This window comes from Euphorbia lathyris, chromosome 8 (assembly GCF_963576675.1).
Source record: "Euphorbia lathyris chromosome 8, ddEupLath1.1, whole genome shotgun sequence".
Taxonomy (NCBI): Eukaryota; Viridiplantae; Streptophyta; class Magnoliopsida; order Malpighiales; family Euphorbiaceae; genus Euphorbia; species Euphorbia lathyris.
Window position 1 is genome coordinate 39,612,971 of NC_088917.1, and position 144,179 is coordinate 39,757,149.

The following is a 144,179-nucleotide window of genomic DNA, read 5'->3' on the forward strand; positions in this document are numbered from 1 at the left end:
CAAAAACTCATTTAAATACGTCTTAAGGTTTATAAAATAGATAATCGTTATTTGAAATTGGTTTTTAGATTGATTAAATAAGAATTAGTTTAGAATATATGAAGAATGTTAGAAATCAATTCTGTTTGAATATGAATTACAAAACAGAAACGTTTAGTGTTTAAAATAAGAGAATAATTGTATTCGTTTACATTAAGCAAAGAAAACAACTTTAAATTTTGTATAAATTATAAAAGTGTAATAACGTAAACTCCTTTAATTAAAAGGCTTTGAACAGCAGACAATCCTCCTACGGCCGGGTTAGATTGCTACCTTAACCAAATTAATACTTATTTCTGATAAGCCGACTTAACGATCATATCGTCCTTAAGAATGAATTTGCCTATGTGTTCAACAAAGTTTCCTTGTAAAGATATTGAATTTAACTACGTTTTAATGAAAACACCCGAACTCACTTCAGATCCTTTACAGAAGTGCTACATAAAATTATATTGAATTGCATGAACTTTATTAGATGAAGTGTGAATTTGATACAAGTTTACAGAGAATAAAAAGCATAGAAGCATTCAAAACGACATTGGAGTTCCGGGTCGTCAATCCTTTCCTCAAACCTCGTTAGAGTTTGTCAGGCTCCGGGGTCGAATCCGCTACTTAATCTTCTCGCTGAATCTTCGGAATAGAGATGGTTCTTCTACTACCAAAATGTAAACTAGTCTTGAACAGATCTTAATCTAAATCTAATTGCTATTGTGTTTGTAATTAATTTAAGAACAACTTGTGTACGACAAGATTGCTTTTACAAAAATGAAATCTAATCTCTGACTCATTTCTGAGTCAGAGTTTCTGCATAAATTCTGCACTCTTCTTAATTAATCTAACTCTATCAAACTCTGAAATCAACTCTTTATTTATAGATGTTGAAGAGTCGTGTCAAAGGGTCGTGTCCGCTGTGAAGAGACGTTTCTATCCACCCGAACGGACGCGTTTCTTTGAAATTAAACATGTGAAAGATGTGCTGCAGGAATTTCTGATGTTACCGAGATCATGGAATCCCTGCCGAGATTAGGGGAGCAATTTCTGTGCTTCAGAACGAACAGGCGAAATGCCTCAAAAAGGCGTGTCGCGACCGAGATTAGGGAATCTCGGTCGCGACATGGGTGTTTATTCCCGTCTCCGACTTCGTTTTCCGTCCTCGTTTCGGTGCGTTTGATTTTCTTCGTCTTTGACTCTTTTCGTAGGGTTTTTCCTTCGTTTCTGACCTTTTTCGCTCCTATTTGGAATTTACCAAATATTTAGGTACCTTGCATGAAAGAAACATATTCGGACCTAAAAGTACTCTAAATAGATATAAACAGCACAAATTCGTAGCAAAACTGATGTAAATATTAATGATATTTTAGGTATATTTTGGGCTTAACAAATCTCCACACTTAATCTTTTGCTAGTCCCGAGCAAAATTTCACTGAATTTATTCTTTAACTAACCTTTTTATGAAATAAAACATATATCTCTGTATTTACTTTTTAAATTAGTTAAGCCAAAAAGACTAACTTCGCATGGCAAATTTACCCCAGGCATGTTAATACTAATGGCCTTTTGGGGAGTTGAGTCTTCCCTTAGAGGCGGGGGTCGGAAATGCTTAATTTGAAGGGATCTGTAGCCTTCTGGTGTCTTTAAGGAGTTTTTAGTGGAACCTTTTCCAGCAGGGACAAACAATGGCTCTTCATCAGTAGTGTTAGCCTTCTTTGTTTTTGGCTCATGCATCTTTGGAGAAGAGCTCTTGGTAGCAAGTATGGGCTCTTCTACAGAAGGATTGGCCTTGGTAGGTGCAAGCTCATAATTTTTTTTTAAGAATCTTCTAAATATCATGTTCAATTAAGCCAACCTTATCCTTCAATTCATCAACGTTTCTCTCAATGGTACTGAAGCACTTCTCAAGGTAAGGTGAGTTCTGAATCTCCATAGAAATCCAAGACTCTTCTTTTGGATTTCTATTCTTCATCATCTCTACAAGTTCCTCATTCTGAGAAACTTTTCCTCTGGGCAAGCCTTCTTCCTCTTCTGAATTATCGACAATAGGGTCTTTGGACTTCAAATCATTCTTCTTTTGTGGCATTGTGATTGAGTGTCCCACTGGCGTGCAAATTTTGTTATGATTATGAGCATGCCAACAGGTTATAGTACCTGCAAACTTCGGAATGCACTCATATGAAAATCAGACAATTGTTAGGAATAAAGGGACTGAATAATTCCTTAAGGTATGGATTATCAAGAGCTAAACCAAAAATAAGTAATTTGCAAGAAGACTGCGAAATTATATGAAGATCAGAAATATAAAGTGTAAGAATTGAAATCTGTTTGCTTGAATAAACTAAAATTACAAGGAAAATGAATTAAAGCAAAGAAAAATTATGTAGAGTTTTGGTTTGAGTTTAGATTTTGTTGGATATCCTTGTGAATGAGGAGGAAATTAACTTTTATATGCTTCTTTTGGTAACTAATCATCCATAATGTCCACTTTTTGAGTAACCACAACTTGTGATCTTCAACTACTTTCCTACTCACTTGTCTACTAACTTTATATGTAACTTCAAAAAGACCTCCATAGAAAAATAGTCATCTTTTTAAAGTTCAGAAGGCTATTATTAATAACCACTCAACTAGAAAAAAAATTAATTTAATTAAATAATTATTATTGGACTGATATTATTTAATTAATCTATATATATAATACAAAATTAATTAAATTATACATAAAGTAAAATATCACAAATAAAAAAGAAATGGCTGGAAACAATTTCAATATGAAATTTCCTTCTTTTCTGGCTGATATATTGCCTCTTGAGTATATGTAGGAACTCTATGAGCTTCAGGTACATTTCTTACTGATATTTACGTATAAAATGTGATTGTAAAATTTAACATTTATATTTGATTTTTTTTAGAATTAAAGATGCAAATCAATGGAAGTGGAAATGTTATAGGAAGGAATTGACTTTTACCTGACTAGGGGCCTTGTTGAATATAATAACTTGTAGATATTTTTAACTTTGGTTTAGTCAAGTCTGTCTGTCTGTCTATGACACTTAAATGAAATTTGGTTTTATGGACACATGTCTATCACCTTATTGGAATTCTTACCTGTAGTTTATATAAAAGTCTATGGGTGTTACCGTACACAGCCTCCGCCCCCTTACATACCCATTATACCCCTTGCATTATTTTTTAAAAAAATTTGAAATCACCCTCCTCTTCTCTCTCTCCCGAACAAAGCACATAACCAAAAATTATGGATCCGAGAACGTCGGAACACGAAAACTCTGAAGACGAGATAATAATCTAATATATTTTTAAATTTTTTAAATTTAATGTATTTTAATTTCTGTTTTTTTTTAATTTTGTCAGGGGCAGGTCACGGACCCGCCCCGCTTCAGACGATGGCGGGTCCAGGACCCGCTCCGCTTCAGACGAAGACGGGTCCTGGACCCGCCCTCGTCTGAAGCGGGGCGGATCCTGGACCCGCCCCTGTCTAAAGGGAGGCGGGTTCTGGACCCGCCTCCTTTTACATGTTGGCGGGTCCTGGACCCGCCTGCCTATGTGCAGGAGGTCCAAGCACCCGTTTTGCGACAAATCTAAATTACGCTAAATATTTTTACAAACAACATGCTAAAATTCATAAACAACACGCTAAAATTCTACGAAAAATTACACTAAATATTTCTACAAACAACATGCTAAAATTCAAAAAACAATATGCTAACTACTTATTTTTGTTTTTTAGTTTTAAGTTGTCTATCCCGAAAATCGGGACAGAATACCAAAATCCGTAGAGGGACGGGTCCAGGACCCGCCGTCATTTAGACAATGGCGGGTCCAGGACCTGCCGACAATAAGAGCATGGCGGGTCCAGGACCCGCCATGAGTATAAGCGGGGCGGGTCCAGGTCCCGCCATTGTTAGTAGCACAGCGGATCCTGGACCCGCCATGCTCTCACTCATGGCGGGTCCAGGACCCGCCATGAGTAAATTTGTTCAATAAATAATGTCCCGATTTTCGGGACAGAAAACTAAAAAAAAAAATTTGAACTTAATTTTTCAAATATAAAGGGGAAGGGCAAAATTGTAATTTGGGGGCGGTATGTGGGAAATAAGGGGCGGTATGAAGCAAATCACAAAGTCTATAGATCTTTCTCATATTAATATCCATCACTAGTCTGCTACGTTGATTCTTACGTTTCCAGCATCTATTTTTTTTTTAAATTTGCGCATAATACATTTACATTAAAAAAAAAAAAAAAATCTCCACCATACTCTCTCAGATGTGATTCGAACCAATTTTGATGAATTATTTTCCAAACTGACCAAATTTATCAACGTTAATGGTCAAATTGCTATTAGCTACCAACGTTAGGGATAAAATTGCACCATTTTAGACGTTATGGTTAAATCTCTCTGTAAAAACAACATATGAATGACACAAAACCTAAAAATTTGAAGAATTAAAATTGATTAAAATATCATTAAATTCTTCAAAATTTTTACTTTTAGGTTGTTATTGATCAAATTTGGTCAAGTCATTCCAAAATTGCTAACGATGCCAACCAAAAAGTTTTTTTCCAAAAAGTACCACCGGTGCCAAATCGTAAAAACGTAACACCACATGGTTTTGTTTTTTTGAACTTATCCCTGATAATTTCTCTTGAGTATACACTACATTTTTTCTAATTTCTCTTAGTATACACTACATTTTTACTATAAAATAGTAAAGAAGTTGCATGTTTCCTTGAATTAATATTTCCGAATGTATTGATTTTTATAATTTTCAATGCAATATAAATGAAAAAAGTGAATTGTTCTGGATAGGGTAGCGTCGGAGGCCCGTGGACGTTCGAACAGTAGCTTATTGTGAAACAACTAGAAGAGGGTGAGAACCCTAAGGATGTCTGATTATCTCATGCAGATTTCTGGATCCAAGTTTTTGATCTTCCTATCGGGTTTATGTCTGAGAGGGTTGTTGTCAGTATCGGTAACTTCGTGGGGACATTTGTCGAGGCGGATCCCAATAACTTCACTGGTGCTGCTTGTACCTATATGCGGATTCGTGTTTCCATCAACGTCTTTCAGTCTATCAAAAGGAAGAGACAAATCAATATATCAGGGTACAATTTTCTGGGTGAACTTTAAGTATGAGCTCCTACCAACATTTTTCTTTGTATGTGGCCATATTGGACACACGGACAAATTCTACCCGACTCTATTGCAAGTTGATGATCCTGAGAAAGCGGAACGAGCATATGGTCCGTGCCTTTGGGTTCCAAACCGTCGTACTCTAAGTCAGCCCTATTGGTCCCTTATAATGTGAGAGATATTTCCTAGGGGGGTTAATGGAACTATTACTAGTTTAAATTTTTATCTAAGTAAAACGAGTTCTCACAGTTTCAATAGCAAGGTATAGACGGAGTATTTTAAAAATCAGAAGCAACTTTAGTTGACTAGCAACTAAGATTGTTACTGCCCTTGATTCGGAAGTTAGCGCCTCAGAGGGGCTTCCGAACTTAGTACGTTTAGACGCAACTCTGACTGATTTAAATTTGATACTTCAGAAACTGAAAAGCAAGCAATAATAAAAAAAAAAGTAAGAGTTAGAAAAATGATACTCAAGAGTTTATCCTGGTTCGGCCTCCTGCCTACATCCAGTCCCCGGAATACCCTTTTCCGAGCTTTAATCCACTACTGAGTTCTTTGATGGTAGAGCACAAACCCTTACAGCAGATATTGAGATATTACAAAGTACCTTCTTATGTAATCTACACTCAACTATCTATCTCTCTGTTTGCTTAATACCAAACAAACAGAAGAGCTTCTGAACTATTCTAATCTATTGATGGTTTTATTCTGACTCAGAACACAATGAATGAACTACGAAATATTACACAGATGAATACAATAATTGTGTAAATGATTTTTGCTTTGCTTTGGAACTTCAAGAATGATTCTCTCTAAATTTCACGTTGAAGATCAAGTTCCAATGTAGCAAGTGATGGGGCTTTTATAGTGACACTTCAAGGGTTTGGTTATTTCGAATTTCAAAATAAAAGTTGAAGGGAAACGTCTCTCCTTCCCTTTCATCCTCAGAGCCCAGTGTACACAACCAATAGGATTCCTTCTCTTTTCCATTATTTTTTCTGGTGCACCATGCTTCAGAATGTGGTCAGAGGCAGATTGTTTGTCTAGCCAAATCAAGCAAAGTTTCCAAGTTGACCAGGGGACAAGTCGTCTAGCGCTTCTGAATCTTTCCTTATACGGTGAAACATTATTAGTTGCACAGAGTCAACATTTGAACTTGTCTCACGTGCCTTGATCGTTTGTCTTCCGAATCAGTCTTCTTCCTTAGGCATGGCTTGAGCTTCTAGATCCTTCTAGCTGTTGGGCTGAAGTTGATCCAAAGGCTTTTGATCCATGGGCTTTTGATTCATCCCATAAAGGCCTTCCATTATTTCTTTTAATCTTAAAACAACCAACCAATGAGGGTGAAAGGGCAAACCCAGATTGTGTTCAGCAAGGTACGTAGTAATTGACCAGGGAGGAAGAGACTCGCTTTTTAGTTCCTTTCTTTTTAGAATCTTATACTTAATTCATCAACACACTTAACAAACACATTAAATAAATCAACATTTAAATTTAATGTGTTATTAATTATGGAGATATTTATTTCATTTAATATTTTTATCATAATGAAAATTAATGTGGAAATATGTTTCAACAAGTCCTAGTCGAAGTTTCTATTGCGTCGGCCGCTACAGTCGCAGCCATAGCCAGTTTAAGAAACTATCCCGAGTTCCTGCTCTAGCCCAACGTCATAAAGGGCAAGAGTGTGCATTCCAAAGTTAGCGTCCTCAGTTCTACCAGGTTTCGGTGCCATATGACAGGGTAATACTGAAGGGATGGATAAAGAGAATATACCATGCGGAGGGACGAAGCGGCTATGTAGCAATATCCCAGTCATATAGGAAATTGGCATTGAATTGACCGTAAACGCACAGTTAGCCTGAAGGTCAGACAATAAGATGCAGCAACAAGATTCATGGACTATGAAGTAAACAACCAGGGGGAGCAGGTGGAGTGCAATCTATCACCAAAAAAGCGAGCATTAGATTCTAGGCTCGCATGAAACTATGAGCATTCTTTCTTGGAACTCTCGGGGGATAAGGAATGCCCGGATAGTTCATCAGCTAGTTGATCTTGTAACTAGTTTTAATCCTGATTTTATCTTTCTAATGGAGGTCAAATATAGTCGTCTTAAGGTTGAAGCAATAAAAAAGAAACTCGCTTTTTATGGTTTATTCTTTATGGGCCTTGTTAATCATGGTAGCGGTCTTCCGCTATTGTGGAAAATTGTTGACTCTGTTCAGTTGCTTGGGTTTTCTTCGAATTTCATTGATTTTAAGGTTTCAATATTAGGTTTGCCGGAGAATTGGTTAACCGTTTTTACGGTTTCCTAGAGAGGTCACGTAGAGCATATTCTTGACAATTGTTGAGGGACTTGGGTGCTCACCATACCAGCCTTGGGCTCTTATTGGGGATTTTAATGATCTACTCGCTCAGTTAGAGAAAAGTGGAGGGAATAGGTATCCTTCGAATCTTATTAGGGTTTTTTGTGAATCGGTGGAGGATTGTGGATTGACTGAGGTTAAAATGATGGGGGTACTCGTTCACTTGGGAGAGGGGTTGCAGATCTACACATTATATTGATGAGAAGCTTGATCAGGCCTTAGCAAACATCAATTGGTTAATCATGTTTAATTCAGTCACAGTAAGGAATGAAGATGCCCAATACAGTGATGATTCAATTTTGTTTTTGGCTCATATGAGTATGAAAATTGTCCCTTCTAGAGCTACACACTTGATATTTTTACAAATGATTAAATGGTATTTGAATTACTAATCACTCTTTTCTTTGAAGGTCAATAAGAAGGAAAAATATTGCAAGAATACACTTATAAATTTCACAAATTGTAGTATTCTTTCTTTTCTCAACTTTGTAATTCTTTCTTAACCAAATAAGATATGTAGATCGAATGATGGATTTGGGTACACTACCAGATCAGAATAGCGCTACGGGATTGCATGCTCCGGAGAATCGACATTAGTCCTATTAGGCATAACTTGGATAAGTTTCGTGCATTGAGTTATGAATGTTTCAAGATGATTTGATTGAATTAAATTAGATTCGAGACGTATACGAAAATTAAAAGAGAATATATTATAATCAAATATTTATTTATTGGATATAATAGATATAAATAGTGATTTATTTAGATATATATATATATATATATATATATGGGAGGGATCAAGTGAGAACCCTCCCTTAGATGAGGACACTTTGATAGGTGAGAACCACCTAAAACTACACCGTTTAACTCAATACTATAACCACCTACTATTCCAATCAACAAATCGCGCAATCACTCACACCAAAATCACGATCAAAAAATGCTCAAATCTCTCACATCTTCTCCATCACCGTTCTTCATCATCGTTCTTCATCAGCGATCTCAAGCATCTTCTTCATCATCGTTCTCCGTCATCTTCTCCATCATCGTTCTTCATCATCGTCAATTAGATCGACCTCCTTCATCATCGTTCCGTCATTAAACACTCCAAAAATAATTTGAAATCGCAAATCAGATTAAGAAAAAACGATCTATAGTCAAAGAAATAGCATCAATCAGGTAATTTTATCTCCAACAACTATAAATGAATATTAAATTGTGTTCTGTTTTTTATGTTTATAATTATTCAGATATTGCTTAAATCTGAAACAGATTGGAAATCATTCAGATTCTATTCCGAAACAATGGAATTGCATGAAATAATAGACAATGATCTACAGAAGAATGATGATAACCATGAAATTTCTCTGTCCTCAACTATTGAAAGAGGTACATGTGTTCTTCATAATTTCTCTGTTCTTCATAATCTAAAAAATCTTGTTCTAAATAATTGTTCATGTGTTCTATAGATATTAGTACATATTATTCGTTTTTTATTTATAATTAGTTGTAAAAATTGTTGAAAAAATAAAATTGAGTATTTTGAAATATAGAGTTCACTACGTTCTTCAAATTGTACCTCATGTTCTAAACAATTGTTCATATGTCCTATATATTATCACATATGTTCCAAAATTGCACTTAAATGCAGTGTCACATGAAGAGTAGCAAAATCATTCTTCCACTGCAATTATATCCTACACTCCACAAGTAGAAATTGTCCTGACTCCTGGAGGAACAAAAGAATGGAAGCCATGTTGCTCTCCGGAAAAAATACCTATTGTAGGAACAAAATTTAATACTATTGATGAGGGTATTGAATTTTACAAAGCATATGCCACTGAAGCAGGATTTAATATTAGAAAATCTACAGTGAAAAAAAGAAAGAACACAAATGTTGTGATTTTTCAATACTGTTTGTGCAATAAAGCAGGCCATAAGCAGAAAAAAAATGTTGAAGATACTGAAGGACATAAACCGAAAAGAAGATTAATCACACGTGTTAGATGACAAGCACAAATTGTTTTAAAGTACTGCAATGATGGAAAATATATTGTCTTTCGTTTAAAAGAGGAACATACACACCCACTTTACAGTCCACGCTATATGAAATTTCAAAAACAGGGAAGAAAACTAACAATACTACACAAGAAGTTGATTGTTGATAATTCTAAGGTGAGTCATATTCTAAATTTACTTTCCTAACAACATCTACAATGTTTTCAAATTGTATTTACTTTCTTTATAAAATCTGTTCATGTGTTTTGTGTAGATGAATGTCGGACCCGTAAGAACATACAGGCAAATAAAAGAAAATGTAGGAGGATACAACAATGTAGGAGCATCTAAGCAAGATTTCAAAAACTTCCACAGAGATTTAAAGGTTTACATTTATGAGTCAGATGCCCAAATGTTTATTGACATTTTCAGCAAGAAAAAACTTCTATGGTCTGCTTTTTTTTCGACTTTGATATGGATGAAGACGATCATCTCTGCAGAGCTTTATGGGCAGACCCCATTTGTAGAAAGAATTATGCTCTATTTGGTGATATGGTATCTTTTGACACAACATACCAAACAAACAGGTATAATATTACATGTACCAATTTCTTATTCCAATGTTCTAAATATTAATTGGCATGTTCTAAAATCTTATTGACATGTTCTAAAATCTTATTCTTATATTCTTAAAAAGTTTTCTTATTTACAAATATTTGTATATTATTTCCACAGATATAACATGATCTTTGGCCCCTTTACTGGAGTAGACCACCACAAAAAAATGTGTTACATTCGCTGCTTGTTTCATTGCTAAAGAAGATATTGCATCATTTGAGTGGGTTTTCAAAACGTTTCTTAACGCAATGGGAAGCAATGAACCTACATGCTTAATAACAGATCAAGATCCAGTAATGAAGATTGCAATAAAAAATGTTTTCCAAAAAACAGAACATAGATTCTGCATGTGGCACATTATGAAAAAGATGAATGATAAAATAGATAAGCCTTCCAAAGCATTGTTTACAATTAAAAATTTTAATACTTGATTGTTCTACTATATGTTTTGATCACGTATTAAATTGTATGTTCCAATATATTATTGGCATGTTAAATTTTTTTGTATATAATGAAGATACTTACTGGTTTTTTTTAATAGGTCGTGCAATTATGCAAGAAACCAATTTCTTAAAAAGGATTCAACCAATTGTCTAGAGTGTTGAGATTGAACCTGAAGAATTTGATGAAAAATGGAAAGCAGTCATTTCAGAGTTTAATTTGGAAAAACATGAATGGCTAGGTCAAATATTTGAAATCAGAAAAATGTGGATTCCAGCGTACTTCAGGGACTTATTCCTAGGAGGAATTATGAGAACTACATCAAGGTCAGAGAGCGAGAACAACATTTTCACTGCTTTTACAAATTCTCATTTAAGTCTTGTAGAATTTTATTTGAGATTTGATAGTGCAATGGATGCACAAAGGCATAACCAATCTCACAATGACAATGATGCCAAACATAAAAGACCTGTATGCAAAACACCAATGGGTATTGAAAGACATGGAGCTGATGTTTATACAACTACTGTCTTTTATGAGTTTCAGGAAGAGGTTTATAATGGTTCTTTCTTTTGTGGAATAGACGAATTCTATAAACAACCTCCTTTCGAAATTTACACTATCAAAGAGCAAAGGACATCAAAAAACTTTCAGGTTATGTACAGCAACATTGAAGACGAAACAAAATGTTCGTGCAAGAAGTTTGAAAGACAAGGCTTACCATGTAGACACATGGTGTGGGTTTGGAAGGCAAAAATGCTTGAATCAATTCCTAACAGGTATGTTCTTAACAGATGGACTACATTAGCAACAAGTCAAAAAAACATTAATCTGCATAGAAATCTTATGGAAGAATGTGCTGCTACAATTGATAAGAAAACATTGCTGAATCAACTGTGGTCAGAGATTAATGTTTGTGTCTATTTAGCTCAAGGTAATGAGGAAAATATAAAGGATCTTGTGAAGAAGTTTCAAGGAATCAGAATGGATTTAGAAGCTAACATCACTCAAAAAGACACTGAGAAAAACAGAACTCTTACAAAAAATCAAGACATTGAAATGTTGATTGAAACTAGTGTACCAACTGAAATTAATGTCAAAGCACCAAAAATATCAAAGAACAAAGGTACAGGTGTACATATTCCAAAAAGAAACGGTGATAAAAGATTGAAGAGTGAAAGAGAGAAAGCTGTTGAGGAAAACCAGAAAAAAAAAGGTTATGCAGAGTCTGTAATCAGCTTGCTAACCATGATAGCAGAAACTGTCCAGAAAAATAGAACAACTAATCTCTTATATTGTTTAGAACATATGATAAATTTTTTAGAACATATGATACATGTATTAGAACAACGATTTAATATTTCCAATATACAATTTATTGTCACAGAATTATTTTTTTTCTATATAAGAAGCTGAAAATTTCTTATTTTTATTTCTCTAAAATTTGTTATTTTTATTTCTCTATCTTTTTACCCATATTTCATTCAATGACATAATTAACATATTTCAAAGTATTATAAGTATAATAATTATTTCATGTTCCTCTATCTTTTTATCTATATTCCATCCAATTTATGACGTGTGCCATAATTATCATATTTTAAGTATTACAAATATGATCATTATGACATGTATCAAAATGAATCTAACATGTTTATAGTGGATATAAACATGTATAACAGTAAAAATTAACTTCAAGCTTCTCATTCTATTCTAATGAATTTCCATATGATTACAATTTTGTTAAACAAGCCTCTAAGCTGCACACCTTTCCACTCTAAACAAATATATCCAATCTACACTTCATTGCTGTTATCAAAATCGTGTATGTTCCAAAAAATATGTTTTATGTTCCAACAAATATGTCTTATGTTCTAACATATATAACATGTTAAAAAATAAAACACAAACTTTGCCAACAGAAACTTCTACAATATATTTTACAAAAATTATAATAACTATCTCATATATATTACAAATTATAACTAACTAAACTAATAATACTAGTGTTCATTCTTCCATTTTAATGTCTTCCCATTAACAGCAGCAACTTCTTTGTTTCCAGGATCTGACAAAATCATCCAACAGAACTCAACTCTAAAATTCTTCAACGGATCAACCTGCAATATTACAAAATCAATATTACTAATATTCTCAAAATAATAACATCAACCTATCATAAAAAAGATTAAAAAAAACTCACATTGTTATCTCCAACTCCAATATCCCATTTATCAACATCTTGTCCAAAATATAATTCCATATGCTTCATAAGGAAAACACCACAATCATCATTGTTGGTTGTGTCTTTCCACTTCAACTTCAAATGTCTTGCACTATAAGCACTGATATCATTCAAACATTCAGGGCTTTCTCTTTTAATATAAAGTGAATATGCTTTCACCTGGAAAACATAAAACAACATCTTATGAATATTAAAACATATCATAAACTATTCAGAACATACAGTTAGTTTTTCAGAACATGATAATAAATATATAGAACACAATAACAAAACTAAAAAACAGTTGAGTAATATTACCAAAGCCTTTGCAAAACCCTTATATTTACTAGAAGGTTGAACACCTTTCTCAAGAGCCTTGTTATCAATAACATCTATTTTTCCAGTAAAATGGTTGATAACAAAAAGATAGAAATGTGCAGCATGAACAACCGGAAAGAACACCTAAAAAGATAAACCATTAGCAATCATAATAATTTCAAACAAAAATTACAGTAAAACACAATTTACTTTTAATATAATTACCAACTGATAATTTTGTAAACTATCTACTTTAGCCTCACGAAGTTCATAACTAATCCTCTCAAAAAAAGCATCGTGTCTATCGCTGTACTTAGTAGATCCAGGAACTCCCTTATCTGTACATAGTAACAACTATACAAAAATACAACATTCATATTAATATAATCCAATTTCTTTTTAACAAAAAAAAATATCAAAAAGTAAAAACACATACAAATGGTACAGTAGAGAAGAAGAATCTGTTCGCAGCAATTTGACCCCTGCTCTTCCTTTCACTATTCAATATTCGAGACCACGCATCAACAACATTACAAACCAAATGATTCTTTCCTGACAAGGTCATAATCTCCTCTCTATTGATTGTGGACAAAGAATCACTATACAACAACTCACTTCAAAAAAAGCAAACAGAATAAAATAAAAACAATAAGTATATCTTAAAGAAAATTCAAATTAACACAAACAACATTCAATTAAGATCTTACTGTGGGTCTCCATTACAGAAAGCATATTCCACCAACATTCTCCTCGAACCAAGCATATTATTTAGTAAATGCTCAGGCTCAACTAAAAATGGAGACTGTAGATACACAGGCAACTTTGAAATCATTTTTGCACGATTTCCAACACCACCTTCTTCCACTTTCTCACCTACATCTTTCTTTACTCTCCTATTAACAACATAAAAAAATAACAAAAAGGAAAAAAAATTAACCATGTTCCAAAACAGAAAACACATACTCTTAAATTTTATTCTCATGTTCTAAAATATAAACCATATGTTCAAAAAACACATACAGATATTCTAAATTACAAAAATTCTTAAATATCACTTACATTGCATTACTATTAGAAACATCATCAGTAAAACAGTCATCAAGTCCAGTAACTCCTACTCTTACCACTTCTTCCACAAACTCTTTCCGAACTTCATCCAAATCAATTTGACTATATTTCATACCACACCTACTTTTCCACTACAAAATATAAAAAAATTAATACCATAAAACAAACTATAATTTCAAAATAATGCAACAAAATATTTATTATAAGTGGACTATACCTTTTCAGCAAACTTCAAATCATTGTCCATCACAATATCTCTCATGTACCGCATTACAAAAAAACCACATGTTTTATGATCTTTCTGCTCTGGCACACCCTACAACACAACAAGCACAACATTAAAATCATGTACATCAATCTAACCTTTACGTTCTAAACAATTTCACACATGTACAAAACCAATATACAAATTAAGAGTTACCAAAAGTGCAGTCCATTTGACTTTAATTTGATCATTCCCAGAGTATAATAGAATAGCGCTGTTAAAATGAAATTCATTAAAATCAGGTACATAATCTTAATCTTAAAACATAATTATATATCAAATAAACTATAAAACAAAATATAAACAAAAAACATACTCATTCACAACATCCATCCATATATCTGCCCTTGGCAAACGCCTTCTCAACGGATCCAACCAATAAGCTCTAAAATTCGTCAAATCGATAACTGACAACGTCCAGTGTCCACTGAAAATAATACTATTATTATTTCAAAATAAAGAAAATTACTTACAAAAATATTAAATAAAATAACTAAAATTTCATACCCAGTATTATATGGACACAAAAAGATAGACTTATCCATCGTGGACATCTTCAATCGATTCATCAACTCATATGAGCGCTGGCTTACTGTTTTAGTACTTCCAATTGAATAAGTGTAATAAGGATCGACAAAATAAAACAATTTGTCCATTCCTCTTTTCTTCAACAAATTAAACAAGTAGCTACATAAAAACACAAAAGTACATAGTAAGAATCAACTACAACTAATATAAATAAAACTATAATATTTCAAAAACTAAATACCTCATATAGAAAATTATAACGTTGCAAGTTATCTCTCCCATATGAACCAAAGAATATATATCTTGCCTCAACAATAATGCTTTAGCAGCATGTCCAAACAATTCTTCACCAACAACATAGCTAACAAAATTGCCTTTCACCAACTCGGAATTAGCCCATTTGCACAGACTCTGTAACTTATCTGGAATATTTCTAGGCAAAGCTTGTAAATCTATATCCACAACATCTTCTATCATCACGTTATCAACTTCATCATCAACAACAAACATGTTGACAAAACAAACCACCTTAAAACATAAAAAAGCAATAAGATAATCAGAAACATAAAACCTATGTACTAAACAATAAGGCATATGTTCTAAAATATAACAAACATTAAAAAAAATAAACAAAATATAAAATAATTCTTATCACATACATTACTTCAGGATCAGAATTATTCTTCACATCTGCAACATCCACTTTCTCAACAAAATTTTTTGTTTTTGTAGATCCACCTTCAGCTCCAACAAAATCATGCAACTCTTGACTCAACAAATTAAAATTTGGACAAAAATATTTTTCTTCAGATTTCTTCATTGGAGTTTCACTTTCTCTCTGATCTTTCTTCTCTCTTTTTATTCTTTCAACTAAAGCATCTATCTCATCAAAAAATTCAGAATTAAGATAAGGATGACTATCTTGACTAGACAAATCACATTCAAAATCTCCAGTCATTCCTGTATCTTTTTTACTTTCAGCTTTGTTCTCATTAACAACTTCTTCTTTCCCTCCTTCACTTTGACTAACTGGATCTTCATTGCCTCGAGTATATTTACTCCATAAACTCTTTATCACATTACCCATCTCAACGCTTGTACCATCTTCACCAAAAACAACATTAGCTTCTTTCAACATAACATACATTTCATTAACTTTAGAACCCAGTTCTTTAGCTAATGATTGGAACTTAGAAAGAAATTCCTGCATATACAAAACCATAATTAAAAAATAGGGCAAGTTATAAATAATAGTAAGCATGTTCTAAAATTTAATAAACATGTTCTAAAATTTAATAAGAATGTTCTAAAATTTAAAAACAAAGGGAAAGCTATAATAACGTACAAAAATTTCTACTGGTCCACTAGAAGAAGCTTCTCCACATTCCTTCTTATTGTCAACTTCAGCATCTTGTTTATCTTCATTCCTATTCACTGCTTCTCTTTCCAAATTTCCTTCATCCCCATACATACCTTCTCTTACCAAGTTTTCTCCTACCAATATTCTATTTAACACAATCCCACTTCCAAATCCCCTCAATTTCTCCAAAGACATCCTCTTTTGAATTCGTTCTTTATTCCAAACAGATATCAATGGATAATCTCTTGGATTAACAACATTAGCTCGTTGAAGCCTATCAAAATAACTTATCTACAAAAAAATAACAAAAATGAACAAGTTAAACACAAATTAAAAAATAAACAACCAACAAATATTGTCAAACACATAATCAAAAAAAATATACTTACCAACAAGAAATGAAGGGGACCTGTGAAAAAAGTAGGACTCCTCTTCCAATCACTGACAGAATCCAACAAATGCTTATATGCAAAAGAACACCAGTCCAAATTTACAATCTCATTAACATTCCTACAACTATAAAGAAATTTATAGTTCATAGCCTGGTTCTTGGTTGAACGAATACAACAATTCACCGCACAGAATACGAAATGCAACAAAAACTCATCACACAATGGTTTCGTCTTCAGATCATTCAGCTTAGCAATCACAGTACTATTAATTGGACTTCCACTCACAAGCCCAAAATAAGACCTCCATTCAGCAAAAAAATCTGAACAATCATCTTCCCCAACATCTTGGGGCTCCTCAATCTCTACACCTCCACAAGGCAAGCCATAAACAGCTTGAAAATCTTCCTTAACAAACTTCAACTCTTCACTATTACCCAACATAAGGCTACACCTATCTACATTAAAACTATTGACAAGTCTTTCACAAAAAGAAGCATTATGAACATCTAAACTTAAATCCAAAAAACCACCAAATCCAATCCGTCTAATTGCATTCTTATGAGTCTCTGGAATATCATTAAGAATACCAATAAACTGTTTAGGAGGTATTCTTTGACCAAGAGCAGTCTTATTCCTTTTAGAAATATTTTCATCATCACCTGCACTAACAACCTTCTTCCGCTTCTTTAAAAACCTAGAAGCAACATTTATGTTTCTTGCAAACTTAACTTTCTTTAGCTTCCTAGCATCAACGTCTTCCTTTAAACCATCAACAGAAGGTTCAGAAACTTGAGAAGAATCAAAACCTTTGCTACATAGACTCCTTGTTTATCGTCTAAACATACATTTACTAGATTGACTACTTGTTTCCTGCTTCAACGCACCTTTGATAGATTGACTCCTTGTTTCCCGCCTCAACAAATTATTAGACGGAACAACATAACTAGAGAGCAAATCATTGTCAGCAGGAATGGCTGACATTGAAGGTCTTTTAGAAATGGAAGGTCTTTTAGAAGTCCTCTTAAATCTTCTAGATGTCTGTCTTTTTCCACTTATAGCTTCAACAGGAACATCACTCTTACCTTTCTTCTTATTTTTCATATCTTCATCAGAACAATATTGTTCAATAATTTCATCCAGCAAATTCTTATCAATCACATTACTTGGGAAACTATCTTCTCCATTTCCGCCCATTTTCTACAAAAAAACAGAACATATAATCAACATTTTAGAACAAACAAATGCAAATATAGAACAAAACATAAAACAAATGCAATAACTCATCAACAAAACATAAACTAATTTAACAAAGCAATAACTCATCAACAGAACATATGTTCAATATTTTAGAACAAAAACCATACAAAATAATACCACAACAAACTTTGAAAGTTCAAACAAGCAAAACCCCCAAACAAAACCAATATCTCATTAACAGAACAATTGTTCAAAATTTTAGAACAAACACATGCAAATATAGAACAAACTTTAAAAAAAAATAAAATCATTTTGAAACTTACTAAATTTCAAAATCAAACCACAACAAACTTACAGATTTCAAACAAATGAAAAACCTACAAATCAAAAAGCAACAAAAAAAAGGTATCAAAACTAAAAAATAGAGAACAAACATAAAACAAAACAATATACCATTAACAGAACATACGTTCATCATTTTAGAACAACAAACACAAAATATAAAACAATAATAAAACAACATAAAAACATTCTCAAACTAAATACATTTGAATACAAAAAACATAGAAAACACATACAGAAACTTCTTCATAAAGTTCAAACAAACGAAACCCTAGAAAATAAAAAAACTACCTAATATCGCTATCAAAATCAACGAAAAACATAAAACAACAAAATAAACGAAGAACATAAAGCAACAAACCTCGTTCAGACGAACAAATTCATGGAAAAAAACAAAAAAGAGAAAAAATGCAAACAAAAACAATGAACAGAAAAAACGAACACGATAAACAACTAACCAAAGTTCAGAGGAAGAAATACACGGTATAATTGATGAAATGCAGAAAGCAAATCTTCTATCAAAACCAAAGTTGATCGACTGTAGAAATGAGAGAAGATGGAAACAACGAAGGAGTCGAGGAACAAGTCGAAGAACGAAGAGACAGATCTTTTCAACTTCAAAAACGCGCGACTTCTCAAATGAAACTCACCGTTTTTGTCAAAAAAATACCCCAAAACTACGTAGTTTTAATTGGTTCTCACCTAAGAAATGTCCTCACCTAAGAAAGGGTTCTCACAATAGCCCTTCTCTATATATATATATATATATATATATATATATATATATATATATATATATATATATATATATATTAAATTGGATTTAACATAGTGACTAAATTGAAATAAAACTAAATCATATTGGGTTTGGTAAAGTTTTCATTTAGTCCTTACAAGAGCAGTAGTGGGACCTACCCACTCCCGCATTGCACACTCTCTCTTCCTTTCTCCTATTTGCCTATTTAAAGCATCGTTAAGAATGCATTAGGCTAGGTGAATTTTTTTTAGCAAATACAAAATAAGAACTCTATGCACAAATCCTGAAGAACAACTTTGAAGATTTGAAGATCTAGCATTGGACTATCTCATTTGATTCTCGCTGCGTGTGTGGGAATATGGAGGGATTTCAACTTTCAACTCCTTGTCTCGTTACAAAAATTGGATCCCATCTAACCTGAAGAACGGTAAACAAGTCTAATTCCTTCTGATATATGTTTGATCTTGGTATTTACTTGTGTAAAAATATTTTTCGCCTATATTTTCTATTCTGAAATTCTGTCACATGTCTCCTTTGGCACTTACACAACAACCTTACTACTTCTTTTCCCTCCTGACTAAAGCCCAGTGCTTCGATCACTTCTCCTATTTTGACTGGTTCACCTATTATTGTTGCACTTCAGGATGTCACTCTACCACGTTGTATGGTTACACGTACTCAAACGTGTATCTTTAAATCCAAGTTATTATTAACTAGCACACAAAATAAATTGTCTACTAATCATCGGACGTCCAAGGATCCGCATTAGTGAATCGAAATGCAGGAGGAATATAATGTTTTTATCTCAAATGGCACATGGACTTTGGTCTTTTTGCCTCCATTTGATAATCTCATTGACTATTATTGGATTTTTAAACTTAAAACCATGGTAGATGGCACATTTTTTCGGTATAAAGCATGACACGTTGCTAAAGATTTTCATGAACGTCTTGGTATTGATTTCTCTGAAACTTTTAGCCCGGTGGTTAAACCAACTACTATTCGACTTATTTTGGCGTTAACAGTTTCACTTAACTGGCATATGCTTCAATTTGATGCTAACAAAGACTTTTTACATAGTGATTTACAAGAGGATGTTTACATGGTACAACCTCTAGGGTTCGTTGATCCCACTCGGCTTTATTATGTATGTAAGCTGCAAAAATCCCTCTCTGGTTTGAAACAGTCTCCCCATATGTGGCATGAGAAGTTGACCTCTGTATTGGTGCAGTTGGGTTTTTAAGGCTCTTATACTGATAGTTCGGTATATTTCTACATCAAACAAATTGTTACGGTTTATTATCTCATCTATAATGATGGTCTGTTGATCAAGGGAAATTTTGTGTCCTTTATAAATCGACTTGTGCATTATTTGGAAGATAATTTTGCAATCATGAACCTTAGTCGCACTCACTATTTTTTAGGCATTTAAGTTTATTGGTCTAATTAGGGATTTTTTTTCTTTAGAAGAAATACATATATCCATTAATGGTAAATCCAAAACAAAGGACTCTCGGCTGGTTTCGAGTCCTACCAATCCCTTTGAGAAACTACAGTTAGATGATGGCACCCCTTTTCAGGATTTATGTTTCTATCACAACATCATAGGCAACTTGCAGTATTTAACTTTTACTCGGCCTGACATTGCTTTTAGTGTCAACAATGTCTCTCAGTTTATGCATGGTCCTATTGATACTCATTTGAGTTATATTAAGCGGATCCTACGCTATTTAAATAGCACCATCTCTCACGGTTTGCATTTCTTTAAAAGTTTGATTCATCACTTACACTGCTTCTCTTATGTGGATTGGGTGGGGCTGATAAGATGATTGGAAATCTACTAGTGGCTATGCAATGTTCTTGGGTACTTCATTGCTCTTATGGTCCTCTTGACAGCAAAAAATGGTCTCTTGGTCCTCCACTGAAGTAGAATATCACTATATTGCAACAATTACTTTTAAGTTGAGTTTGCTTCAGATGTTTCTAAAATAAATTGGTTTTCCTTTGAATCAACCCCCGGTTTTATAGTGTGACAATTTGAGTGCGGTATATCTTACTGACAATCATGTGTTTCATAACTCTAGTAAGCATCTATATAGGTTGATTTTTATTTTTATTTTCAAGAGATATGGTTCGCTCCAAGGTTCTTGTTTTACATAACACATTGTTTAGTCCCCCTATTTTGGAAAACACAGTATAAGATCCGTATCTTTTGTCAATATTATCCATTTGGTCATTTTGTCTATTTTTTTCTAGATTTTTAACCGTTATATTTGGCAAAAACAGACATACATAAAATAACAGAGTAATATGACCATTTTATGTTTATTATGGCTATCTGGAAAACTAAGATATGTTCGGTTAAAAATCTAAAAAAACTAGACAGGAGGACCAACTGGTTAATATTAACAAAAGAATATGGACCTTATAATATTTTTTTCAAAATGAATGACTAAACAGTGTGTTAGATAAAAAAGAGTGGACTAATAAATTATTTACCCTAAAAAATAAGTAGATAACTGATCAGCAAGAAAGTGTGACGTTTCAGCAAGGAAGTTCAAATAAGTTATATAACTGCTCTCCTCCACTAACTATTTTTTGCTGCTAAATTATGTTTTTGTGTTGTAGAAAATATACAGAAAACTTCTGTTGGTCCCGTGTAAAGAGAGAATTAGTTCCAAGGGGGGGGGGGGGGTTAAGGAACTATTTAAAAAATTTCTCCTCTACAGCTGACTTTCCTTTTATACTTAATATTTTTCACTTAGTTTTTTAGCATAGTGATGCTGAGTAAAGTCAGAGGCAGCTTTAGTTGATCTAAGACTAAGGCTGCTTCTAACATTAAGTTAGGAAATAGCACTGGAGCCTATTTCTGAACTCAGTACTAAAAAACACACAACTCAATATATATCAGTTTTAGCGTTTTACTAGGTGATGCGCCTTGCGGTGCAAGGCTCACTAAGGGATAAGTGTACCCCGTCATTATTAAGTAATAAAATCTGGACAAGTCCAGGTATCGAATCCACATGATTTATTCCTGCAAGTATCGAGCTACTTGGTCTCAGGTGTTATCTAGGCTATGGGGGGGTTGAAGTGGTTTTGTTTAATTACTCTACTCCTAGTTAAGTTACGTTACTCCTAGCTAAGTTATTCTACCCCTAATTACGTTATTCTACTCATAATTGATCTTTCACTAATGAATTTACCCGAAAGAACATGGAATGATACGATAATAATGAAGATAGAGTTGCTAAGGCAATTGATTAAAAACCTAACCCTAGTCACTTGTATTCGAGGCGATTAACCCTACTTATCCTTCTGACGTCCCTAGTACGTGATTCCTTTGTAAGGGCGAAACTAGGTCTAAGGCTCATCAATTTGGGCCTCATCAACTAAGAGGCTGTCAATCCATTAGGCTCTGACTAGGTCAGATTCGGCTCGCAATATGTGCCAACTTGATTTTTGGACTTTTGAATGAGTTAAACCAATCGAATAAAGCGTAAGACAAAGATTAAATCAACAAATCAATATGAACAGAACAAAAACTATAATATTATTAAAGATGGAGAGAAATTGTCACATGTATTCAATTAGCCTAGGATTCATAGACTGTATCAAGCGTTTTAAACAAACTATGAAAAGGATGAGAAAATCCCTTTTAGGGAACCTGTCTACCACTGCAGGCATCTTCCTAGGACTTAAAGACGGACCTTGAACAATCCTCGGTGGGCGGAGCTTCGGAAGTTCTTCAATGGAGGTTGAAGGAGATGGAGGAGGTGGAGAGGATTCTTCAAGGGTGAAAGCTAAGGAAAATTACAAATAATGAAAGATATCTAATTTACAATTGAAAAGTCCTATTTATAGTCGCGGTTCAGGCCCTCTTTCTGACCTAATTCGTTTCCTTTTGCATGTGGGAAGATGTGTGGTCTATCGTGGCGTCGTGGGGTCGGGAATCAGTCTTTTGACTGATTCCCGCAGCGCAGCTCGCCGAGATGGGCGAGCCAGCTTGCCCGAGCAGGCCCCTGAGGGCCTGCTTGGCGAGCTGGCCTATAGAGGCCAGCTCGTCGATCTGGCTCCAAAAAGGCCATTTCGACGAGCGGGAATGCCCAGAACGCCTTGCGCGACTGCTGGATGTCCCGAAACGCAATTTTCGCCCAAACTCGTTCCTGTTTTAACCTGCACATGCACGTAAACTCCAAATAACATTAGTTCCGAGGATAAATTGACCCGCCAATCACTCGTTTTGAGTAAACACTCCGTTTGGTGCGACTTTTGGCGGACCAATTAGCCATAAAAAAATAATGAAAATTTATCGTACATGCTATTTTGGCCATATTTGCCTAAAATAATCAGAAAACAAGCCTAAACAACGAAAAGTAAATAGAACACATACAATTTCTAACTAACTCACACAAAAGCATATAAATGCGAGAATTTCTCGCTTATTCATAAAATAACGCTAAAAACCGTCCTAAACCCATACCCAAAGATAGGGGTTTTTGACCCCTATCACTAGGCACAGTACAAAGCAAGCAGATAAGGAGTTAAGAGTTAGAAAATATTACTCAATAGATTTATCCTGGTTCGGCCTCCTGCCTACGTCCAGTCCCCGGAATCCTTCCGAGCTTTAATCCACTATTGAGCTATTTCAAGTAGAGCACAAACCTCTTACAATAGTGAGTGAGTATACAGAGTATCTTCCTCTATATCCTATACCCAATACTATTCTACCACTGAGTGTTATAACCGAGCAACTCAATATCTCCTTACAATCTTTAGAATTGATAAAGATGTTGTTCTAAATAAACAGAACACTTTAGATGATTTACAATCTAGTCTTTTACACAAAATAATAATGAGTGTATGATTTCTTTGCTTTGCTTTGGCACAGAACTTCAGATAACAATTTGGTCAGCGTTTCGACTTGATGAAGATCTGCATCGAATGAAGCAAATGAGAGGCTATTTATAGTGACATCTGAGGCTCCAGTTATTTCGAAATTCAAAATAACTGTTGGAGGGAAACGGCTTCGCTGTCGCTTTCGCTCTTCAGTGCTCAGTATGTTCGGCCAATAAGAACGTTGCCTTTTCTGTCTTGATCAGGTATCAGGTACTTTTGGTTAGTAAGCGTCAGGTTGTCTCTTCATTTATGGTAAAGTCTTCTAGACAGCTTTCTGCAGCGTCTGATCTTTTCCCAAAATGGATTAGTTTTGTCTCCTAGTTGTTTAGGTCAACTACGGACTTGCCTTCTATCTGTTCGACTCGGCAGCTTCATCGTGAAGCAATTAGCAAGGCTTCTAGATCCTTCTTCTTGTAGTGCTGAGTTGATCGATTAGCTTAGATCTGTTGACTTGGGCTTTGACATTCTCTCATGGGCTTTGGGCCTTGGTCTTAATGTCTTTTGATACTTGTGAATTAAATACTCAACATTTGAACAAACACATTAGTAACAAATAAATCAAAAAACATTTAAATTTAATGTGTTGGAATATTTTATTATAGGAATTTAATTCTAATTTTAATAATTTGGTCAAATCAAAATCATTGTGGAAATGTGTTTCAACAACTTCTCCGCAAGAAAGTTTTACGTTTCAGTAAGAAAGATCCACGTTTCAGTAAGGAAGTTCCATAACTATAAAGCAAAATTGCTCCTAAAAGCTCTCCTCCACCAACCCATGTTTCAGCTCCACTATCTCTGTCCCAACTTCCACGAATTTTACTGCTGATATCTCTTTGATTTAATTGGACAATTACATATTTTAGACAGAACTTTTGATAAATTACCAAATCAGTCTAAAACTTCAAATATTATACAAATTTTGACAGAAGAGTAATTAAAAATAATTACAAATTCAAGCCAAAATAATTAGTAAAAAATTTTGATCCGAATCTCATCAATTATATAATTTAGGCCGAGTTGGATAATTAATTACGAAATTGGCCTAATTGGCCCAAATTATACTTTTATTCTAATTAGGAGCTTCAAATCCTATATAAAGAGCTATGAGCCTCGAAGGCATGCTATTTTGTTCCAATAAATAATAAGAAAAATATTTATTGACTTAATCATCGGAGTGATCTTACCTTTTTTTTTTTTTTTTTTTTGCAAATCCCGATTATCACGTCGGGCTTCGGTCGGGACTAGTACCCAAATATTATTTTCATAATTTTATTGCATAACAAGTCTATTTGTACTATGAGGTGAAGCAAAAGAGAGAATAGAAAAGAAAGAAATGATGCCCATAGCATGATTAGGATCAGAAACAGTTAGTTACAAAGGCACAATATCATCAATGTTTTGTATACTAGTAACAAAGGAACGAGATGATCCTCTTATCTATTATTATTTTTATGATTTTACCATTATGAACAGTATGGGTATGAATTAAGGTTATATAAAATCTGCATTGCAATTGGTGTTTGAAAATTATTAAAAGGAATGATTGCATTATATTTATCTGGTATTTTCTGTATAAACCCATAAAGCATGAGTGAGGGCCATATCTTTTTGTTTGGAGAGTGGGGCAGCAAAAGCACTAAAATAGGCTAACAATGGCATTGTGGTTCAAAAGCATTCACAGCCCAATCTACCACAAGAAATTATAACTAAGAAATTAATGTTCTTGGTGCTGCTTCTCTCTTGTATATATGTAGCTAGTTTGGCTTCCACAATCAACATCACCTTTTTTATTATTATACTTTGCTAAAACATTATGAGTCCCAGTCCCAGAACCAGAAGCTTCTAATTTTTATTAAAAAGAAAATAATCCCTACCACTATCAACAAACAAACACTAACACTAGTATAGTGCAAGTGATATTAGTGGAGGGTCACTTTTCCTTCCTATAAAAGGGGAAGCTCTCTTTCTCTTTATGGTATCAGTTCAAGAATAGCTTGGAGAGCAAAACACATTCATAAATACAATACCCTTTCTAGAATTATAGCTTTGCTTGCTTGCGTTCTCATAAAGTTTGATCCATTATGGTTAGTTTGTTTGCATAGTAATTAAGTGTTTTGTATGAGTAATTAGTGTTTGTAAACCAAATTTTGGATTGATTGTATCAGGATGGGAAGATGAGTTGGGCTGTTGCTGATGCTGTAGATTACAAAGGTTTCCCTGCCGACAGATCTAAAACTGGTGGTTGGGTTCCTGCTGCTCTTGTTCTAGGTTTGTTTTCTTCATTCTCCTTGTGTTAATTAAACTCAACTCATTTTATTTCTCCCCTTTCAAAATCATTTTAATATGTTATTTGATACTACATACTTGAACGTTGTTGACGAAAGGATGCCATATAATTTATCATGCAAAAGCATGAGCTATACATATTAATTGTTTTATGAGTGATCTTTCTAATGTTGTAATTAAAAAGCAAAACAGAAAAAGGTTGTGCTGCTTTTTATTATCAATTCCAATCCAAGACGCAAAGTTAATAAAAATGTATCTTCAGTTCAGTATAATCATGAGATGAGAATCTGAGTTAGGAGAATAATATGTCGTCATACTCCAAAGTTTTGGTGATTAGTCAAATCGACTACTTCATATATATTTTTTTATTTATTTATTGTTAATTTGGGTAAATGGAAGGAAGGAACAAGTCCTTTTCAGTTTTCCCATGATAAATAAAAAAAAAAAAAAACTGTGTATGTGTCTCTATCATGGGTCAGAATCCATGTGATCAAGACAAGGAATCAAAGATAAACGAGACCCCATTTATATTATTCCCATTCCCAAATCTTTGTCATGTTATGCCGACTCTACTTTTTCAAATTAACAAACAATAAACCACTGCTATATATATCATACCAACTTTCTTACTTTTCTATCAACTAAATTCTGCTACCTAACTTTAACCTTAGTATCAAATCTACCACGTATTGAAACAAAATTAATCAACTTCGGTAGAATTATATAAATAACTACTTTACAGATAATAAAAATTATGCTAAACTTTTTAATCATCAATCTTAACAATCACAATTTACCTCTTTGAAGTAATATTGATTTGTAAAGAATGAAAAATGGTGAAGTAAAATCAAAATTGAAATTGTTACAGGGATTGAAATATGTGAAAGGCTGTCAACAATGGGGATAGGAGTTAACCTGGTGACATATTTGATTGGAACAATGCATCTGTCAAGTGCTACTTCAGCAAATATAGTCACAGATTTTATGGGCACAAGTTTTCTTTTGTGCTTGCTTGGAGGATTTCTTGCTGATTCTTTCCTAGGCAGATACAAAACTATTGGGATCTTTGCTTTCATACAAACACTAGTAAGTATAATTAACTAACTAATTAATTAATTTCACTTCACCTCACCTGAATGTTTTCCAAATTAAATCATATATATCCTATTCTATCAGGGGACTGGAATGCTAGCTATAGTTACTAAGCTACAGCAGCTACGGCCACCGCATTGCCACAGTGGAAATTCATGTGAAAAAGCAAATGGATTCCAAATGGGAATATTATACATAGCTTTGTACATAATTGCACTAGGGACGGGAGGCCTGAAATCAAGTGTATCAGGATTTGGAACAGATCAATTTGATGAGAAAGACGAAAAGGAGAAAACCCAGATGACCTATTTCTTCCATAGATTCTTCTTCTTTATAAGCATTGGTACTTTTATGGCAGTTACAGTGCTTGTCTACATACAAGATGAAGTGGGTCGCAGTTGGGCTTATGGGATCTGTTCTGTCTCTATGTTTACTGCCATTTTGATATTCCTTTCAGGAACTAAAAAGTATAGGTATAAGAAAAGCATGGGCAGCCCTATTGTTCACATTTTCCAGGTACTTGTAGCTGCTTTTAGGAAGAGAAATTTGGACTTGCCTCACAATATTGCCTTATTGTATGAAGACACCCCTGAGCCTTCAAGAATATACCATACCAATAAATTCCCGTAAGCTTTCCTTCTTTTTTTCAATTAAAACTTTACTCACGGTAACCTCCGTCGTTGAACATAAGCATACCGTCGGTATTTCCAGAACGGATTATCAGACGGAATTAGCGACGGACTTTACCGTCTTTGGTTCATTGAGCTCACCACTGTTTTTACTTTAGAAATAAACAAGCTTTTTTGATTGATTTTCTGACTTGTTTAACCATTATATATATGTGTAGTTTCTTGGATAAGGCAGCCATAGTTACAAACGAAGATTTTGAAAATAATGGAAATTTGGGTCCAAATCCATGGAAGGTGTGCTCAGTGACAAGGGTAGAGGAAACGAAAATGATGGCAAGTATATTACCAATATGGGCTACAACCATCATATTTTGGACGACATATGCTCAGATGATAACATTCTCAGTTGAGCAAGCATCTACCATGGAAAGAACAATTGGAGGATTCCAGATTCCAGCTGGGTCTCTCACCGTATTCTTTGTGGCTGCAATTTTAATTACACTGGCAATCTATGATCGTTTCATCATGCCTTTTTGGAAGAAATGGAAAGGAAAGCCAGGTATATATCATAACTATCTCTGAAATGGAATATTAGCTGAAGCATCATCTAAGTACTTACTAATTAATATGATTGGATGCAGGTTTCACAAACCTACAAAGGGTAGGAATCGGACTGGTCCTATCAACCCTAGGAATGGTAGCTGCAGCAATAGTAGAAAAGAAACGTTTATCAGTAGCAAAAAGTGTTGGGGGGGAGAATGTTTCAACCCTTCCCTTAACAGTGTTCGTATTGATACCACAGTTCTTCTTAGTGGGTTCAGGTGAAGCCTTCATATACGCAGGACAACTTGATTTCTTCATTACACAATCACCAAAAGGAATGAAAACAATGAGCACAGGCCTTTTCCTAACTACTCTATCTCTAGGGTTTTTCATCAGTAGTTTTTTGGTTATGATTGTCAAGGCTGTAACAGTAACCAACGGCGGCGATGGATGGTTAGCTGACAACATAAACCATGGAAGGCTTGATCTTTTCTATGCACTTCTAGCTACACTTTGTGCTATCAATTTTGTAGCCTATCTTGTTTGTGCTTTGTGGTACAAGCCTAGGAACAATAAATCTGCTGCTTTTGAGATGGAAAACACTACTGCTCATGAGGACAGGTGCTAGAGATACCATAAATTCTGTAAATTATTATTAATTCCTGTCCAACGTTTGTTTCTTCAAATGTTTTACATATAATATTTAAATTGAGTGGTTTGAGATTATAATATACTGCTTCTTCTTTTTCTTACATATATATTAGTGTTAAAGTACTCCCACACCCCATGAATACATAAACTCATTATTATATCATATCTAACGATCAAAAGAGCTAGCTACAAGTTTAAAATAATGGATACATAATTTTATTGCATGCATCAACACTTTAACAACTTAAATATAAAGAAAGTATAAAATAAATAACTTTAAAATGAAGAGTTTGAACGGTGTAAAAATAAACTTAATCAAATGCAACTCAGACTCTCAACCTTCGGAAACTATCTTGAGATGAGTGATTCTAACCCTCGACCTCCATAAAAGAAGCTGTAAGAGGTGCAATTTGCACCCACCACATAGAAGGAGGTTGTGTTGCTATATTTTCTACCCCTACTCGAAAATAGAAGAAGTAGTAAAATGAGGTTGAGTTGCTACATTTTTTTAGCCTACTGTTGTAAAATAGAAGAACAATAGGTTGCAGGAGAAGGATGGCAGTTGTAAAACAAAAAAAGTCAAAGAACTGTTTGGATCAAAAATTTAACTTAATAGTTAAGATAATAATCGTAGCTTTATTATAATTTCAGATACATCATTAATTTGAAGTGTGTTTAACTAATTGGTTACAATCAGTAGCTATGAACAATCTAATAATAAGTTTCTGCTTAGGGCGGGAAAGACCCAATTTGATTAATTTTCAAGATGCCTCCAACAAGCTAATTACATGAATTTAAATAAAACAAAATAATAGAAAATGAAATAACGGCTTATCTATCATATTACCACTGGGAAAGACATGTTGCACCAAATTAAACCACCAACCCACTAACCCATGATCAACCATTTAACACTACATAATCATCCTCATAATAGAGTCAATTCTTATAGGATGCTCTTGAGATCTTCGTTGTCCATCATTGCCCTCATATTCGACTGAGACCTTGTCCTCAAGGTCTAGGCTAGGAATCTGGTATGCAGGTCATTAGTGTCCTACCAAGTTGCATCACTCAGAGGAAGGCATTTCCATTTCACAAGAGTTTCAAAGCCCAGTTGTGAGCCATGTTGCATTTTTCGCTCTTCAGGATGGACTCACGTTCTGCTAAAATGGCTTCTTCTGTACTAAGTAGTGGCAGTTCGGTGGTGATATCTTTTTTGCCTCTAATTTTTTTCTTCAGCAGTGAGACGTGGAAAACTGGATGAATCTGTGACTCACTTGGAAGCTTCAGCTTATAGGCCGTCTTGACTATATTCTTCGCAACTTCAAAAGGCCCATAATATTCGTTGGCTAATTTATGATAGGCTCGCGATAAAGTAATGATGTCATGGGTGTAACCTTAAGTAAACAATATCTCCCTCTTCTAACACCATATCTCGTCTTTTGTGACAACAAGAAAATTGATTTTGGCAACCGAGCATGTTGTTGCGAAAAATATTTTTAGCAACGAAAGTGCATATTTCGCAACAACATTTGCTTGTTATGAAAGGGTCTGTTACTAAAGGTTTATGCAACTACTTTCTATTGTTGCAAAAAGTTAGTTGTTGCCAAATCTGAACCATATATCGGAGAATGAAATATGTTCTTTTTGCAACAATAGATGTCGTTGTTGTATAATATTTCTCAACAAGATTCGATGTTGCTATACATTTGAGTTTTTTGCAACAACATCTATCATTGTTATATATGTTCACACAACATCACCTGATATGGCTATATATTTTGACATTACGCAATAACCCCTGTTGTTGCTATAAATTTGAAGTTTTGCAACAACTATTGTCATTGCTAATATTATATTAATGGTAATAACTTTCATGTTACCAAAGGAATTTTCCTACGATAAAGTTTGCTTGTCCCCTAACGAAACGAATAGAGTGAGATTCGTTTTGAGTAGAAATAGATTTGCAAAGCATTGATAACGTCACCAAACTCAGACAGATCATCAACATCAGATTCGATAGCTTGTACTACTAACTTGGCGTCGGTTTCGGAAGTGGCACATTGTAAGCTTGTAGAAGCCACCCATGATATAGCCTCAAAAATAGCAATTGCCTCACACTCCTTGACCTTTGGCGGACACTCAATTTTAGCAATTATAACTTCCACAATCTGCCCAAAATCATTGTGAATAACATCATTAATCCTCGCCTGCCATTGATCCATGAAGCAGGCGGTATCAGTATTACACTTTAGAAAGTTGTTGGACGGTCCGTGTTATGATTTACAATGCTGAGAACCCAGTTGAACATATTGTCCTTTACTTGATGGACATTTTGGCGGTGCATAATCTCCACATGTTGCCACAATTTTTCATTCCTAGCATGCCATAACCTGCAGAGCCAGTCATAAATTTGGCCACAACAGCTTTGGGATAGCTGGAAATCGTAGGAAAGGAATTCCATGAAATTTGCTACAGAAGAGGATTTAGTAGCAATAATGCCTTGTAGTCCCGCCTCCATCCAAACTAATTTTGAAATATCATAAATAGTGAAGAGATGCCAAGTTTCCTCGATGTCTTTGTTACAGAAAATGCACCCACTGTCCTCGTGTGGGCAGACAGTTACGTGTTAATCGCCTGCAGAAATATCGAACTTTAGGCACCTCTGTTCTCCATGCTACGAGTCTTGAAGTTGCAATTTTATAAGCACTCTTCGTTGAAACACTGTTTGAAGTGTTATTCCGAATAAGTTTGTCATTGTAACTCCGAGCTGTAACATGCAACTTCATAATTTCCTTCATGTTTCTAGGATAGAACGGCTCATCTAACATTTCCACATCTTATTCCACCGAGTTGGGAATAAAGAGATCACAGACTTTGAGATTCCCAAGCCCTCCAATATGAGTTTGAATTGTTCTGTCAAGTGAGTCGCTAAGCTAAGGAACATTCCAGATATTGATCTTCCTTCCGTCTCCAATTTTCAAACAATCCCTTCATTAAGTACTAGTTGAGAATTCCATATACTCGCCCATATAAAGCTTATAGAGTTTCCAAGACAAGCACTCACAAAAATCCCCTTTTGGTAATTTTAACTTTAAAGAACTTACTAGCAAGAGAATGTGAATCAGATAGAAAACACCAACTTTGTTTTCCAGCATAGCTAAGTTAAAGGTCGTGAAATTTCAGAAATTCAACACTTCCACATGTTTAGACATGCATAATTTCTCCTAGAATATTCAGTTTAAACCTCTGACTCTCGTTTTATCGTTCCCCCACCAAAAGGAGTTAAGCATCCTTTGAAGTTCCTCAAGTGTAGAAATAGGAAGTAGACAAACACTCATAAAGCAAGTGGGAATCACTTGACTAGCAGCTCAAATGAGGAGAGCGCCCTGCTTTCGAAAGAGCTTTACCCCTCCATTTTTGAAGCTTCTGCCACAATGGTCATCCCTTTATGTCATACCAAGGACGGAAGACCCATATAGCGCAGTGTTTTGATAGGATTAAAAACACTCAAAAGAGTCGAGATACCATCCAAAAGACCCTGAGCCACATTACTCCTACACATTAAACTAGGTTTGGCAAAATTAATAGCATATCCTGAAGTTGCTTCATAAACATATAGGAGATTTTTAAGGACCCATGTCTCAGCAATACTAGGCTGAGAAAATTAAAAAAAAAAAGCATTACCTGCCAATAAAAGATGAGAAATAGGGGAGCTCCCTTGGCAATACGACAACTGTGCAAAATGTCTTCTCTTTTCGCAACATGAAGTAAAGCAAGAAAGACCTTCCACACAAATAAGGAATAAGTATGGAGAAAAAGGATGCTCTGCTATAAACGCTTATACGGAATGATAGGACCAACTATCTGATTGTTAACTTTAACAAAAAAAATTGTAGAGTTGAGACACACAACATCATGAATTTTACCGATTTATCACAAAAGCCAAAAGGAACCATAAATGGTTCAAGATAATTTCAGTACACTCTAAGGTTTATTGATATCGATATTTAGATATTTGGTTGTAACTTTCCTTGTTCTAAGAGCAAGTCTAGTGCATCAAATTTGGTTGTAACTTTCTTTGTTCGAGTTACAACCTACCACTATTGGGGTTGTTACTTTTTTTGGTTTGTAACTAAAATAAGTTACAAACTTTACTTTAGAGCACACGGAAAAAAAACAAAATTAATGAAATATTTTTACATTTTGATGCTTTTAACAAAAGTTTTGACTTTTACTTTATGAAATGTTACTATTTTAGTCCGAGTTCATTAATTATACTATTTTTTTAATCTAAATTTCTTTTGAAATAACAACACATTCTAATGAGATGTTACTTCAAATCTCTAACTTCTCTTGTGTGATACTAGGAAATGACAAAGTTTGTAACTTCTCCCACTAGATGCTCCTAGAGCCCCTTTCTTTATATTTGATAGAGCATAATATAATAATAAAATAGATGAAGAATCTAAGAAAAGAAATAGTTTAGGTAATTTCATGGATAGTAAATTACTATCCATGAAATAGTATTACTATTAGTAATAGTATAGGGCCACAGCAAGTATATCTTCCTTATTCCAGGGCCGATATATAAACGTGCCACCAGAATCAGATCGTTCGCTTACAGTTGTGGCGGTGGAGGAGAAATGAAGGAGCTACGGTTTGTTGCTGTCTTTTGAATTTCTAATGTTTACCTGCCAACGATATTGCAGTAGTCTCTGCAGAATCGGCAAGCAAGAGTCTTGGCTTAGAAATTTTTATACGGAAAGCAATGCATGCCAGTTGCTCGTCAAAAGTTGTGATCCAAATGATGTCTCCATTCGCAGCTCTATGCTCAACGCTATACACAAAAATCTCCCTTTTCGAGCTCTTCAAATCTTCAAGAAACGAATTCAGTTGGGTTTTATGGACGACATTGACCAAGTTACTGTCTCTCTGGCCCTTAAAGCTTGCTGCGGAAACCCATTTATTGGCTTTCAACTCCATGCTCTTTCTATTACGTCTGGGTTTACTTCGCATATTATCGTCCCTAATGCGCTGATGAATATGTATTGCAAGTCTGGGTATTTCGATCAAGCTTTACGCATTTTTAACAATTTAATTGATCCCGATATTGTTTCTTGGAATACAATGCTTTCGGGTTTTCAGAGGAGTGATGATGCTCTAAATTTTGCTAGAAAATTGAATTCTACTGGGATATCTTTTGATCCTGTGACTTATACTACCGTACTAGCATTTTGTTCGAGGAATGAAGAGTTTCTCTTTGGATTACAATTACATTCTTGTATATTGAAAGTTGGATTGGAGTGTGAAGTTTTTGTTGGAAATGCACTTATTACTATGTATGCGAGATGGGGGCGTTTACAGGATGCTAGGAAAGTGTTCGATGAAATGCCAACAAGAGATTGTGTTTCTTGGAATGCCATGATATCAGGATATACCAAGGAAGGTATTTATGGGCGAGAAGCAGTTGAGATGTTTATTCAAATGGTTAGGAGAGGAATAAAACTCGATCATGTCTCATTTACTAGTGCAGTATCAGCTTGTGGTCATGACAAAAACTTACAACTTGGGAGACAGCTACATGGTTTAACTATAAAACGAGGGTATGACAAACATGTTTCTGTTGGTAACGTTCTCATTTCAACATACTCAAAATGCGAGGCAACTAAAGATGCTAAACTGGCGTTTCAGAATATGGATGAACGCAATGTAGTTTCATGGACTACCATGATATCTATTGATGAGGAAAATGCTGTGCCTTTCTTTAATCAGATGAGATCACAAGGGGTTTATCCTAACAATGTTACATTTATTGGTTTAATCCATGCTATAACGATACGGAATTTGTCGCAATCAGGCAAGACAGTTCATGGTCTTTGCATAAAGAGCGGTTTTTCTGTAGAAAATAGTTTCATTACCATGTATGCCAAATTTGGATCTATGCAAGAATCTGTAAGGGTTTTTGAGGAGCTTAACTATAGAGAGATCATCACATGGAATGCCTTAGTTTCCGGTTATGCACAAAATGCATTGTCTCAAGAAGCTATCTGCACATTTTACTCTGCGCTTGTAGAATCAAAACCGAATGAATACACATTTGGTAGTGTCCTGAGTGCAATAGGTTGTGCAGAGGATGTATCCTTAAAACATGGGGAAAGATGCCACTCTCATATAATAAAATCGGGATTAAACACGAATCCTATTGTTTCTAGTGCACTCCTTGACATGTATGCAAAGCGCGGGAGCATTTGTGATTCTGAAAAAGTATTTAGTGAGGGTCCTGAAAGAAGCCAATTTGCGTGGACAGCGATTATCTCTGCATATGCAAGGCATGGGGATTATGAATCAGTAATGAGTTGGTTTGAGAAGATGGAGAAGGAGGGGGTGAGACCTGATTCAATCACATTCCTTTCTGTGATTGCTGCGTGTGGAAGGAAGGGCATGGTTGATATGGGACAGCATCTGTTTGATTCAATGGTAAAAGATTATAATATAGAACCATCGTCGGAGCACTATTCTTGTATGGTAGATATGCTAGGGCGAGCAGGGCGGCTGAAGGAAGCAGAAGAAGTAGTAAATAGGATACCAGGGAAGGCAGGATTGTCGGTGTTGCAGAGCTTGTTAGGAGCTTGCAGGATGCATGGAAATGTGGAAATGGGAGAGAAGGTAGCAGATGGTTTGATAGGAATGGAGCCAAGTGAATCAGGTTCATATGTGTTGATGTCAAACATGTATGCTGAGAGGGGAGAATGGGAACAAGTGGCAAAGTTAAGAAGAGGAATGAGAGAAAAGGGAGTCAAGAAACAAGTAGGACTTAGTTGGGCGGATGTTGGTCATATTAATGCATCCATGGCTTTACATGCTTTTTCTTCAGGGGACAATTCCCACCCACAATCTCACCAGATACGTCAAGTCGCAACATCTTTAGGAGCAGAAATGACATTTTTGAGATCCAAGTTTCATCAAAACTTTCAATTTTTCCTAATGATTGCCCATTAATTTTATTTTATTGCAAAAACATTCTGATTTTGGTGATGAAAACTACATAATGATGGGCCAATAATTTATCTCTTTTCTTTTTGTGTGTGTTAGAGAGGATAATCTCCTTATGATGTGGTTGTGAATGGAGTAATTAATGTACTTTGGAAAGCAAAGAAAATGTTGGGGTTGTTAATTGTTGGGAATAAAAAATGTAAAAAAAACACTCGTGGTCGGCAGGATTCGAACCTGCGCGGGCAAAGCCCACATGATTTCTAGTCATGCCCGATAACCACTCCGGCACGACCACTACATGTCTAAATGTCTGGAACCAACAATTATAACTCTTTATTTGTCTGACAAGGAAAGGGGTGAGGAGATTCATTACCTTTCCAAGATAATAATATAATACTTGTAAAAATAGTGTCTCCATTGTGTTATTAATTTGGCATGCCTTTCCTGTATTTGTAAATTTGATAACCAGTTCAATAGGTAAATTACATTCTTACTTGTTGTACATGAAACTATCTTTTTCACATCTTGGTATGTAATTTTTAATTTTGTGGATAAAATTGTATAACATTTTGATGATTTTCCAATAAAGTGTGCAATCGGTAATTGTGACCGGTCAATACATCATGTCAGCAATTTAATTTTTCTAAAAGTCAAAAAGTGTCACGTCATTAATTTTGACTTTTAGGGAGATCAAATTGCTGACGTGGCGCATTAATTTTATGTTAACATGTCATAATTACCGATTGTACATTTCAATGGAAAATCAATAAAAAGTTGTACAACTTTACATGTAAAATTGAAGATTGCACACTAAAATAGAAAAAAAAAATAAAACAAAAGTTATACATACATATACAATTTAACTCAATTCTAGAATTATACATTTGAGACATTCATATAGGGAAAAAAGTTAGTGGTTTTGCGAATGTATAATTCAAAAGTTATGTTTTAGCTTGTCAGAGAAGGATTAATGTCATTTTTTTGGTTAATAAGGTATATGTATTTCCAATTTATATATCATATTATAAGATAGGAAACTATGGCTACAATACAACCCTCGATTAAAAAAAATCAAAACTCTAACGTTTTCAAAAAAAATGCAGATTTAGTTTTAATATATAAAATTATATAAATTTAAGTTTAACATATTCAAGTAAGATCAATTTTAGCTCTACATTATCAAAATTTTGAAAAAGTTGATTTGGTTGTTATTTAATTGGTACATTGGAGCTTTCAAATAAATTTATCGATAAGCTAGATCAATTTTCTTATATTTTTTTTGTTGGTTATTTGTAACTATGTTAGTAACAAGTTAAATATTTTAGACACTTTAATAAAAAAAAATTGTGATTAACGCATATGTGGCAGTGGTGTCGGTCAAAAACGATAACTTTTAAATAATAAAAAAAAGTAATTAAAACAAAGTATAGGGACCAAAAAGTAATTGGTCCAAAGGTGAAACAATAAAAAATAAATACGTTTAGGAATTAAAAGTGAAATTAAATTAGGGGAGAAAATACAAAAATAAATAAATTTAGAGAACAAAATTAAAATGAACCCAGCAGCAAAAATACAAAAATAAATAAGTTCAGGTAAAAAGAAAAAATAAAAAAAGCTCAAAACAACAACAACCGAGATATTAATGAAATACCAGAAGAATAAAAGAAGTAGTATTTAGTTTTTATAAAAGAATTATTTAGTAAAAAGGAAATAAATAAAAATTTGGGTTATTTTTCTGGGATTTCTTGCAAGCATCCTGTACTTGCAATAACCCCAATGGAATTGTGCCACGTCGGATTGGGGGCACATGGCGCAATCCCAATGGGGGTATGCACATAGAGGCAGAGATGGTTAAGTCAATTTGATTACCAAATATTCATTTTCAATGAGAAAAGGAAAGAAAATGTTGAAGCTTATTTAAACGTTAAACCCACAATCTCATTTTCAGGTTCAGCATTGGAAACACTGCAAGTAGGAACGGAACAAGGTGCGAAAATGGGGTGGATAGGGGAGATCATTCACTCCTTTAAATCTATTCAAATTAGACAAGCTTTCTCTCAGGCAATTAATCTCGGTTCGTCTTTCTCTCCAACTATCCTTATCTTTTCAAACTGCATTTACGCTTTTTCTAAGGAATAACTCTTCTTCCAAACCAATACCAGTAGAAACAAATTCATTTCAGTAATTTACTCCACCACCTGCCAAATGAATCAAAACTATTACAAATATCAACCACATTAACATTTTATATCCAGGAATTGAATTGTTAGAGCTTCAACATATGAAAAACAGAATAAATTAAATGAACTGCGACACAATTTTCTCACTTCCATACAAATATGGATAAAACAGCCTCTGGGTGTGGGGATGGGATTGGGCCCAAAGCCAGATTGTTTATTTTTCAAAAGAGTATTAGGGTCCTGCACTGCTGCTGTAATTGTTGTATTTGACTCTAATTCTTAAAATTCAAGTTCCCCTATAGAGTTGGCAGTTTACTCGTTTCCACATTTTGGTTGGTTTATTATATTCAAGTTCTCTTGAGGGAAACACCATAGTCTTTTCCTCTTATTTTTCATTTTCTTCGTTTATTATTCTTTAATTGTTACAACTCAAAATGCTACAGGCATGATTGTGACTTCAGCACTAATAATGTGGAAGATATTGATGTGTGTTACTGGTAGTGAGTCACCTGTTGTAGTTGTGCTCTCAGAGAGTATGGAACCTGCTTTCAAACGAGTAAGTACAATCTATGCACTTCTTAGTATTCCGTGTTTGACGACCTTTAAAAAAAACAATTCCATTTCTCAGAAAGATTTTTATGACATTTTCGAGTCTTAGGAGCGGCCTCTTGCCAAATAAATTGGCAGGGGAAGGTGTGCCCCCAGTACACCTTGTGGTTGGACCCCTCCCCAGACCCTCACTCCGCGGGGACGCGTAGTGCACCGGGCCGCCCTTTTTTATGTATGTTTTTGCTGGTTTTGAGAAACTGTTAGTGCAAATGGCAAATGTTGCAAGTAGTTGTTGATTGAAATGAAAGAATACATTCTGAAGACATCATAGAACTGTAATATCATTCAGTTTAAGTGTTACTTGACACCTACAATCTGGTTATTGAAAGGTTGTTGTTTGTGGGTTGTGATTGATCATTGGTGTTATCTAGAACTACTGTCAGCATGTAAAGAAGTTATATTATAACTGTGAAACTTACGTTTATCCAATTAACTGGATAGTCCTCCTCTTAATGATGAATTTGAGACCTTATTGCATGTTTTAAGATGCCTCTTGCTGTTAAAGCATCTTAGTTATGAACAGCATTTTACATCAAGTTGAGATTGGAGAAGCAATTGATAATTTTGAATATGAAGCATCGATAGATTCATTTATGGGAATGAAAACTCAACTTTTTTTATCTGTTAAGTGGTTCCGCAGAAAGGACTTGATCCTTATTTCAGTATGATATAAGCTGATGCTTTCGTAGGGCAGAAAACTCTTTTTTCTCTGATTTTTCTTCCTTCGTTTCTCCATTGTCATATATCTTATGTAATATGATCAAATGGCTTTGGATCTACTCTGTTATTATTGATTTTTTTTTTATCAGCTGGTGACATAACCCTTGGTTATCTTGCAGGGTGATATTTTATTCTTGCATATGAACAAGGATCCTATTCGGACAGGAGAAATTGTTGTGTTCAACGTAGAAGTATGTTCACTGTTCTTCTGTTTTGCATCCGGTTCTTATTTTTCCTCCTTGTTCATTTGTTCTAATGTGCATAATGAGAGCATTTTGTTCCGTTCTTTGCCTTATGTTTTAACTATTAATTTATAATTTGTTTCTTATCGAGAAGATATATAGGATTCCCTTATTATCTTACCTAGAAACTGAAACAGAAATAGAAACAGACAGACTAAACAAATAGAGAAATAGAGAATTGAATAGATAAGATTGAGCACTAAACTTGACAAACGGAAAGCTAACCTGAGCTGAGAAAGACCTCAAGCTCCCACAGGAATAAATTCCCTCTCTGCTCAAAGAACAGAGCCAAACACATTAATAGTGCTTACTAACATAATTCTTCCTCCCCTTTCCCTACTCATAAGACACCTATATATACTAACTAATCTCTCTTTTGTAACTAACTTCCTTCCACCACATGTCCCTCTAATCCCTAAATCAACCTTCATCCCTGTTTAGCATATTCTCTGTCAGTCTCTAGTGATTTGATGTATTTTGTTGTTTTATGTAGAATCAACTACTTAAATAGAAAGTATGTTGTCATTACACTATGCGTTACCTTGAGCTAATTTTTATAATTGATTAGAAATAGAATCATGATTTTCAGCTAATGCCTGTATTACTGAGCATGTACATACAAGGTCAGCTTTCTTGTTTTAGTGCATGAGGCATTCAGGTTCTCTCTCTCTCATGTTTTGTATATGCATGTTTGATACTGCTCTTCTATCTGCATCTGCATCTTGTCAGAAGTTTTACTCCCTCTTTCTGCTTCAGTGGTGCTAACACATCTTCTGCGTATTGTTAGGGGCATGAGATCCCAATTGTCCATCGAGTAATTGAGGTATAGTATGCTCAAGAATTCTATTTATTTTATTCGTCTAAACTATAAGTTTTCACTTCGTAGTCTACAATTATGTTGAGCATTACAAGAGGGTTTACTATACGCATTGTGGAAGCTTAGCCTGCTAATAATTCACTACATTCAAAATGACGGAAAGTTGTAAATCTGCCAACTTTTTGAGCCATATAGAAGGGAAAGCAACTATAGTCTATGTCTATGACATATAATACTCCAGCATTATGTCTCTTCTGTACAATTTTAGCATATCTAACGTTTTTCCTAAGGAGGAACACAACCTTCAACTTATCTTCTGACCTCACTATTATCATTCTATAGACTTAGATTGTACATTCTGCAAGCAGTGAATTGTGTAACGTTCCAAAAGATCCAGACAGTTACTCCCTTAATTGCATATGCCACCACACCAATTCTTTCTAGGAGCAGATGAAGTCACAGTAAAACTGATTAGGATGACAGTTTGAGATATTATTTACTGCAAGGCTTGCTAGATTTGCACATTCTGAATTTCTGTTTCTGAGTTGCCAAAATTTGTTACAAGAAAAGCTGTAACTGTATTTTTTTTTTTTTCTTGGAAGCAATGCACGTATTATACCTGCTTCCCCAGCTAAGTTCATATGCTGGCATTAACAAAAGAATTCACATATAATTCTTCATAGGTCCATGAGCGAGAAGATACAAGTGATGCTGATATCCTCACAAAAGGTACCGTGTCCTTAGATTTTAGTGAAGTTGCATTGTATATAAAGCTGCTAATCATTGATTGTGATAGTTCTTCTTCTACTGGTAGGAGTAACATTAATTGAGCATCCCCCAGGCCCCTTTCCTCTCCTATGTTCAACAAGCTGAAAAGTCCTAAAATGGACTTTTAATGACAATTGAAGATGCAACTGTTTAAGCCACCAAACCATTGATAATAAGATGAACTAGAAATATTCTTCAACATATTTTGAGTCGATTCATTTTAGTCCCACAGCTATGCTCTCCGCATTATAATAGCTCACTTTTTATGTATTTATATTTTTGTCAGGAGACAACAATGATCTGGATGATAGGGCGGGGTTTTTGTACGCATATGAGCAACATTGGTTAAAGCCTCAACATATCATGGGGAGAGCTATTGGGTATGACACTTTCAAATATTCATCTTCCTTTTTTTCTTTTAAAAAATATGTTAGAGAACAATTCTAAACCGTGATTTAAATTGCTGATTTTTGTTAATAAATGTGGAAAATATGAGTTTATCTGACAGTTTGTCCAAACGTATCGTAAGTTGAATATGACCACACTTTTGCATGTACTGTCTGAGAAAGAAAATTTAACCCAAAAGCTTTAGCTTATACGTAAGGCTCCAAGAATGTTTTTTTTATCATCTCTCTAACACATCCCCACACTTAAAAACCCTTAGCTTTGAAGCGTTTTACAAGCATAGGCCTTTCTAGCTTATGCTGAAATGTCATCAACAAGTGGGGAAATTTGCCAAAGATTCGAATTCTAGACCTTTGACTTGGTCCAAGAGGCTTTGAGCCATATCAAACCTTTTAACTAAAAGGATAAACTGATAGATAAAGCTCCATCATCTCTAACGCTATCCTCAAATTGTTTTAATCTCATACATCCGATCAATTAAGTGAACAGCTATGCATGGTGAAGTTATTATGTAGAGTGGCTAAAAGTGTATCTTTTTGTTTCATACCCATTTTGATGCAAGAATTACTGCTATTCTTTTAGTAATTTATTTGATGTTTGATGGTGTTCTTACAGGTTCTTACCATATGTTGGTTGGGTGACAATAATCATGACTGAGAAGCCTCTTATCAAGGTAGCTTTAGACTTTTGAGAAAAAAGGAGATTTTCTTCTTATAACTGAACTTAAACAATGGGAAACACACACTTCCTAGCTTTTGTCAGAAAGAACTAATAGTTACATTTTCCTCCTGATAATCTTTTTGCAAGCAGAAGCAGAATCTGGAACATTGTATCTAATTTTTTATTTGTTTTGCTTACAGTACATACTCATAGGTGCCTTGGGTTTGCTGGTGATCACCTCAAAGGATTAGGGAAAACCAAGTTTTCACAACAATTTGTATACCTCATAAACAAGTTCTATTTTAAAACAAGAGAAAGAAATTTAGATATACCCTACATTCAGATTTGAAGGAACATAGTTGTTTGCAGAAAGATATTATGCGAATATTATACTTTTCATGGTTATATCGTGGTGAAATTCTAGAATCTCTCTATATTGCCTGCTAGCATTTGTAACTAATTTAATTTGATGGGTGTGAGTCCATTGTAAACTAAAGCAACTGGTTAGTGTAGTGGAGATTGATCTCTTTTTCAGTCATCAAGTTTGAATCCTGGTTCGGATTAGAGATTGCCCTTAATGTAGGTTAAGGGTTCTATTCTCTGTTAGTGACCATGTTGTCCTAAAATGTGAACATTTGCAAGTGCACTAGCTTATAAGTAAGATATCGTCTCCACGGGGATAGGGATAGAACAAATTGAATATGATTACTTAAAAAGATGAGCACAGTAACTAATCAATTAAATTGGATGAAAATCTGATGTTCCCCATTTATTTTACTACATGTGTCAATTTCATCCTAATCAGTAATTAAATCTAATTCCATTTGTGCTGACGTTAATTAACTCTTCTGTTAACTTCCTTCCTCCTCCGTTCAGCAGCACTTTTCTCTTTCAATTTTTTCTCTGATCCATAAACAGAACTCTTCCCCTTCCAATTGCGATTTCTTTTGATTCTGAATTTGGGATCGTGATCTCTTAACATCCATGGGAAGAAATAATTCAAAGAGATGAAAATCTGTTGTCCATTGAGAAAACTGATTATGATAAGCTTCAAATTGGGTGATTTGGATTAATACAGTTCTTTCTCTTCCTATCTAATAACAGAGTTCTTCTTTCCATTGTGATGCCTTCCAATTCCAATTTTGTAAGTGTTATTGTTGAGGTTTCTTTTTCTTCCAGTTTTGTAATTTTTCAATCTCTGTTTTATTCCAACACAACAACCATTCATCACGATAACAAATTATGATTTCCTATCATCGATTTTGTCTTCCAATAACAAATTCTAGAAGGTTAAAGCTAGAATTCTTAGAAGGTAGTCGCATCAAAAATTCAAAGTTAACTATGTGATAAGTCTGCCTAGCATTCATGGAGCTTAGAGATTTTTAAAACCCGGATTGAGCTGAGTTGATCTCACTCCTTATTATTGTTGTAGTCTATCTTATTTTACTGGATATAGTATCTTAGTATAGATGAAATGGCATGCTTACTTGAAGACTTTACATGTAAATAGATATTAATCTAGCCAAGAATGGATCCAGAATATGAGATTTAGGGTATAAAAGGGTTAATTTACTTATGAGGTTGGTAATTGGAATAACACTTTGATCTTTATGAGAAATGTGGAGTTTAACCTTTCATGTGAAGTGTTTTGGGAAAAATGATTTATGGATAAAGATGAATGTTGCTCTAAGCTAACATATTATCCTTATCAAGTAGTGTCTAATAAGATGTTAAATCCAATAATTTAGGAATAAAGTGATGAATTTGCAAGCTATGAGATTATCAGTTGTGTTTGTAGTATAGGGAAATTTCTTTTCTACATCACCTCCAAGTTGATCCCTCCTTAATATTTGGAATTCACATAGCGATTGGTTAGCTTGATATCAAAGGTCTTCTGTCTCAGCCACTAGAAAAAATGCTAGTGGATACATTAAATTATTTATTTACCTTAATCCTTTTTTTTTGAAGAAGAAGAAGAAGAACATTTACCTTAATCCTTAATGGTGTTATGGAAGTATTTAATAAACTTATATTTTATGAAACAAATTTATCAGATGTTATAATTTGAATTTTCCAGTTAAAATGGCAGAAGATCAAGTTAAACGAATGACTAGTTTCAAGCATTGCTTATAGCAAGGCCCAACATGCCAAGAATGTGTGGGACAAACTGATGCATCATCAAATGTGAACATACAGAATATTGAACTAAAAAAGGACAAAAAGTTGTGTTATAGCAATTTGGTATAGGCCCTGTGTATTGGAGAGAAATGAAGTTTAATTCATAATAGAATTATAAATTCAAAGAGATTAACCTATTTAAATATACTGAGAAAGCCACTTGAAGTCATCCTCATATCTCATTTTACAGACAATGTTGTACATGAACACCTCCCGATTGTAAAGTTAGTGGGGCCAAGTGGTATATCAGCTCATCCTCAACTGCTTTCAAACCCTTGTTTGTACCCACTTCTGCAGCTGCTGATTGCAGCTGCTGATTTTCTCAAGGCAAACACTTGAGCATCTGACTTTATTGGCACAAAACAAGCCTTTCCCAATTAGAAATTCAGCCCCATGACGGACCTCTCTTTGTCAAAGGAATAAACCAAGTACACCACAACATCCACCTTCATTACAACCCAAAACATTAACACATTATCAATAATTCATGCTACACATATGGAGCATGAAAATCAAATAAAATGAAAAATATAGAGGTAATTCAAACATTCTAATTACTTGTATCATTTATTCCAAGCTCTGAAATTAGTTTCAATTTGGATTATGGGGTGATTCTAACAATATTATTGACAATAATTCAAATTATCTGAATTCAAACTTTAAAATTAATTTCAATTTTAAATTCCTTTCATAATCAACCTTTTCAATGAATTCATACATGCTTGAGTAATTAGACTTTGTTGTTGTTAGACTTTAAGAACAACCAAGTTCGAAGCTTTGCCCGTATTGAAAATTAACTAGTTAACATCGAATTCAACAAAGAAATAAATTGGAATTGATGATAGAATGAGACAGAAATTGGAACGGAAGAATCAATTGGAAGACAATGATGGGAATGAGGTTGACGGAGACCGAGAAAGAACCATGTACAGAAAAAGAGACTTGAACAAAATTGGTGCTTGGACTTCTGTCTGTGGAAGGAAGTTAACGATCATGATCCAAATTCAGAATCAAAAGATAAAAGTGTTGCTGCTGAACGGAGGAGAAATGAAGTTAACAGAGTTGGATTGAAGTTAATTAACGTCAACACAACTGAAATTAGATTTAACTACTAATTAGGATGAAATTGACACATGTAACAAAATAAATAGGGGATGGGAAAAGGGAAACCTATAGTGGGACTGCAGATTTTCATCCAAACCCCTAAACTATATAGAAACAAAGCAAAGCAAATCATTGTGAAGAAATAAACTATAGAGCCTTATGATTAGGTTATTAAAGAGAGCAAATTTAATCTCAACATTTAAAATACTACAAAGTCCAACAATGACTAGTAAGTTTAATTTCAAGTTCCACTAATGAAAGATTCATTTGTTTTTTTGTTGGATGACCATAAGGATGAGGCGTTGTATGACTATTAGGATGAAGGATGACCCATTAGGATGGTAGATTACCAGAACATGAAATTGTACGTAGAGAAAAACACAAATTCCGCTTAAAATTGCACTGTCTTATACACGTGAAATCTAAACCACTCTCTCACAATAATGATGTGCTCAAACGCATGACTTATCTCATATTAATCGTTAAAAAATAAAAGGAAACATGGGAGAGAAAGAATAAAAGATGATGGAATCAAATTTAATTCCATTTTTAATAAAAGGCACAAAGTAGGTAATGTGATTCTCAATAACAAGTTGAATTATTTAAAATATACAAAAACAAAGGGAATCGAGCATTCCCATTCCATAGTTTATAATTGGCAATACCAAAACACTTCCTAAGTTTCCAGATTCTACAAACTTGATGTATTAATATATTAATATTAAACGCTATAGCAGGCACTTTCCCAACCCAAGATAACTATAGTTAGAACGAACAAGCATCAAACACACAAGGAACAATTTATCATAATTAACTTCTTTTGGCCAATATGGAACAATGTTATATCCGAACTGATTCACAAATGCAGGTTGGGGATCTAATCAACCAAAAACAATTACTTTTGAACGGAAATATACATAAGTACAAGCAAAGGTGTGAATTGTGCATTTATCCGGAAAAACATATTGTCCACGGGTAACATAAGAGGTTTTTAGGTTTCTAGTTATAGCACTAAATATATGTTCTGTTCTAGGCAGGCATCAAGAAGATCCATCCATCCAGATTTTATAGTAAATTGAGAAACCACATAAAATCACCACAATTATCCTTTTGTTTCCTTCATGTGTATTCCAAAAGTCTTCTAAATTACATTGGTGAGCATCTGCAAAAGAACATGAATAAGGTCTCTCTGAATGCAAGTTTCAAGTTTCCAGTTTCTACATCAAGTAGCCATAACAAAAGCACAAATAACTTGATCAAACAGCCATACATACACAACAATGTCATCTGCTCTCACGACATAAACCAAATCATATAGCAACCATTCAAGTAATGAAATATGTCTTACCAACCTGTTTCAGCTCACTGCATATGAAGCAATGATAAATTACAGCAATACCAAACAATCAACAACTTTAATTGTAGTAACTTTGCGATTTCCCTGAGGAATAGCACATTTCAGGGGTGTGAAATTCATGCAATTCACAATCATTGAGGTTGCGTTAACAAAACTAAGTTTGAAAATATGCACCTGCATAACCATGGAAACTAAATACATAAGTTTATGCATCCAAAATTAAGTGTATGGCGCAAATTAGCATAATTATGATATTTAAATTGATGAATTTGGAAAATTTACTTATTGGACCTTAATCTATCAAATTTTACATCCAAAAACTCATAAAACTCAACCTTGTTGTAGAATCTAAAACAAATATTTAACTTTTAACCTTAATTAGAATTCATGAGGCAACGGAGGCCCCAGACTGAAATTGCTGGAGCATTTCACAATGAGGCGTCTCACGTATAAAACCCCACTGCTGTCTCTGCATCTCAAACCTACAATTCTGTGCAAGAACAGATACATAATCTCTTTCAACTTTCAATTCCAATGCCACCCTTTCATGGCTCCCTGATGGATAATCCTGATCAAATTTGGTACTCTTCACATAAAAGTTGACTCCTTTTTCCGTAGTAAACCTGTATTCGTAAGGATAGGATCTGGAAAGTGAGTAGATAGGCTCTGAAGATGGTAAGAAGTTCAAAAGAACTATCAATAGAACAGGTAGCAGTTGAAGAAGTGCACGCATATTGAACCCAGTTGCATTATCTGCTGTTCTAGTCCCTCCCCCGAAATTGAAAGTCCTAAACTGAGTAGTAGCAGGCGGCATTCCTCCAAAAAAGAATTGCCTAAAAATCTCGTCGGGATCAAAATCATCATAATACCCATTGTATCCCCCATGCCCTCCGTGATGCCTAGTAGCACGTCTCTCATAAACAGGTTCATCGCTTCCAGTCAGATCATACTTCTTACGGCTCTCTTCATTGTTAAGACACTGGAAAGCCTTGGATACAGCTTTAAACGCTTCCTCAGCTCCAGGAGCCTTGTTCTTATCGGGATGAACTTTGAGAGACAATTTCCGATAAGCTTTTCGAACATCTTCCACAGAGCAGGATTTCTCTAATCCCAAAATATCATAAAAATCTTTTTTCTTCTTGATTTGCCTCACGATCGTGATTTGCTCTTCCGTATACGAGGCTGAGGACGACGATGCTGCGGGGGACGAAGTCGATCCATTAGACCTCACCCTCTGGCGAACTTTAGGTTCATCGGTGGTGGGGCTGGGGGGTCCATTGGTAGTTGGGGCCGATTGATCGGAGGCAACATCTTTCTCTATATCAGATAAGAGATCATCTACGGGCAGAGAGGGATCAAGGCGGCGAGCTTTGGTGATGAACTTCAAAGCACGAGCTCGATCACCAGATTCAAGCGCATCCTTGCCGATTTTCAAGGACTTCAAGGCATCGTCTTTGTTCCCATCCATCAGTTTGTATAATCAACAAAACCTACAAAATAAAAACAAATTCTAGTAACAAATCGATCAATATGCAGTTGTCATTATTGAATGTGGCGATGAAAAGATTATATTGGATTTTATGAGAGATAGAGGATAATCAGAAAGAAGGAGTGAGAATAATTGAACTTACAGATAGATCTGAATGGGAAGGCAAACGAGAAATAGGTATCGGCAATTGTAGAATGTGAAATTTAGGGTTTCATGATTTTGGGAATTCTGGATTTGGGGGAAATTGGGGTGAAAGAAATAAAGCGACAAATATCTCTTGGACTTTCGAGTTTCGTCCTTCCAATTATATATGTTGGATTTGCTGTGGGATGACTAGGGATGGCAACGGGTAGTGTACCCGCGGATACCCGATACTACCCGATCCTAATGGGATTACCCGTACCCTGTATAAAAGGATATGGGACGGGTATGGGATCAAAATCATTACCCATTATAGTAATGGGACGGGTATGGGAATACCCCTAGGGTACCCGGTACCCGTTACCCATCATTAAAAAAAATTTATATTAATAAATATCATTGTTTTTTAGATGTAAGACATGAAATTTAAATTCCAAACATTTATTTTTCAACAATCGAGTGACATCTGACCATTTTACAGCTCCACGCATGCAAGGTCTTGCTGGCACTGAGTGCTAAAGGCGCTACGACTTTTCCGTTGTTGATGATCGAAACTCTTGAGAGCTTCCCCTTACTTATTTTTAACTTTTTACTTGGAATTTGGCCTCATAGAGCTCTTCATTTTATGTCTCTTTAGATCAAGATCAAGACTTTCAATCCGCATGTCTTCTTTATCAACACAAAATAGGGATGATAAAAAAAACCTCTGAAATGAGGATGCGCCAGCGGCTTAACGAATTTTACACCTAATTAGATTAGGCTAATGAATAAGCAGTTAGCTAAGTGTCCGCAGTCCGAGGCTCTCTTTACAAGTCAGAACGTCTACCGGAGCGTAATTATACGAGATTTCTTGCTACCTATCGCCTATCATCATGAATTCTAGCATCGTCATGAATTGCCGGTATAGCCAGCTAAGCTAGAGAGCAGATATCCTACTAAAATAAAATAGTGCTACTTCTGCGCTCAAGACAAGGTGGGTTGGTAAGTCGGTCAAAAAAGAGCTTTCCTTTTACTTACAAAGACTTCCCTGTGAAAAAGGGCGGACTATAGTGGGGGGACCCTACTAGGCTTGCTTGCTGACCTGTGCTACCTATTCTTGATCCATTAGGGTAGGAAAAATAGTAAGAATAGTAAGCTGAGTTGCCTACCCGAGCCCGAACTCGCTTAAGGGAAAAAGAGCAAGCAACTGATCTATGACCAGCCTCGCGCACCTCGAAGACTATGCTACCATTCACTTAGCATGCTAGCACGCCATCCGGATCCAAGCCTAGAAAAAAGTGTAGGACGAAGAATTCCAAAGCTGCTATTGGCATAAGGAAGACCTGCGGGGATATGGCATAGGAAAGAGGCTCCCTAGTACTTTAGATAGCATTTCTAACGTCTTCGTAACTCTATCATTCGCCTCGCTCCACTAGCTATTAAGAAGTTGAAATAGGCACTAGCACACTCAAACCTTAACCCTATCTCCTACCTCTACTAGTGAGAAGTCTGAATTTAGGAGCCCAGATAACCTGACTGGACTACCCAGTAAGGCAGACAGGAAAACATCTGATAGTAGGGCAGGAAAGTGCTAACATGCTAAGACCAATTCATCATCCCAAACTTGCTCGCTGCAAGTATTCTGCTCGCTGGATAGAACTTTCTTGACAGGTTAGCTTTCCAGGGTCTAGGTATGAAGGTTATATAATAAGTAATGTGATATGAGACAAAGCCTGCTAGAGGAAATACATAAATTAAATGTATGCCCAGGAAGGAGTTACGGTTTGAAAACCTTATTTGATTCTGAAAGCAAGACCTCTGAAGGAGGAAATGAAAGCCTCACAGCCGCCACGACCTAGCTAACTGAATAGCATCTTACATCCATCATGGGCACCATGATGACGACTACCATAGGACATCCAAAAAGACTGGTTACCCACCGGGAGTGCCACCTAGGGATTGCACTAAGCTACTTTATTCTTATTAATTAAGGTTTAATTTATTCAATTTTTAGATTGATGATTTATTAAATTTATAGTTTGTTAAATTTGTGATATTTTTTATTTATTTATTGATTCTTAACGGGTAAGAGTACCCGTGGGTACCCGCGAATTAAATGGGAAGGGTATGGGATGCAAAAAGTATACTCGTTAGGGTAATGGGACGGGTACGGGTAGTTAAAAAATAAAAGGGTAAGGGTTTGGGAATGGCATTACCCGCGGGTACCCTACCCGTTGCCATCCCTAGGAATGACCGCTTTTGTATTCAGGTTTTCTACTTCGCATCCAATTCAAATTACTTATGTACAATAATTTATTTTTTAAATCTATATTATATAATATATATAACAGCGGAAGTAGAGAGAAATGAAAAAAAAATTATTCTAAAGACCTTTTTTATGAGTTATCAACGTAGTAAAAAATTAAAATTAAAAAGATTTAATTAATTAAAAATAACAGATTTATATTTATAAAACTACTTTTATTCCTAACCTTTCTGAGTTCTTCTCCAATAAGCTTTCTATAATTTCTGAGAGTTTGAAAGGGGATTCCCTTGCCAGGGCTACCCAGAGTAGAGAGGTTCACCTCGTTGGTTGGAGTAAGCCTAAAGATGGGGAGGTGAAGTTGAACACAGATGGCTCTTGCCTTTCCAATGGGAGAATTGCGGCTGGAGGAGTTCTTAGAGATGGGGGGGTGCCTGGCTTTCGGGGTTCGCCCAGAATCTAGGTATGGGCTCTTCCTTTTCTGCAGAGCTTTGGGGTATTCTCTCTAGTATCAAGCTTGCCAAGAGTCTGTGTGTCATGAAGTTATCGGTGGAGTCTGATAACTTGGAAGCCATAAATATGATTTGTGATAATCATGCTATTTGTCTGAATATTCGTAATCTCATCAATGCTATTAAAAGGCTTAGCTCGTCCTTTGATTCCTTAAAGTTCAGCCACATTTTCAGAGAGCAAAACCGGGTCGCGGATCGCTTGGCGGCAGCTGGTCATGAAGGGATGTTAGGTGTTACTACCCTTTCTGTTCCTCTCATCTTTCTTTCTTCTCTTCTTCTAGAGGATAGAATTGGGGTCAGCTTTCCTAGGCTGATCCCATGTTAGTTTTTCTTCGTCTGTTTTCTCTTTCTTGTTTCTACCAAAAAAAAATTACATTAAACAATTACTAGCTCATTAATTAAAATAATAAAAGAAAGCAATAGTTATAGGAAAATGAAAAAACACAAAGCAAAGTAAATCCAAAAGTTGCAAATAAATTTCTATATAAAGCATGATAGATAGTATTTCACTATTATATTCATTGCTCATGATAGATAGTATTAATTTCTGAAGGTAATTATTCGATTTTTTCACATGTTGTAGTTATTTTGTTCTCAATTGTGTTGTTGTTTTATTTTTATTAAACAATAGTTGTTATAGTTTCATCTTTCAGATCCATTTCTGTTGATTATATACCTATCGCTACCTTATCCATGTTTTCTTTTTTATTTGTCTTTTTTTTCCAAACTGATATCTCCAATTGAAGAAATCTGATAGAAATAGAAGATGCATGGACAACTAAAATCGGGAAACACAAAAGTGTCAAAAATTATAAGAAATTCTTATGTTTCTTAAGGTAATTATTCAATTTTTTTTATATGTTGTAGTTATTTGTATTCTCAATTGTGTTGTTGTTTTATTTTTATTAAATAATAGTTGTTATAGTTTCATCTTTTAGAGATGAAATTCCATTTCTGTCGTTACCCAGGTTCCATACCTCTCGCTACCTTATCCATGTTTTCTTTTTCTTTCTTTTTTTCAAAATGACTAAAATAAAGATTTTGTATATTTGCATTCTTTTTTAGTATATGTTGCTAGGTGATATCGTTTTGATTGTTAACTCTAACTAAAATTTAGATTTTCGACTTTATATGAACTCAATTTTTAGCTTTAATTGAAGTTAGATTAATTTTTCTAATTCGGAACCCGTTGAAATCCACTCATTTTTATTAGTTTGAGTTTATATAACTGATATGGATTGTATTTTTTATTTGTATGCATTTTTGTCCAAATAGATATAAAGTTTCACACAATAGTTGTTCATCGAAGTTTAAGACATATTGAATAAAATATTAAAGAGGTATTGAAATATTAAACTTACAATGAAGTATTAAACTTACAATGAAGTTTATTTCAATTATAAATTACGTTTTATTATTATTATTATTATTATTATTATCAAGATGTTATTTTTTTTCAAGTTCTCTAGACAAAGAGATTGTAAGCGTCTGATACACTTGATAAGATGTTTATTCTTGAAGAATTTGGATTATGCTAGATAGGAATTCAAAATGAAGGTAAATAAAAATAAATTTTGATGCTCAAAATCTTAAAAATGTTCATTAATTATGAGATATTGAGATAATTGCTTTTGCAACATTGGCTTATATAGTTTTTAACTATTATATTGTGTTTTGTACAAAATTGTTAGTATTTCAAGAGTTTTTAACATATGAAAATGAAACATGATCATAGAACAGGTTGTTGAAAAACATTAATTAAAAAATATCATTATTTGAATCTCTTCAAATTCTCAAATGTTGATCATTTGATTCTAATTAATAGAATTAAGTTCACATATTAATTATAAAACTTTTTTTTGTACTGGGTGGTTACAATTGCGATTTAATTCTATTTAACTAAAATTAATTTATGGACTTAATACTTCATTAAGAAAAAATAAAAATTTTAATTAATGGGCAAAAAATATTTCCACTCACCTCTTTATATGCTTATATCTTGACATTCTCTCTTATTTTTGAAAAAAAAAACGAGAGGAAGATATCTCTACTAATTATCTTTTTTGTCCATTTATTTTTGTTTTCTATTATTTTGTTTGTTTTTCTTGCTTAAGAAATTCAAGAATATATAATTATTAGAAAATAGGCTTAAAGCATTCTTTGGCCCTTGACCTATCCAAAATTTTATCATTTGGCCCATGACCTATTGTTTGGTCACATTTGGCCCATGACCTATTGTTTGGTCACATTTGGCCCCTGACCTATCCCATTTGATGAAATTTCACCCAATTTGTATAAATACTTAACGGAATCGTTATCTCATTGACAAGTAACGATATTTTGACACTTGAACTTGAAACGTGATATTTCTTAAGGTTTTTTTTGCCACATTATGTGGAAATAATTAAATAGATTAAAAAATAAAAAAATAAAAAACAAATCCGAAACTAAAATCTATTGAGTTCAAATATCAAAATATCGTTACTTATCAATGAGATAACGATTCGGTGAAGTTTGAATACAAATTGGGTGAAATTTCACCAATTGGGATAGATCACGGGCCAAATGTGACTAGATTATAGGTCAGGGGCCAAATGATAAAATTTTAGATAGATCAAGGGCTAAATAGTGCTTTAAGCCTAGAAAATATTAATAAAGTCAAATAAATGATATCTGCGAGCGTGACTGATATTACGAGATAAAAATAGGAGAAATCATCGTCTTAAGCTGATTCAATTGGATATATTGGGTTATTGTAGCATGGTGAATAATTGAATTCGAATACTTGGTGATCATGAAATTACATCAAGCAAAATGATTATCATCAAGATGAATTTGTGACTAATTCTTATGAATTTTATTTTTTATACGTAACATATTGAATTGATAAAGTTACTTCATGGGCAATATTAGAAAAATTTTGATTGCAATAGTTTATAGCATAATAGATTGATGTTGCTTCTATTTTAACATAGATTGTAATTCTTTTATAATTATACAAAAAATTAATAAATTAATTATTATACAAATCTAAATTAAATTTTTATATTGATATATTGGGTTATTGTAGCACGGTGAATAATTGAATTCGAATACTTGGTGATCATGAAATTACATCAAGCAAAATGATTATCATCAAGATGAATTTGTGACTAATTCTTATGAATTTTATTTTTTATATGTAACATATTGAATTGATAAAGTTATATTTCATGGACAATATTAGAAAAATTTTGATTGCAATAGTTTATAGCATAATAGACTGATGTTGCTTCTATTTTAACATAAATTGTAATTCTTTTATAATTATACAAAAAAAAATTAATAAATTAATTATTATACAAATCTAAATTAAAGTTTTATAATTATACAAAAATTAATAAATCAATTATTATACACCGGAAAGGTTAATATCATGTTAAAAATAAAAAGACAAAAAAAAACAATAGAAAAAATGGAATGTTTAATTATTATAATCTATTAGCTTTAGACCATGTAATACACAAATTTGCAATTTATGTAAATATAAATAGAAATACAAGACATGATTTATACATGCTTATTTTATCAATTTGAAAAAAAAAATTAATACAATTAAGATATCTAATAAGGTCTTAAAAATATTAAAAGCAATCGGTACTAAGAATTATTAATACAAAAGATCATTTTCAATTAAATTTTATTTTATTTTAAAATATTATAATCTATTCAGATATCTATACTATATATAATTACGGAAGCAGAGAGAAATGAAAAGAAGTGTTTTAGAGGTCTTTTTGATGAGTTGTCAACGTAGTAAAAAATCAGATTAAAAATATTTAACTAATTAAAAATAACAAAATTATACTTATAATATATTAAATCATTACCAGCCTATTAATTAAAATAATAAAAGAAAGCAAAAGTTACGGGAAGATGAAAAAACACAAAGCAAAGGAAATCCAAAAGTCACAAATAAACTTCTATATAAAGCATGATAGATAGTATTCCATCATTATATTCATTGGTCACGATATATAGTATTATATTTCTGAAGGTAAATATTCGATTTTTTTCATATGTTGTAGTTAGTTTGTTCTCAATTATGTTGTTATTTTATTTTTATTAAACAATAGTTGTTATAGTTTCATCTTTCAGATTCATTTCTGTTGTTACCCGGGTTCTATACCTCTCGCTATGTTATTCATGTTTTCTTTTTTATTTGTCTTTTTTTTTTCAAAATGATAGCTTCAATTGAAGAAATCCGACAGAAATAGAAGGTGCATGAACAACTAAAACCGGAAAACATAAAAGTGTCAAAAATTACAAGAAATTCTTATGTTTCTCAAGGTAATTATTCGATTTTTTTCATATGTTGTAGTTATTTTTGTTCTCAATTGTGTTGTTGTTTTCTTTTTATTAAACAATAGTTGTTATAGTTTCATTTTTCAGAGATGAAATTCCATTTCTGTCGTTACCCAGGTTCCATACCTCTCGCTAGCTTATCCATGTTTTCTTTTTTATTTGTTTTTTTTCAAAATGACTAAAATAAAGATTTTGTAAATTTGTATTCTTTTTTAGTATATGTTCCTAGGTATTATCGTTTCGATTGCTAACTCTTAACTAAAATTTAGATTTTCGGCTTTATATGAACTCAATTTATGAACTCAATTTTTAGTTTTAATTAAAGTCACTACAAAAAATTCATGTTATTGTGACTAATTATATTATAACCAAAGTAAGTTGGTCACAATAAACATGTTTATTATGACAAAATAAAATATTTGTCACAATACACAAACAAGCTACATGAGATTGTGATGAAATACTTTTTTTTGACAAAATTTTGTCACTATATGAATATATATTGTGACCAAATTCCATTTGTCACAGTAGTTTGTAGCAATATATATGTCGGGAAAATTTGGTGCAAAATTAAGCATATACGGAGACAATTATTTTGTCGCTACAAAGCTACTTTATTGTGACCAATAGTTTTGTTACAATAACATACTTCTGCAATTTTGAGTTTTGTCACAATATTGGTAATTAGGGCAACAAATGGTATTCGCCACAATAGATTTTGAAATTATAGATAAATATTTATTATGACCATTTTTTGTCATAACAAAATGATTTTGTTGTGCAAAAGTCTATTTTGTCTCCATAACAAATAAAATAATCTCGAGGGATATTTTGGAGCCAATTTTATGATATCAGACTCTTGGTTTTCTTCTCTAATTTTTTAATTTTTTAATTAAATCAACTAATTACTAAGAGATTATCTCTAAACCCTAAACCGTATAAGTACATGAAATGCCTTTCTCCTTTACCATCTCCAAAGCATCTCTTTCTTTTCCTCAGCCCCTCCATTTACTTTCTCTTTTTCATCCATGGAAAATTTCTGAATCAGGTACTTTCTATGTGCATCTCTCTTTCTCCAATTTCTGAATCTGGTACTTTCTTCTTAATTATACATTTTAATTGTTTATACTGTAACTGTTTATACTTTCCATATACTTATTTTTTGTCCTTATTCATAGTAATTATATATATATATAGGTTTGGTCCGCCTCTTTAGTTGTGGGAGGTTCTATTCTTTTTAGTTATTGTTTTTTTCAATTACCATAAAAGAAAAAGAAACGGAAGTTCTTCTCCTCTGTGCGATATTCATATATATCGGTTCAAACTTGCCTCCTCCTCCCCCATGGCTTTCCTTCACTCTTTTTATTTCCTGTGCAGGTCTGTTTTGTCCATTATTTTGTTTCTTTTGTGCTTCTATTTCCTTTCAATTGATCAATTTAATCTCTAGCTTCAATTACTTTGATAATCGTTTTGCAAATCTTCATTTTCCTCCTAACTTTTTAATCGAGTTCTAGTTCAACTATTGACTGATATGAATTGTTTTTTGGGAGCCTAATCATGTACTAATTACTAGGATGATGAAGTAGAGTGAACATTTTGAATTGCTAATTGTGAAATATACAGAACAGTCCCATACGCATTGGGTTTTCCAAAATGAGTTATAACTCTGGATAATGATTTAAATTAAAGCAATTGGTATTCTACCAAGATTCGGAACCTAGTGCCTGAGTGGGGGAAGTTCAAGTGGAAATCATGAACCTGTTAGAGGTGTATAGATGCCGAAAAAATTAGCCCTGGAGACACCAACATTTCTAGGTTTTCTCAGGAATAATGAATTTAGATCATAAATCCCTCATGTGTAGAATCTCTTGTTTGTGAATGCCACCTTGTCAAAGATAAATCCCAAATCATCTTTATATGCATCCAAGTGTGTGAAAAACTAAATCTTTTTACACACTTCATTAAGTATTATTTTCTCACTAAATCTTTCATCATATTATACTCTATGGACCCAATGTTCTTTTTCTTCTTTGGTTTTATGAAGGCTGCAGATACTGAGGGAGAACGGGGGCATCGAGGCAATTCCAAACTCCGGGTTGAAGCCTTTATTACCTTGCGTATGCTTGTATCTAAGGTAATTATCTAACACCAGTAGATAGTTTGAACATGTGGAGTAGAACTTTATAACTTTTAGTTGTTCATGTTTTTATCTGAGTATGCCACTTGACTTTTCTTTGAATTGAAATATTATTTTAGATTTGATAAATTTAATTAAGCCAAGTTGGCAGATATTGTTGATATGATGTGGCTTTGATGTAGTTCTAGAGAGTCATTTTATTTTAAGATGCAATGATAACTATTTTACAATATTCCTTTAAATCTTGATAGAGTATATTCTCATATAGATACGTTTTTCCTCAATTGTCAAGATTATGATAGCATATGTTCTAATGTAAGTTGAATTCTTGTCAATCACAACGTGATTGCTGTTTGTAACTTATACTGTCAATTTCTCAATTGTTAAAATTGAAGAAATATATGAAAATAATTAGTTTTTTAAACTCATGTTTGTGTAAATAGGACAAAGGCGTCTAATGCAGTGGGACAGTAAGCAGTACATTTTACCCTTATGGTAAAATTGCACCATTTTAGACGTTAGGGGGCAATTGCACCATTTTAGACGTTAGGGGTAAAGGTGCACCATTTTAGACGTTAGGGGTAAAATTGCACCATTTTAGACATTAGGGGGTAAAGTTGCACCATTTTAGACTTTAGGGGTAAAGTTGCACCATTTTAGACGTTAGGGGTAAAGGTGCACCATTTTAGACGTTAGAGGTAAAGTTGCACCATTTTAGACGTTAGGGATAAAATTGCACGATATTTTTACACTTATTCCCATTATTTTTACGAGTACCATTGAATGAGAGAAAACACATCAAACCAAGGCATGCTACATGATCAGTAACAAGAGTCACATGCCTTTATGAAAAAGATAATACAAAATTTATCCTTAAAATTGGTTGTCCACCATGTTGCATATTTATTAAGTGGAACATAGTTAACATTGAGTACATATCATGTTGCATATTTACAGGTCAATGTTGTTTGTTTCCACCTTAGCCTTAATCATATATGTTATTGGTTCAATTACATTTATTTTGCTATTAGTGTTTTAATTAGTTGAACAAGTATAGATAGTAGTTCACTGTATGTGCTGCTATTTCATTTTTTTTTTGTAAATATCTTACTGGATGCCCATGTATTAAGAATGTGTTTGTTGTTTGTAAAAGGAAAAAATTTAGCAGCCAAAAGAACCTCCAGGGAACACAATCCAGCAGTGACCTTGTAGCAATCATTCAGCAAATACTTTGTTTTTTCAGCGAAATAAGGTATGTGTTTCTTTATATATTATTTATCTTAGTTACATGTGTGTTTCCTGTTCAAATATTTAAGCAACCTTTAGCTTATAGCTTCCTATTCTTAGTTTAGTAATCTGGTTTGTTAAAGCTTCAATAATAGCCATAGAAACACAATGTATTTTTTTCATACTATGTAAAACACAATTTTATAATTTGTTGCTGCTTTCATGCTCTGTGAAACACAATGTATTTTTTTTGTACATTTCTTTTTTTTTAATCTCTCTTTTTAGTTTCCAGCATTCAGGCTACCAACAATGGACTAAATTGACCTTGGCGTGCTGGGTTTTGTATGTATAGAGGATAGATAAAGGTTGTTTAGAGAACCGACTAGCAATAAAATGCATTAGTAAATTCAGATATTTTTTTAGTGAATTCATAAATTTTGTTAAACAGGGCTAAGCATTAGCTATATTCAATTTGAGTGAACGAGATTGTGTATGTCGGTGTCACATTTTCAATGCAAAAATGTTGACATGTTTGCGTGTTATATTGCACCTTTATTGCTCTTGTAAAAGATTAATTATTTGGCACATGAGTTTGTATGTTCTGTTTGTGCAGTATGAGTGTATATACAGTTCTCTTTTGGAAAATAGTGTATATAAAAATTGGTTCTCATCAAAGTGTCTCGGTAATTCTTGGTTTGCTGTTAGGACATTGTTCTATGCAGCTTTACTTACTATCTTCTGTTCCTTGTAATGCTCATCTGCTTGTAATCAAGTTCGAGCATTCAATTGAAAATATAATTAGTCTACTTCCTTGTAATACATGATGTTGTTTACTATGTTCTGTTTGTTTACCATATTTTTGTACTCTTTTGGAGCATCTTAATTATTCTTTTATGCTATTTTGTCTATAAGTCGGTTCCTTGTTCTCTGTTTGAGGCTTCATCACACAGAGCCCTACATTCCTAGTTCTATTTTCATTTTCTGTTTTAGTTTTCCCAATTTACATGCTATGCAGTTCTTTTTTCTTTCATGATTTTAGCAAAATTGACATTAAGATTTCCATTCTAACGTGCTATGTAGTTTTATTCTTGTCAATTCGTTATTCATGAATTTTTCCTTTTCATGTAGGAGTCCTCTCAAGTGAACTTTGATGAACCACCTGAATTGAAGTTATACTTCGATATGCATCATAACAAAGATGGAACATGGTTCAATCCAGAAACTCAAGAAAATTATATAATGATACTTATTCAAACTCTAAAAGTGCTTTATTACATTTGATGGCACTTAACGAATATTATAATGTTTGTTTTATAGGAAAAAATGATTGCAGAGTTTCAAAAGTCTAAGGAAGAGGAGGTTCAATTATCCGGGCAACAGATTGTTGAAAATTTTTTGAAACCCAAAAGCGGTTACTCTCGTGGGTTAGGTTATGGGGCAAAGCCAAGTTCAAGTAGAGTTGCTCGTGTCTATTAAGAGAGCTTTCAATCTGAGAAACAAGCTCGTGAATTACTTGAGGAGAAGCTTCAAACTCAAGATGAGAAGATCAAAAGTCAAGAAGAAACAATTGCAAACTTACAAGCATCACATGATGAGCTTAAAGCTCTTTTTATGTCGACACTTAATCGAAATGGAACCCAAACTTCTTCATCATCTCCTTCTCAAGATTAATGGGATTTATTTTTTTAATAGTATTAGATATTAATAAATTATATTGAATTTAGTGATTGCTTCTAAATTCTTTCCTTTATTTTTTTAAAGCTTGGATTTGGCATTTGTTCAACGGTCTCAAAGTTGAAGATTATTTTCATATTTAGTGTTGTTTTAAACGTCTTGTCTTGAATTGATTTTATTAACTTAGTAGCTTGGGTTTTATTGTTGTTGGGATATCTTACATTTCTATTGTGGATTACAAAATATCGGATTGGTGTATGTTTGTTCTTAAATGATTTATATATAAGGTATTTTTGTTACAATTGTTTGGCATCATTATTCAGGTTTGACAAATCAGAGTTATCATGACTTTGTCACAATACACATGAATTTCTTAATACTATCTTTTCCTCACAATTAAGCTTCAAATTTATGACTAATGTAAGCAATAAGATATGTTGTCACAATAAATTAATTATATCATGACGGATTTGGTTTGACAAAATATCATTTGTTACAATAAGTTAATTGCAACAAATATTAAATTTGTCATAACAAATTACTCAGATAATTGTAACAAATATTACATTCGTCATAATAAAGTAAATCAATTAATTGTGACAAACATACTTAGTCACGTTAATTTATTTCGTCACACTAAGTATCTAATATTTGTCAAATTTTCTCACATTTTGGGACTAATATAGACTTGTAGCAACCAAATGTAATGTTTGTATTGACAAATTAATAGTCACAATATATAATGTAAATATGACAAATGGAATTTTGTCAGAATATCATATTGCAAAACGAGACAAACAATAATTTCATCACAAAAAACTTCTCGAGACGAGCTTATTGCTACTAAGCTTATGGCAAATTTTTTTGTCACTATAAGTATGCTGTGATGAAATATGGATATATTATGACGAATTTTTTGGTCACAAAAGGGTTTTTTTTGTAGTGAGTTAGATTAATTTTTCTAATTCGGAACATGTTGACATCCACTCATTTTTTTAGTTTGAGTTTAGCTAATTGATATGGATTGTATTTTTTATTTTTATGCATTTTGGTACAAAATAGATATAAAGTTTCACACGATAGTTGTTCATTGAAGTTTGAGACATATTAAATAAAATATTAAAGAGATATTGGAATATTATACTTACAATGAAGTTTATTTCAATATAAATTATGTTATATTATTATTATTATTATTATTATTATTATCAAGAAGTTATTTTTTCCCAATTTTCCAGACAATGAGATTGTAAGCGTCTAAGCTTGATAAGATGTTTATTCTTGAAGAATGTGGATCATGCTAGATACGAATTCAAAATCAAGGTAAATAAAAAGAAATTTTGATGCTCAAAATCCTAAAAATGTACATTAATTATGGATATTGAGATAATTGTTTTTGCAACATTGGCTTATATAATTTTTAACTATTATATTATGGTTCGTACAAAATTGTTAGTATTTCAAGAGTTTTTAACATATGAAAATGAAATATGATCATAGGACAAATTATTGAAAAATATTAATTAAGAAACTATTATTATTTGAATCTCTTTAAATTCTCAAATGTTGAGCATAATGATTCTAATTAATATAATTAATTTCACATATTAATTATAAAACGTTTTTTTACTGAGTGGTTACAATTGCGATTTAATTCTATTTAACTAAAATTAATTTATGGACTTAATACTTCATTAAGAAAAAATAGAATGTTTAATTAATGGGCAAAAAATATTTTCACTCTCCTCTTTATACGCTTATGTCTCGACATTCTTTCTTATTTTCAAAAAAAAAAAACCCGAGAGGAAGATGATTCTCTCCTAATTATCTTTTTCGTCCCTTCATTTTTTTTTCAATTATCTTGTTTGTTTTTCTTACTTACAAAATTCAAGAATATATAATTATTAGAAAATATTAATGAAGTCAAATAAGTGATATCTACGAGTATGACTGATATTCTATATAGTGAAAGAATGAAGAACAAATTGATCTAATGTCTTGATGAGATATTACGAGATGAAAATATGAGAAATCATCATCTTAAACTGATTCAATTAGATATATTGGGTTATTGTAGCAGAATGAATAATTGAATTCGAATACTTCGTGATCATGAAATTCCATCAACCAAAATAATTATCATCAAGATGAATTTGTGACTAATTCTTACGAATTTTATTTTTTTATATGTAACATATTGAATTGATAAAGTTTCTTCATATGCAACATTAGAAAAGTATTGGTTGTAATAGTTTATAGAATAATATATTGATGTTGCTTCCATTTTAACATAGATTGTAATTCTTTTGTATCGTAGATATAATATTTAATTTTAATTATAGTTTAATTCAATTTTTGTTTAACCTGTATTGTAATTCTTTTGTATCGTAAATATAATATTTAATTTTAATTATAGTTTAATTCAATTTTTGGTTTTTTTATTATATTCTAATATATTTCTTAATTAATCTGCTATTTTATTATTATTGTTTCACAGAATATTTGAAATATGAAAATTTATTAAAATTCCTAAAAAGTACAAATCATTGAATTTTTTAAAAATAAATAAATCATTCATCTTTAGTTAAAATTCTATAAAAAAGTAGTCAATTATTTTTAAAATTAATTTAATTTGAATTATCATTAAAAATATATATATTAATTTCAAATATACATAAAATAGCATGATATAAAATTATTTAAAAGTAAATATGTCAATTTATTTATTTATCTAAATTATACAAAAGTTTCATACCCCGTGCATCGCACGGGTTTTCGACTAGTTTTCACATAATGAAGAGGCAAAACAAATATAGTATTATTTCATTATTTCTACTTGAAATTGTTTATTTCTACTTAAAATTACACAATTATACAAAATATCAATATATTGAAATCGATGTTTTTCATGGTATATCTATTAATTATCTTTTGTTATAATCAAGTTTTGTTGAATAGTAAATTTGAGATCATAAATGGTGTACAATCAATCAAAACATATAGAATTGTAGAATTTGCAATTGTCTTTAGCCATGACATAAGGAGTGGTTGTGACATTATGGCATGGAAGGAAAAAAAACAAATTTTTATCGTAACCTCTCAAAGCATTTTATATATGGCTGTAAGGATGCAACTGGGGTAGGGAATATCCGTACCCGTCGGGGCCTCGCTCCGACGGAGCGGAGATTTCCCGCCTCGTTTTTTGGCAGGGATAGGGACAGTTTTTGTCCCCGTTTAGCTGGTGGGGACGGGGACGGGGACGGGGAATCCCTGTTTAGACGGGGACGGGGATGGGAAACCAAATCTCCGCCCCGCCCCGTTTACATCCCTAAGTGGCTGATTGGAACTGGATATCCTCCTTCCACTAATAGCTTAACATCAATTAACTTAGTAGAAGTATTGTCACTTGTAGTTTTCCCTATTTCTCATCATGAATAGATGCTTTGTCAAAATTGGATCCTCTAAATATGCAGTAAAAAGACCAATAATTTAAACCTCATTTGAGGAGATGGTGCATTGTTGGTCATGTATGAGGTGCATGGGCCATAGGATCCCTAGACATCATTTGAGGTTGAAGACCTCATCTCTTAGGAGCTATTACCTATGGAGAGTTCAATCCTGTAGCATAATCATTTATTCCATGGGAGGAAGTTAATGGAGATAAATTAGAGTAATGAAATGTAAAATATCACATTAATTAACCTTGTTTGATACACATGTAATAATTAATCCAATAATGATTATTATTATTATTATTATGTAACTTACCCTTACAATAACAAGACTTGGTCCATGGGCCGAAAAGTCCAAGCGAAAAGTGCAAATGGCGCATATTGAAATTGGACCATCCAAACCCTAAGGGCCCATCAATCTAGAAGGGCACTGAACACAAAAATATAAACCTCAGAAATAAACCCTTTTCTCCTTTCCTCCTCCTCCCTCCTCCTTCTTCGTCGTCAACGTCGCTTTCGATTCCCACACAGTACTGGCTGCAGAGTAAGAGACACCAACACAGTAGTGATTTCTAATGGAGATTGAAAATCAGTGCCAGGTCGACCTCGGACATCTCATGGCTTTTGACCCTCATCACAATTTTCCTTCTCTCCCTTCTTCCAGGTTCTTCCTCTTCTTCCTTTACCTTATTCCTTTTGTTCAACTGTATGCTTCAGTTTCTAAAATGTTTGGTCTTGTTTAACTTACTTCACTGGTTTAGTTTATTGTTCAGGTAGTTTCACATTTCATTCTTGCTGGAATCGTTATTCTCTCTCTCTCTTTTGGTGTTTAATTTTTTATTTGTGTTGGGTGGAATCTTCTTCTCGGAAAAAAAATGGTTGTTTTTAGATTTATGAGTCAAAGGAGATTGCAACCTTTTTGTTGAGTTTGCTTGAAATTGGACTTATTTAATTGGAATAGTTATTTCATTCTTGCTGGTCTTATTTAATATCGCTTGAAATTGGACTACTGTTATTCATTCCGTGAAGTTGGGTTTCAAATGTTTTTTTTTTTTTGAATAACAACTGCAACTTTTTCTAAGACTTATAAGATTTATTTGTTTCCTTTGTACTCATGATAATATAAGAAAGAGGCAAATTCTACTGTGACTTTGTTTTAAACAAGGTATATACTATACCATACTTTGCTTGTAATCACCGTTGGGTGTGAAAATATAAATAAAGTGGACAAGAAACAAAGTACCTGTAGAATGCACGGGCAAATTAATTTAGTGAACTCTAACCGGCAGGTGAAAAAAATCAATCATTCATCACCATCTTCGTTTGACATGAGTTATTGAGGTCTTTGCTTTTTACTAATATTCTAATGGTTAGAGTAGGTTGTGGTTTCAGTTTGAGGAGACCTTTCTTTGATCTGTTTTCTTTCCGCTGTCTTTTTATTTCACAGGGAGGAGTTGGTTGAACAATGTGTTAGAAAAGGCACTGAGCTGGTTCAAGCTGTTGCTGCCAGTCTTTTCAATTTACCTTCAACTGAAGATGTAGATGGTCCTCTTGTCAAGTTGCCTCGCCCAACAACGAAATTGCCCAGAGAAAAGCATGTAAGTTCTTCCTTCTATTAGTACACTTTTCAGATATAAAATATAGGAAGAGGGCAAGTGGTTAAGAGAAAAGGTGAGACAAAAGAGGCAAACCTCTCTCAATCTCTCTCTCTCTAAAAGTTCCATTTTGAGAACCGTAATCTAACCAACTAATGCCCAGTGGCAACAAACGGAAAAAATGCTTTCAAATTTGCATTGAAAACTAGTCTTTCTTGTGCAGAAAGATCACTTTGATGAGCGAACCTAAAAAAAAGTTAAAGTCAAGAAAAATAAGTTAAACTCATCCAGTAGGTCCTCTAAAGTATTACTTTGCTTTATAAAACATTATGATTGCTTTAAACTTAAATTGAAAAGTAGTAATTCTTGTTTATCACTCTTATGTGAGAACTTCAATCAAAGCATAAAAAACTTCCAAACTCAATGAAAATAAGCTTACCTTACCTGATAGAGTGGTAGGTCCTCCATAATCTGTTGTTTGTCCTCTAGATGATACTTTTCTCAATAGAGCGTTATAGAGCAATTTATACACTATCTAGCATGGCTTACAGGAGATTCTTAAACCTGTGTGTAATGGAATATGAACCCTGCTTTCTTTTTGTGTGCATGTTTGTGCATCACTGTACTGGAACCTAGATGTATTCTCCTAACCTCTGTGTAAAAGCTTTTCTCGTTGTCTGAATTTGTAATTTGATGTTGTACCAAGTGAAACTGCTGTTTACTTCAACGAGTTCTGTCTCATCCTTGATGCACAAATTACTTGAAGGAGATGCGTGTTTGATATATGGGAGTGCCTATTATTTTCTGCTATATCATATATAACCTGTGCACAATGGAATATGAACCCTTCTTTCTCTTTGCATGCATGTTCGTCCATCAATGTCTTAGAACCTAGATGTGTTCCTCTCATCTCTGCGTAAAAGTTCTTCTGCTTGTCTGAATTTCTACTTTGATGTTATACCATAGTTATTAAAGGCGCATGGCGCACTAAGGCGCATGGGGTCCTGGAGCCTTGGCGCATGGCGCACGGCGATGGCGCGCGCCATAGCGAGACAAGGCGCACTTACAAAAAAAAAAATTATAAAACTACAAAACTATAAAACTAACATAAAAATGCAATGAATACTAAATCAAGAAAATATCTTAAGCATAAATAAATTTAAAATGTAAAATAAACCCCATATCAGCAAACTTTAAAGTTAAATACTAATTCCTAAGTTCTACTCCTAATCAAAACTCTCCAAATCCATCACTTCTCATCATCACTATCACACTCCTCAACTAAAGCATCATCATCATCAAACTGATCCTCTTCATTCTCATCAACAAACTCAGTTTCTTCTTCCTCCTCATCTCGAACAACTACACGAGCTTTTCCTTGATCCTTGAAAGATGATACTTTAGCCTTTTTTCCTACTCTTTTAGTGTTATATGCACTCTCTTCAACTCCAGCAGCCTTACCAACTAAACCCCATGTTAGAGCATCATTTTCAAACATGAGTTCATCTTCAACTCTTCAAATGACTCTGTCTCTTCCTCTTCTAATTAGTTTAAAACGTATAATCTCTCTCCTCTTTAATACTTTTTGTTAATAGAACATGTGCTTCATCCCAGATATATAAAAAAACTGCCCATAACTGCCTCTAATTGCCAAGGCGCGCCTTTGGCAATTGCATTTGGCGCAAAATGGCGCACCAGGCGCGCGCCATGGCGATTGCGCCTTGCCATGGGGCTGCCATGGCGCTAAGGCCTGCGCCTGGTGCGCCATGCGCCATAGGCGCGCCTTTAATAACTATGCATGTGCGCCTTTTTATACCAAGTAAAACTGCAGTTAACTTCTACCAGTTTTGCCTTATCCTTGGTATAAAAAGGTGCTTGAAGGAGATGTGTGTTTGATACACGGGTGTGCCTATTATTTTCTGCTATATCATATATCAGTATGGGGCTTTCTTTGCATATTATTCTTTTGTTAGGTTTTTTGCTAAGTATGTATTATCAGCTATGTTAAACTGCTATTTTGGACTACTATTAAAAAAGGGTTTTAATCATTTTGCATTGAAATAATGCTTTTATAATTTGCTCGAGAGACTCAAAAAATTGGTATACTCTATTTGATCAAAGGCAGATAAGAGATGAAAAGTATAAATTTAATATCTTGTTGCTTTAAGTTTCAACAGCAAATATCTTAAGTTAGGTGAATAAAAAGGGCGGCCCGGTCGCATTACGCGTCCCCGCTGAGCGAGGGTCCGGGGAGGGGTCCCACCACAAGGGTGTATTGGGGGCAAGCCTTCCCTTGCCAATTTAATTGGCAAGAGGCCGCTCCTAAGACTCGAACCCGTGACCTCTGGTCACACGGCAACAACGTTTTACCGTTGCGCCAAGGCTCGCCCTCTATGTGGATGAATATGAAAATAAAATTAGATACATATTAAACTTGTTTATGTGGATGAATAGTTATGAGCTGGGACCGTCCAGTAATAGTTAATGATATTTTCTAATTACGCCCTTGCCTAAGGTGGCTGCATAGCTGTTATAGCAAGGGAGACAAATTTTTGTAGTTGTGCGCCACTAAGTCATAGAAATTTGTATGAACAAAGTTAGCAGGACATCAAACAGAACGGGTTGCACCAATAACTTGTCTTCAAGTGCTTAATCATTATAATTAAACTTTCAGGACCTGCTATGTCAAATTATGTGAAGTTGTCGATATGTTTATGTTTATGCCAATATAAAGGAAGTCAAATAGTGACAAAAACCTAACATCATGCAGAATGCTTATTTTCTTTTGTCCCTTTGTTTTCCAGTGGGTATCTTATATTACATAATGCATTTGCAATATCTTTATTTTGTCTCACCATTATCCTAAATCTGTATATAAATTTTAAGCATAATTTCATGTTTTTGTGTTTGTCATTGTTACTTATTGGCCTGTTATGGTATGTTTTCAGTTGCCAAAGCCTAAACCTCCTACAAAGTGGGAAGAGTTTGCAAAAAAGAAAGGTATTTTATTTTGATTTTATTTGATTCCTTGATGCAAAATAAAAAGTTGCATTTTGGAGGAGTTTATACTTTTATATTGTAATTAAATGTAATTCAGGTCTGGAATTAGATAATTACTAAAAGAGTTATTATTTTTGTCAATATAATTTTTCGAATGAACCTTAATTTCTATTTTTTAATCTAGATTCTTGGCTGTGTTTGTTTGATTTGTTATAGGTATAAAGAATCGGAAGAAAGACAAGGTTGTATGGGATGAACAAACTGGCACTTGGAAGCGTCGTTATGGATACGATCGTGTTAATGATGATGCAGATGTTCCTATTATTGAGGCCAAGATGACCGATGGTAGTGCTACAGTGATGATGATGATAATAATAATAATAATAATAATGATAATGAAAACTGAAATATTAGCCTTCTAACATTAGCCATTCAATATGTCTTGCTTTTGCAGAGCCTGGAGTGGATCCATTCACAAAGAGAAAATCGGATAAAAAGAAAAGAGTTGAAAAACAAGAAAATAATCGATTGCAAAACTTGAAACAAGCTCACAAAGTTGGTGCTTTGCCAAGGTTTTTTCCTTTCCTCCTGTTTCTTCTTTTGTAATATTTAAGAATTTTTTTCTGCTCACAACTTAACAGCTCTAAAAATATCAAATGTATCCAAGTTCGGCAACCAATCTCGGTTTTATTAGTAGCTGTTTAGAACATCACGAGTTTAGTTAAATAGATTTTGATAGCATTATAGGTACTGAAAGTGAAAATTGTCAGCACTTACATCCATTGACCAGGATTGATCATCCTTTTTCCATGAACTTTTAGTTTAGATGTGAGTAGTGCATAAATAGCTAAAAAATCAACACAACTTTTGGTCATCTATATAAACTATTTCTCTTTTATGTTAATATATAGCATCCTGAGTTGTACAAGTATGGCTTAAGCACCCACCTACGCATAACTTCTTGCATTTCTTTTTCTACTTGTCTTGGAATATATATATTGTCTCCAAATGCTGAGTGGCCTCATGAGAAACCTCTGCAGTCACATTCAGCTAGCTGCCACAGCTCTACCTATAACAGGAACCCAGGCAGCTCCAAAGAAGTTTAGCAAAGATGAATTAGGAAATGTAGCTGGACTGGCTGCAACCGCAACAGCAAGCGGCGGGAAGTTTGACAAAAAGTTACAGGGAGAAAAGCCTGTTAAAATGCAAGGAAAACATCGCAAGGTTTGAACTGAACATACTCAATGCAAACTAGTTGAAATATTTTTCTTCCTTGTTGAAGTTATAACAAGTTGATGATTTCCATACAGTTCCTACCAGTTGCAGAAGGTTCGGGAATGGGCAGACAGGAGAAGGAGCAAAGTGACAAAATTATGAGCAAAATATTCTCACAGAATTCACATGAGATACTTAACGTTGAGAAGGTATGCACAGTTAAGGAAATCAATAGTTGGTTATGTTTGTGTAGATTGATTTGATTGTGTTTTCCTTAAAAATAGGCGGTTTCAAAGTATAATGTGAAGAAAGAAAAGACATGGAAGAATGAACAAGGGAAGTCTTCAAGCAAGTTAAAAGCAAACAGCAAACCAATGAAAGCAAAGAGCAAGTCCATAAAAGGGCCATCTTCAAATAAGGGAATGGGAAAGGGAAAGGGAATGGGAAAGGGAAAGGGGAAGGGAAAATGAAACACACACTTGAATGTACAAGAGTTTTGCCCAGTTACAACATGTAATGTTTAATTATTAGATTTCTATATTTTTGCATCAGAAATGTGTATTTTGAATGCTTGGTATTATTATTATTATCTAAATTAAAGGGTGATTTTAAAGTTATGGTTATGACAGTGGGGAAACTGGAAGATGAAATTATTAAAAATAATTTAACTGTTGCTTTTCACATGTTCTCTTCTCTTCTGGAGATGTTTCTTTATACCACTTCTATACGATTATACAGAGACGTGCTCAAGCATGAGCAACTATTTACTTGCTCTTCTAATGATACACTTGGAAAAATATTCATTCCTATTGAGATTCTCATCTAAAAAGGAAGATTTGGCAGGTGTATGTTTTATTTCAAAATCTTTATAATATCTAAACACACAGATATTTACAGCATAATTAACACATGCCACTATATATATTTAGATGGCTTAATATCTTTCCAGTCCCATCAAGTTGTCCCAATACTGTAACTGATCCCTCGAACTTAGACCTATGACAACTAATCCCCTTAACTTGTTTATTTGTAACAAATAACCTCTCAAATTGCTCAATTGGAATAAATAATTCCTCAAGTTGTTTATTTAGAACAAATAACCCCTAAACCCAAAAAAACATTCAACATAATATCACATCAGAAATAAAAGATTTCAAATTATTGGTTGCCACATCTAACTAATCTAGTGATATATTAAGTAAAGGGTAAAAAAACTCCCGAAATAACCTATTTGAGGGGTTATTTGTTCGAAATAAGCAAATTGAGGGGGTTAGTTGTCACAAGTCTAAGTTCGGGGGTCAGTTATAGTATTGGGACAACTTTGAGGAACCTAGGAAGGTATTAAGCCTATTTAGATTTATAGATTAAAAACTAACGATATAATAATGCATTGAAATTTAAGGTGGATTTGGATTAGAATGTAATAATGATGTGGTTGAAAAACCTGAAAGTAGGGAATGACAAGTTTCTTTTATTTACATCTCTGTTTGGCTTTGATACCATTAGTAAAAGGGTTTTGGAAGACTAATAAAGGAAAAGTTTGGCAATAATTTTTATAAAATAAAGGCCAAAATCATACACAGCTCCCTAACTTATCACTTTTGGTCATTTTACCTTTTGAACTTACGGGACGATCTATTTGCTCCTTTCAACTCTTTAAAAGTGGTATTAACAACCCTCTCTTTTCATTATAACGGAAACAATCATGATATTTTCTCATTGCAAGCATCAAAGTCATAATAAAAAAGGTTGTGCACTACTAAAACAAGTAGCAAATGAGGTTAGTATATATAGTACACAAGTTCTCTTGTAAAAATTCATATAGCTTTAACTCATTCTAAATCGTCTTTATATGCAAGCTGGTTGTAATACTTCCATGAACACTTATTAATGTTGAAAGTTTCCGTTATAATGAAAAAAGGGAGCTGTTAATACCACTTTTAAATAGTTGAGGGGCAAATAGGTCGTCCCGTAAGTTCATGGAACAAAATTACCAAAATTGACAAGTTCAGGGGGTTGGGTATGGTTTAATCCTAAAATAAACCCAAGTTTATATTAATTCTTTACTAACAAACCATAAGATGAAGAGATAATTTAGATGAGCTTTTGTGCAAAGATGAAGGAAAATGTAGTCAATATTGAATAGAGACACATTATTTGACCATGAAAATAACATTGGTTTAAGTAATGTGTGCTGTTTTTAGAAGAGTGGTTTAGCACATGGAACTTAGACACTTAAGATAGGTCAAATTAGGCATGAAATGTTAGATCTGGTCAAATAATATTTAAAAATATAAATTGATTAGTGTTAAAAGTAAAATGTGTATTAGTAAAAAGGTATTGTAAAATAGAAGTCAAGGTTTCTAATAAAATGGACATATGCCGGAGTTAAATTAATAGTATAGGGTTTTAGAGTTTAAGTTTGGCTCATTTGGTAAAATTGTATCTCATGGAAACAGAAGGGTTGGCCTTTTATGTAAACGAAAGCAAAGGCAGCATATTTATATTGACGCCTATTCCTACGCCACCATCCTCTCTTTCCTTGTATTCTCTTCTCTTCTCTGAGAAGAGAGGAGGGAAGGCCATTTAAAGTTATCTAAACCCTTGTGCTTTTATATCGTTATTCTCCTTTCTTCATCCTTCCGTTTCACCTATATATAATTCTTTCAAAAAGATTCCATTCTTCTCTATCAATATTCTTCCCTTTTCATCCATTATTCTTTCGCTTCTGTTGTCAGAGGAGAAGTGAAGCTTTCATCAATATGGCCATAAATAGTTTGCAAATGGGTCGACATAGAAACGAGGGCGTCAACTTCTCTAATTCTGGTGTTAAACTTGACCTATTTACTCACCAGATTAGTGTTAGGAAGGATGTGTTTGCTAGTGTTAATCAAGTAGGAAAGGGATTTGGGATCTCTCCAAATTCAGTAGGAAATGCCATACATATCCCAGCATCTAGTATGCAGATGAAAGCTGAGCAGACTCTTAAGTTAAAGGAGTTTAAATGGAAAATTAAGGTTAGAAATCAAGCATTGAGGAGGTTGATTAGTGGGGGAATAGCTGGTGCTGTATCACGTACTGCTGTGGCTCCGTTGGAGACCATAAGAACTCATTTGATGGTCGGAAGTTGTGGGCATTCAACAACTGAGGTGTTTCATAACATAATCAACAACGATGGTTGGAGGGGCTTCTTCACAGGTAATTTTGTCAATGTAATCCGGGTTGCACCAAGCAAAGCAATTGAGGTATCTCCATCCCAACTTTGACTTCTGTATTCTTGAGTTTTATCTCTCTATTTAAAGGTGGAATGTTGAGATTTTGGTTGCCAAATTTTCAAATAACTTGTTTGTTTCTCTCCAGAATTTTCAACTGATGATTTTCTGCTTTTGTTGCATTGCCTCCCTTTATGTTTTGTGTCTTCTAAAAGGCTGATTTTGCATCCAAGATATTGTTGTCTGATACATGAATGTAATAGCACTGTTTATCAAAATTGTGGTGCAGTTATTTGCTTATGATACAGTTCTGAAGCACTTGACTCCCAAACAAGGGGAGCAATCAAAAATTCCAATTCCTGCTTCATCAATAGCTGGTGCTGTAGCTGGAGTTAGCTCAACATTGTGCACATACCCTCTTGAGTTGATCAAAACCCGACTAACTGTGCAGGTAAGTAAACTAAAATCATATCCTGAAAGTGCTACTGAATTTCAAACACTGAATTTCTATCATATTCAATTGCAGAGAGGCGTGTACAAGAATTTCGTTGATGCATTCATAAAGATAGTGCGAGAGGAAGGAGCTGGTGAACTTTACAGAGGTCTCACACCAAGTCTAATAGGAGTGGTGCCATATGCAGCTGCCAATTACTTTGCATATGATACACTAAGGAAAGCTTACAAAAAGGGTTTCAAGAAGGAAGAAATCGGAAACGTTATGACACTAGTAATTGGATCAGCTGCTGGTGCAATCTCAAGTAGTGCAACGTTTCCACTGGAGGTGGCTCGAAAGCATATGCAGGCTGGAGCTCTGAACGGGAGACAGTACCAAAACATGCTTCATGCTCTAGTGAGCATTGTGGAAAAAGAGGGAGTAGGAGGTCTATACAGAGGCGTAGGACCAAGCTGCATGAAGTTGATCCCTGCAGCTGGCATTTCTTTCATGTGCTATGAGGCTTGCAAGAGGATTCTCATAGATGCGGACGAGGAAAAACTTTAATGCTTGCTTGCTACTGACTGCCATACAATAATCTGTTTAATTTATTTTGATCATTATAGGGTTTTCACTTGATCATATTTTGAAAGATATTAAATTTCCTTCTCACAAAGCAGAGATTATGTACACATGACAGTGAGAATAGATTCAAAAGATTATATATATATTATTTTTCCTTGACCAATCCTTCAAAGTAAAAAAGCAAGTACATGATCATGCTACGAATTCAAACCTTATAAACATCAGTTTAGATACTAACAATCAATGTTTATGCACTTGTCCAGATAATGACATTTGAACATTACCCCAATATCATTGAGCTTTGTACTATTAAACATGAACTATTCAATCACTGAAAGAGCAAACTTTTATGCTTCAGATTGTACTTAGCATAGGATACCTTGTGTTGTAGTAATGATCACTCACTAAATTTTAGTTACTCTTTTACTAAAAGTATACCTAACCATAAAGTAGGAGATCACATCAAAATTGAGAAAAATATACAGATTTAAAGAAGAAGCTGAAAATTTTCTTTGTCAACGAAAGGCACATTCTTTTCTGGACACCCAGTTAAACTGCAAACACCTATTACATGAATAACAGATACGACATTTAAGTGATTGATCAGCATGTGCCAAGCGACATTAGATGTGCACATGAAACCAAACCCAACAAAGACATCAACTTGTACCAAAAATGAAACTCAAATCAGACTTAATCCTCAATAAGAGACAAATTTTGCTACTAAACTCCTAGCACAAGAAAATTTGCACACCTATGGAATTGGAAACCACTCAAGCCCACATAATCTTCAACACCTATAATATATGAAAATTCACTAATAAATTGTGTTTGCGACTATCAGCTTATCAAAAACAGGCTCAATCAGTCCCACTTCAACTCTGTTCTTCACCATCAACAGCATCCCTCTCTTCAGCTGCAGCAGCCATTAATTCATCGAAGTTTTCAGTCTTGCCCAGCAATATTTCAATCTATAACCACCACAATGAAAAATGTATCCATATCAGAATGTGACAGTGGAAATTTTTATAAAAATCACCACAATGATTTCAAGAAGAGAAAAGTAATAGAAAATCGAAATATAAATTCCCCAAACAGATTACACTACCACACAGACACACAGAAGTGAGAAATACTGATACTCATTGAAGATTAAACACAGAAACTAGGAAAGGAAGAACAACAAATTGAGCTAAAACCCAATCCCCTTATCTACCAAATGGCAGAGCTTCTGCTCAAAGGCAGCCAAACAGAAGATATTCAATGTCCAAAACATAACACCACCTACTGATACCCAGTATTCTATAATTAACTACAAACTATTACGACCCTTTTGGTGTTAATGGGCTAATCCCGTTACAGATTTTGCATATCTCAGCCTGTTTAAGGATTTTTCGAGCTAATTGACTTCCTACCAGAAAATTACTTGAAGCTAAAGGAACCTCATGATATCTAGTATCTTGGATCCAATGATGCAGTTTCACCAAACAGCACTAGGCCATAATAAATTTGGATGAAAACTGAGACGTACAAAGGAAACTGATTAGTATGACTGAAATGGAAATCAAATTTAATAAACTGAAACTTAATAAAAAATCTAATCTGTAGGGTTAATTGAATAAACATGGCAAAAGAATAAAGAAATAAATTGCAGTAGAGAAACAAAAGAGGCGCGATTCCATTTATCGTTAGCCAAGCTTTTATAGGCAGATGAAACAAATCACAAAGAGTAGATATTCACTAAGGCCATCTCCAACAATATACTCTATTTTACCTACTCTATCTTCATTAAAACTTCTCCAACCATCTACTCTATTTATAACACTAAACAAACATATTCTTTTTAACAAACAATATTTTATTAATTTTTCATTTTACATTCTTTTAATTATTAATCAAAATATATCTATAAGTTAATTTTTTTTATCATATTATATAATTTATTATTATTTCAATAATTTAAATAATAATATTAAAATTAATAGTTAATAATTTGAATTTCATATAAATTTTTTATAATAAGTAAAAGAATTAAATAAAATTTGTTCAAATGTACATAAAAATTAAATAACATTAAACTTAAAACAAATAACAAATAAATATTAAACTAAAAAAACAAAATAAATAATATTTTTAAATTAAAAAAACGAAAAAAAAAATATTAATATTTGCCTTGCTGCAAAAATGCAGCAAGGCATGGTTGATGGTTCTGCATATATGCAGAACCATCAACCATGCGACATTTTTGCCGCATGGTTTTGCAGCTCCATTGGAGCTGCAAATAGTAAGGATTCTCCAATTGGAGATGCCCTAAGACTCTTTCAAAGAGTTCCAACTAAATCTATGACTCTTAATCCAAAATAAATCAAATAAAATATATGCAGTAATATCTAGCGTCATCTCTGAAATTGTGTTAGCAGAATGTTTGGCTGACGGTTCGGAGTTTATAGGTATATCGATACCAATTTTGAAGTTGTAGCTCGTTTCATATTTCCAATTTCAATATATCAAGGGCTTATGTTAGCTGGAAATGCTATGCGCATGTGAAGATCTAAATGGAATAACGCAGCTTGGTATATGGAAATGGAACTACTATATGGGTAGGCTGGAAAGATACAAGAGGGAAAGCAAGATGTAATGTTGTCTCGGTATTTATAGGCATATCGATACCAATTTTGAAGTTGTAGCTCGGTTCATATTTCAAATTTCAATATATCAAGGGCGATGGTGCTATGTGCATAAGGATCTACACATTATGGCACAGCTAGGTATGAGGAACTAGAATCTGGGTAGGCAGGAAAGGTAAGGGATGCGCAAGCAAGACCTTATGTTACGCATGTGAGGATAGCAGTTATTTGCAAACACAACCAATCGTACAAGAAAATATGTGAATTGAGCAGTAAGATAAATGTCTGCTGTATGGGACAATGATTGCATATGAAGTACACAGAAGTAGGTGTTATACCTTGGCCTTTTGGACAGGACGCCCTCTTGATTCATCCCTCATATCAACTGTCGAAGTCATGATTTCTGCATATCAATTTTTTGGCGTAAGAATCAAAATTAAATCAGTTACTAACATAATCAAAATATTTAAGACATAATCAAAATATTTAAGACAAACAGATCCTACTCTTTTCAACAGCCAGTCCATTATTTTTCAGAATTTCAGCAACTGTGACGACAGTAGCAATAGCTGCAAAATGACATAACAAAAAAAAGGTCAAAATGCCATGTGAAATTGAAGTATTGATCCATACATACACATTGCATGCTCAAAGCGGAAGAAATTCGATGAAATTTCCATAAGGCATATATTAATATCCAAAGGAAAAGACCCTAAGCAACTTAGTCAAGTCTAAAGCACTACTGCAGTGGTTGAATTTCTGAGCAATTGTGAGCTGAAACGAAGCATCTTCCAAATATAAAAACAAATTCTACAAGCAGCTGAAGAGTGCAAAAAGAAATTACATCTAAAAAAAAATTAATTTATAAAAATAAGTTATTGCACAAGCAGCTATGAAATAACTTGATGCAGAGTTCAACTAGCTGTAGAACAATCAGCTGCCAGAAGTAAATTGTTGTATTAACATGATATGGTATGATAAAAAAAAGGGCGGCCCGGTCGCACTATGCGTCCCCGCTGAGCGAGGGTCCGGGGAGGGGTCCCACCACAAGGGTGTACTGGGGGCAAGCCTTCCCCTGCCAATTTATTTGGCAAGAGGCCGCTCCTAAGACTCGAACCCGTGACCTCTTGGTCACACGACAACAACGTTTACCGTTGCGCCAAGGCTCGCCCTCAACATGATATAGTATGATAAAACAAAATATTAACCCTTTGTATAACTAATTCTTTAACATCCTAACAAAATACCAAACTCACGGGAAAGCAGATTAAACGCTATACGCTAATAAAAATGAAGCATATTCATGAGAAGCCGACATCTAAGTCCATGTTTGGAAGTTTGGAGGTTAACGGAGGTGAGAGTTAAAGAGCTAATGGAAAGGAAACGGAAGCCATGGAAATGAAAATTAAAAATTATTGGGAGTTTATAGAATGTAAATGAGAGTTAAAAGTTTTAATTTTTTTGGGAGTTTAAATACAAAGGGGAATGAAAGTTAAAGTTTATTCTTAAGTGACCAAATTTTTAATGAAATTTCCATTACTTACGTTAAGCCCCAATTTGGAGGACAGAATTTGGAGGACAAAGGAATTAAAAGTTTCTTCGAAAAAGACTCTCAAACAAGGTTAAATTGATATTTTATATTCCATTACTCTTATTTAAATCCATTAAGTTCCTCCCAAAATAAGGGCTAAAGCAGTGCTGCATAATATTAAAAAATGAAGACCAGTAAAAAAATTCTGAGAGAGTTATAGTGTACCCATTCCAAGTGCAGACAGCTCCACCTCGTTGTGCTGCTGCATATATCTCTGCAAATCCCATATCCAGCACCAGGAAAAGTTAAAACAGGACATTTACGAAAATTAACAAAACAAAAAGACCAATATAGCAGTTAACCATTAAGCTAAAAAAAGGGGGAATAAAAAATCCTGAATTCCGAAATCGTACCTTCGCGAGATTGACATAGAAGAATAAGGGCTTCTTGGTGTTGGAGACTTGAATACGATTCTTCTTGTGCAAATCTCCAGCTATGTTGATGTTGTTAATTCCCTCTGTAATATCTTCCATTGAAGCAGACAATTTGAAAAATTGAAACTAAGAATGAAAAATAAAAGCCCAAAACCTAACCCTAGCCCTAATCGAGCAGCTTTGCTTTCACACTTGCTTTAGAAAAAAGAAGAGAGGCAGAAGTAGGTATAAGCACGAGGTAAAGAGTAGATGAAAATGTCTTTGATCTTCTTTCTTATATATGCAAATGTATTTCTTAAAAAAAGAAAACGCTTAAAACATTATTTGTCTTTTGAACCATCAAAATTGTGTAATTTGGTTATCATCCATTATTTCGTCACATTTTATCGTTGATCTATTTCATTTGGTGAAATTTCATTTAATTTATATGAATCGTTATCTCATTAATAAGTAACGATATTTTGACACTTGAACTTCAAACGTGATATTTCTTAAAGTTTTTTTTCCACATTACGTGGAAAAAATCAATTAGATTAAAAAACAAAAAAAAAAACAAATCCTAAACTAAAATCTATTAAGTTCAAGTGTCAAAATATCGTTACTTATCAATGAAATAATGATTCGGTTAAGTTTGAATCCAAATTGGATGAAATTTCACCAATTTGGGATAGACCATGAGCCAAATGTGCCCAAATAATAGATCGGGAGCCAAATGATAAAATTTTGGATAGATAATGGACCAAATAGTGCTTTAAGCCAAAAGAAAAAATAAATATATGCACTTATAAAATAGTAACGGTTAAAAAATATAATATAATATATAATAAATTAATTTTAATTATATTATTATATTTATCTATAATAATATCTAAGAGTGATTTTTTTTAAATAAAACACTTCTTAATTATTAGAATCGGAAGGAAGAACAATATTAAGATAGGATGGTGGACATGTCCACACATCACGAACAGACTGAGAATTGACCGCATTTGTTAAAAGATGAGCGGCTGAATTCGCTGAACGTTTTACATAGGAGACTGAGTAATTACTTAGCTCTTTTAAGATACTAACACAAGACAAAATGACCTCAAAAAAATATGAATTGTCCGGCACAGGGTGATTTAATAAATTAACAACTTGCAAGCAGTCAGATTGAATCTCCACAGGTTCTCGAAATGAATTCTTCAACCAGTAAAAGACTTCTTGAATTGTGATGGCCTCAGATAGGCTGAGATCAAACGGTCCGCCTAGTGCTCCATTACTCACTGTGATACATTCACCCTGGTAATCTCTAATAAGACAACCGAATGAACTGTACCCTGCTTCTTTGAAGATGTCAGCATCTACATTACAGTAAAATTTTCTTTCAGGTGCTTTACGCCAAACTGATGTGTTTGTGGCTGTTATAGGGACCGGGATGCTAGAGGGGATATGAGCCTCAAGCCACTCATCGTATGCCAGAAGACCGGATGACAAAATCTGCGTAGGGCTGCTCCTTTTATTTTTCCAAATAACTTCATTTTTGTGCCTCCAAATGGACCATAAATGTAGCAGCAATCTTCGAGATCAGTTCTGAGGTGGAATTAAGGAACCTCAGAAACCAATTTTTAAAGTTTGTAATTCCATCCACTCGCTTGTTATTAAATAAGTAACTTCATACATGCTTTATAAAGGGATACGAAAGAAAAATGTGGAGTTTGTCTTCTTCATATACTTGACATATCAGACAAATGTTGGAGAAAGAGCTTCATCGAGCTGCTAAATTATTAAGACAGGGAAGACAGTTTGAAAAGATCCTATATAAGAATTTTTTTTTATCTTAGGTGCGATTTTCAAGCTCCAGAGCTTCTACCAAGGGAAAAACGGAACCTCTAGTTGATGTGCAGGTAATGTCTCCATGGTACCCAGTACAAACTGTATAAATACATTTTTTTATCTCCCAACCAAAGCCACGAATCAGAGTTTTTGCGACCTCTTTTCGGAATAGAGTAAATGAGTCTTTTATCTCACTCATTGAAAATAAGATCCACCGTATGTCGATTCCAATTGCCATCGATGTGCAGTAATTCAAAAACCTTTCCAAAAAATCTCTCTAATTCTTTTCATATTTATATATAATCTATCTATATATAATATAAAATAGCATCGATGAAGCTGAGATGTCACTCCCTTCTTTTTTTCCTGATAAAAAATATCATATAATATATAGTATACTAATTTTAATTACATTATTATATTTATCTATAAAAATATTATTTTATTTGTATTATATCTAAGAGTTATACGAAATTTAGATTAGTTTTAATTATATTATTATATTTATAATAACAATTAATTTTAAGTTATATTAAGAAACTTTTAATATAAATATATTAGATGGATGGGTCGGGCCGAGCTTGGGAATTAGTTTTTTTAGTCTAGTCCAGACCGGTCCGAGCCCGATGTAAATATAGTGCGGGGTGGGTTGGGCTTGGACACAGTTATTAGATGTAAAACCCGGTTAGACCCGGCCCAGTCCATGAACAGATCTATTTATCAGTGCTCTTTTCACTCCCTATCTAACTCCGATAGGCAAAATTTACATTTTGGTTGTGAGTAAATTACATCAAAGGTACTTGAAATATACCTCAATTAACACTTTGGTACCTTGATTACATTTTGTCTTAATATACCTCAAGCATGGGTGTTGAGCGATTTCCGCAAGTGCATGATTTCGCTTGCAGTAATAAAAGATATCGAACCCACATGGAACGCTTTTAACGAAAACTTATATTAATATAGTTTAAATTACGTCTTTAGGTTTATATTATAGAAAATCGTTTAATTGAATTGAATTAATCAGAATCAGATGGGAGTTTTATGTTAGAAATTTAGAAAACAATTATGTCTCGAGATTGGACTACAAGACAGAAACTTTTAGCGTTTAAAGTAAGAAAAGCGTTAAACTTATTTGCATTAAGCAAAGATATCAACTTAAACTTTGTAAAGATTATAAGCATGTAATAAAAGGTAAATTCCTTCAATTAATAGGCTTTGAACCGTAGAAATCTACTCCGAACCAGAGAGATTTCTACGGTTCAAAGTCTATTAATTGAAGGAATTTACCTTTTATCGGAGTAGTTAATCAAATTGGTATTTATTTCCGATAAGCCGACCTAACGATCATATCTTCCGTAAACACTAATTCTTTCAAGTGTTCAACTAAGTTTCCTTGTAACTATGTGAAATTAAATACATTTTAATGGAAACACCAGAACCTTACTTCGAAGATATTATCAAAGTAACTACAGAAATGTATATTGAATTGTGTAAACTTTTTATTATAGAATTTATGAATCATAACAAGTTAACAGAGAAAAGTAAACATGAGAGCATTCTAACTAATTTTGAGTTTCGGGTTGTCAATCCTTTCCTCAAACCTCGTTGGAGTTTATCAGACTCTAGGGTCGCTTCCGCTGCTTGTTCTTCTCGTTGAATCTTTGGAATAGAGATGGTTCGTCTTCTACCAGAATGAAAAATCGTCTTCGAACAATTCTTAATCTAAACTTAATCGCTACTGTGTTTGTAGTTAATCTAAGAATAATCTTGTGTACAACAAGTTTGCTTTACAGAATTGAAAACTAATCTCTGACTCTTTTCTGAGTCAGAGATTCAACATAATATCTGCTCTCTAAACTCTTAATTAATCTAACTCAACCAACTCTGAAATCAACTCTCTATTTATAAATGTTGAAGAGTCGTGTTTGAAGGGTTGTGTCCGCTGTGAAGAGACGTTTCTATCCACTCGAACATACGCGTTTCTTGGAATTTTGACATGGAAAAGTGTGTTATGACACTCTAGAGGAACATGACTCCCTAATATATCCTAAAATTTGATTTGATACTCTGAAATTTTTGGTTTTGAATGGAAAATGGTTGATCTCAACTTCTTACAAGTGATTTTCCTTGATCTATTTCTCGATCGTATTTTTCAATCATCTTTGAAGGTTTTTTATCATAGGAATCCGACTCCTATGCCTACATCAGAAACTATGGTTTTGTGGTTAGCTCTTAATGTATGATTGGATATCAGAATCTGAAAGTATCGAATATGTTTTGTATGGATTCTCGAATTTGAGATCATGGAAAAGTGTTCTTTATTTCCTAGCCTACTGAAGCGAGGTTGATATGTAGCATAGCTCTTCCGTTTCAAGAAACTGAGGATAAAATTATCTAGCAACTCGGGCTATCCCGCTATTGAGAATAGTCACATGAGAGGTGAGGCTGGGGTAAATTACAATCATGGTACCTAAACTTTATCCTCTTTTATACATTGATACCTATATTTCATTTTTGCACAAAAAAAAATACATGAACTTAAGCTGACTGGCCATTATAGTGATGATTGACCTGCTAACATCGGTTAACCATTAAAAATATGGATAAATTATAACTAAGGTACTTGGACTTTAAACTTTTTCACACTTTGGCACCCAGACTTCATTTTGCATAAGAGATTTGACCAACTCTTTGACTTAAATGTGGGACTTACTTAAGTTGTAAATACAATTTAGCCCTTCCTGTCCATCTCTACTCTTACCTATCTATATCTTTCTCTCTCTCTCTCTCTCTAAATTTTTTTTTATCTCTTTGAATCCTTAAAAATTGAAGAAAAATCCAAACATGTAGAATCAATTAAATAAAACATTGTTAAAAAAAAATTACTGTACTATGAAACTATGCAAATTTTTTTATAATATTCTAAAATAGATTTGTTTTTTCATCAACTACAAATAGAAATTGATTGAATATCACATTATCTCCTAACACACAACTCCTTTATATCACCCGTAGATTATAACGACCGTATTGTTGGTTATTTCTTGGCTAAGTTGGAGGAAGAATCAAATGAACGTATAGCCACATCACCTCCCCGTTGTTCTCTATACAAACCAGAAGTTAGGTGTCGCCACCATGCATGTCTAGATTGAAAGCAATTGTTACTTCCATCTAAAGTTGGAAAAATGCCTAGTAATTGGATGATTCAGAATTTTTTGGATATCTTTACAAATTTTAGGAATTCAAAGAGGTATGAAATTGTAATTTAGGGGGAGAATAATGAAAATGAAAGAGAGAGAAAATTGAGGTTATAAATAGAAATAAATGACTAAATTGTCTTTACAACTTAAGTGAGTCCCATATTAAAATCAAAGATTTGGTCAAACTATGTCACATCAACATTTTTAAACATTAAACGATTGTAGCGGGTGTTAGGTCTATAATGTCTGGTCATTTTAGTTCATGTATTTTCTTATGTAAAAATGAAGTTTGTATACTAAAGTGAAAAAGAGAAAAAGTTTAAGTATCATAGTTGTAATTTATTTGGTGAAGCTGTCCAAGAATAGAAGCAACTGTGGGAGTTGCATATACTTTGTACAAAATGTTTACCTAGAAGAACTCATCTCCTTGATAAACGATTGTGTGTGGATGTTTGGGAATTGTATGTTTGCAATGGCATGTTGTTGGTCTTAGTGGTCCGAAAGGAGATTTTGAAAATATTTTTTATTAGTTTATGCGTCATTGTACTTTGTAGTGGAAGGAGTTAATTTTGTGAGCTGTCTAGGGCTAACATAACAATTGCTATTGGAGCCGGTATCACTATTGGAATTGATATGGTATTAGTTAATTTGAAAAGTATAGATCATGGACTGTAATAAGGATGAAGCCTATCTTAATATTGATAATGATTCTTACACAAGAATTATGAAATGAAATGCAATTCTTTGGTCTATTTCACTCCAACTCTACAATGTTATTATGGATTAATGCTAAGTAGTGGTTGATAGTTTCCAAATATTGTAGAGATTTTATTGTTCACGTAGTATGTTTGTTGTACTCTAAATTTTCTCGCAAGACATTAGTGCGTTTTCTATCTTATTGTTCATGTAGTAGCTTTCCTTTGAATTACTAGTTAGTTAAAGGATTTGGTTGATTAGTATTTGTTTCAAAGTTTGTAAGAGCAACTCTAATGGTTACAAAAAGGGACCAATTTATAATTTTTTAGACACTTGCAACCACTAGAGTTGCTACAAACAAATTCTCCAAAGTCTAGAGACTCGCTCCAGCGAATCTCTTGCCAAAATTGAATAAAAAAAAAAGTTCAATTGCATGAGAGAGAGTGATATACACGCATATTGTTTAGACAAAATGGTGGCTTCCAATTACAAAATTGGTGCATGATTCTATGAAGTCTATGGAAAAGAGTTGGTTTTATCTTAGCCCACGTAGGGAAGCAAATGAGCTGAACCGAGACCGAACAAGGACAGGCTCGGCTCGGCTCGAGAAGTGTGCAAACCGAGCTCGGCTCGAGCTCGAAGCTCGTCGAGCCTAGAATTTTGGAACTCGGCTCAAGCTCGATATAGGTTCGGCTCGAGCTCGAAGCTCGTCAAACGGCTCGTTTTGAATTTTTTTATTTGAAACAATATTTTTAAAACTGAATCGGACCGACCAATCCAACCAGAATCAGCCAAACATCCAATCCAATTATATATCTTTTGAGTCAAAAACATCAACCCACTAAAAATCAGAGTAAAACAGTAAAATGGAATGACTCTGGTTATTTTATTACTTAGGCCCTGTTTGGTGGGTAAATTACATATGTGATGTATAACCTTTACCTGTTATCACACTTTGGTGTACAACCTTTAATTTTGCACACTAAAGTGTACAACCTTCTGGTGACCTCCCACTAAAGTGTACAGCCGGTATTTGTGACCGGTCAACACAAGTCAACATTGACACGTCAGCATTTTGACCACTTTAAAAGTCAAAAATTCACATCCCTAATATATAATTACTAAAATACCCTCATCACTTTCAAATTAATAAAAATAGAACTCACCCCCTCTCTCCCTTCCATTTCTCTCTCTAACTCTTTTCTCTAAAAGCTTTCAATCTCTCAATCTTTTCCTTTCTTTCTCTAAATTTTCTCTCTCTAAAAGCTTCTAATCTCTCTATCTTTCCCTTTCTCTCTTTAAATTTTTTTTCTCTCTCTAAAAGCTTCCAATCTCTCTCTTTTCGGTCAAGAGTAATCAAATTATCGCCAAAGTACCAGCTTCCTCAAACAGTTCAACAGTGGAGACACAAACAAAAAAAAATCAGAAAAGACAGACAGTTAAGAAAAACAAAGACTTGTTGGTCACTGGAGTTGCATAGACGTTTTTTACACGCTCTTCAACGACTTGGTGGATCACATAGTAAATGATTTCTCAAAACAAATAATTAACAGTTTTGTTTTATATTTTCTTAATTAAACATCAGATTAATTGAACTAATTTCTAAATTAACGCAGCTACAACACCTAAACAAATTAGAGAGCTAGTGAAGGTGGATGGGTTAACTAATGATGAAGCCAAAAGTCATTTGCAGGTAAGTTGTTTGATAGTGTTTAATATGGTTATTTTATGGTAATTGGAAATGGTAAATTGAAATTTAGTTTTAATTTGTTTCAGAATCGTGTAAAATTTTATGATAGAATAAAAATAGTAAATGCCTCTCACATGATTTAGATTTTATTATTTTAATTTTGTAACTTGCTGTAAGAATTAGATAGATAGGGAGAAAAATTAAGAGAAAAATGGAAAGGGAGACAGATTGAACTCTTTTAGAGAGAGAACAATTAGAGAGAGAAATGGAAAGGGAGAGAGATTGAAAGCTTTTAGAGAGAGAAAGGGAAAGATAGAGAGATTGAAAACTTTTAGAGAGAGAGAAGAGTTAGAGAGAGAAATGGAAGGGAGAGAGGGAGTGAAAAAACCGAAAACGAGAAAAAAATACAAAAAAACGGGGAAAAACGAAAAAATATGAAAAACACGAAAACGGTAAAACGAGAAAAATATGCAAAAAATGCGAAAAATATGAAAAACACGAAAACGGTAAAATACTAAAACGAGAAAATGCGAAAAAGTTAAAAAAAAACGAAAACGAGAAAAAATGCAAAAAATGGGAAAAAACGAAAAAATATGAAAAACACGAAAATGGTAAAACGAGAAAAAAATGCAAAAAACGGAAAAGGCGACAAATATAAAAACGAGAAAAATATGAAAAACACGAAAACGGTAAAATAGTAAAACAAGAAAAATGCGAAAAAGTAAAAAACCGAAAACGGGAAAAAAATGCAAATAACGGGAAAAACGAAAAAAAATATGAAAAACACGAAAACGGTAAAACGAGAAAAATGCAAAAAACGTAGAAATGCAAAAAAACCATAAAAATGAAAAAAAAATTAATATGATAAACACGAAAACAAGAAAAACACGGAAAAATGCGAAAATGAAAAAAACGGAAAAAAAACAAAAATGAAAAAGAAATTAAAAAAAACATAAAAATCGCATTTAACTAACATAAACATATATATATTGTAATACTAATTGTATTTCATCAATTTTATTAAAATTTGTCAATCAAACATAGTAATGTAATCATGATTTCATTTTATTACATTACACATTTGATTAAATTACAACATTGATTACATTACATTGTATTACAACGTATCAAACGGACCCTTATAGATTCCGTGCGCCACGTGGGATTGCTATTCGTCGCCCTATCCACGCTGAACTTAAACTATGAAATTAAAATATATTAAATAACTGTACACAAATTATCTCTGGGCTTGGGCCACATTTTATTTTAATTTTGCATCTTCTCTTTTAAAGGATTTTTTCTATACTTACATTATAAGTTTATTTAGTAAACTGTGTTGCTTTTTTAATTTCAAATGTAGTCTATTATAATTTCAAATGTAGCCTAAGACTAAGAACAATAATATCCTATGATTACTTTATTCAAGCAATTTAGTATTCTTTTATCATTTTTATTAGGAAAAGTACAAAAATAAACCTTGTGGTTATATCTGTTTTCGAACAACACCCATGCGGTTTAAAAGTTTGTAAATTGGTACCATGTACTTCATTCCGTTAGCAAATGCATACCAAATTGACTAACGGTGTTAAAAGTCAAAGGAAAAAGAGTTAATTTGGTCCTTATATTTATTTATTTTATAAATTAACTCCTTTTATTATCTAATTATCACAAATAAACTCCAAAATAAAAATTAAAAATCAAATACACCATCTTCTCCCTCTCTTTAATTTTTTATTCTTATTCTTCTTTCTCTCTCCTCTCTATCTCCTCTTTATTAATTTCTCTATCTAGAATCAATTGAATTTCATCTGTTAGGATGCTGAAACAAGATTATACATTTAGGATGTTGTTGATTCAAATGAATCTGAAGACTCTCATTGTTATTAAAAACATTCAAGCACTTTGAGTGAGGACAAACTTGCTTATACTTCTTTGGCAATCACACCTGGCGTCGACGTCCAGGGCCAACCTATCGATCCACGAAAGGTCCAAGAACATTTCGAGGAGTTTTACGAAAATATATTTGAAGAGCTCAATAAGTTCGGGGTGATCGAGAGTCTCAATGTCTGCGATAATCTCGTTGACCATATGATCGGTAATGTCTATGTCCAGTTCAGGGAGGAAGATGAGGCCGCAACTGCTTTGCAAGCTCTTCAAGGCCGATTCTACTCCGGTCGCCCAAATTATCGATGATTTTTCGCCTGTTACCGATTTTCATGAAGCTACATGCAGACAGTATGAGGTGAATAATTGCAACCGTGGAGGTTACTGTAATTTTATCCATGTGAAGGTGATTGGTAGAGAATTGAGGAGGAAGCTTTTTGGAAGGTATCGGGGATATAGAGTCAATAGGAGTCGGAGCAGAAGTGGTAGTCCAAAGCCAATAAGGGATAAAGACAGAGATCATGATAAGCAAAAGAAGGATTATAAGAACAGGGAGAGGGATTATCGTGCGAATGGGCGGAGGAGTGGGGAAAGAAATGACAGGTATAAGAGAGATGGCGGTGGTAGAAGAAGACAGGGTAGTCCGAGGCGGAGCAGGAGCCCGGTTAGGGAAGGCAGTGAAGAACGCAGAGCTAGGATTGAACAGTGAAATAGAGAGAGGGAGAAGCAGCGAGGGAAAAAAGGGGTATTTAATTTTTGGGAGAGAAATTAATAAAGATAAGAGAGAAAGAAACAAAAAAATAAGAAATTAAAGAAATAGGAAAGATGATGTATTTGATTTTTAATTTTTATTTTGAGGTTTATTTGTGATAATTAGATAATAAAGGAGGTTAATTTATAAAATAAATAAATATAAGGACCAAACTAACTCTTTTTCATTTGACTTTTAACACTGTTAGTCAATTTGGTATGCATTTGCTAACGACATGAAGTACATGGTACCAATTTGCAAACTTTTAAACCACACGGGTGTTGTTCGAAAACAAATGTAACCACAAGGTTTATTTTTATATTTTTCCCTTTTTATTAATATATTATTTTATTCAAGTAACAAATATAGAATCTAATAAATATATATATTCAATTTAGACCTATCTCAACTAAACTTTTTCTTTAAAGGACCAATTTTGTAATTAACCAAAAGGAGGTGGAAAATTTGTAAATAAAAGGAAAGAGAAAATTGTTTTATTTTTTTCTTTAAAATGCATTTTCCTGACTTTTCCAACCTCGTTTTTCAAAAAAATTTATACCGTTGGACTCGTCTTAATTAAACGGTCATTTTAAGATCCATGAAGCTCAAGTAAAAAAAATTCCGGTGAACGGAATCCGGATGGGCGTTTTCTGGTAAGCAAAAATATGTCCAGAAAATTCTCAAAAAATTTCAGAACATGTAATACATTATTCTAAGAAACTTTAATTCTTGGGTCGAAACGAGATTTCTTACGGTTTAGTCCCAATAAAACGTTTTCCTTAATTTTATCCATTTTACATGCTTCAACAATTTGTTAGGTAAAAACTGTAATGAATCTCGCTTTGATCCAAGAATTAAAGTTTCTTAAAATAATGTGTTGCATGTTTTGGAATTTTTTGATAATTTTCTGGACACGTTTTTTGTCCTACTTACGTTGTTCCAAATCAATGTACCATTTGTTCCAACATAATACTTGTTTTATTTATTTTCTTTAAAATACATTTTTCTGATATTTCTAACCTCGTTTTTCAAAAAAATTTATACTATTAGACTCGTCTAAATTAGACAGTCATTTTAAGATCCCTGAAGTTCAAGTAAAAAAAATTTCGGTAAACGGAATCCGAGTGGGCGTTTTCTGGCAAGAAAAAAGTGCCCAGAAAATTCTAAACAAATTTCAGAAAATGTAAAACATTATTCTAAGAAACTTTAATTCTTGGGTCGAAGCGGGATTTCTTACGGTTTAGTCCCAATAAAATTTGTTCCTTAATTTTATCCATTTTACATGCTTCAACAATTTATTGGGTTAAAACTGTAAGGAATTTCGCTTTTACCCAAGAATTAAAGTTTCTTAGAATAATGTTTTACATTTTCTAGAATTTTTTGAGAATTTTCTGGGCACTGAATCTCAAGTAAAAAAAATTCCGGTGAACGGAATCCGAGTGGGCGTTTTCTGGCGAGAAACAAAGTGCCCAGAAAATTCTCAAAAAATTTCAGAAAATGTAATAATTATTCTAAGAAACTTTAATTCTTGGGTCGAAGCAGTATTTCTTACGGTATAGTCCCAAAAAATTATTGAAGCATGTAAAATGGATAAAATTAAGGAAAAAGTTTTATTGGGACTAAACCGTAAGAAATCCTGTTTCGACCCAAGAATTAAAGTTTCTTAGAATAATGTTTTACATTTTCTGGAAGTTTTTGAGAATTTTTTGGACACTTTTTTTCTCGCCGGAAAACTCTCACCCGGATTCCGTTCACCGGAATTTTTTTTACTTGAGCTTCAGGGATCTTAAAATGACCGTCTAATTTAGACAAGTCTAATAGTATAAAAATTTTCGAAAAACGATGTTAGAGATGTCGGGAAAATGTATTTTAAAGAAAATAAATAAAACAATTTTCTCTATCCTCTCATTCATTTTATTTACCAATTTGCCACCTTGCTCTTTTTAATTATCATCAAAACTACGTAGTTTTGTTATGTCACACAATAAGTTCATTGTCACAACTTAAACCCTTGTCACGCTGGATCTCACCCCTATATATATATATATATATAATCGAGCTTGCTCACGAGTTTTCGAGTCAAACCTAAAAAAGCTCAGACTCGGCTCATTAATGCTCGAGCCGAGCTCAATCGGTCCAAACTTTGACCGAGCTTTGACCGAGCCAAACTCGAACAGTTTGCAAACTAGACAGACTCGTTTGCACCCCTAGGCCCACCATTCTTTTCTCTAAAAGAAAACACTACCTTTTCAGTTTTTTTTATATAAATTTGGTGGAAGAATGATTTTATATTTGTTAAAACAAACAAGAAATTATATAGCATACTTTTTTTTTTGTTACAACATGCAACTTAATTTGATTTCACGGTGACATTTTATTTTTTAATTATACTTTTTTAAAATTCTTATAAATACATTTATTTAAATTGAAAAAAACCATATCAATTCTCAATCTTTTCTAATTATTTGTTTTTTAAATAAATCCTCATAATAAATACCCTCAATTTAATGCATTTAATTTGTTTATTTTTGTTCAAATGTATATTTTTTTATGCATTACAAAATAAAGAAAATAAAATACTATATAACGTATGAGAGCGCATTTTATAAGAAAATAAAATAAAAATGGTTATATTTAAGAGCAATAATAGGTAAATTATATTTGATTAAGTGTATGCCATTAGTTAAACACTATGATGAAAAGTAGGAGATGACCTGAAAATCAAACCACAATTACCAAAACAATCAGCCAGTATTATCATCCTAAGCTGTAAGTTAGCCTTGAGCAGTCTAACTCTTTCCTTAAAGAATCATTCATAGGTTTACGCCATATCATATATACTCACTAATGTAAGGAGCTATGCCTACAAAGAGCGCATTTTAATCCCATCCACTAGCCACGACAGATTCGTGACCAAATTCATAACCTTGTGATGCAGCATAAGAACCAGAACTGGCAACCATATCATAACCAGTAGCATCACTCGAAGGGGTAGCATATGAATCCATCCCGCCTGAAACTGAAGTACCATACGAGTAAGAATCCATGTTATACGATTGGCTATTGCTATTGCTACGGCAGTCATAGCCACCAAACTTGCTTCCACCATATCGTTTGGTCCGCCCACCATAAGACGAACTCTCAGCATATTGGCTAAGCCAAGAAGGCACCTCTAGATTGCCTTCCTTCATTACTTCAGCAAGTCCCTTCGCTATTGGACTGTTCTTGTCACTAAAGAAAGCAGTTGCTGCTCCAGATTTACCAGCTCGACCAGTTCTGCCTATCCTGTGAACATAGTCATCTATGTCTCTTGGCAGATCAAAATTTATCACATGAGAAACATGAGGTATGTCTAGACCTCGAGAAGCCACGTCAGTAGCCACCAGGATTGGAGTTGCACCACTCTTAAACAACTTCAAGGCTCGTTCCCTCTCCTTCAAATTCAATAGGGAATAATGAACAAAACAAACAGAATTCCGGAAAAAAAAAAAAACTGATGAAAGCAAGTTAATACTTAAATTTTCAGACAGCTAACGTCATGGTTCCACCCTTGAGCAACAAAGATTTGAAATTTAACATAACCTATTTTCTAACTCGCCAATTTTAAGCTGAGACTAGTTTCTACCTCGAGAATTTTAAACTTACACTAGACCTACCTCGACAATTTTAGTACTTCCAGCTATATTCTAAATCCAACAACAGCGCAACTTGTAATAGTTTTTTCAACTTCTACTTTTGCAAGGAAAAAAAGGCATTGCTTAGTTGTGAAACACAAAGCAAAGCCATTAGCTAAATTAGTGCTAAAATGTCAGTACGCCCGCTAACCTTTTGCATTTTGTCTCCATGTATTGCTATTGCTGGAAAGCCATTCGTGCACAACCAGTGCTCTAAAGCATCTGCTCCTCTCTTTGTCTCCACAAAAATTAATGTTAAATTTTGCTGCAAAATAAAATTAACTTGATTTTTAACGCAAATATCGCATTGCTAATTTACACAAGCACAAGGGAAAGATAATAGAATACCTTGCTATTGGTTCCATTTGCCATTTGGGAACCAAGAATATCTACAAGTCGGTTCCTTTTGTCCATATCCTGAACAAGCTCGACTCTCTGAGCAATCAAATTAGTGCTCGAACCAACTCTTCCCACAGTAAGAAATACATAGTCTGAAAGAAAATCAGATGCAAGTTTCTGCAAGGAAATAAGTAATATTGGAGCACCTGTAAGCATATTTACCAATGAAGGAAATAATGGACAAACACTAGTAAATTAACCGCCATTAAGACTATAAGAGAAAAGGACAAAACCCCGGTAAAGAATGAATTTGTGATACAAATGAGACATGTAATATTTGTTTCTGCTACTTAGAAGAACAGACTGTTAAACTGAAGGGTAGGAGAAGACTGTTCACAGACTATTACAGTATAATTTAGCCAAGAATTAATTACTATGCAGAAGTATTTGCGCATGATAAAAGCCCACCAACAGGCAACAAGGCGCTATTCAGAATAGATAATTATAAAAAAAATAACAAAAGAAAAACTTCTGATCGAGCATTATTAGAAAGTTCCAAGGCCGACAAATTTCTCTTCATAAGTTATGAATCATAACTGATTTAGCACAGAAATCAGAAACATATTGATTAAATTAATACAAGTCAATTTAGCAAGCAAGACAACACACCGCCTTCTTTGCATTCTCCAAACATTTGCTTGTTAAGGAAATAAAACATAAAAGGAATCCAGAATAATAAGTAACTGGTCTAATTACTCAGCCATTCATCTAGCAACTAAAAATTCCTTCCATCAATAAGATAGCACATAATGCAGACACTATGAAGAGAGAATTGCATGGACAATCTTAATAGGTCAGATTCATTAAATTTTCTTTGAAGAGTTTAGGTAATTAAGTTAACAAAACGTTGAAATTCCCATGAAATCCTTCTTCTACGAATAAAGCTAATTATAATTAAAACTTAAATATCATGTCAGTTTACTCATATTGAAATTCCCATGAAATCCTTCTTCTACGAATAAAGCTAATTATAATTAAAACTTAAATATCTTATCATGTCAGTTTACTCATATTTAAATGAGTAAAATCACAAAGCACCTCCAGCTTTCTCGCATAAGAGGCATGTGATTAATGATAATAGACAAACCTGTATGTTATGTGGAAAAGTAGCACTGAAAAGCATGGTCTGCCTTTGAGCTAGTGGTGGCATGTCCATTTGCTGAACAATCTTCCTGATCTGGGGTTCAAATCCCATATCCAACATTCTATCAGCTTCATCCAAGGCCAAATACTTTATCATTCCAAGAGAAACTCTTCCTCTCTCAATCATATCCACTAAGCGACCAGGAGTTGCAACTAAGACATCAACACCCTTCTCCAAATTGCGAAACTGAAAAATGGTATAAATGATTGTTCAAACAGCACTTCAATTATAAGTATACAATATCCATAGTTATAAATACAACACACGCACTAACAGAAACACACTTATGGCAAAATAAAGAGACACTAGTAACAGTAAACAAAGTATTAACTCGCTCCAAAATGTACCTCATGAGAAATGCCTCATATATTTTAGGAGACATAGCTATGGTATAAATGATTGTTCCAACAGCACTTCAATTATAAGTATGCAATATCCATAGTTAGAAATACAACACAAGCACTAACAGAAACACACTTATGGCAAAATAAAGAGACACTAGTAACGGTAAACAAAGTGCTAACTCGCTCCAAAATGTACCTCATATATTTTAGGAGACATAGCTTGCTAATTAAGCAATGTAAGATATTTAACACACCACCAGTTCATTTGGAGTGTGGAGCTAATATTAGAGACGGACCCAACATTGAACCTTGACTTTAAACATTGGCCTAACTGACATATTTAAGCAGCCATGTAGCTTATAATTAAGCAATGTGAGATATTTAACAAACACCATTATTGCCTAGTATATTTGAGGAAGTAATGTAGGTTTCTAATTAAGAAATGTGATACTAGGAGTGAGAAACTGAAAACATGAAAGGAAATGTTTTTAGAAAAAGCTATGCTTGCACCCATAAACTAAATGGAAGTAGAAGAAATGCAGCAACATAGAAAATTAAACAAAACAGATGATCAAAAGAACAGGTTTGCATTTGTCTTGTAAGCCAAGAAATTGGCAAGGAGCAAAAGCACACGGAAAACACCAAAATCTAAACAGCAAAGGAGTTAAATTAACTAATCAAATGGCATATAATGTAACACAGTGAAAATAAATAGAACTACTCGAACCTGCTGCAAAATGGGCGCCCCTCCATACACTACCCCGATCTTCACCCCAGTGTTATAAGCAAACTTGTGTGCCTCATCATGAATCTGATTGAGACAAACAACAAAAACAAATGAACAAGAATGACCCATGTGCACAAAAAGAAAAAAGAAAAAAAAAACAATCCTCACCTGACAAGACAACTCTCTGGTAGGAGATAGAATGAGCGCAGTAGGGCAAGCCACCCTATTCCTGCCACGGCCTGATCCGGCAGTCTTAAACTGGCCCCTTAAAATCCCATGGATAATAGGAAAACAGAACGCAGCCGTTTTGCCTGAACCAGTTTGTGCACAAGCCATTAAATCCCTCCCAGCAACGGCTATGGGTATGGCGTGCCTCTGAATCGGAGTTGGTCTCACATAGTTACACCTCTTAATATTTTCATTCAAACCCTCACCCAAATCAATTTCACTGAAGGTATTCACTGCTGCAGGTATGTTGGAGCCAGTGACTTCGACTGGTATATCCTCATACGCATCAAAATTAATAGCACTATTCTCATTGTTGTTATCGTTAGTTTCATTATCTTTCGTTACCTCTAGTCTCTCAAATCTTTCCGTTAAATCAAACGAGTCTTGATAGTCAGATTTATTGTTGACAGACTCGTTCAGCAGAGAAGCCCTCCGCTGAGATACACCACGGCCGCGACCCCGGCCACGTGGACGTCGAGATGAACCAGGTTGCGAAGGCAAACAATGTTCGGAAAAACCGGCATATCCACTAGCGGAATCGGCGGAGTCAGTACGGTAATGAAATGGAGCGGCATTAGAGAAATTTCTGAAATGCGGTGGAACGTAAGAGGGCTGGGTACGACGAGTTGGCTTCCGGGTTGACTCAGTAAACGTATCAACCCAGGTCATGATTTTGATAAATTGATAATTAGCGGAAGAGAGAGAGAAAAGGAGAAGGGAAGCTGAAAGAAGCAGGAATGATGGAGGGTTATATATAGAGAAAGAAATGGAGAAGATCAGAAAAGGATATTTGACGTGGGAAAAGTGAAAGTAGAAATGGTATGGAGAAAAGTGTAAGCATTTAGGGAAATGAGCTCCTTCTCCTTCCCCATATAAAAAAGCTGCAAAACCCTATTAGAAAATAGCAGTGCAGTGAATCACACCATTATCTAGGCTAGGAGGATGAGGAGGATGAAAGGAAGAGAAGAAGGCGAGGCGTTTTCATATTCTGACGACTTGTACGTGATGGAGTATGATTAAGGATGGAGAGACAAATGGAAGGGCGCATTATATTATTGTGAGACTGCTGCACGGGATATTAACTGAGGGCAAAATATCTGCGTATATTCCGGTGGGCCCAGGGGATGTTTAACTTATGATGGGGATTGATGAAAGCTTAAACTCTTGATAATACGACCCTCTCTTGCCATTTGGCTCATCTTAATTTTACCTATCACCGGCAGCGCTGATCCAGTTTCAGTATTTTTTAGGTAAATAATTATAGGCTTAATACATACCCAGCCCCCTAAAGTTGTCCTTTTTATTCATTTAACCCCTTCAACTTAAAGGACATCCTTTTAACCTCATAAACTCCAAAAAAACGCTACTTTTAACCCCCTATTTTAGAATGCCGAGATATAATATTGTCCGTGTGTATCACGCGCGTGACACGTGTGTATCCTGAATTACCCAGCCCCCTAAAGTTGTCCATTTTGTTCATTTAACCCCCTCACCTCACGGGCCGCCCCTTTAACCCCCTAAACTCCAAAAAAATGCTACTTTTAACCCCATATTTTAGACTGCCGAAATATAATGTTGTCCGTGTGTATAATTTGCTCTTTTCTTTCCTACTTTCTTCTTTTGAAAGTCTTTAATATTGAAAAATTGCTATAAATATCATTTAGTCATCACTTCTCTTCCACTGTATTCTATACTTCATATCAAATCAGATTTTAACTCTTCCTTTGTATTGCCTTCCACTGTATCTATATACACTGTGGTCATAATTCATACAAAGTTAAAGCATTTTTTACAATTCCAACGTGGATTGAGACCAAAAAAAGCACCAATTAAAAATTAGAAAGACACCAATTAAATCTTCTTTATCTCCAATGCCCGTACTTGAGTTGAAACTAGGATTTTTTTGGAGTTTAGGGGGTTAAAGGGTTGTCCCGTGAGGTGAGGGGGTTAAATGAACAAAATGGACAACTTTAGGGGGCTGTATGCATTTTTTTTACCGTTGGAGGCAAGAACAAAATCCTCCCACGCGCCTCCTGTGTTTGAGACACAAACGTTGACTACGTCAATGCCACGTCGGATGATAGGGGGTTAAAAGTAGCGTTTTTTTGGAGTTTAGGGGGTTAAAAGGATGCCCCTTAAGTTGAAGGGGTTAAATGAATAAAATGGACAACTTTAAGGGGCTGGTATGTATTAAGCCATAATTATAACGTTTTGATGTTTTTATGTATTATATTAGTTAGTATTGTATTTTTAAAAATGATTATATAATTTTTCAGTTTTATTTTCATCAATTCTTTAGTTTTTATATTTAAATAAATGATCAAATTAGACTAAATAAAATTTAAAATACTAAAATTATCTTTTATTATGTGTTTTAATAATAAAATATTTGTTTTTTCTATTTTATGTTTTTTCTTTTATAGTAATAATATTTTCAATATTAATTAATTGTTTTATTAATTTTCATATAATTATAAATTTTAATTTAGTAGTGTAGAACTTATTTATTAAAAAAATGATAAATATTGTAAAAATTAATAAATATAAGTAATATTATATAAAATTATAAAAGTTGATTTTTTTAAAAGAATAATAAATATATAATTATTTTATAATTAATATATACAAGTATAAAAATTTTGGTGTATATATACTACACATATTTTATTAAAACTATTTTGATTAAATTTGAAAACTAGATATAAGTTATTTTATTTGTATAATTAAGGAATTTTGTACTTTTATGTATAAAAACAAATAAAATGACTAAATGATTAATTAAGATAAAACCTAAAAACCTTATAATAACATGATAGATTTACTAGTAAGTTAAGTAAAAACACAAAGATCTTATAATTATTTACCAATATTTTTTTAAGTAGGATCAAGTATAATTATTGCTAATAGAAAACTTGAAGAGGTTGATTTGGATGTCAAGTCGGATTTTCCAAACAAATTTATCGATAAATTAAAGTAATTTTGTGTATTTTTTTTATTAACTTATTCATTACTAACTTAATTTTTTATAGTTTGACAGGGTTTTAATAATTGTGTTTGCAACAGAATAAACATTTTACATATAATTAACATTTAAAAATTCTGACGCGACAGTTAAATAATGAGTAAAATAATAATAAACCAGTTTATTCAAATTTATATCATATATGAGTAAAATTGATTCTAATTGGAAACGTTAAGGGCAAAATCTTACTATTTTATAGGTTAAGGAAAAAATTACATTTTTCCAAAAACGATACAAACAAATTTGGATCTTATCATTTTTATATACTAGTTTTTTAATTAACTAATTTTGAATAAGGTGATGATAAATGTCGCAACAATGGTAAACCCGTAAATAAAAAGTACAAGAGGGTCATACTACTTTTACGGTATTTTTTCACTTTGAAATTAAATTTTAAATTTGAATTTCATTCTCTCTCTACTTTTACATTCTCTTTCATGTTCTTATAAATAGAAAAACATACACGGATTCAAAAGGGGAAGGATGTGGTGAAGATTCATTTTTTTAGCAAAATTATTTTTTATTCTCTATCATATTAAATGTTTGATTTAACATATCCTTATATTAAGATTAGAGAATTTTTCCTAATTAAAATTAAGGAAATTTTTCTAATTTATTTTTTTCATTCTCTATCATATTAAATGTTGAGTTTAACATATCACTCTATTAAGATTAGGAAAATTTTCCTAATTGAGATTAGGGAGATATTTTCTTAATTAAGATTAAAGAAATTTTCTTGATTTAATTTTTCATTTTCTATTATATGAAATTTTTTTAATTTAATTTTTCATTCTCTATTATATTAAATATTCGTGATAACTTGCTGGATCCGATTAGATGATCTCCACCGTAGTTACCTGCAAAACAGAACCGGAGACAGGATCTCCGGGAAAACTCTCCGACGATCAAGTCAGTTTTTGTAGGAGGGTTGGTAAATTGATAATAGTATTGCTGGAAAAATATGAACGTACCTCCCCCTCTGGCCTTATGTCTTTTTATAAGTGTTCTGAAGTAACCGCCGAGGGCGGTTACTCCTTCTAGGCCACGTCCCTTACGTGGCAACAAACGTGTTTGAGTGTGAGTTTTAATGCTCCGTTTAGGATGTCGGGGTGGTTATTCGCTTTACCCGCTTCCTTTATTCAGAGCCCGTTTGATCTTGGACCATGGGTCTAAGTGTAGATTGGGCCCGTGTTTATGATTCGGCCCGTTTTGGCTTCGCGGATCATCACATGCCTCCCCTTTAGTTTGGCAAGAGCCCTTTAGGGTCTTTTCACATGCTATAGGGGACTCTTCGTCTTTGTCTGGATATTCGAAAGTTGTTCTTTCAAAATTCGAAAGTTGTTCTTTCCTTCTCCTGTCATTTCTTCTCCGGCGTCAATCCCTTAGTGTTCGTTCTTCTCTGTATTCTTTCCCACATGTAAGTTTTCCTTTCCGTTACTTGTAATTCGTTCGGCTCTTTACTTCTGTTCATTTTTCTTCATCAATATGTCGAACCTTGACCTCGATTTCGCACCGTTCGACGAAAATTACGTCCGCGAGGTGTCTCATGAGGTCGATGAGATGGTTGATGAAGCTTCAACCAGCTCTCCTGGGTTTGATTCCCATCCCGCCGACTTCCTCCACCTAGCGAATACAACCGATGAGGGTCTATGTTTTGACCCTAAGAAGTTGATTCCGCCACCTGTCCCAACCCCCCGTTTATTATCGAAGAAGGACCGGTCAGGAAGCCTAGTTTGTCGCGAGACAATTGATGATTGCGGGAGCAGTATCCTTGGCTTCAAGGTCTCGAGACCATCATTCCCGGGGAGGATAGAGGACCGGGCGACTACCCAAAGGGGTATTTCACCATTTTCGTCGCCTAGATTATCTGCGGTTTCACGTATCCGCTGGCGGATGAGATTGCTTCCGTCCTGGGCGGTTACGAAATCGCACCCGGTCAATTGTATCCCAATGGATGGGCCGACTTAACTCTGGATAAATTTCTGGCGGATTGTTTGGAGGTTCCCTTCTCGCTCAAAATTTTCTCCAAGCTTCATCATTTCAAGAGTTCGGCGGGGTATTTCACTTTCATCCGTCAGAGCGGTTATTATGGTTTCGACGAGAAGCTGAACAAGATCCGCGAGTGGGACCGATCTTACTTCTTTATCAAGTTTAATGAAGGGAATCCAAACTTCCTTCGCTGCTGGGGCCGGCCCAATGTAAAGAGTTTGAACTTCGGTTACCCCAGTGAGGAAGAATCCGCTGTTATAAAGTTCTTGAAGAGTACGCCTCCTTTTGTATGGACGTATGATCAGGCCTTCCACATGCTAAGAAGTCGAGTGGCGATTGCCTACCGCGAGGGAGATCGCGTTGTCTATATCCCTTATCGCGTTTTTGTTCAAGGTACTTTTCTTTTTTTTCATTTCCAAGTTGATGATTTCTTTTAACCCTTTGCAGGGGTGATCCTTTATCTCAACTCGCTGCAGATCGGGAGGCGAAAGCTCTAGCAAGAAGGAAGAAGCGGATGGAGGGAACAACTTCTGTTGCCGGGGTGAATTCTCATGTGGGTGCGGCTCCTTCTGTTGAGGCGGCTTCCCTTCCAATCGCTTCCGTTTCACAAGGTCCCACTTCTGTTTCTGAGGACCTTCCTTTAACTAGGAAGCGAAAGAATAATGCAGATACAGAGTCTTCTCGTCCCAGGAAGAAAAACACATCTGTATCTCCTACTGTTGGCGGTACACCCATATCTGCTTCATCAAAAGGAAAGAGCAGTACACCAATTCACGAGGTATCTTGATTTATTGTAATGTTTATTGTTCTTTATAAGCTATCTGCTGTTCTTCTGATCTCTTTCCTTATGCGTTCGTAGCCTATTCCCGATATTAGCGGGTGGTGGACTAGGACCTTTGGCATGGCCGTGAGTTTCTCCTGTAAGGACATTGTTTCTTCCATATGCAATGTCCTTGGGCGACTCCCCTCTGCTTCCCGCGTGCGAGAACAAGTACCGCTTCCTACTGCTATGGAGGGGATTGAGAAGCGCGCCATAGAGGTATATTGTTGTTTTGGGGGTAGAAGCTTGTCATTCCCTTTCAAGGATTTTGTGTCCATAGTAATCGCATGTTTTTATTCGCCCTTTTTATTCGCGAGCCGTCTTATATGCAGATTATTAATTTCGCGGAGGGCGCTCTCCGAAGGGATGCTGAACGAGCCAAAGAGTTGGAGAACCTTGGTACTGAATTGGCGACTCAGAAGTCGCTTTATGATGATGTCCAAGGGAAGGTAAAGGCTCTTGAAGGCGCTTGTCAGAAGGCTATGAGCGAGAAGGAGGAAGCTCTCAAATCCCTCCAGGCTAAGTCCGATGAGCTGCAAAAGGTCCTTGATGATCTAAATTCATCCAAGGAGGCTCTGGAGATGCAAAAGAAGAGGGCTGAGGAGATTCTAGCTGAAGATGGTGCTCGCATCTATTGGTATGGGGAGCGAATTCCTGTCGCTTATGAGCATGGACATCCAGATCGAATACTTAACCGCCCCAAGGTTCCCATCCCTGAAAAGGATTTAACTGAGAAGTGGGACAAGCTGGAAGCCGAGGATGCTGATATGGATGAGGTACTCCTCTTAGATTGGCAGAGTTTTCAGGCCTCTCCAATTAGCTGCGAGATCCCTAATCAGAACGCGGAAGAAGAGGTACCACAAGGCGTTTCTCAGTCTGAGCAAGAGGTACCTCTCTCTGAAGCGTTACTGATTCGAGGGTTGAGGATTCGCTTGAAGCAAATCCGCCCACTGGAGGAGATGAGGGAGCCGCTGAGGGCGAGGAGGGCAATAGGGGTGAAGGAGAGGAAGCTGTAGCGTAGTTTGATTTATATTTTGAACTGTTGTATGTAACAAACTGCCCGCATATATTAATTTTCTTTTACTTGCCGCTTTACCTACATGTGCGATTGTCGTTTTATTCCTTGTTGCCCCTTATTTTCATATGTTACCCTTGTCTTTTGCCGACTTCATCCTTGTAATTCTTTGTAGTTAGTTTCGTTTTCGCTAGGGTGGCCAGACCCTTTTTGCAATTTTTTGAGTACTCGTTTATTCGCTTAATTTTATGCCTTATCTTATGATTTTTCTTTCGAAAATAATCATAAGGTTAATCATAAGGTTTTGCGAGTGATGCGTAATCATGCATCCGCCTTTCTTTAATAGGCAACACATTTATGTGTTTTTAAGATTAACCATAAGGTTTTGCGAGTGATGCGTAATCGTGCATCCGCCTTTCTTTAATAGGCAACACATTTATGTGTTTTTGTGATCATGTTGAAAAGGATCCGCATTCGGACGTAGTATATTGAATAAATGTAATAATTGAATACCTTTATTGATAAAGAAAAAAGGCTTCTTATTACATGGGTACATAAACTGCGTGGGATCAAAGCCTCGTTAAAACCTTTTATCAGAAAACCCATTGGGAAAAACTCATAAAAGGAAAAAGAGTACTCGTCATTTCCTTGAACTACTCGGCCTGTTTATATAGGCGTAGATTCTCTAGATTCCAGGTGCGCGGGAGCTTTTTGCCGCTCATTTCTTCTATTTCAAAAGTTGATGGTCCTAGCTTCTTGGATACTTTGTATGGTCCGATCCAGTTGACGCCTAATTTGCCTTTGCCTTCTCTGGATTGTATTTTATCCGCTTTTTTCAAGACCAAGTCGTTCTCATTGATTATCACTTTTCGCACCCTTCTGTCATGATATTTCTTGATTCTATTGCGGTACACTGCCATTTGCATGTAAGCTTTTTCCCTTCGTTCTTCAACAGAATCCAATGCATCCCTAATATTGATAGGATTTTATGTGTCGCAATAATAAATTATCCGATCTGTAGGCGACTTGATTTCAACAGGCAGGACCGCTTCGACTCCATAAACCAGCGAGAAAGGTGTTTCGCCCGCTGCTGCTTTTACAGAAGTTCTGTATGCCCATAGTATATGGGGTATCTCATCCGCCCAACCTGTTTTTTTATCACCTAGCCGCTTCTTGATTCCCTGAATCATGGCCCTGTTGGTAACCTCTGTCATACAATTCGATTGAGGATGATTTACAGAAGAAAAATGATTCTTGATTCCCATGCTTTCGCAGTATGTTTTGAATTTGACACAGTTGAACTGGGTGCCATTGTCGGTTATAAGCTTTTGTGGGATTCCAAATCGCATGATAATGTTCTCTCGTAAGAACTCGATCATTCGCTCAGGTGTTTGAGCGGTTACTGCCTCTGCTTCTACCCATTTGCTGAAGTGGTCAACTGCGACTATCAAGTACTTCCTTTTCTTTGTCGTTTCTGGGAATGGGCCCACTATATCGATTCCCCATGTTGCGAATGGCCATGCCGTCATTATAGTGATTTGTTCGGCTCCGGGAACATGCTTTTCATTCGCATGGATTTGACAGCTGCGACATTCCGCAACCATCTTCTGGGAATCATCCACCACCTTGGGCCAGTAATATCCCATCAACTTAACCTTTATTGCCAACGCCGCCGAGGCTTCATGTGCGTCACAAATTCCTTCATGTAGTTCTCGCAGCACGTAGTCTCCTTCATTACGGCTAATGCATTTCAACCATGGACATGTATATGATTTCCGATACAAAGTTCCATCTCGAATTGAGTATCTCGCTGACTGCCCAATTAGCTTTCTGGCTAAGCTTTTATCAACCGGCAAATCTCCCTGTTCCAAATATTGGCGAATGGGCATCCGCCAATCTTCATCATCTACCAGTTCTTCGATGACCATAATCTGATCGACTTCGAATGCTGGTGCCGATCTTATCTCCAAATCGCATGCTTTTTGACTCCATGGTTCTCTACTCGCCGCTGCTTTTGCCAATTCGTCAGCCTTTGTGTTTTGGCCCCACGGAACATGCACCATTTCCCAAACGACTCCCTTGCGTGTTAACTCCTGCGTCAATCTGCCGACCTCTTTATGGTATTTTACTAGATCCTCCTGTTTCACCAGATAATTTTTTGTGATCTGATTTATCATGAGTTTAGAATCGCTATAGATTACCACTCTTTCTGGCGTAAGTTCATTAAGCAACTTCAATCCGCATATCATTGCCTCATACTCTGCGGCGTTATTGGTAGTTTCGCAAGTTAACTTTGCCGCATAGTACAGGCGAATAACCTCCGGGCCTTTGATGACGACTCCCAGTCCAGCTCCCTCTGTGGATAATGCCCCATCTGTGAACATGCTCCACTCTTCTTTTTGTGCCTTTGGACATTCGTCATCATCCCACGTGAACTCATTCACGAAATCGGCGAGTACTTGACTCTTTAGTGCTGGTCTTCCTTCATAGCGAATATCGAATTCTCCTAAGCGAATTGACCATTCCATCAATCGGCCGGATGTGTCAGGTTTCTGCAGTACCTTTCGCATTGGAATACCAGTTCTCACAATGATAGTATGCACCTGAAAGTATGGCTTTAATCTAGCCGCCGTGGCTATCACCGCGAGGGCCATTTTGTCCAACTTCGAATACTGGAGTTCTGCATCCTTCAAGACTTTGCTCACATAGTACACTGGATATTGTTGTCCTTCTTCTTCTCGCACCATCACAGTGCATATCGCCATACTGGTGACGGATACATAAAGAAATAAATCTTCTCCATCCTCCGGCCTGCTCATTAAGGGCGGATAACATAGTAATCGTTTTATACCCTCAAATGCCTCTTGACAATCCGGCGTCCATTCAAAGGACTTAGATTTTTTGATGGCATTGTAGAAAGGTAGACATCTCCTAGCTGAGCATGATATGAATCGCCCTAATGCCACCAACCGCCCATTCAGTCTCTATACTTCTCTTACGTTCCTCGGTGTTTTCATCTCCATCACCGCTTTTACTTTCTCCGGATTCGCCTCAACTCCCTTGCCGCTAACAATGAAACCCAGGAATTTTCCTGCTCTTGCTCCAAATGTGCATTTTTCTGGGTTCAATTTGAGGCCATATTTGATCAGCACTTCCAGGATTTCTTTAATATCCTGCGGGTGGTCTTGCATCTTCTTGCTTTTAATGATCATATCATCTACGTAGATCGAGAAGTTCTCGCCTGACTTTTCTGAAAATATCTTGTTCATCATCCGCTGATATGTTGCTCCCGCGTTTTTCAGTCCAAAGGGCATCACCTTGAAGCAATAAGTTGCCTGATGAGTTATAAATGATGTCTTGATTTCATCCGCCTTCTCCATGGGTATCTGATGGTAACTGGATTTCACGTCGGTGAACGATAAAGCTTCAAATCCGGCCGTCCCATCTACCAATATATCAATGTTAGGTAGCGGATACATATCCTTCGGACAAGCTTTATTCAGATCTTTGAAGTCGACGCACATTCGGTACGTTCCATTTGGCTTTTTGACTAGCACCACATTGGCTAGCCACTCCGGATAGGTGACTTCTCGAATTGCATATGCTTTTAGCAAATCCGCCACAGCTTTTTCAATCGCCTTCTGCCTCTCTGGAGCGTGTCCTCTCTTTTTTTGTCGCACTGGGGTTGCACCTTTGTCCACATTCAAACGATGGGTTGCTATGTCTGGACTTATTCCCTTCAGCACTTCATTTGGAGCTGCGAATGCCGACTCGCATTGGATCAACACCTCGGTAATGACTTTCTTCGTTTCTTTTGGGAGTCCTGCCGCTATTCGTACGTTCTTGTCATTTGAGATGACGAATAGTTCCGTTTCTCCCAATGCTTCCGCCGGCAACTTCTCATCAACTTTATCCTCTTCATCTGGTCTTGGTTCAAGTGACAATGTATAGGCTTGTTGAGATACAAGTTGATCACCTTCCACTATGACTCGCCCTTGGTGTGTTGGAAAATGTAACGTCAAATGCTTCATTGAGATGAGCGATTCCGTTTCCGATAGGAACAGACGCCCCAGAATTATGTTGTAGGCCAATGGGAGATCGATAATTGCGAATTCTAGATCACCTCGCCATAGATTCTTATCACCCATTTCTGCCTCCAGCACCACCTGTCCACTTGTTTGAGATGATTGACCTCCAAAACCAGTTACATCCATGAACGTATGTTCCACTCGTTCGTCATTAATTCCCACCTTGTTGAATGCAGTCCGAGTAATAACATTACAAGAACTGCCTGTATCAATAAGGACCCGCTTAACGTCCCATCCTTCTACGGCCATTGTAATCACCAAAGCATCCGCATGTGGCTCCGTGATTCGCACAAATGAGTAATTGAGGGCATCCCCCCTATGTGTGTTGCTTTTTCGCTGTTCACGGCGAGCCCTTTTTGTTGGAGGCTCATAGATCCCGCCTGCTATCACGTTTATCACCCCTTTTTTCTGCTTCTTTTCTGGCCTTGCATCCACTTCATGCGGGAGCGTTGTTTTCTCGTCACTCGCCTCTTTTCTTACGAATTGACTCAATTTGCCTCTCTCGATCAGCTTTTCAATCTCCTTCTTCAATTCATAGCAATCGTTTGTGTCATGGCCATTCAATCTGTGGAACCTGCAATATTTGTTAGGATATCTCCCCAAATTGGTTCGTCCCTTGGCCTCAGGAAACTGCACATCCTTTTTCAGGGGGCTTTTCTCAATCCAAAGTAGCACCTCATGACGAGTCGTGTTCAATGTTGTTTGGTATCCCCCCCCTTAAAAGGAACGATTGCCCTTTCGAACAAAATTATCCTTGTAATGTGTTTGGTTTTGATGCCGTCGACCATCTGAAGTGTATCTAGCCGCCTCCCTTTCTCGCCTTGTTTGAGCTCTATGCTCCCTGTTAACGTCGTCCACTTCCATGAATTCTTTTGCTATCTTCATGAGTTCAGCCACGGTGCGTGGCTTGTTCCGGATGATTTCCTCCCGCATGCTCCAATCCGTGGTTCCATCCGCCATGATGTTGCGAATGCTCACCATATCCGGGTTCTGTAACCACACCAGAATATCATTAAATGCGACAACAAATTCCCTTAGGGAATTATAATTTCTCTGTTTGATCTCCTTTAGCTGCCTATCCGTCACATCCGCTGCTTTACAGCCCACGAACTTTGCACAGAAATCACGACTGTATTGATTCCAGTTGTGAATGGATTCAGTAGGTAAAGACCGAAACCAATCAGATGCCGCTCCGCCCAAAGTGGTCGAGAATAATCTGCAAATTATGCTTTCACTCGCTCCTGCAACATCCATTAATTCTCTATAGTTCCTGACATGTGCTTCAGGATCAGAATTTGGGTCCCCATAGTATTTAGGTATCGCCGGCGCTTTTATCCTGTGATCTGGAATAAATTCCCGCAACGATGGAGCGAAGGGCGAATCGCTCTGCACCTCTGCTCTCGCCCTTGGTGCGTACCCCATTCGCTCCATCATACTCCGCATTTGATCTTCCCATTCAATATGGGGTATTCGCCGATCCACTTCCACCCGCTGCTGGTGAACTCTAGGTGGCATCCACCCGCCAATTGGTGTTGAAAGTTGTTCCCGCCGTGGTTCTAGCCGCCGTCCAGTTATAGGATCAAAGTTCCAAGTGTGCTCCTGTCCAGACGTATTCGCCCCAGACGTCATCAACTCTGAATATCCATGAACAAAGGGCTCCGTTTGTCGTAGCGGAAGGATTCCTGGCATTCCCGACGTCGGTTGGGATGTTTGCCAGGTCGGATGGATCGTCATACTAGGATCGTAATTCGAGTAGTTGCCTGGGTGGCTGTGTGGGTTCATGCGACTACTCTGACCTATCTGATTTGGCTCTCGAGATGGCTGCGGAAGCGCAGATATGGTGGCAGTAGTCGATGGTTGTGTGGAGATGACAACAGGTTGTTGAGGAGCAGCCGCCACGGCGGTATTGCGATCAGCGATTGCGGTTAGCAAACTAATCATTCGATCCCCCGCCGCTTGGCTCATATTTGAAGCCAAAACTTGTCCTGCCATTTGGATGAAATCGCTATTGGACATCTCTATCTCAGTTTGCACTTGGACTTCCAATAATGGACTCAATTGTCCCGAAGGGTTCGTCGAGCTAGGCACCATAGGTTGTGTACTCGCAGGCTGCGAATTCGCAATCCGTGGACCCCTTGAGTTCATACTAGTTGATCTGGTTGTAACGTCGGTCGTTCGTGATGGTTCTGACATGTTCTTTGTGTACCTTTAACCAAATGTTGGTAAAAAAAGGTCCACGTTCACCGCACCAATGATAACTTGCTGGATCCGATTAGATGATCTCCACCGTAGTTACCTGCAAAACAGAACCGGAGACAGGATCTCCGGGAAAACTCTCCGACGATCAAGTCAGTTTTTGTAGGAGGGTTGGTAAATTGATAATAGTATTGCTGGAAAAATTTGAACGTACCTCCCCCTCTGGCCTTATGTCTTTTTATAAGTGTTCTGAAGTAACCGCCGAGGGCGGTTACTCCTTCTAGGCCACGTCCCTTACGTGGCAACAAACGTGTTTGAGTGGGAGTTTTAATGCTCTGTTTAGGATGTCGGGGTGGTTATTCACTTTACCCGCTTCCTTTATTCGGAGCCCGTTTGATCTTGGACTATGGGTCTAAGTGTAGATTGGGCCCGTGTTTATGATTCGGCCCGTTTTGACTTCGCGGATCATCAATTCGGTTTACCATAAAATTTTCCTAATTTATTTTTCATTATTTGTCATGTTAAATGTGCGATTTAAAATATCATTCTATTAAGATCTGAGAAATTTTCCTAATTAAGGGCTCGTTTGTTTACTTACTTATCAAATGTTGTTTGCTTTTCGCTCTAAACATGAGATATTATACCGTTTGGTTAGAATTAAAACACAACTGCTTATTCCTGTTCGACAAGGAATCAGCTGCTGATTCCAACAACAGTAGGATACTGCTTTTCTATTCTAATTATACTGTTTGCCAACTTTTCCCTTAAATACCCTCTTTTAACCCAATCTGAAATTAATGTTAACTTCAAAAAAAAAAATCACTCTCTTTGGCTTCTTTGTTTCCCGATGGCTTCAACATTGAAGGCAGGTATGTATTTTCACTCTCTGCTAGCTTTAATTGTTTTCATTGTTAACGGATGCAATAACAAATTTATTTTATTTTTTAATAAAAGAGGTTGATCCTTTTAATTTTGGGAAAATTACAAAACTAGGTCAAATGGGAGGCCCATTTACATATTTAACCAATTTACTCAACCTATTACATATCTAGACTCATTTTGTGTGACTTTCCAAAAATACCCCCAATATTTACGCGCGGCTCGCCCCATCCCGTCTGACTTCGCATATTCCATACTATGCGAAGTCTGCGAAGTAAATGTTTGGGTTTGCTTGATGAATTTAGTTCGCATATGCGAAGCCTGGATGTGTTTTGAAGCTAATTCGCGAAGTGGTATATAACAAAAAAGGGCAAACAACAACGGATTCTAACATTAAAATCATAACATTATCAAAATTTACAACAAGATTGCCACAATAACGACATTCAAATCATAACATTATCAAAATTTACAACAAGATTGCCACAATGAACTCTACTAACATTATCAAAATTTACAACAAGATTGCCACAATAACGACATTCAAATCATAACATTATCAAAATCTACTAACAAGATTGGCACCATGGGATGGACGTGTCCCATGGTGCACCCCGAGATTGACACAACCTCTCCTAACGAATCATTTCAGGAGTGAATGTGTCAATCTTAGGGAAGTTCATCCCTATACAAGAAGGAAAATCATCTTCCATGCAGCTCAGTACGCCGCCTTCCAGAAAGGGATGTTACGTATTCAACCATCTACACCGTGTTAGTTATGAAAAAGGACGATTTTGGATTCGCGAAATGAAAATTAGCGAAGCATGCGAATGTAAATGTGCAGGGGAAGAGGTGATTTTACTTCGCATAACGATTTTTTCGCGAAGTCTGCGAGGTCTGAAATGTGACTATCTACGTCGCATAACGATTTTTTCGCGAAGTCTGCGAGGTCTGAAACGTAAGGATATATTTGCAGACTTCGCGAACTAATAGATTCGCGAGGTAGATCCATACGTTTCAGACTCTTTCTCTTCGCAGAACGTCGCGGAATCATCAATACACGAAGTAGATCATCACTTTTCAGGCTCGTTCTCTTCGCAAAGCTTAGCGAAACCATCGATTGCGAAGTGAATTCATGATAAAACGCAGAAAAAAAAACAGATACTTACATTTTTCGCCCCTTTCACCCCCAAAAGCGACAATAACAATATGATAACATGGGAAGAACGAAGGAAATAACGTAGAAAAACCATTTCTTTGATGGTAACAAGAAGAAAGAAACCAAGCAACGAACATGAAGATGAAAAACCATGGCTTCGTTTTCTAGGGTTCGGAAGTTGCAGAATCAAGAGATGAAAAGAGGAAAATGAAAAATTCATTGTGATTTTGACGAAATGGTGCAGATTTCGTGCAATTTAAGGGAAGAAAGGAAGATCAAAAGTCTTGAAATCATTAATGCAGGAGCAACTTTTCGCATAACCAATGAGATAGGGGGGAGCGGTGATTCGCGGAGATAGGGGGGAAGTGGGAAGGTTGGGGGTATTTTTGGAAAGTCACACAAAATGAGTCTAGATATGTAACAGGTTGAGTAAATGGGTTAAATATGTAAATGGCCTTCCCATTTGACCTAGTTTTGTAATTTTCCCTTTAATTTTTTCTTAACCTGTAAGTTGATTTTTTTTATGTTCTTATTTTTTTGATTGAGGTTTGATCCTTCTATTTCTTCTTCTTTGCCCTTAAAAGAATCTAAAAAATTTAGATTGTTGTTTTTTTTAGTTTTTTTTAGGGATAAGGTATTAAAATATGTCTATGTTTTTTTTTTGGAAAATATCAATTTAAGTTCCACGTACAAAATAGTACCAATATAGGCTTAACCTTTAAAAAAATGTATCAATTTAGGCATTGAAAATGGATTGGACACGTGATTCCTATTACTCCGTTAAATTTTGATTTCTCCCTCCACGTATTTCTCCCTCCACGTACAATTGACAAAACTTAAAAATTTAATCTTTAAAATGTACAAATATTATAACATTTTCTTAGTACAGTTTAAATTTCAATATATATATTATTATTATTTGTAATTTTTATTTTATTATTTAGATTATTTTTATGAATTTTGAAATTAAATTTATATATTAATTTATTGATTAATTTAAAGCATGCCCATATTAGTCATTTCACATAATAACAGCAATATGCAGTCATAATTTTACCAAACACTAATAATGAAACAGCAAACAGTAACAGCAAACAACAGCAGCAAACAGCAACAGCTGAACCAAACGGGCCCTAAGATTAGGAAAATTCTTGGAAAACAATGAATTGTGTTCTAATTGGAAAAGAGTTTTTCTAGTTGTTAAAGGAGTATTTCACTTTATGAATATGCTTGTATTTTACACTATTGTGATCAATGAAAATCAATAACACTGAACCTATGTCAGCTTATTTTGGTTGTTTATCCAAAATATAAAGAATTGGTAAAATTTGTCAAAGTTTCAATTTGCAAGTGTGGGAGTTGTAAGGGTATAACATTGTGACTCAAGTAGAGAAATTAAGGGAGGGAGATTATGTGCATCACTTTCTTACCAACCTTTAGAGTGCGTATACATATATTAAATCACATCTTCCGACACAGGAGCCCATCCTAAATGGTGACAAAGCCTATCAATAAGTAATGGATACATGGGATTTCCAGGGTTGCTTTCTTGTCAAACACTCCTCTTATAATGGGAGCGGTCCCTAGGAACACTCTAACGCCCAAGTTAGACGAGTCATGTAGGAGATAATGCAACTTAAGATAGATAGTAAGTGAGAGAAAGAGAGAGAGAGATCTGGCCTTTATTAATAGGTTGATTGCCTTATAGTACTTTTGATGTGGGTTGGACCTGGGTTGGGCCTTTATCTAGGTCAACAGGCCTTATTCCTTGCTTTGGTGGGTTTGGCCTATATGCCTCATCAATTAGTGCCCCCCCCTTCGTTGGTTAAGTGTTCTTAACCATTGTATTTGAGGTTGCTGTGGAACACACTAGATGATTGGATTGTTGGGGTTTATGTCCTATAGACAATTGTTTTAGGATATAAATATTAATGAATAAATTGTTTATTTAATCATTTGTTTAATCAGATATATAGCATTAAAATGTAACTATATATAAAGGCACAAATCGTTCATAAAGAAAGTAACCCTAAGTTTATTTAAGTAGTTATAAAGTGTTCATACAAGCATGAAGTGAGACTGTACTTTATAATAGACCAATAGACTTAAAGTAAACCCAAGTCAAGTAATATGTTATAGGGGTTGACATATTACTGTTGAGACTTGCATGTAACAGTGTTTTCTGTCGAGACAGAAAGCTGATCTCGCAAGCTTTAGATATTCAGATATCTAGACAGTTACATGGATCCGGTGAATGAGTTCATTAGGATTGGGACCCGACTTGAGACAACAGAATGGATTGATTTATCTAATGTGTCAACTGTTCATCTTATTGGTATTAGTAGGTATAACTAATCCTCAGACTCAAACATTCGTTAATTAGTGATTCTGGATTATGGAGTCTGATACTTTGATTCTGTGCGAGCACGATCCAACAGGTGAGAGTCTGTGGTGTGTGAGAGCAGGGTTGGGTATCACACAAAGTAATTGCAGAATAGTTAATGTCAGATTGAGCATGCGTCACTCCCGATAAGTGGGAGATATATCCAAATGGCCGTTTGTGGTGAATTGACTGAAATCCTTGCAAGGTGATAGAGTTAAGAGTAGAAATGAACATTTCACTTAACTTATCTTTCAGAGTGAATTCAACCTGTACAAGTAAAACCAGACTCTTCGTTACATGTAACCTTGACACGTTCCATGGTTATAAGGAATTGACTGACAGGATATAGTTGATGAAGGATCGTATTATACTGTACCTAATGCAGAAAGGTTAACAACAGTTATCAACCTGACTTTTTAATTGCTCTGGGGGAATATCATAGGTTCTGCTAGTAACAGCTCGCGACGGTATTCCGTTATATATATGTTGGAATTAATCATAATGAATTAATTTCAAAGGATATATACGGCTAGTGGCAATAAAGGACCTAATTGGTCGCATATGGGACTTGAAATCGGAGGACGAAAATGTAAATTAGTGAGACACAATATATGGGCCGAAATTCATTAATTAAATAGGGATACTAATTTGATTTAATAATTATAATTAGATTATGATTATAAATTAAATTAAAGTATTATCTGATAATATATTAATTACAAGTTTTATGTGATTGAAACTCTAATTAATTATCCCTAACAATAATTAAATTATTAATTTGATTAATAATATTATCTTGATATAATTAGTTATTATTTAGATAATAATAAAGTGTTTATTTAATTATCTAATTAGTAATCCTATTCCGAATAAGATTCTAATTAATTAATTACCTAACACAACTAGGATTAGGGTTTTGAGAAGTCTATAAATAGACTCCCTAGCCTACATATTTCGCCCAACACAATAAGAAAGGAGGAGGAACCGTTCCGTCTTCGTCTCGGCTAATCTATATTATTTCTTACTCTCTCTTTGATCTCGTATCGATTTCTGTTAGAGGCAATCATTGCGATTGCTATTATTAAGGTTGATTACTGATTAGTTATTCTTTTCTATGTTGTTTATTTTGTTGTTCTCATGAAAGAAGAAAAGACAAATAAAAGGAGAAATCCGTTTTGCTCCTCATACATTAGGTCAGTTCACATTTTCGCGGTCGAATCGTCACGATTTTTGGACAGGAGCTTCTAGACATATTCTTCCTTATTTTCACCGTTGGGATTTTCAATCGGAGGTTTGGAAGGTCTGTTCGGGTAGGGGGCAGATTCGTTGACAGATTCTATTCTTTTGAAGTTGTGGGTACTTCGTTTGCAACAGTAGATAGATCGTCATAAAGGTATTTCGTTCTATTCCTCTTTATATGAAATAATAATTAACAGATATTGGAAAAGGGAAATAGATAAAATAGATAAAATTTTATAATTCCGCTGCGCCTAGGCTTGTCTATTTTCCTTAATGGATGTGGAGTGCTGAAGCAACTTTAAGGGTTTATGGGAATACCTCGGTTAGTGGATGCCAACTGCTTGGAAGCTGAGGGGTTACTTCTCGAGCCCTGAGCATAATGATGACCTGGCAGGAATTTATGGTGTCTGGACGGTTTAGGGGTTGTGTTATGGCCAAGTGTCAAGCTTGTGGCCATTTTCCACTTACTATCGTTTGGTATGATTTTGGTTCTTATAAATAGGTGCCATTTTTTAAGTTGTAAATTTTTTTACATCTCTTATGTCTGCAAAGTGCCTTCCTTTTTATTTGCATACTTGCTTGTGTGAACACGTGTTGAAGTTTGAAAGCTTTTTCAAGATGTCGGAGGCCACTATAGTAGTTTATTGGAATGTGGTCAAGCATATAGGTCATTTTTTCTACCGTTTTATGCTTAAAGTGTTTTCTTTTTTTGTGAGTCCTTCATTTGGGGGAGCGGAAGCTGCCCTATTATTGAGTATGTCTAACAAGGCAAGCCGTGTGGAGGTTGTAAGTCTGTCTAGTGCAAAGCTTAGGGATTCAACGCTAATTGATACAAGCCTGTTCAAACAGAGAAAATGTAAGACAATTAAGGCTGATGTTGGGGGAGAGGAAGGGAGGCCAAGTGTTAATAAACCTCACATGCATAAAGCATCGATAGGTTCGTCATCCAATGGGTGGTGTTAGACCGAGGCCAGGTTTGAGTTGGCTGAGACATGTAAAACACCGGAGTGCAAATGTCTAGAGGAAGCCTGAATGATAATCGTTTGGAAGGACCTGGGCGGAATATCAATGCCTTACAAGATTGGCCAGTCGTATAAGCTATCTGTGTTACCATAGGAGGGGGGCAAATGATCAGGTTTTGTTTACGGAAATGGTTATGTGTGAAGAGCAATTCAATACTATAATGAGGCTAATGCTACTTCCCTTTTTGTCAAGGTATTGCAAGAGTTCGATCTTTTTCCTGGACATATACAACCTAACGGTAGACGGATGATGGTCGGATTTATTCCGTATACCATGCATCAAGGTTCCGAGCAACTAGGCTCATTTTCTGAAAGTTTTTCAAGCCATCAAAGGGAACGAGGTTACAACATGTGAGTTTTTCTCACCCTAAATTCAATGCGATCATTGGGTTGTCGGATAGACTGCTGGAGTGGAGGCCCCGCCTTTTCAAGTTGTCCTTATACGAACATGAGTTTCCTCACCGGGTAAATTGGAATTCATAGGCTACATATTCAAAAAATTGGGTGATGATGGAGAAAGAGTTGAGGTTAGTGGCTTATATCTTAAGGCTCTGCTTGTGGACCTAAAGCAAGATGTCAAGCATTTGATTAATAACTTTATAGTGTGTGGATGGCACATTTGGAACCAATGGTGGTTGGCACACTTGGATGGATGGTCGAAGGTGAACTTTGACACACTGTATGGAAGCCCGAGAGTTCATATTGGAAGACCTAACTGAGCTCGAGTCGATAATAATAGAAGTGGCGGTTCATAGTGAGCTTCGTGTGAAAGATGGTTGAGCTCGAGTTGAAACCCAATTTTGATTAAGTTTTGATTATGACAAAAATAACACTAAAGGAATAAGATCCTTCTATGGATTAAAATTCAGAATTAATTATTTACTTTATAAACTAATAAGTTTGTTAAGTATGAAATATTTACTTAAAGCAATAGGCTGCTTCTTAGTTTATTAAGCAAAATCAGCAAAATGCCCTCATCAATTAAAGGCCCAAACCAGAAACGAAGGCCAACAAACCCCAAGTCCAGAACCAGAAGAAAGGCTCAAGTCTGTATTCAGAAGAGACAACTGCATTGTCTTCCCCAAATTTGCTATTTCTGGTTCTTCACTAAAGACAGTCATCTCTGCACCAAAACCCATATCTCTCCCATACACAATAGTGGAAACACTCCAGCCTGACTGGATTCTAGAGAAGAACAGTCTGAATGGTCCTCTTAGTCAACAACTAATTTTCAGTTACGAATATTCGCCAGAAATATCAAAATTCCATAGAAGAACACAACGCTTCTCAACACTCATCTTTTGGATTCAAATGGCTAGTTTGAATCATTGCCTATAAAAACCAAGATCCATATCAAGTTCAAGATAATAATTTTAAATGCATAAAGACATATACGAGATATACTGTGCAAAGTGCAAAACAGAGCAAATTGATAAACACAATCAAATTTCATATTTGTCTAGTCATTTAAGAGAGAGACTAGTTCAATTCATTTTCTATTTGAAAATCTATAATCTTTCCATCATTCCCAGTAGGTGTTTGTTACTTTAGTTATAAGTAGCAAAATGTGAATTAGTGTGAGTGTTGAGTGAATGAAGGTACTTCAATCAAGTTTAGGATTTCTGTAAAAGGTTTGTTATCTACCCGTGGACGAGATTGTTAGTGGATTAAAGCTCAAAAGAAGGTATCTTGAGGACTGGACGTAGGCAAGAGGCCAAACCAATATAAATTTGCTAAGTATTTCTTTATATGTTATTGCCTTTTACTTCTACTGAATTATATATGCTCTAAACATTATCTCACATTTCAACACTCTGAATATTATTGAAATTGTGCATATTTTACATATCATTTGCTTTATGTTCTTCAGAACCTCCAATAAAGAGCCATCCTCTGAATTGGGAATTGTTAGAAGCAGAAACAGTCTCAGTAGACTAGATTGCCTTTGATACCAAAATTACTCTTTGTGTTATATTGGATTAAGTAAAAAGTCTTAAAGGCGTAAAAGTACTCAATAGTTTTATTCACCCCTCTTAGAACTATTCTGCCTTATTAGGGGCCAACAAGTGGTATCATAGGCAGTGCTCTATTTTAAAGATATAACTATCTTGAGTCAAAGATCATGGCTGCCAATAGCACCCGACACCTTCCTAGAAATAGGACCACATAGATCCTCCTATAAGGATTTTTCATTACCAGGCGCCTCTATTCTTTGGATTAAATTATACATTCTGGAAAGGAGAATGAAGAATTTCATTTAAGCTCAGAGTATGAGTGCGTGGCTGGAAATAGTCAAAGGCCCACACATTCCTACTAAAATAGTAGAGGGCAAAAGAACAAATGGAATGATGATGATCTAAAGAAACTTCAAACTAACGTTTCGACTAGAAACATGCTTCACCGTGTGCTCGATGCTGCAGAGTACAATAAGATCTCAGGTTGCGAATCAGCACAAGGGATTTAAAAAAGCTAGAGGTCATATATGAAGGAACCAACAAAGTAAAAGAACCGAAGATCAATCTAAATATGAGGGTACAAGCTTTTTGACATGCAAGAAAGTGAAAGCATCTTAGACATGAATGTCAGATTCACCAATATTATCAACAAGCTCAAATGTCTATGAAATATATTCTTAGAATAGGAACAAATAAAGAAAATCCTCAAAAGCCTCCCAAAAAGCTAGCAAGCCAGGAAAATGACTATTGAAGAAGCTCAAGAACTGACTACCTATAAATATGATGAACTCATAGGATCTATTCTCACTCATGAGATTCTCACTCATCTGTATCTATTGGAACCAATCCAACTATTGACAACATCTCACTAGTCAGAGAACTGAAGTACAACCTTATGAGTGTAGCTCAGCTCTGTGATATCCTCTGGATGTAAAATTATCGACAGTAAGACTAATGTAACTATACTTACTACTCACAAGGTAGAAAATGTTTTCATGCTGAATATAGGGGATGAGTTTGCAAAAGATATTTGTTTAGTCTCAAAATAAGAAAATTTCTAGCTATGGCACAGAAGACTTGGTCATGTAAGCATGGATCTCTGGCCAAATTAGCTAAAAATCAATTTGTTGAAGGACTGTCAACTCTTAAATTTGAAAAAGATAATTTGTGCGAAGCCTGTCAGTTTGGAAAACAAACCATAAAATCTTTTCAAAGCAAAAACGTTATTTCAACAAAACATCCTTTAGAACTACTACATCTGGATCTCTTTGGTCTTGCTCAACCTCTAAGCATGGGTGGAAAAAGATAATCTTTGGTTGTAATAGATGATTATTCTTGCTTTACACGGGTCATCTTGCTCAGTAGTAAGGATTAATCATTTGAGAATTTCTCAGCACTCTGCAAAAGAATTGATAATGAAAAAGACTTGAAAATTTCTCATATCAAAAGCGATAATGGTGGAGAATTCAGGAATCAACCTTTTGATGAATTATGTGAAACCAAAAGCATTGACCATAATTTCTCTACTCCTATGATGCCTCAATAAAATGGGGTAGTTGATAGGAAGAACATAACCTTGGTCGAAATGGCTAGGACAATGATGAGCAAAAATAACATACCAAAGTACTTCTAGGGAGAAGTGTTAACACATAATGCTATGTACTAAATATGGCTCTCATCAGACCCATTCCGAAAAATACTCCCTATAAACTCTGGAAAGGGAGTAGACCTAAGATTGGTTATTTCAAAGCTTATGGTTGCAAATGTTTTATTTTAAATACAAAAGACAATCTTGACAAATTTGATTCAAAAGTTGATGAAGCTATTTTTCTTAGATATTCAGTATACCTTATAGAGTTTTCAAGAACATCTACATTAGAAGAATCTGTTCATATTAAATCCGATGAATAACCCTGCAGAAAAAATCAGCAAAGACTCTGAAGAAGAAGAACAAGCATCTACTGAAGGAAACCAGTGAACCAAGCTCATCCAGAGCCATTGAAGTAAAATTGAGAAAGATACAGTATTTGCTAACGATGATTTATTTGCAGAAGAACAGATTTTTGAAACCCCAAACACGGAAGATGTACTTTGATGGTGTTTCTCATCAAGATGGAGTTGGAGTCATCTTTCTTACCTCTAAATAAGAAGTGGATAGAAGAAAATAATGATCTTCCAATATAAGTAAGAGTTCCAAGAGGACACTATGAGGAAACATAATCGATGTTGTGCATAACTAAGTGATGACCAGAAACCAACCTATAAGACTTCTTGGAACATTGTTTTCGTCTCAGTACTGAAACCCAAGATTTTTCCAGAAACTGAGAACGACTAATATTGGATGATCGCCATGCAAGAGGAACTTGATCAGTTTGGAAGAAACGATGCATGGGATCTGGTATGCAAGCCTAAAGATAAGAAGACAGTTGGTACTAGATGGGTGTTCATAAATAAGCTTGACAAAATAGGTAATGTAATCAGGAACAAAGATAGGCTTGTAGCCCAAGGGTATAACCAACAAAACGATATTGATTACATTGAAACCTTTGCTCCAATAGTAAAGTTAGAAGCCATTTAAATGCTTTGTGCTTTTACAAGTTATATGAATTTTAAATTGTTTCAAATGAATGTCGAAAGTGCATTTTTGAATGGTTTTATAAATGAAGAGGTATATGTAAATCAACCTCATAGTTTTGAAAACCCTTAACTTCCAAACCATGTTTCAAACTAAAAAAGGCTTTGTACAACTTTAAACAAGCACCTCGTGCTTGGTATAAAAGATTGACAAATTTCCTTCTGTCAATAAATTTTGTCAGAGGCAAAGCTGATACAATACAACCATCTTTATCAAAAGCAAAGGTAAAAACACTATTTTAGCACATCTCTATGTATATATTATTATTTTCAGTGCTATGAATGAGTTGTTGCATATGGAATTTAGTGAACAAATGCAAAACGAATTTGAAATGTTCATGATGGAATAACTAAGCTTATTTCTTGGACATCAAATAAAGCAAGGCAAAAACAACATACTCATCGCTCAATCCAAATAAGCAAAGGATATACTGAAGAAGTTTGACATGGAGACTTGTAAGCCAATCTCAACTCCTACGAGCCCAGACACCATAGGGGAAACCCTTCTATAAGAGGAAAACCACGGGGCACCGAAAATAATTCCACTAATAATAATGAGAATACAGAATAACAAGGCTCTCTCAAACACACCCAAACTTGAGGTATATAATTATTCAGGAGACAGTTGGAACCCTCAAATTAGAACCTTACACTCAAACAATGTAGTATTTCCTAAATCAATATCAACTCTCCCTCATTAATTTTCTCACAATCTCTCTTTTGCAATTCAACACAAAAGGAATAAAAACTCTTTTTGTTTTTGGGATTTTTTTTTTCTTTTGGTGCATTGCGACATCATACAAATGCCTATTTATAAGTTATCTTTGAAAAAAATTATATGATGAATTAATTGGTTGTTGGTCCAATTAATTCTTTCACACACAAAAGTATTATTTTTCATATTGAATTAGTTGACAAGCCAACATGTGGAGTGTATTCTCCTCTGTTATCAGTTCGGAGACATTTTAATTTTTTTTGTTAGTCTCCCTTTCAACCATGGCATGCAAATTTTGGAATGATTAAAATATATGATATTTTGTTTTTAGGAAATACATCCACAACTTTCGTGATGCGTTATTAATAAAAGTAACAAAGTACAATTACCTCCCAAGGTCTCGGTTTTGAATGGACCACAAACGTCTGAATGCACTAAGTCAAGAACATTTGACTTTTTACTTGATGACTTGTTGAATTAGACTCTATGTTGCTTGCCAAATAGACAGTTGTCACATGGAGATAGTGTTGCACCATTAGCACGAATGAGTACATTTATTGCTAGTATTTGCAATCCTTTCTCATTGATGTGAGCCAACCTTCCATGCCACAAGTGTGGTGGAGATTCTCCTTCAAGGGCATATAATCCATCTTTGCAAATGACTGCATTGGTCTTGTACATAGTACACATTAAGGTTGTAAAAAACGCTAGGCGCTAGTCGGACAAATATGACCATCGAGGATTAATCAAATTTGTATTTTTGTATTTTTTGTTTATTAATAAACAAATTATTATATAAATTTAATTAAAATATGTATCATACTATCTAAAAATAATAATATAAAATTATTTAATATATTAATATAGAAAAAACGTATATTTGTAACATATATCTTTAAAAATGTGCAAACATCAACATTTCAACAACAATATAACCGAAACAACTCAAAAGTGAATTATAATAAAGAAAAAATAAATTCATAATAAAAAATACTTTTGTTCATTGTTGTTTAGGCGGCACCTAGGCGGTCTAGGTGAAGCCTAGTCGACTAAAAATCATATTGGGACTAGAAAAACGCCTAGAGGGACTAATCGGAGAAAATCATGGCGAATTCTCAATTTTGAGTGCCTAGACGGCCCTCGTTTTGAACAGTGAGTGCAACACATGCTTCCTTTTGCAATCACCAATGAATTCCGGGCAAGCTTCCATTTCTTACTCCCGAAGAAATTCTCGAAGCCTTCTCGATCAAGAATACCACCAGAAATTAAATTGAGCCTCAAATCAGATACATGTCTCACTTCTTTGAGAATGAGTGTGCATCCTGTATTAGTCTTGAGGTGAATGTCACCTACTCCAACAATTTTGGAACGACCACTGTTGCCCATCTTCACGATTCCAAAATCTACTACTTCGTACGTGGTGAAGGACTCCCTGTTAGAATTGTCATGATAAGACGCTCCAATGGACCATCCATTTTGTCTCAGCATGATTTAAGACTTTTACACATTCTTTGTTAAGCCCAAAATATACCTAAAATATCATTAACATTTACATCATTTTTATTACAAATCTGTGTTGTTTATATCTGCTTAGATTACTTTTACTCTCCAATATCTTTCTTTCTTGCAAGGTACCTAAATATTTGGTAAAATCCAAATAGGAACGAAAAAGGATCTAAAACAGAAGAAAAACCCCACAAAAGGAGTCAAAGACGACGTAAATCGAAAGCACCAAGTCGAGGACACAAACGAAAGCAAAGAAATGGAAAACTCACCGTGCCGCGACAGCGAATCCCCCACCCGCGGCCGCGACACGCGTGGTTCATATTTCCTCCCTTCGTCCAACGTTCAACTTAATGTTCCCCCATTCACGGCCGAGGATTCCTATCCTCGGTAAGTGCAGAAATTTTGCCAAATGCATTTAACACATGTTGAAATCCAAGAAACGCGTTCGTTCAAATGGATAAAGACGTCCTTTCACAACGGACACGACTCTTAACCAACGGATACAATTTTTCACAAAGGATACATCACTTCAATCACAACCCTTCAACATCTATAAATAAAGAGTTGATGTTGAGAAAAAATGCAATGTAATGTTATGTAATATAGATATAGAATCAGAGCGTAGAACTAATGTCTAAGTTCTAAGTAAAAACAATTCGAGAGTTAGAAATTAGATTCTGTACAAAACAAGATGAGGTACACATATTGTTTATAGTTTAATTACAACTCAGTAGCGTTTAGACATTGTTCCAGTTTTAGTTTGCATCATGGTAGTGGCCGACCGAATCCCTATTACGAAGTTACAGCGAGAAGATTGAGTAGAGTGTTCGCCCCTGAGCCTGACAACCTCTAAGGAAACCCAAGGAAAGGACTGATCAGCCGTTCACTTGCACGCCCTCGAAGAACTCGATGCTCCATATTCTCTGTAAACTTGTATCAATTTATTTTTCATCTAATAAAGTCCGTTCTATTCGACAAATCATTATGCAGCACTTATGGTAACCAATCCAATATAAGTGAGGCTGGTGTTTTCATTAATACGTAGTTAAATTCAAAATCGTTACAAGGAAACTTTGTTGAACACTTAGGCAAATTATCATCTCGAAAGAGTTTTAATTTGAGTAAGGGCAACTATCCCGAAAGGGTTTTGTCGCGTTCAAAGCCAATTAATTAGAGGTTCCGTCATTTATTTCATCATCATAATTGATACAAAGTTTAAGTTGTTTTCTTTGCTTAATGCAAATGAATACATTCATTATTTTTCTAAAAGTTCTAAATGTTCCTGTTTTGTAAAATTCATCCCTAAATCAGAAGATCTTTCTAACAATCGATTTATTCTAAATATAAAATCTTGTTCCAGCATTTTCAAATACTCAAAGTCCTCAAACTCAATTAAACAATTATTTTTTTCCTAAATTCAATTAGACAAATTTCACTTTTCATTTACAATTAATAGTAAATCTAACAAGTTCGAAATTAATAAATTCAAAAATAAGTTTTTCGTTAAAAAACGTATCCATGTGGGATCGATATTTTTATTACTACAAGCGAAACCGTGCACTTGCGGAAATCGCTCAACAAGTTTTTGGCGCCGTTGCCGGGGATACGCCAAAAATTTTGACAAAATTTTTTATTTTTCGTATTTTATTTTCGAATCTAGGTTTACACATTATTTTTTATACAACTTTTATATTTTATTTATTTTTCAGTTTATATAACATATTTGTTTTCAATTTTGTTTTGAAGGTAGTTTGGCTCATGTAACAATTTCAAGTTCATGCGCAGTTCGCGAAATTCGGGCACGCCACCAGACCCTTTTGATCCAGAAATTGAAAGAACACTTAAGAAAAACAAGAAAAACAACAAAAATAAAGACAAAACACCCATAAAAACCAAAAAAATCCAGCCAGAAAATATGGCCGATCCACCGACACTTATGGATTATGCTAGGCCAGGAATGGCCGGTGTAACTAATAGTGTAGTTAGACCCCGTATAAACGCAAATCAATTTGAAATTAAGCCTGCTTTGCTTAATATGTTGCAAAACAACGTAACGTTTTATGGACTACCTAACGAAAACCCTAATGCACATTTGACAAATTTCTTAGAAATTTGTGATACTTTTAAAATTACTGATGTAACAGCCGAAGCAATCAAACTTCGCCTCTTTCCTTTCACTTTGAAGGATAAGGCAAAAATTTGGTTAACTTCTATGCCTGCTGCAACATTTGAAACTTGGGACCAATTAGCCCAAGCGTTTTTATCAAAATATTTTCCCTTAGCAAAAACCGCAAGAGTCATCAAAGAATTGACATCTTTTAAAGAACTTCAAACGAAATGATAATGAAACTCTTTATGAAGCTTGGGAACGTTTTAAAGAACTTCAACGTTTATGCCCACACCACCAACTGCCAGATGCACTTTTAATGCAGACATTCTATAATGGATTAAATCCTACAACTAGAGGTTCATTAGATGCTATGTCTGGAGGGTTATTTATGAAGAAGACGTCCGCCCAAGCAAGAGAACTTTTGGAGGAAATGGAAATCAACAACAGTATGTGGCCCGCAGAGCGTGGACATATACCAATGGCGAAACCATCATCCTCAGGTACATCATCGGTTAAAGGTATAATGAATCTTGATCCAGTTGCAATGTTACAAGCCCAATTTTCTGCCTTATCGCACAAAATTGATAGGTTTATGGCGCCGTGTGATCCTAATGATCCGATCCAGACAGACATTGATTACGAAGGTATGAATGAGATAGAACAGGTAAATTTTGTCCAAGGACAAAACCAAACTACTAATCCTTATTCTAATACTTATAATCCTGGATGGAGAAATCATCCTAACTTTAATTGGAAAGATAGTAATAATAATAATAATGCAAATGCTAATCAATATCGTGTAAATAATTATCAAAATCAAACAAGAGATACGATTAGCACTTTATCTTCAAAAATCGACAAATTTATAGATGCTATGAATGGAAAGGTAAGTAATCAAGACGATGGTTTTAAACGGATCGAAAGTAAATTCGATCAGCTTATCAAAAACCAATCATCTAGCATCCATAATTTGGAGGTTCAAATTGGACAACTTGCTAAATCAATTCCATCCCGCAAAGAGGGAAGTCTTCCCAGCCAAACGGAAGAAAATCCGAAAGAGCATGTTAAGGCTATCACTATTCGCTCGGGGAAAAACTACTCAGGTCCGGAAATACCCGGAAATTCAACTTTACCTGGAAATGATTTACCAAAATCCAAAGAAGATACATTAAAACAAAAAGATACACCAATTGACTCTAATACGAAACCTTTTGTTCCAAAACCACCTTTTCCACACAGGGTCCGAAATAAAGACCATGATAAACAACTTTTATCATTTTTAGATAAACTTAAAAATTTGCATATAAATTTAACATTCATGGATGCAATTACGCAAATTCCTAACTATGGAAAATTCTTGAAAGATTTAATTTCAAAAAAGATTAGTTGGGAAGGAATTTCATCCATTTCACTTACTGAAGATTGTAGTTCGATAGTATCAAGCAAATTACCTACTAAACTCAAAGATCCCGGATGCTTTACCATTCCGTGTAAATTGGGAAATATGGAATTCCCAAGTTGTCTTTGTGATTTAGGAGCTAGTATAAACTTGATGCCATTATCTATTTTTGAAAAATTAGGTTTAGAAGAAGACATCAAACGTACCAATATGGTTTTGCAATTAGCGGATCAATCCACTAAAAGACCATATGGTATAATTGAAGACGTTTTAGTAAAAGTTGACAAATTTATTTTTCCTACTGATTTTGTTATCTTAGATTTTGCTTATGATGCTAATTGTCCGCTAATCTTTGGTAGACCATTCATGAACACGGGACGTGCTCTAGTTGATGTGTCGGAAGGAAAAGTAGTTTTACGAATAGGTGACGATAAGATCGAGTTCGATATGAATCAAGCAATGAAATATCCTATGGAGGATTTCGCCTGTATGAAACTTGATTTAATTGAAGAATGTGTTAATGACATTGTTCAAAGAGAAGAAATAATAGAACCTATAATGGGTGAAGAATTAGAAGATAAGGACCCAGAGCCTTTGATTCGAGAAGATGGACCAGTTCCGCCTTCAGTAGTAGTTCCACCTAAATTAGAACTTAAAGAATTACCAAACCATCTGAGATACGCTTTCCTAGGCGGAAGTGATACTCTACCTATAATCATCTCTAACAAATTAACAAAAAATCAAGAAGAAAAATTGAAAGACGTTGTTAGAAATAGAATAGGAAGTATGGGATGACATATTTCAGATTTAAAAGGAATTAATCCTAGTATTGTAATGCATAGGATTCACCTAGAAGAAGATAAGCCACCTAAAGCGGATAGACAAAGACGTTTAAATCCGAACATGAAAGAAGTAGTCAAAAATGAGATTACTAAACTTTTAGACAATGGAATCATTTATCCTATTTCGGATAGTGAATGGGTTAGTCCAATCCATTGTGTACCCAAAAAGGGAGGCATAACTGTAGTAAGGAATGATGAAGGTGAATTAATACCTACGCGAACCACCACTGGTTGGAGGGTTTGTATAGATTATAGGAACCTAAATAAGGCAACTAGGAAAGATCATTTTCCTTTACCTTTCATTGATCAAATGATCGAAAGGATAGCCGGTCATGCATTTTATTTTTTTCTTGATGGCTATTCCGGATTCTTTCAAATATATATTTACCCGGATGACCAAGATAAAACAACCTTCACATGTCCTTATGGAACATTTGCATATAGGAGAATGCCTTTTGGTCTATGTAATGCACCAGCAACTTTTCAACGTTGTATGACTGCAATTTTTAATGATTTCATCGAAGATATCATGGAAGTATTTATGGATGATTTTTCGGTTTATGGAGATTCTTTTGATGCATGTTTAAAAAACTTAGATAAAGTTCTTTCTAGATGCGAAGAAACGAATTTAGTGTTAAATTGGGAAAAATGTCATTTCATGGTTGACGAATGAATTGTTTTAGGTCATAAAATATCTGAAAAAGGATTAGAAGTAGATAGAGCAAAAACTTCAGTAATAGAAAAATTACCCCCACCAACAACTGTCAAGGGAGTAAGATCATTTCTAGGACATGCAGGTTTTTACAGACGATTTATAAAAAACTTTTCTGTGATTTCCAAACCACTTACTAATTTGCTTATGAAGGATTCAACATTCGATTTTAATGAAGATTCCATTAAAGCTTTCGAAACATTGAAAACAGCCTTAGTCAGTGCACCCATAATTGCTAAACCCGATTGGGATTTACCTTTTGAAATCATGTGTGATGCAAGTGACCTAGCTGTAGGATGTATTTTAGGTCAAAGAAAGGATAAAAGATTACATGTTATTTATTATGCAAGTCACACATTGTCCGGTGCACAGTTAAATTACACAACAACAGAAAAAGAGATGTTAGCCGTAGTATTTGCATGTGATAAGTTTAGGTCATACTTGTTAGGATCTAAGGTTATTATTTATACAGATCACGCAGCTTTACATTATCTGTTTGCTAAGAAAGATGCAAAACCGCGTCTGATTAGATGGGTTTTGTTGTTACAAGAATTCGATATAGAAATTAAAGACAAAAAGGGAGTAGAAAACCTTGTCGTCGATCATCTATCGAGACTAGAAGATGAAAAAGGTCCTATAGGTGAAACTATCGGTATACGAGATGATTTCCCCGATGAACATCTCTATCAAGTAGAAAGTATCATATCACCATGGTATGCAGATTTTGCTAATTATCTTGCAACCGATATTGTTCCGGAAGGATTATCTTCCCAACAAATGAGGAAATTTTTCTTCGATATTAAACAGTATTTTTGGGAAGATCCCTTTCTGTTCAAATCATGTGGTGACGGGATAATTAGGAGATGTGTTGGAGAAAATGAATATGAATCTATAATAACAGAATGTCATTCCGGCTCATATGGAGGACATAATGGAGTAAATAAAACGGTAGCTAAAATATTGGAATGTGGTTTCTTTTGGCCTACGATGTTTAAAGACGTTGGTTCATTTATTACTCGTTGTGATAAATGCCAAAGAATGGCAAATTTAGGAAGGAAAGATGAGATGCCCCTCACAAATATATTGGAAGTTGAAATCTTCGACATGTGGGGAATTGATTTCATGGGACCTTTTCCGCCTTCCAATGGTAAAACTTACATATTAGTAGCCGTTGATTATGTCTCGAAGTGGGTTGAAGCAATTGCAACCCCTACGAATGATTATAAAGTAGTTGTTAATTTTCTTGACGATATATTTTGTAGATTTGGTTGTCCTAGATTCGTTGTTAGCGATGGCGGTACCCATTTCATAAATCGAAATTTTGATATGCTTATGAAAAGGTATGGAGTACGCCACCGCGTGTCAACGCCATACCATCCTCAATCGAATGGTCAGGCGGAGATCTCGAATAGAGAACTCAAATGGATTCTAGAGAAAACTGTTTCGTCATCAAGAAAAGATTGATCACAAAAACTCAATAATGCGCTATGGGCATACCGTACTGCATTTAAGTCACCAATAGGAATGACTCCATATCGTTTAGTGTATGGAAAAGCATGTCATTTACCAGTAGAATTAGAACATAAAGCCTATTGGGCTATTAGAAAACTTAATTTTGATTTACAACAAGCAGGAAAGAAAGGTTTGCTCAATTTAAATGAGTTAGATGAGTTACGTCATCTTTCGTATGAAAATGCGAGGATTTATAAAGAAAAAGTGAAAAAATGGCACGATGCCAAGATCAAAGTCAAACACTTTAATGTTGGAGATAAGGTGCTGTTATTTAATTCACGGCTTCGTATATTTCCAGGAAAACTTAAGTCCAGATGGACCGGGCCGTATTTAGTCGTCAAAACATTCGACTATGGTTCTTCAGAACTTGAGGAAACTAACGGCAATCGTTTCAAAGTTAATGGTAATAGATGTAAAATTTATTACGAAAATATTTCCGCAATAGGAACTAATTTCGTAACAAGATTTCCTGACATATAAATCATTTCGTTTTTCTACACATAGTATTTATTTATTTATTTATTTTTATTTTATTTTGTTTTAGATTATATCATTTTATGTTAAAAATATATTCAAGTCATTATTTTTAATTAATTTTTAGGAATTTAATGTGAATTAGAAGAAATTTTTTGATTCTCAGTTGAGAATTTGAAATTCTCAGTTGAGAATTCATATATTTAGAATTTTTAAGAAGATAAGGAATTTTCTGAACTTATAGAGAATTTAAAATTCTCAGTTGAGAATTTGGGTAAATCTGGTTAGCTAGAAAAATTTCTGGACTTACAGAGGATTTGGGATTCTCAGTTGAGAATTCTGACTTCAACAGATTTCAATTAGACAGGAAAAATTTCTGAACTTACCGAGGATAGGGATTCTCGGTAGAGGATCAGAGATTAGGGGTTTTTGACGCCTGATTTCCGCAAGGAAATCAGCATGTCGCGACCGCGGGTCAGAATCCTCGGTCGCGACACGCTGAATTTCTGCAGAAATCAGACCTGTGTCCTTCTTTTTTTCCATCAGACACAACTCTTCAGAAACGAAAAAATTGAGTTTCTTCTTTTTAAAGAGGTCTGATTTCATGCCTTTTCACTTAAAACAACACCTCTTTTCATCCTAGGATTTTATAAATAGGTTCTAGAGGTTCAGTTTTCTGTCACATTCTTTTTTCATCTCTGTCAGAACAATTCTCTGACTTTCTTCCAATTCATCTACCCAGAAATTAAGTTCAGAACCTTTCTTCCTTATTCATTCCAAACACCATGACTTCCACAAACACTCATTCTAAGAAAGTTGTTGCTTCACGCAATAAATGTACAGATATATCAGAGCGTTATGGATGTAACTTTCCTATCTTCAATCATGATGAGGGAAGGCGCTTCTTGAGGCTTCGATACACATTCTTTGTAGGAATGCTATACATGGATGACTTTCTTAACAATCAGTTGGGAATTAAAGACGATATGAGTCGCTACATGGAACATTTAGGATGGACTAGATTTGTTGATATGAAGTTTCCTATAATTGGAGACTGGATATTAGAGTTCTTCTGTACGGTTCGCTTTGTTAACAAGCGTCGGGTGCGTCTTAGTTTCCGTCGGGATGGCAAAACTTTCACTTTTGGATATCCTGAATTACATGCTTGGTTTGGTTTTCCCTTAAAGGATACTACCAAACGTCATCCTGGAAGAGACATGACATCCACTGATATTTGGCGAATGCTCACCGGCATCTGGCCTTTCAATCCTAAACTTGCCTATAATCAGTCTTTTTATTCCAACTCTATGATGTATTTGCATAAATTTCTGAGTCACAGTCTGTTCGGTCGCACGTTCAGTAGAGTCGTCCAAGAAACTTACCTTTTATGTCCTTGGTGATATATTTCAAGGCAACGTGGTTGATTCTTCAAAGATTTTGATGGAGGGTCTTGTTGCCGCGTCTAGATCCAAGGCTAAGAAGGTTGGATTCGGGAATATCATATGTGGAATAATTCTAGGGACCAAGGGAAGTATTTCTGTTCCCTGGAGTGATGCTGAATCTTTCCCGACACTAGACTATGAATTTTTAGAATATGAAGGTCTAGTGAAACGAGTTTTTCGATCAGGCCCGAATTTTCTTTCTGCACCAGAACGTCAAGCCTTCGTGCAGATGAAAATAGACCGCTATAGGGCTAAGAAAATCCCGATTGAAAGGGACGAATTTCTAGCATAACTTTGTTTATTTCGATTATATATGTTGTACATATTTCCAATTAATAAAACTTTCTCTTTTGCATTATATCTTATTTTTGATTATTTGGTTAAACTATCATTATTTTCATTATTCTACACTAATGAATCTATTAAATGAAACTTTAATAAATTCATGACTAGTTAAATATTAATAACTAAGTTTCAATTCCTTAAATAAAGATTTATCTAACTTACATTAATAAATGATCATAAATGCTTAAATTAATTTTAGTTCCAAACCTTTCCTATTCTTAATTTAACATCCATTAATTAAAGCATTTTCATTTATTTTTCCCATTAATAAGGATAAACCTTTGGTTTTCCTTATCATTTAATGTTTTACATTTATGTTTTTAAGTACAGATAACATTTTCAAGGAGTTCAGGATAGAATTTATCAAGAAATTGCACAAACTGGAGTTAATATGCCGATTTTGGGTGACCAAGGGGTGATCCGCGACCGAGAATGCTTAAATTCTCGGTAACTTCAGCAAAATCCCTCAAAAATTCAGAAAAAAAATTGGCTGCAAAACGCGAGCCGCGGCCGCGGATGTGCGTCCTCGGTCGCGACACGCGTCGTTTAGGGACTTTCTAGTCCGGATTTTTGCCTATTTCTTCCATCTCTTCCTATTCCAACTATACCAATTACTCTTCCTATTCCTACTCTACCTATTAATCTTCCTATTCAACCCTATATATACCTATTACTTACACAAACCTTACATCACCTCCAATTTTAACCAATCCCCTCCTCTAACCTCTTCCCAATATCTTACTTTTACTCTTCCCAATTTCATCATTACCCTTTTCAATCACCTAACCCTTTCAACTTCAAGTCTCCACACAAACCTTCTACTTCATCTTCAACCTCAAGCTTTTCTCTCTTTTCATCTTTTTCTCTAAACCATAAACACCATAATCATGCCTAGAGCAAAGCGTGTTGGACACAAGCCGGCTGTCACTGAGGCTAATCGCCTTCGTATTAGTTGCAGGGCTTATTTCGACATTCATTCAGAGGAGGAAGTTGGACGTTTCAAGCATTTTTCACACGCCAATCGTAAGTTCGTGGACATGCAGTTTCTTGACTTTGATTCGGTAAGGAAGTTGAACTTCACTACTCAAATTGACGCTTTTATTGAGACTTTGGGGTGGGAAACTTTTGCTTCTATGCGTTTTCCCCAAATTCAAGAATATGTGGTTGAGTTTTTGGTTACTTTAAAGATGAACAAAAAGAGAACGGAAATTTCTTTTCGGAATAATAGTACTACCTATACCAAGGATTATGAGGCTATGGGAAATATGTTTGGTTTCCCTACTAGTGATTTTTATGATAAGCCTAAGGATTTCGACAATAACTCTTTTTGGCAAACTCTTTCCGATCAAACCTCTTTTGACTCTAAAAACACTTCAAGCAAATTGATTAAGGACAATTGTGTGTTCTTCTTTCACAAGTATTTGAGTTTTTCACTATTTGGTCGTGTTGAGAGTTCGAAGATTCAAGTCCGGGATTTGTTTGTTTGGGATTGTTTGTTCAAGGGTTTAAGGGTTGATAGCATTGGAATGATTTTTGACAATTTGTTTCGTGCTTCGAGGGCTCACACCACTCAAGTCCCTCTCGGTAATCTAATCACCGCTATTATTTTGGGAGCACGGGATGAATTGGCACCTTATGATATGTCCACCTACCATGGGTATGTTCCGGTTTTGGACATTGCGGCTCTTGAGCGGGCTCATTTGTTGGTTTCTGCGGCTCCTCCCGTTTTTATTTCTTATGCTACCCGTATTGCACATCTTCGTGGCACTATGGGTGGAGGTGCTTCTAGTTCCCATAATGTAGGTACCGAAGAAGGGGGTGCGGAGGAAGGAGCGGAAGATGCACCACAAGCCCAAGCAACTCAAGACAATGATCCGGTGGATTTACGGAGTATTTTGAACCAAATCAATGCAAATAATAGACAAATGAATTTGAGAATTGATGATTTGGTGGAGAACAACATGGTGATGAATGACAACCTCAATACTTTGAGGCGTGCGCAAAGATCGACTCGGCATCGGATACTTTCATTTTTCCGTCGCCAAAATGTGGAAACTTCACCAACACCTCCGGATTCCCCGCCACATGCTTAGGTTTTATCTTTCATTTTTTTTATCCTATCTTGTTTTAATTTCAGTTTCGTACATTTTTATTTTCTTATGTTTCGTACAATTTCAATTTTAATTTAATTTTGTGTTGAATGTTTTCTTTGCTATATCTTTCATTTCTTTCCGTCTGTTTAATCTTTAATGTTTTATCTCCATTTTACACCAATGAGGACATGGTCCAATTTAAGTGTGGGAGGAGATATATACATATATCATTTTTATACAAACGAATGAATGAATGAATATATGCCACACTTGTTTTCAAAAATACAAATGCAACTATATTGCAACAAAAACTTAACATTTTTTTTTATGAAATATCATTTTTACATTTATCAATTTAAATTCTTTTATGATTATTTTTAGGTTATCATTATCGATAGAAATAAATATTTCTATACGGGTAATATTTTTCAAAATTTTTCACAAATCTTCGACACGATTTTAAGTAAAAAATTGTCTCAAGTAAATGTATTTAAGTAATAAATTCTTTATTTTCAATCTCTATTTCATATCATGAATTTCATGATACAATAAATCTTATTTTAAATTTTCAATTAGGTTTATAGGCATTAAATTGAACTAACAAATTTTTAGCTCGGTTTTGATTTTGTCTTACATTAACACCAATTGAAGTTTTTAAGGAAACTATAGCCATAATACATGTTGAATTTTAAGTCAATATAGGATGAATGTGTTAATTTTCTTTTTCCCAAGTTATATTCAATAAATCATATTCTTAACTTTTGGCCACGATTGAGACCAACCTTATCACAGTCGAGGTATGAAAGGGAAGAAATAAATAAGTAAAGCGTACTTTTGGCCACGGTTGCGACCACCCTTATCACAATCGAGGTATGAAAGGAACGTTTAAAATTAGAAAAATTAAGCGTGTTTAAAGTTTAAAGTAACGATTGCGTCCACCCATGGCATGGTCGATACCTCTTAAGCGAACACAAATAAAATGCATATAAAGTTACGATCGAGACCACCCTTATCACGGGCGTAACTAAGCAAATAAATTAAACTTTATACTCATATATAATAATTCAAGTTTGGAAAAGGAAATTTGGTGCTTTGAAATGCCTTGAGATGAAAGACTCAATAACATGCGTGCTTACATCGTCCCGAATACTTCAATTTAAACATTGAAATACAAGACGAATGATATATCGTATTTATACTAAGTTAGTTTGATATTTTGCGTATAAATTTGCCATGCGAAGTTAGTCTTTTCGGCTTAACTAATTTAAAAAGTAAACACAAAGATATATGTTTTATTTTCATAAAGAGATTAGTTAAGGAATAAATTCAGTGAAATTTTGCTCGGGACTAGCAAAAGATTAAGTGTGGAGATTTGTTAAGCCCAAAATATACCTAAAATATCATTAACATTTACATCATTTTTATTACAAATTTGTGTTGTTTATATCTGCTTAGATTACTTTTACTCTCCAATATCTTTCTTTCTTGCAAGGTACCTAAATATTTGGTAAAATCCAAATAGGAACGAAAAAGGATCTAAAACAGAAGAAAAACCCCACAAAAGGAGTCAAAGACGACGTAAATCGAAAGCACCAAGTCGAGGACACAAACGAAAGCAAAGAAATGGAAAACTCACCGTGCCGCGATAGCGAATCCCCCACCCGCGGCCGCGACACGCGTGGTTCATATTTCCTCCCTTCGTCCAACGTTCAACTTAATGCTCCCCCATTCACGGCCGAGGATTCCTATCCTCGGTAAGTGCAGAAATTTTGCCAAATGCATTTAACACATGTTGAAATCCAAGAAACGCGTTCGTTCAAGTGGATAAAGACGTCCTTTCACAACGGACACGACTCTTAACCAACGGATACAATTTTTCACAAAGGATACATCACTTCAATCACAACCCTTCAACATCTATAAATAAAGAGTTGATGTTGAGAAAAAATGCAATGTAATGTTATGTAATATAGATATAGAATCAGAGCGTAGAACTAATGTCTAAGTTCTAAGTAAAAACAATTCGAGAGTTAGAACTTAGATTCTGTACAAAACAAGATGAGGTACACATATTGTTTATAGTTTAATTACAACTCAGTAGCGTTTAGACATTGTTCCAGTTTTAGTTTGCATCATGGTAGTGGCCGACCGAATCCCTATTACGAAGTTACAGCGAGAAGATTGAGTAGAGTGTTCGCCCCTGAGCCTGACAACCTCTAAGGAAACCCAAGGAAAGGACTGATCAGCCGTTCACTTGCACGCCCTCGAAGAACTCGATGCTCCATATTCTCTGTAAACTTGTATCAATTTATTTTTCATCTAATAAAGTCCGTTCTATTCGACAAATCATTATGCAGCACTTATGGTAACCAATCCAATATAAGTGAGGCTGGTGTTTTCATTAATACGTAGTTAAATTCAAAATCGTTACAAGGAAACTTTGTTGAACACTTAGGCAAATTATCATCTCGAAAGAGTTTTAATTTGAGTAAGGGCAACTATCCCGAAAGGGTTTTGTCGCGTTCAAAGCCAATTAATTAGAGGTTCCGTCATTTATTTCATCATCATAATTGATACAAAGTTTAAGTTGTTTTCTTTGCTTAATGCAAATGAATACATTCATTATTTTTCTAAAAGTTCTAAATGTTCATGTTTTGTAAAATTCATCCCTAAATCAGAAGATCTTTCTAACAATCGATTTATTCTAAATATAAAATTTTATTCCAGCATTTTCAAATACTCAAAGTCCTCAAACTCAATTAAACAATTATTTTTTTCCTAAATTCAATTAGACAAATTTCACTTTTCATTTACAATTAATAGTAAATCTAACAAGTTCGAAATTAATAAATTCAAAAATAAGTTTTTCGTTAAAAAACGTATCCCTGTGGGATCGATATTTTTATTACTACAAGCGAAACCGTGCACTTGCGAAAATCGCTCAACATTCTTCTTCATGATTGAAGATAAGGACCACAATCTTCTCTGCTGTAGCAGTGGTGTTTTTGTCATCTTCTTGGTTACTGCCCTCCTTTTGTTCTCGTTTCAATTTGCAGCAGTTCTGATTAAATGTCTTTCTAGTCCATAGTGGTAGCATTGACTATATCTCTGGACTTGGATCTTCCCTTGAGCTTGTTGCCTCCTTTAGATTTATTTGAATTGTTGGGACCTCTAGTTTTGCTCGTGCTTTTGTGCTTGGTGACAAGGGCTTGATTCTTGTCAGTGGCTGTAGTTTTTCTCCTTGTTGAGCAGGGTACTGACAATGTGGTTGATTGACAACTTTCCATCAGGAGCAGAATTTCTCACTGATACCACTAAGGTGTCCTAACTCTCCGGTAAAGTGCTAAGTAACAACAAGGATTGGACCTCATCTTTTAGTGTAATCTTCATAGAAGACAATTGGTTAATAGCACTTCTAAATTGATTTAAATATTTAACGATGGGGGCATCTTCCTTATATTTAAGGTTCATAAGCTTCCTTATCAGGAACAATTTATTACCTGCTATTTTTCGATCATACATCTCATGCAACTTCTTCCATAATTCATGGGCAGGCATTTCCTCAGACACGTGGTGGAACATATTGAAGTCTAGCCACTGATGAATAGTTCCGATGGCCTTTCGGTTCAACTTGTTCCAGTCCGGATCCTTCATATCTTTGCATTATAAAATATCCTCCATCATTGGCTTCCAAATTGACCAGTTCAATTTAATCATTGAAGCCGAAAAACCTTCCATTTTAATTATACAACCATGTATATGAAATTTAGGCTCTGATACCATTTCTTAGGATCTCATATAAATTAAACTCGTAACTAGGTGATGTGCATAAATAAAATAGAGTAGTAATAAAATAATGAGTATAAAAATAAAGCAAGAAAGAGACATACAAATCTATATGGAAACCCTCCTATAAGAGGAAAATCACGCGACACTGAAAATAATTCCACTAATAATAATGAGAATACATAAAAATAAGACTCTCTCAAACACATCCAAACTTGAGGTATTCAATTACTTAAGAGACAGTTGGAACCATCAAATTAGAACCTTACACTCAAACAATGTAGTATTTCCTAAATCAATCTCAACTCTCTCTCACTAATCTTCTCACAATCTATCTTTTGCAATTCAACACAAAAGGAATACAAACTCTTTTTGTTTTTGAGATTTATTTCTTTTGATGCATTTGCAATATCATGCAAATGCTTATTTATAGCCTAAACATGTTCAATTTTTCAAAGTGATAGTTAGCCTACCTTTGCTATTAATATGATATCTAATAATCATGCTATTTGTCTTAGTAGCCAGAACCTTATCAAAGCTATTAGAAGTCTTGGATCCTCCTTTGAGTCCTTAGAGTTCTGCCACATCTACAGAGAACAAAATCGAATTGCAGATCGCTTGGCGGCGGCTGGACACGAGGGGATGTTAGGTGTTACCACCCTTTCTGATCCTCCTATCTTTCTTTATTCTCTCCTTTTAGAGAACAGAGTTGGGGTTAGCTTTCCTAGACTGATTCCAGGTTAGCTTTTTGTTTCGGTGTTTGGTTGTTTTTTCTTTCCTGTTCTACCAAAAAAAAAAGTTAGCCTACCTTTGAAAAAATTGCATGATGAATTAATTGGTTGTTAGTCCAATTAATTCTTTCACTTATTATTTTCATATTGAATTGGTTGACAAACCAATTATAGACTTATCTGGTTCAACATCAAACAACCATAAAAAAAATCAGAGACATATCATTTCCCTTTTAGAATCGAAACAAACAAGATAATTTATAGTTACCCTATCCATTTCTCTTTATTTTCTTTCTAGATAATTTTTGTTAGTCCATAGTTTTAGTGATTTAAGAAATACTAAATTATTGGAACAATATTTTAATCTAAATACTAAAATTAAATATGAATGAAAATATGTTATATAATTTATAAATTTCGGGTTCCACCTCTAACCTTTTAACCTTTACGGGCCGTTTGTTTGAGGGGATAAATGTATGAGGATAGGAATAAAAAATTTAAAATGAGTTATCTCTTGTTTGTTTATGAGATAGAAGGTGAGATAATGAGAGGGATAAGGATTTCATCCCATTAAACTTATGTCTAGAGGGGGGTGGTATTAGATCTGGAATAAAAAAATTAGATGGAAAATACTAAATTATCCATATAAAATAGTTGAATTTAATATATTTAAAATTAAATAAAAATAATATAGTAAAATATATTATTTTATCCCTATCTCCTATCTCCCTCAAATAACAAACGCCCCCTTTCTTTGGATATATCTTAAGTGGTTTGATATTTACATCATTATGGATACAAAATGACGAAAATGAAAGCAAAGCATTGGAAACAACACCAATCCAATATGTGCCATTATTTATTTATTGGGTACTAGTATAAAATTGAAATAACTAACACGAGAACAAAGAAAGTCTCATTCCTTCTTCCTTCCCGGTTATCCTGAAAAACAAGAAATTTGCTTCATAAAATAAATTATTGAACAAGGGAGGAGAAATGGGAGCTACTACTGTCCGAAAGATCTGGGACGCCATGGCCGTCGCTGACCAAGCTAATGACATTCATGACTCCAACCTACACATTCAATCTTCCCAACTTACCGTCGATACCGCTCTTTCCCTCCATCAGATGGCTCCTCGACTCAGGTACCTTCTCCTCCTTTTGCACCCCACGCCAGGATTTGATCCATTCCTCTACCTTAATTTCTTCTTTCTTAATTCTGTTTTTGGTCAATTGGAGCTGTTGCGAAACGAAACTTTGAGAAAGCGACCAAAAAAGTCGAGATTCAAATATTTTGGTAACTGAACGGAGGTTTGCGTACTGATGGAGATACTATGTTCATTTATCTTCTACATTAATAATTCTTGTCTTATATGTGCCTGAACAGAGAGTTATGCAAGGATATATTCAAGAAATGGTCTAATTTAGAAGATTCTCGCTTCTCTGTTGAGACAGTTTCCGGTGGCATAACAAATCTATGTGAGTGTACGCGTTTGGTTTAAATAAAAGATTCACTTTAGTTTGTAGATTATCTCCTATTTTTCTGACGTTGTTTCCTGCAGTACTCAAGGTATCTGTTAAGGAAGACCAGGAGAACGAGGTTTCTGTGACGGTCAGATTATACGGGCCTAACACCGATTACGTTATTAACCGTGAGCGGGAGTTGCAGGTAAATTCCTAATTATATATTAGCATGTTTCCAGCTGCGACCTGACTAGTAACAACACCAGAAGCACTTGTTACATGCTAAAATTTAGTTCATTTTGCAACTACATAGTTTGTCGATCTGCCACATTGTTGATGTTGGAACCTTCATTTTGGAATTCTGTGAAACCAGTAAATTATGTGAAGGAGGAAGGATGTTTGATTTAGTTTTTCCAAGAATATGATGTAATCTATTCGCTCAAATAGTCATTCATCTTTAGTTACCTTAGAATAATTTTGACTAATCAAATAAATGTTTTTCTAACCAGCATCATATTCAAAGGAGAATTTTAACGCATTTCTACTCTTAACTTTGTAAATGCAAAGAACTTTCAACCATGCTAAATTCAGCATTTTCATGGTGTCTTGTTTCATGTATTGAAATTCTTTCAACCAAGAGTAAGCTACTATTAATTCATATTTCCACCTTTTAGTATAATTTTTATGATTTATACCTCACCACATATGTGTTCAGGCTATCAAATACCTCTCAGCTGCAGGATTTGGTGCCAAGCTGCTTGGAGTATTTGGAAATGGCATGGTGCAATCTTTTATTAATGCACGGACACTAACCCCAGCAGGTAAGCAGGGTCAGAGTTGCATAACATGGAACTGTCAATAAAAGGGATCGTTTGAAAAACCACCACTACACCTGATGACTTAACTTCATCAGAATCTGTGAGTTTGCAATGTGCTAAACCAGTTTCATGATTAGAATTTTGAGCAAGGAAGTCAAATTGCAAATTTGGTTGAGCTTTTTTTAACTACTGCTATTAATGTGGTATATCATATATAGAACCTTTTGAACCGCCATCAACCTAAAAGTTAAAAATCCTTCTCCAAATTTCTTTTTTGGTGACCTCATGTTTAAGATCATGATTATGGTTGTAGTTTTGAACTGCAGTTTCATGTATTCTCTCTCTCTCTCTTTTCTCATTATCAAGCTGCCTGCCTCAAATTCAAGATTTTGCTAGAATTTGGCGAATTTGCTATTGTATGATAAAATTCAAATGTGATTTGATGTGCTCTTGGTTATATGATAAGTAAATAATGATTTAATATCTTCCTTTTAGTAATTTTCAGTTTACATTTTTTACATTTATAACCCTAGAAAGTTCTGGTCAGGTTTTGGTGCACAATTCCTGATGTGTGAATGTAAGTGGTAGATCTTTCTGAAACTACATAAGTTTCAACCAAAAATGAGTTTTGGTCATGCTTGCTGGAATACGGTGGTGGCCAATTAACATGGATTTAATAATCCTGTTAGTGGCTTCTTGAGTTAGTTTAATGGCTTCTCAAAATTCTAATATGCAGTGTCTGCTATTTTAGTTCTCTGGTAGAGTTTTTTTTTTTTTCCTTCTCTTCTTTAATAAAAAATGGCTTGTTAGGTTTGCTTAACCTTATACATCAAAAACTATGTTGTGGTATGTACCTTAAAGGTGCTGTTTCCACTAGATATTCCTTTTTGCTATTTGTAGAATTCAGAGGTTTTTGAAGCTTATTATAACTTGAAACCTATTCAAGGACATGATTTGAACTCCCCTTACACTGGCTGTTCCTTTATGGCAGACATGAGAAAGCCAAAGCTGGCTGCTGAAATCGCCAAGCAACTTCGTAAATTCCATCAAGTAGACATTCCGGGTTCTAAAGAACCTCAATTATGGAGCGACATCTTCAAGTTCTATGAGAATGGTGTGATTTCTGGCTAGTCTTGCTTTTATTTTCTAGGCATTTGTCTGGATTTTTTATTTTTTATTTTTTTGAGTTACTTGTCTCCAGCAGCAAGCAGTTCGACAATAGAATATTTTGGATAATACCAATCTTTCTTATATTGACAATTGCAGCATCCATTCTTCACTTTGATAATATCGAGAAACAAAGAAAGTATGAAACAATTTCGTTTAAGGAAGTTTATGGTGAAGTGATTGAAATCAAGGTAATTTCATTTCCAACAAATTTTCTTTCTTATAAATGGTCTTCTGGTTTTTCTATGAACTTGGTGTTGAGAGTCTGGCCCTCTGTTCCTCTATTGGACATGAGACTACATGTAGGTTTAGGTCATCCAGTACGTCCAAATCAATTTTTTCATTAATCCATGGTCCTTGCCTCCAAATTTATCCTAAAACAAATGTTATGCAGTAGCAGCTGTTAGTAATAAATAGAACATAATTTTAGACCATAGAACCCAAGGATTATTTAGGACTCAATGCTAGTAATATTGATGAGAAGAAAAATAAGGTAGCTCCTACTATATATATTTTTTAAAGACGAATTATACAAGGGTTACAATGCTGACTAAATACCAACCCTTGACTAAAAAGTAAGCCCCCTGTAATACACACTAAAAAACTAATTGCTAGTGACATTTTTGTTGAATAAAAAGCCTTACAGATTACTCTGGTGACCCATACAATAATACATAACCCTAAAAAAAGACAAAAAGCAGCAAGTATTTGGAAGTTGAGCACAATCCAGATGCAATGCAGAATGTTCACACTTTAATATAGTTTTTCTTGATAACTGTTGATGTTATTTTCCACATTGATTTCCTTTTCTGGACCTGATTATGATTTGATGAACCTGAACATCTAACAGTTTTTCAGTTCATCAATTTCCAAGTGACAACATAGGTTGTTGTCATTTTCTAGCAAAATGTCAGATGCTATCAAGTCTGAGGCAGAAGGATGTTGTTTGCCCATACTCAGAATTTGGAACTTACTCCACTAGACATGATCTGTTCCTTGCTGTATCTTTTTCTTAGTTTTCTAGTTAAAAGTGGTTAATGGAAGCACTAGCATATTGGTGTGCATGGGTTAAATCTATTTGGTGGATGGAGCCTGGAGGTTTTAAAGTTAACTTTGGGAAATTTTATTGAATTTCCATTATTGCATGCTGATTTTTGTTTTAGTATATGTTAGGTTTTGAGTGCTTTTATATTTATTTGGTGTTTTCAATGATAATTGAACAGGAATTGACAAGCTGTCTTGATGCTCCTGTGGTTTTTTCTCATAATGACTTGCTTTCAGGAAATTTGATGCTTAATGAAGATGAAGGTATACAATCCTGATTTAATATTGCGATTTGTTTCTTCAGTCTTGATCACATGCACCTTAATGGGCATGTAAAATTTGCTCATTTATAGGCTTATTAGAATCTTAAGGTTGAGATTCAAATTTAATAAGCCTATATCTAACGGTGAATGAGCAAATTCACTTGCTCATTAAGGTGCATGTGAAAATTCCTGTTGTTTGTTTCTCATTTGTGTAGAACTGCATTCATCTCTTCCTGCTATCTTCCCTTCTCATTTTCTTGAAACATTCTGTTCCATTGGGTCTCTTGCACATTTGTGATGTTTCTGTTCCCCTGAGTTCTTATCTTCTCTTCTGACCTAGAGAAGTAAAAAATAGATGCCATTCAAGGGTAAAATTGAAGTGGCAAAAGTTGTAATAAATATGGGGTATGATCTGCATATCTGGTACTGACATACATGTGGTATGTAGACATCATATTTTATGGATCTTTTGAGCTGTAGGGTACCTGATGCAGAGCCATGGCCAATGGATTTGCAGTCTGCTGCATACTTGTAAGCTACATCAAATAATATTAGGTATGAGATGAAGATGTATAATGAGATCACAAAAGTGCAGAGGTCATCTGCATTGCTGATAATCTGGGGCATCATGAATACAACAACAACATCAAAGCCTTAGTCCCGAAATGATTCGGGGTCGGCTAACATGAACCATCATATAAAACCGTGAAATCAAGTCGTGTCAGCGACACAAATTCGCTCCCTTCACTCCGTCCTATCCACTACCATATTTTCCTCAATTCCCAGTAAACTCATATCACTCTCGATCACCCTCCTCCAAGTTTGCTTAGGTCTTCCCCTACCCCTCACCACTACATCCCTTTGCCACTCTTCGGTCCTCCTAACCGGCACATCAAACGCTCTACGTCTCACATGGCCAAACCACCTTAGTCGGTTTTCTCTCATTATTCTCAATAGATGTAACCCTTACTTTTGTCCTAATTATTTAATTACTCACTCGATCCTTTCTCGTATGACCACACTTCATCTCAACATACGAATCTCCGCCACCGACATCTTATGGATATGATAGTGTTTCACTGCCCAACACTCCGTACCATATAACAATGCTGGTCTGATTGCCGTGCGGTAGAATTTTCCCTTCAATCTATTAGGCATGCCGGGATCACAAAGGAAACCCGTAGCACTCTTCCACTTCGACCAACCAGATTTAATCCTATGAGCAACATCTCCATCTACTTCTCCATCCGTTTGGATAATAGATCCTAAATACCGGAAGCAATCCGAGGCCTGAACAACTCTCCCATCTAGGGTGATTGTCCCCGTCTCCCTACTCCTATGACCGCTAAACTTACACTCCAAATATTCTGTCTTACTTCGGCTCAACTTAAAGCCTCTAGATTCTAGAGTTTGTCTCCATAGTTCCAACTTCCTCTCCACTCCTTTCGTCTCATCAACCAACACAATATCATCTGCAAACAACATGCACCATGGTATACCATCTTGAAGTGAACTTGTTAGTTCATCCATAACGATGGCAAAAAGAAATGGGCTTAGTGCGGAACCTTGATGCACTCCAATCGTCATAGGGAACTCTTCAGTCTTCCCAACACTAGTACGTACACTCGTGCATGCTCCCTCATACATGTCCTTTATGATGTCGATATATTTCCGCGAAATGCCTAGTACTTCCCTTGGTACCTTATCATATGCTTTCTCCAAGTCAATGAAGGGTAAATTACATACGTGGTGTA

At 34.8% G+C, this 144,179-nt stretch overlaps 9 protein-coding genes, 2 non-coding genes and 1 pseudogene across 15 annotated transcripts in view; 7 read left to right on the forward strand and 5 right to left on the reverse strand.

Moving 5' to 3' along the window:
* The first annotated feature begins 25,769 nt into the window (after positions 1-25,769).
* Positions 25,770-29,263, forward strand: LOC136203570 (protein NRT1/ PTR FAMILY 6.2). Its single transcript, XM_065994762.1, has 6 exons — positions 25,770-26,043; positions 26,125-26,227; positions 27,114-27,331; positions 27,422-27,963; positions 28,185-28,525; positions 28,608-29,263. The coding sequence occupies exons 1-6, from the start codon at positions 26,041-26,043 to the stop codon at positions 29,135-29,137; spliced, it is 1,737 nt and encodes a 578-aa protein (XP_065850834.1). The 5' UTR covers positions 25,770-26,040; the 3' UTR covers positions 29,138-29,263.
* A 4,310-nt stretch (positions 29,264-33,573) lies between these two features.
* Positions 33,574-36,457, forward strand: LOC136201987 (pentatricopeptide repeat-containing protein At4g32430, mitochondrial). The gene has a single exon (XM_065992389.1). The coding sequence runs from the start codon at positions 33,847-33,849 to the stop codon at positions 36,160-36,162; it is 2,316 nt and encodes a 771-aa protein (XP_065848461.1). The 5' UTR covers positions 33,574-33,846; the 3' UTR covers positions 36,163-36,457.
* On the reverse strand, positions 36,370-36,451 carry TRNAS-AGA (transfer RNA serine (anticodon AGA)). Its single transcript has one exon. It is a non-coding gene; the product is annotated as a tRNA-Ser (tRNA).
* Positions 36,458-38,030: 1,573 nt separating the features above from the next.
* Positions 38,031-42,985, forward strand: LOC136201947 (uncharacterized). The gene is made up of 8 exons (XM_065992336.1): positions 38,031-38,230; positions 38,780-38,892; positions 39,785-39,856; positions 40,695-40,730; positions 41,408-41,453; positions 41,779-41,872; positions 42,513-42,570; positions 42,758-42,985. The coding sequence occupies exons 1-8, from the start codon at positions 38,152-38,154 to the stop codon at positions 42,806-42,808; spliced, it is 549 nt and encodes a 182-aa protein (XP_065848408.1). The 5' UTR covers positions 38,031-38,151; the 3' UTR covers positions 42,809-42,985.
* A 3,430-nt stretch (positions 42,986-46,415) lies between these two features.
* Positions 46,416-48,967, reverse strand: LOC136202836 (chaperone protein dnaJ 49-like). Of its 4 annotated transcripts, none has more exons than XR_010674622.1 (4): positions 48,828-48,967; positions 47,570-48,686; positions 47,192-47,280; positions 46,416-47,001 (listed from the first exon to the last, which is right to left on the reverse strand). XR_010674622.1 is itself a non-coding variant. In XM_065993756.1 (3 exons), the coding sequence occupies exon 2, from the start codon at positions 48,662-48,664 to the stop codon at positions 47,582-47,584; it is 1,083 nt and encodes a 360-aa protein (XP_065849828.1). In that variant the 5' UTR covers positions 48,665-48,686; positions 48,828-48,967; the 3' UTR covers positions 46,416-47,001; positions 47,570-47,581. The 4 variants fall into 4 exon arrangements, 2 of the variants coding, with proteins under 2 accessions (XP_065849828.1, XP_065849829.1); XR_010674621.1 differs by having other exon boundaries at positions 47,192-47,370; XM_065993756.1 differs by lacking the exon at positions 47,192-47,280.
* Positions 48,968-64,875: 15,908 nt separating this feature from the next.
* On the forward strand, positions 64,876-70,847 carry LOC136204085 (ribosome biogenesis regulatory protein homolog). The gene is made up of 8 exons (XM_065995274.1): positions 64,876-65,078; positions 65,862-66,012; positions 68,958-69,009; positions 69,226-69,354; positions 69,464-69,581; positions 70,050-70,233; positions 70,320-70,433; positions 70,509-70,847. The coding sequence occupies exons 1-8, from the start codon at positions 64,990-64,992 to the stop codon at positions 70,692-70,694; spliced, it is 1,023 nt and encodes a 340-aa protein (XP_065851346.1). The 5' UTR covers positions 64,876-64,989; the 3' UTR covers positions 70,695-70,847.
* Positions 70,848-72,664: 1,817 nt separating this feature from the next.
* On the forward strand, positions 72,665-74,609 carry LOC136202531 (adenine nucleotide transporter BT1, chloroplastic/mitochondrial-like). The gene is made up of 3 exons (XM_065993217.1): positions 72,665-73,469; positions 73,726-73,887; positions 73,963-74,609. The coding sequence occupies exons 1-3, from the start codon at positions 72,987-72,989 to the stop codon at positions 74,434-74,436; spliced, it is 1,119 nt and encodes a 372-aa protein (XP_065849289.1). The 5' UTR covers positions 72,665-72,986; the 3' UTR covers positions 74,437-74,609.
* A 325-nt stretch (positions 74,610-74,934) lies between these two features.
* On the reverse strand, positions 74,935-79,299 carry LOC136202532 (uncharacterized protein At2g34160). The gene is made up of 5 exons (XM_065993218.1): positions 79,026-79,299; positions 78,838-78,886; positions 77,588-77,650; positions 77,420-77,484; positions 74,935-75,425 (listed from the first exon to the last, which is right to left on the reverse strand). The coding sequence occupies exons 1-5, from the start codon at positions 79,143-79,145 to the stop codon at positions 75,330-75,332; spliced, it is 393 nt and encodes a 130-aa protein (XP_065849290.1). The 5' UTR covers positions 79,146-79,299; the 3' UTR covers positions 74,935-75,329.
* A 7,131-nt stretch (positions 79,300-86,430) lies between these two features.
* On the forward strand, positions 86,431-89,106 carry LOC136203927 (splicing factor U2af small subunit B-like; annotated as a pseudogene).
* Positions 89,107-91,741: 2,635 nt separating this feature from the next.
* Positions 91,742-96,586, reverse strand: LOC136202926 (DEAD-box ATP-dependent RNA helicase 52C-like). Its single transcript, XM_065993922.1, has 6 exons — positions 95,542-96,586; positions 95,374-95,457; positions 94,246-94,488; positions 93,108-93,275; positions 92,911-93,024; positions 91,742-92,519 (listed from the first exon to the last, which is right to left on the reverse strand). Exons 1-6 carry the CDS (start codon positions 96,268-96,270, stop codon positions 91,965-91,967), a joined length of 1,893 nt encoding a protein of 630 aa, XP_065849994.1. The 5' UTR covers positions 96,271-96,586; the 3' UTR covers positions 91,742-91,964.
* Positions 96,587-124,529: 27,943 nt separating this feature from the next.
* On the reverse strand, positions 124,530-124,633 carry LOC136204442 (small nucleolar RNA R71). The gene has a single exon (XR_010675283.1). It is a non-coding gene; the product is annotated as a small nucleolar RNA R71 (small nucleolar RNA).
* A 13,912-nt stretch (positions 124,634-138,545) lies between these two features.
* The window catches only part of LOC136202803 (probable ethanolamine kinase), a 10,005-nt gene continuing 4,371 nt past the window's right edge, over positions 138,546-144,179 (forward strand). For both annotated transcript variants that reach the window (XM_065993696.1, XM_065993697.1), the window contains exons 1-7: positions 138,546-138,814; positions 139,057-139,148; positions 139,232-139,338; positions 139,849-139,954; positions 140,943-141,065; positions 141,218-141,309; positions 142,342-142,426. In XM_065993696.1, coding sequence (XP_065849768.1) covers positions 138,666-138,814; positions 139,057-139,148; positions 139,232-139,338; positions 139,849-139,954; positions 140,943-141,065; positions 141,218-141,309; positions 142,342-142,426 — 754 coding nt within the window. In that variant the 5' untranslated portion in view covers positions 138,546-138,665. The remainder of the gene's footprint in view (positions 138,815-139,056; positions 139,149-139,231; positions 139,339-139,848; positions 139,955-140,942; positions 141,066-141,217; positions 141,310-142,341; positions 142,427-144,179) is intronic.

Excerpts from the sequence above, each read along its gene's own strand:
- LOC136202531 (XM_065993217.1), top strand. The coding sequence starts at position 72,987 with ATGGCCATAAATAGTTTGCAAATGGGTCGACATAGAAACGAGGGCGTC. Across the intron at positions 73,470-73,725 it reads CACCAAGCAAAGCAATTGAG|TTATTTGCTTATGATACAGT; the intron begins GTATCTCCATCC and ends ATTGTGGTGCAG. Across the intron at positions 73,888-73,962 it reads AAACCCGACTAACTGTGCAG|AGAGGCGTGTACAAGAATTT; the intron begins GTAAGTAAACTA and ends ATTCAATTGCAG.
- LOC136201947 (XM_065992336.1), top strand. The coding sequence starts at position 38,152 with ATGGGGTGGATAGGGGAGATCATTCACTCCTTTAAATCTATTCAAATT. Across the intron at positions 38,893-39,784 it reads TGGAACCTGCTTTCAAACGA|GGTGATATTTTATTCTTGCA; the intron begins GTAAGTACAATC and ends GTTATCTTGCAG. Across the intron at positions 41,873-42,512 it reads ATCATGGGGAGAGCTATTGG|GTTCTTACCATATGTTGGTT; the intron begins GTATGACACTTT and ends GTGTTCTTACAG.
- LOC136202836 (XM_065993756.1), bottom strand. The coding sequence starts at position 48,664 with ATGGATGGGAACAAAGACGATGCCTTGAAGTCCTTGAAAATCGGCAAG.
- LOC136201987 (XM_065992389.1), top strand. The coding sequence starts at position 33,847 with ATGTTTACCTGCCAACGATATTGCAGTAGTCTCTGCAGAATCGGCAAG.
- LOC136203570 (XM_065994762.1), top strand. Across the intron at positions 26,228-27,113 it reads TCCTGCTGCTCTTGTTCTAG|GGATTGAAATATGTGAAAGG; the intron begins GTTTGTTTTCTT and ends AAATTGTTACAG. Across the intron at positions 27,964-28,184 it reads TACCATACCAATAAATTCCC|TTTCTTGGATAAGGCAGCCA; the intron begins GTAAGCTTTCCT and ends ATATATGTGTAG.
- LOC136202926 (XM_065993922.1), bottom strand. The coding sequence starts at position 96,270 with ATGACCTGGGTTGATACGTTTACTGAGTCAACCCGGAAGCCAACTCGT. Across the intron at positions 94,489-95,373 it reads GGGCGCCCATTTTGCAGCAG|TTTCGCAATTTGGAGAAGGG; the intron begins GTTCGAGTAGTT and ends ACCATTTTTCAG. Across the intron at positions 93,025-93,107 it reads CAAATGGAACCAATAGCAAG|CAAAATTTAACATTAATTTT; the intron begins GTATTCTATTAT and ends TTTATTTTGCAG.
- LOC136202532 (XM_065993218.1), bottom strand. The coding sequence starts at position 79,145 with ATGGAAGATATTACAGAGGGAATTAACAACATCAACATAGCTGGAGAT. Across the intron at positions 78,887-79,025 it reads TCTATGTCAATCTCGCGAAG|AGATATATGCAGCAGCACAA; the intron begins GTACGATTTCGG and ends TGGGATTTGCAG. Across the intron at positions 75,426-77,419 it reads GTCCTGTCCAAAAGGCCAAG|ATTGAAATATTGCTGGGCAA; the intron begins GTATAACACCTA and ends TGGTGGTTATAG.
- LOC136204085 (XM_065995274.1), top strand. The coding sequence starts at position 64,990 with ATGGAGATTGAAAATCAGTGCCAGGTCGACCTCGGACATCTCATGGCT. Across the intron at positions 70,234-70,319 it reads TGCAAGGAAAACATCGCAAG|TTCCTACCAGTTGCAGAAGG; the intron begins GTTTGAACTGAA and ends ATTTCCATACAG. Across the intron at positions 70,434-70,508 it reads AGATACTTAACGTTGAGAAG|GCGGTTTCAAAGTATAATGT; the intron begins GTATGCACAGTT and ends CCTTAAAAATAG.